Source organism: Gymnogyps californianus, chromosome 5 (assembly GCF_018139145.2).
Source record: "Gymnogyps californianus isolate 813 chromosome 5, ASM1813914v2, whole genome shotgun sequence".
NCBI lineage: Eukaryota > Metazoa > Chordata > Aves > Accipitriformes > Cathartidae > Gymnogyps > Gymnogyps californianus.
This window is the reverse complement of record NC_059475.1, coordinates 26,120,030-26,263,914: the sequence shown is the minus strand read 5'-3', so window position 1 is coordinate 26,263,914 and position 143,885 is coordinate 26,120,030. Positions and strand designations below refer to the sequence as shown.

General features: G+C 45.7%; 3 protein-coding genes across 4 annotated transcripts; 1 reads left to right on the top strand and 2 right to left on the bottom strand.

Moving 5' to 3' along the window:
- Positions 1-14,164: 14,164 nt before the first annotated feature.
- LOC127016999 (astacin-like metalloendopeptidase) lies at positions 14,165-25,038 on the bottom strand. The gene is made up of 13 exons (XM_050897873.1): positions 24,970-25,038; positions 24,713-24,737; positions 22,402-22,418; positions 21,652-21,676; positions 20,618-20,689; positions 19,474-19,608; positions 18,688-18,805; positions 17,730-17,908; positions 17,519-17,603; positions 17,003-17,130; positions 15,855-15,970; positions 15,192-15,417; positions 14,165-14,199 (listed from the first exon to the last, which is right to left on the bottom strand). Exons 1-13 carry the CDS (start codon positions 25,036-25,038, stop codon positions 14,165-14,167), a joined length of 1,230 nt encoding a protein of 409 aa, XP_050753830.1.
- A 19,540-nt stretch (positions 25,039-44,578) lies between these two features.
- SYT13 (synaptotagmin 13) lies at positions 44,579-58,964 on the top strand. Of its 2 annotated transcripts, none has more exons than XM_050898280.1 (6): positions 44,579-44,761; positions 49,893-50,115; positions 52,048-52,182; positions 53,816-54,129; positions 58,283-58,412; positions 58,660-58,964. In XM_050898280.1, exons 1-6 carry the CDS (start codon positions 44,579-44,581, stop codon positions 58,962-58,964), a joined length of 1,290 nt encoding a protein of 429 aa, XP_050754237.1. The 2 variants fall into 2 exon arrangements, with proteins under 2 accessions (XP_050754237.1, XP_050754236.1); XM_050898279.1 differs by having other exon boundaries at positions 52,042-52,182.
- Positions 58,965-76,051: 17,087 nt separating this feature from the next.
- Positions 76,052-119,736, bottom strand: PRDM11 (PR/SET domain 11). Its single transcript, XM_050897148.1, has 8 exons — positions 119,644-119,736; positions 101,955-102,073; positions 101,274-101,377; positions 100,075-100,337; positions 99,016-99,083; positions 82,865-83,052; positions 79,139-79,789; positions 76,052-78,301 (listed from the first exon to the last, which is right to left on the bottom strand). The coding sequence occupies exons 2-8, from the start codon at positions 102,068-102,070 to the stop codon at positions 76,137-76,139; spliced, it is 3,555 nt and encodes a 1,184-aa protein (XP_050753105.1). The 5' UTR covers positions 102,071-102,073; positions 119,644-119,736; the 3' UTR covers positions 76,052-76,136.
- Positions 119,737-143,885: the final 24,149 nt, after the last annotated feature.

The following is a 143,885-nucleotide window of genomic DNA, read 5'->3' as shown; positions in this document are numbered from 1 at the left end:
TTCACCAGATGGCATTTACCAATTCCAACAGTATAACCATTAATATGACACGCGCTAATACAGCTGCCAGCTTCTCTCTTTCTGACCTCGGTTTGTTTCTCATACAGAGGGTGATGGAAACGTCTGGAATATCTTCTCATCCCCTGAAGAAATGTAAGAACTGCTGTCCCAAACAGCAAACCCGAACTGCCCAGTGACTTCAATATTTGGATGAGATTACCTCACGACAAAATGACCTAGGAAACTGCTGGAGTTCTCATTTCTGTCTTCGTGGGTTTTGCACATAGAGAAACAAAAAGGCAGGAGAAGTCTGATATGCATAAAAATGAAATGAAATTACAAAAATGAAATCACAAGTGTGCAACACCCCCCCCCCCCCCCCCCCCCCCCCCCCCCCAAATACTGAAAGCTACTACATTGTGGAATTAATCCTTAAAAGTAGTGAAGTGTCTAGAACTGTGGAGTGCAAAACCAGATTTGAGCCAGTGCTGGAGAACGCTAACCCAGGACCAATGTTGCATAAACTATGGTAAAAAGAGGTATCCAGTGCTGAATAAATGAGTTACAGATGTAGTCAACATTATGGATTAATCTCTAGTATCAGGAGAATCAGTTCTTGGATGTCAGTTCTTCGATGTCAGTTCTTCATAGACTATTGCGTTAACTTCCTTATAATGCTCCTATAAAGAGCATGAGACTTAGGGATTTCGGCAAACATCTGAGGAGAAGCTGCATGTAAATGATTGTGAGGGTCACAGAATGACTCAGACTGAAAATCCTAACCCTGAAAAATGCCAGTAAGAAGTTCTGCCATATCATTCTGTATATACCAAATTAAAGTAGCCACCTAAATAACTTCTTAAAAGGGCTATGGATATCCTCATCAAAAAAACCTCTGTCTGTGAGAGCATAATTTGCCGTGGTGGCTTCCATAGTTCCTCTTCTGGATATAGATTGCAGGCTTACGATGAATTTTGTGATTCAGTCAATACGCTAATATTCTGCCCTTTAAAGTTGGCTGTTGTGTGAGAAAATTATCAGAGGCTAGGCTTTTGGACTAAAAGGGAAGGAAAATGTTTCCTAGAGAAAACGGATATGTTGGATAGTGCCACTTCAGTTTTGCCCAAGTTGAGCTTGAGATAGCTGCTCTTCCTCCCAGAATTGATCCTTTTCAGACATTGTAGAATCCTTGCAGTAAGACTGGTTCTGTCTCTGGAAAAAGAAGAAGTGGATCTTATTAGCAAAGAGCTGGCATATTCCTACATGTCCAGGAGAAGAATACACAACTTCTGTACTTACACAATACATTACAGAGAGCAATTGCTCCTGCAGTCATGGAATAAATACTAAGCCAATTGGAAGAAGTGAAATCATGCATTTGTGTGGAGAAAAAAAAGCTTGGCAACATGCCCTACTCTCCTGTAGGTATGTGAGATTCATAAACAGCTCTTTCATCAAAATGACATAATCCTCCAAAATGACAAGAAGAGACAGTTAATATGCCAATTAAGAATGTCAGAGGAAGAAGAGATTTTGATCAAGGATAAAAAAAACATTTAGCTACTCTACAACAGTGCTGATAATACTCTCTAATGCTTTTGCTGCCAAAATTTCCACTGTGAAGTAATCAATAACTCCAAATCATATCATACAGGAAGAAAAATCCTTTTCAGTTCCTGGACACTATTCTGTGTCCTGAGATACTTTAGGCCTTCCTCAGCTCCCCAACTCTTTCTCCCTCTCAATTGTGCTTTCACTACACCTTTCATTTGAAGTACAACCACCAGATTCTTTCCCTATTCCAGCATGCTGCTCCCTCCCCTACATCCACACAATCACAGAACGGTTGAGGTTGGAAGGGACCTCTGGGGATCATGTGGTCCAATCCCCCTGCTCAAGCAGGGTCACCTACAGCTGGTTGCCCAGGACTATGTCTAGACAGTTTTTTAATATCTCCAAGGATAGTGACTCCACAACCTATTTGGGCAACCTGTGCAAGTGTTCAGTCATCCTCACAGAAAATGAGTTACTGAGTAAGCCCTGAGTTACTGAGTAACTCCAAATTCTTTCTTCTGCCTTCCCTAATGGTTCTTTCACCACTGCCATGAGAACTTCAAGACATTGCTAATATTGGATTCCCACACTAAAGAGGTGGGTTTCTGAATTGCACAGAAACAGATTAAACTAGCAATGCCGGCCAGCAATGAGGAATTCGATCACCTAGGAAGCCACATCTTCAGTGGAAAACCTTCCCTGGTATTCTGTGTTTCCCACCTATAACCACCAAGAACAAACCTGTTTTCAGACACTAGCAATGTGTAGATTTAGCTGAAGTTTATTTAAAAACTGCAAAAATTTGTTATTGTAGATAGTACAGCTTCTGCCCATGGTCAATATTTACAGAATCTGTTTTGCACTCGTGTAGCTACCTTTGCCTTGATTATCTCAAAGCACTTTATGAACAACTACTTAAGCCTCACAGCACCTTGTAATGAAGGAAATGTAGAATTTATAGCTAGGGGAAAAAAGATACAGTCATGCTAGAGCTAAATGCCTAAATATCACAACTTGAATTTGCATTTGTTTTACTAAGTGTTAAGTATGTATGTAACTGTCACTGACTTTAAAGGAACCAGAAGACAATCTAGAGCTTTAAAAAAGTATTTCTATTCAACTGTATAAACACATATATAAATGCTTAATTTTAAGCAATACATTCCTAGGTTAAAAAGAGGTTGACTGTCATCTTTAGAAAGTATATGGAAAAAATCTTGCATCTTAGGGTACCTTTCACGAAAGTATCCCAAAGGTCTTCACTGGATAAACAGATTTCGCTGGAATGAAGATATCTGCAGTGTACTGTGACAAATCCTTCCCAGCCCATAGGAACTTTTCAAAATAGTCTAGAAGATGAAGTGAAGGGAGAAGGCTGTACTCAACTGAAACTACTGAAACTGCAGGGAAAATCTAGGTCAGCAAAATGCAATTACTAGAGCTGAGTAAGCAACGGAAAAAAATCCACTAATATTCATTAGAATTAAAAAAACAAGCCTTACTTTAACTTGCAAAAATAAATTTAAATGTGAAAGCTTAAATAGTCTCAAAATATATGTTTGAATGTGATTATTCACACTTTATATTCTAAATGGGAAATGTGTGGGTAAGCTGCACAAGTCATAATTACAATGCAGAAACAGTACTACTTAGGCACTGTACTACTTAGGCACTGAATTAATGCTATAATTGGAATCATGAATATCCACAACAAATTGTTCATAAAATATTCACACAGGGAAAACATTTTCCAAATAAATTTACAAACTCAGGCAATAAAGTTATGTGAGAATTTTCTGAGCATTTTGTTAACAGAAGAAAGAAAATAATGTACTGAATAAATTATCCATCAGAAATAGCCTCTTATTTTGTGATTACTGACTAGATTAGCAAGATTAACAAAAAGTTTCATGGAACTGAGTATCAACATTTCATTGTACAATTGATTTAAATGGAAACATATGGATTTTAAAATTGCTGTAACTTGTAAGTCTATCTCATTTTACACAGTTGACTATGACCCAGTACTACCACACTGGGATAGCCCTGTCCTAAGTACTATTCCAGGGAGAGTATATCCTGCAAGGAAGGGGCCGGTTTTTCTGTTTTGAAAGCCTCTTGAACACTATTATCACTATTGAAATAGATTTTCTCACGGGATAGTTGGGGTAAGATTCTTTATTGTGTGAAATCTAGGTGTAGACCACCCTAACAGAAACTAGTAGAAACAGAATCAGATGCAGACTTCAGACGTAAGCAAACGAAGAATACCTTTAGTTTTGCAAAGGTATTTATTGGTACTTATATTTTAATATGCGGTGTATAACATAAAAGATTTGGGGGTAATGCCGGTGAGTTTAAATAGACTGTTACTCCTCTTTCATTTACTTTATATTTTATAAACATTTCCCCTCAAATCAAACAATGTTATGTATCCATTTCCCAAGGATATCTAGTGTATCATGCACATATCCAACACACACAGATGCTAGAAAGAAACATTACTAGCAGTTACAGTCTCTGGAACACTTTGAACTGGAGTGTTGCCCATCAGCTGAGATGTGTATTGCTTAGGTACAAAAAATAATTCCAGATTTATGTTAAAAATTGCACATATTTTGGCTAAAAATAATAATAACATCATCTTCTGGAATTGAGTCAGAGGAGCCTGAATCTTATTGTATCAAACACGCTTAGTGTTACATCTGTCAAAATATCTTGCCAACTACTGTGAAAAGAGGCAGAATTAAAAACAGATCAAATTTAATGAGCTACTTACTTTGTTTTTAAAATATATCGATGATTTTACTGCAGGTGAAAACTAAAACTAGGTTTCATTCAGAAAGGAATATTTTAAGCTCTCTTGCACATCTGCATTCCTACCAACAGCTATTTTAGTTCCAAGAGCTTAAAAGGATTACATTTGGAAGTTTAAACGTAACCACAGCATCCATTCTTTCTCACTTTGGGACATTCTACATGGCACTTCCTGTGAATGAGTCATATTTCAGATTGTAATAATATATCTCAAGCCTAACCTGTAATACTTTACATGATTCAAGTCTTGGGGTCTCATACAGCTTTGTGTGTTCATGTAAACAGCTTCTCCTTTTATTCCTCTTACATAATATAATCCTAAATTCACAGTCAAAATGCAGTGTTGAATGTGGGTTTCCACAAGCCAAGTCCATCAGCTACCCCCAACTTAATACTTCTACTCCACAGGCCTACGTCCTCATCCCATTTTACTTTAAGTAGTAAATTACAAATGTGATAAATTACATCTAAATATGTTAGGAAATCTAATTAGCAACATGTATATGTACATTTGACAGGTGGATCTGTACAAGCTAGTGAAGGCAAAGTATACGACAATGAAGAACAATTGAGATTTAGAAGCTGAGGGCTTTGAACTGGTTTTGCACTGTTTTCTGCTAGAAAATTATTTCTGAATTTCCGTAATAAGATGATCATGCATCTTTCTAAAACGCATAAGATTCATAACTCCTTTTGGCTAAACTCAATAGAGAAGCTTCTCCAAGATTGCCATATACAAGAAGAACAATTAAGTATATTGCAAATGGAAGCTTAAAAGTCAACAGAAAGTAATTATAAACGTGAAACTCCCTGTGTGCATGTTCTCTCCACCTATATTTCTTTCAATTTAAATAATTATGCACAGACTAGTATGACTGGATTCAATCATTACAATCCCATAACACAATGATGTAAAAGGAAATAGCTGTAGATTAAAAACATCAGAAAAGATGCTCTAGAAGACAACTGTATAATGGAAGTAGGCATTGTGCAGATACATCAAGGCAAAGGACTGGAAAGAAAAGCAAAAGCTTCTTCCATCAAGTGGCTTGACATACAAGAGTCAAAACAAATAAGATATTGATAGGTACACAAAATGCCAGCAGGACAAGGCGACAGCAAAATCACGGAAGAAACAGGCATGGCCTGTTGATGTTCACATGTTAACTCTCAATACAGGTATAGCACGTGGCTGTCATAAAAAATAACTCCTATCATATAGTTACTGCCTAAAAACCTCACAGCTCTGGCCTGTAATTCAGACTGAGGTTTGAGAGAAATGGAAAGCATTATAATTAATCAAACAGCTACCTAAGCATTCTCCTAAGTTTTAAGAGCTTTTATTTTGCAGATAGTTTAGCAGTTCCATGTTCATGAATCTCTGTGGTACTTGCTGTCTGGTTACCTTGGGACCCAGCTGCAGAACCATCCTAAGCCTGTCCTAAACCACCTTGCTACCTAAAGAACAGCAACATCTCCAACACCATTTATTTCCTGCTCTCAGGTCCCTGAGTGCACTAATAGGCTTTAATTGCCTTGATCAGTCTGACCTGGGACCTCCCTCCAAACCTTCTGCTCATGGGCTCAGGAGTCTCATTTAAGCTCAGACCAACACCTTCAGTCTCTGGTTAAGCTACATGGTAGGTGTATCCATCTCCAGTGCTGTCACAATTGTGCTTCTACTTGGCCATGGACCCTATTTATCCTGACCTGTGGACTGACTCCCTGGCTTGACCTTGGACCTACCTTGTCACTATGAACTTGCCTGGTGATCACTGGGCTGTGTCTGACCCTGGTTATGGCTACCATACTCGATCCTGATTTGCTCACTTGCATTCCTGGCTTGATCATGGACCTGCCTCATCACCATGACCCTGCCTGATGCCATGGGCTCTTGGTTGAGCTTGGCCGTGATTTCTGGGTCTGTCCTGCTAGTCTCATCCAAGCACTGTGGGTCTGGGTCCTGTCAGGTGAGGCCCCTGTCCAACCAGTCTTCTTATCATTGCTGACTACCAGTCCCTTGCTGCTTCCTGACAGCCGTCCCTGCCTTTCAGCAGCACAAGGTTGTACTCTGCTGCCTTCACAACCAGCTCAGGGAGCCAATCCAGTGTAAAAGTTTCTATCTCTGTGTAGACACTGAATCAGAACCTTAAGGAATGCACAAGTTGCATTTAATAAAAAAAAACAGCTAAAGCAAAAAATGAGCCTTAAGCATCACCTCAGATACTCTAGCCTCAAGTAAACACATTTAGTAGTTAAATGTGAAAGACTGAAATTAAAACTTACTGGTATATGTACACTTGTTTGTATTATCTTCATAGTGTATAACCTTGGACAAGACAGTTGGAAAACTACAAGAGGATTTTCCAGTAGAGGAGTTGGACATTTCCTGCAAGACAGGAGGAGCCTTGTTTCTACGGCACTAACCAGGATAAACAATTTTCAGCTAGGATTTCCAAAATGGCTTTAAAAGTTCTCACTTGATACTGCTTTTTCTACCTCTTCGAATATGAAAACTCTGACCTGTGCATAACTGACATACTTGGAGAGAGGAAATGACCAAGGCTGCTGGCTCGCCTAACAACCATCAAAGTGATTCACATTTGTATTTCAAAGTCTGAATCCCATAAATGGAAATAAAGATTTGCTAAGAACTAGGAGTAGTAACTCAAGAAAGGGGTAGTGCTGTGAAATATGACCACCTCACTTGAAGACCTGCAGTACACATTAGTGGGTCGACCACAGGGGCAACCTGCGGTTGTCCCGGCTGCCTCCTCCCGTGGCTCGGCCCAGGGTTTGGGACTGCCTGAGGCAGGCAGCAGCCGGCAGCGCTACATGTGAAGGGATGGTCAGCGTGCAGCGTCCTGGTGTGTGAGGAAACGGCTGTGGGATGGCGGCACCTAAAATCCATCTGGTTTGTGTTGGTTGGGGGGCTTTTGGGGGGTTTTTTGCTCCTTTCAGTCTTGCTGGCAGACATCTGTGGGAAGGAGAGCTGATACGAAGTCTGGAGCGATGGGCGTGGGAGACGTGAAGAAAGAAGAAAAGGGAGGAGAGCATGAAACAGACTGCAAGATTTTGGCTTAGGATGGGAAGATTTTGGTTTAGGACTGATGGGGGAAGAGCAGTGTGAGGGCAGTGAGTGAAGGTAGGTTCAGTAACACGTGCAGCGCCCACAGTGTCAGGGCAGGAGCCATGAGAGACTGTCATGCAGCTGCTGTCGGGAGCCGTGAGAGACTGAGATATCCGTCTGGAAAAGGAAATCTGCCTAAAAAAACCATCAGTTAATGTTTTCATAAGGTTATGTAATTTTCAGTGTGATTTATTTAGATATTGGGTTAAAATTGAATACCATATGGTTAATCTTACAGCAATTATGAATCAGAAACTTGTGTCAGAAGTGGAATTATATTGATCTCGGGACAGGTTTTACCTTGCAACTGCAACATGCAGTTGGGGAAAGAGCATCTGTCAGCTGCTTAGGTGCAGGAAGGTCAGTTAGAAAAAGCAGACTGCTACAGAGGAAAGTATTCTTTGTAAAGAACAGAAACCTGTGGAGGGACAAGCGGCATCATCAGGCTGGTGTAAATGGAAAAAGGTGATGAAGATGATGACTGTTCTCAGATCTATCCTAAAACCCAGCTAAATGGGTTTTGGCTTTTTGCATAAGTGACCATCAGTGTGTAAGTCTTGTTTGCTTATTGGTTGGCATGCCTATACTTGGTTAATTTTTACTTCTATCTTTTTAGACAAATAGCTATCTATTTATATATAGTGTTACTCTCTCTATATAAGTGACACTTTATACAATTTTATTGTTTAAGGTGACATCTTGAATGTGTGCATTAGTCCGTATTCCTCCTATTATCATCTCCGCATACCCCCCTAAAAAGACAGAAAAAGGATTTTACGTTTTATCCACTGGTCTGCTAATATCCAAGAAGCCAAATTTTCAAGTTATGAAAAAAGAATAAACACTTCTCCAGAACAATCTTTTCTATGCAGAATGGATGTTTCATATTTACAGCTTTTTGAGAACCCATTTGAAGGAAAAGGATTCTTATTATTGTCATTGTTTGTTTCACTGGAATTGCCTTTTGAGTACTGGGCCACAATTTAGTCAAGATACTGTATAATTACAGTACCTTGACTAAATAGTAATTGTAATATATGATAAATATAATGGAATTAGGTCAGTAACTTTAAAATGTATAATTTTCCACATGCTTGCTCCAGGAGTTTACAAATAAATATGAAGTTTACCCTAATATAATACTTCTCAGCTGGAATTCATGGATTGCTTGTGGATTAGAGCACTTGCTGGTCACATAGTACTAGTTGTCAATGTTTCCAGGTGCTAAGCATGCAGGCAAAGCTTCCTTACTATATGAGAATTCAGGAACAATAGTCGCTCAAAAATTGTGACTAATATATAATCTGCAATATGTTATGCCACATTAAATGGTTCTGTCTCATATTATCAAAGCTGAAATGAATTAAGAATAAGAGGAATAAAATGTCTGGGATTTCTTTAAGTATAAGCAAAGAAAACATGATAATTAAAATGAAAAAAAAACCCAAACAAGAAAAGAGTATTCCTTCTGATACTGGCTTTACCATTTTCCTGAAAGAGATATAAAACAGGCAAATTCAGGCAACATCTATTTTGCCCCTTAAAGCCAAATAAAAATGCTTTATTTTCATTTCCATTGTCAGGTCTCTCAGTCTTATGTCCATCACTTCATTTAAAAGGACAGGTACTCATTAAAGAAATAGAGTGACATTATTGTTTAATGAACTTCTGAATGTGCTTTGAGCTGTAACTCTTCTCCTAGATTCTCCTGGCACAGGATGATACCAATTGCTTTGAAGCTAGAATGAGAAACAGAATAGTTGCTACCAATGACTGTATGCGCTAGAGCAGGAGGGGGAAGGGGAAGGTTGTGCTTGTTTGCACATTTTTTTTCTTTTGAGCATTCAAAGTAGTAGAAAAGGCAGACTAAAAGTTACCACCTTTCTATAAAGCAAAAAAAAAAAGTTATCCTTCATATAAAATAATAATGTGAAAGATATTTGTAAAGAAATTTTCCTTCTCAACACAGGAAGCCTGTGAGTCAATAGAAGAACTTCCTCTCAATGACCAAGCTAAAATTCTTTCAGATGTATCACCAGTGCATGCATCAGTATGTAACAACGAGAAAAACTCAAGGGGAAGATTACTGAGAAAATTGAGTATAACCTCAAATGAAAATATAATCTATATAAGTAGAACTGATTTTCATTTTTGCTGTGAAATCCAGATTGTTCCAATTTTCTTTTTATTTAGAGCTCCATACCAGAGCTGTTTACAGAACTTTTTTATCCCTTGGGCAGTTAGATAGATTTTGAATAGTGTTTGTTCTTTTCTAGTTCAGTTAGGTTTAAAAGGTTTATTGAAAGGTTAGCATTTGATCTACAATACAGAACTTCTTTTTTTTTTAAATAGAAATAGTCTGCATATTGATGCTAAGGTATAGAGCACTGCTTTACATTTCCACAAAGCAGTATTTCAATCTCCCCCTTCAAGCACGGTGTCTTAACCCCGGTGGCAGCTGGTTACCTTTCAATAAGGTAACACTTCCCACAGAAACTAGTTGCCTGAAAAAAAAAAAAGCTTAATCATTTAGTGAAGACATTAACTTGAACAACTGAATGGAAAGTAAAATTGCAAATAATGCTGCTGATGTTCCCCTGCTGCCGTTGCAGAGAGGGCTTGGCCCACCTGTTGCTGGGGAGAGAGCAGGGGGAGTCTGGTTCAGGCTGATGCCTCTGCTTTGGGGAGTCCTGCATGTGCTCAAGGCCTGATCTGAACACAGCTCTGTGTCCTGTGGCCAGCGCAGCTCAAGGGAACCTTTGCTGTTCCTGTCAGGCCTTGCACTCAGGCCAGCCTGCATCTCAGTCGGCCTCACCTGCGTCTGTGTGCTCCCCTGGGGCTTCAGCTCCCCTGCCTGAATGTGTGTAGGTGTCTGTGCTTCCTGCGTGTAGCACAGGGGAGCCAGAACCTCTCTGCATGCATCTCCCCACTCTATGGAGACCCTGTGGTGAGCTCAGTGGGGGGGAGGGTGGGGCGTGAACAAGGACAGGCAGTGGGGTGGGCAAAGAGCTCCAGGACAGGAAGGAGTAGAGGGTATAGGTAAGGGATCCCACACTCTCTGCATTGTCACTGCCAGCGTGGGCAGTGTGGCAGGATGGTGCACAGCCCAGGCAGTCTGCATATGCCTCAGGACTCTGAACACAAAGACCCCAATATGGGGCCTGGGGTTCAAGGTGACAACATAATTATCCCATGTCTGCATAGTGCCTCGGGAAGAAGAGTTCAGAATGTGAGGGGGAACCACCACTGAAACAAGCAAAGGAATTACAGCCTTGTGCCTCCCCATAGAAGAGCCTCTTGTGTTCAAACAACTTGTTTGTCATTTCTGGAAGGATATGTCTGTTTTCCTGCTGGGGTAACAGGAAAAAGGAATGGCACGTTTAGTAGGTGCAAACTTGCTGTCATGTGAGTGCAGGATCTTCCACTGACAAGTTGTCTGTGCTGTTGCCTGAATGGAGTATAGACCCTGTGGTCATGCCATAAACAATGCATTCCTCCATGATCCTCCTGGGTGCAGTGTCTTGCAAGCAGTGTCATGGGAATGATGTCCCTTGTTATCAATACAGGCTGTTCTTGTAACCCTTGTTCGGCTGCTTCTTCCAGTGCTTTCTCACACGTGCACATTTCCATCCCTACAGCATTCCTGCCCATCTTCGGATTTCTGTTAAGAATCTCTCCACAAGGACTGGCCTGGCTGGATTGCTATGGATGCAGTTTGGGGAAAGAGCTGGTGTCCTAAAAGAGATGTTCTGCCGCATCCCTGGGAGGCTTTGTATATGTGAAAGTTTCCATATGCCCAAAGTGGATTTGACCCAGCACCAGAAGCAGAAGTCCCAGCTTCACCCCTCTGGGGCAGCACCCCAGAAATAGAAAACTTCAGGGGAGCCTCACAATATGCCTGGTGCTCTGTCCTGCTGAAATAGCTTCCAGACTAGAACTGCTTGAAGGAAATGCCCACTACTGTCCCAGAGGAGACTGTGCGCACACCTGGATATGGGTCTGGGACAATTCCAGCCGTGATTTATGACGCTGCTCTCCCTGCTGAAGTACTTCCTTGCCCAACAGGCATTTTCTCTGGCAAGATGGTGTCTCTGAAGATGATGTTGCTGCATTATCTGATGTTTCTTCTGGAGATAATCAAGGATGAGGAAGAGGATGCAGACATGGCCCTGTGTGTGTGTGTGTGTGTCTGACAATGAGTGTTTGGAACCATAACTGGACCCATTCAGCAGGAGCCTCATAAAGCCATTCCTAGGCTGAGACACTCACCGGTAGTCCTGCTGCCGTGTCTGTAGCCTAGTGCATGTCCCTAGAGCTGGAGAGAAACCCCCACCTACATGAGAGAAAGGTTACACTTGTGCTATAGGGCAATAGGTGGAGATATGATCCCTCTGAACAGGGTGGCTTCTACCCTCAGGTTGAAATTGGGGTGGGGGACATTTATGGTCACAGCAAGGGGATGTGAAACTCCTTAGGCTAGAAAGGGTTTCCAGACAGAGACAGACAAGCTATCTAGTACTGCTGTCCCTGTACACTCCAGCTGATGGCTGGGAACCCAGGCTACGTGGAATCGGTGACTGTCCTGGGCTGCTCAAAACATCCTGAGCTGCTGTGGAGAGTTGCCCTGGGGCAAGTGAGTGGCCACATGCTCAGGTTGAACCTTGGCTCAGTCTTTGTGACCAGCTTTACCCCTGCCCTGGGCAACAGGGATCAGACCAAGCCCATGCTGGCCTAGACTCCGCTGGCTGCCTCTTGGCAGGCTCCTCTTCCAGTGGAATTAGAAGGGGAAACCACAAGGTCTTAAATTCCCTTAAAAAGAAAACCTCTTAATTATTTTAGCAATATACAGGTGATCACAGCCTTATTAAATTCTCAGTCATTGCCAACAGTATTTCAGAGCTCTTTTCCACAAAGCTCATCTACTGAAATCACTATCCCTCCTTCAAGTGTAAGAACCTAAATCACCTGAAACTGCCTTTTCATCACCCTGTGGAACACCTTAATCCCACACCTTAATCCCACTTGAAATTCCTCTCCAAAAAAATGGGGTAGGATGTTGGTCCTCACCGATCCACCAGTAGATTCTGGCTTTGCAGTATTATTTCCTCCATTTTGTTTTGTAGGGGCTCAGGAATCACAAGTGTCAAATATTTTTCTCTAGAACTGCATTTTAACAATATTTCAGAAGGACTACTCCTTTTATGATGTGTTGATAGCAACACTTGACTGCTGAGAGTGACTAGAACAATGTATTAGAAGTTGAATCCATCTTGCAGTATGTGAAGAACTGAAGAAATGTCTCTTCTAAAGCAGACTCAGAATTGCTGTGTTCAGAGGCGTTTGCACAGCCACTGTGGATAAAGAAGCAATCTTCAATGGAATTAAAGTTTCTCTACCATCAAGAAGTGACTGATTCTTCATCAAATAGTATATAGAGAGAGGGCTTTAAGCAAATTCTTGCAAATTAAGTCTTTTTGGTGCCTCCTTTAAGAAAAGAAAAGAAAATAATTTGTCATTTGCTGTATAGATTTTGCTCTGAGATTCAAATTCATTTCCCATTGTTCTTTTCTAGAAATGTATTTCTATGAGAAAAACTCCAAGGTTCCTAGTGTTACAGAGTAAGAACAGGAAAAGTATCTGCTTTTTTCAGACCTAAACATACAAGTATTAAATACCCAGGTTAGTCATATGTTTAACTGTCTGTCTATGCTGCAAGAGTAAAAAAGCAGCCTATTTTGTTCTCAGATCTGTTACAGGCTTGTCTTGGTCAAGAAGATGTCATTTTAAAAGTGTGATTGCAGGCAAAGGCTACGAAGTGAACTCTCCAGGAGCTCCGCCACTCTTACAGCTCTCTATCCTCCTTATGAGATAAGAAGAGGAGAGTTTAGCTTCTTGCCTGACAAAAAATTTCTTCCCTGAAGAACTGAAGATGTGCATGAACTCTGGCAGCATTACCTAGTCCACCTCCTGTCCTGTGATAAGCTTAACCGTATCTGTGGACTAAAAATGGCTTGTGGATAAACAAGCACCCTTAGCTGTCCCCTGCCTACCAGAACTGTACAAGCAAAACCGCAATAGGGAGTACCAGTCCTTTACTGGCAATGGTTTTGTCTTGTCCATCTTTCTTGCTATTTAAGGATATAACAGGATTGTTAAGGGAGAAGTCATTTTTGGAAGCTTGACTGTTAGGCTGGGAAAAGAGTCTGTATCTAAGACCTTTTCATGCTCAAGACTGTGAAGATCATAAAATGAATTTGTAACATTTGGAGCTGGTCTCTTCAGCCAACTAAACCTATGATGATGTTAGTGGTATACTTAAGACTATACCCTGTCACTGAATGAAGGGGGCTAAGACGTAAGATCACATTCATAGTGTGTATGGCTGGAAGGGACTACTGGAAAATAGAAATGGAAACTTTTTTTTTATGAAGCTTTTTATTAAATTGTTAAATAGAAAGAGGTAATAACTTAACTGTGCAGACAAAAGGAGGAGTACGCCGGATGTATAGGTCATACATTTATATGGCTTGGGGAATAAACTTTCTCAGGAAGATGAAAACTTTGATTCTTAATAGAATTAAATTTCATACTGATCCAAGCCGGGATAGGAGCAAAGTAGGAAACACATAATTTCAATATTCACAGAATACGTTCTTCATTAAGTCAGTTGTGGATGCTAGGTTTTCTTTGGGTCCTCACTGTAAGTGAAATGAGAATATTCAGCTTTCAGAGCTCTCTGAACAAACTGTAGTATCTCTAAAATATGTAAATGTTAAATCACATTTTATCTGACAACTAGGATTATTTTATAGCTGTTGACACATCTAAGTGGAATAGGGAGTTTTCTTATTCTTCTTTCCTTCCATAGCTACAATGGACAGAAACAGATACTACATAGAGACAATGCAAAATTGCTGTTTTGGTTTGGGTATAGTTAAGTTACTGCATTTCAGTGGATTTATGCAAACTCTGTGTGCTTGTTCTTATCCCACGGCAAACACAAGGTCATATGACATAGCTGAGCTTTCTTTCATACTAAGGCAAGCTGCGCTACTGTACAGTTGCTGTAGGCTACAGATATGCACACAGGCATTTCTTTATTCCAGCCGATAGACGCTAACTTAGAAGCCTGTGGTAACTTAATTGTATAGTTGTGGCCTTAGTTCTTAATTAAATGGGACTGAAGAAAATGTGTTTTAGGTGGATACATTCCAGGGATCCTGACCATGGAAATACTGCCTCTCTTCTTGCCATGGGGCTGGGTGACCTGGTTCACCATAGATCTGTCTCGCCCTCTGAACTGTGTGATTAAAAACTGCATCTTTTTCAGAGGAGCAATATACTTAAATACTGCATTATGATTTATTCTCTTTCTGCTGTGCTAGTAACACTAGCAGTAACATTAAATTGATGTTACCCTTAATGGCACATGCTTTGGAATGGCATATATCTGAGACGCAAGGCAAACAGTGAATCACCTGGCTAACACCACTTGTCCTGAGCGTGGCCCCATCTGCCTGAATGAATAAATGGTATCAGTGTAGGACTGATCCATTATATCAAAAGCAAGGTGGGAAGTGATGGCTCTTGTAGGGAGCAGTTCCTCAAACAATGTTTTTCCTCTGTGAAGAGGAAGGTTGATTTGACACAGATTGTTTTTCTTTGCCATTCTCCTTGTTCTCAGACCTACCAGAAGTAAAGGTGGCTTGGAAACCAGAAGCTGTATCAGCACCATCTGTGATGAACTCTACGAGCATAAGATTACTAGAAGCAACTACACCATTGGGTATCTTTGATCCACAGGTCTTGTCCATTAGAACTGCAGAAGACTTGCTGGATCCATCATAAACTTTAACATAATCACCCTGACAGCCTCTGGTTGTCTGCAGCTCAAAGGCTTGAAAGTGCAGGGAAATCTGGAAGGGAAGAAAAAAACAGCCTTTAATATACATGTATGTGACTTCTTTGATGGAGTGTCCTTTAAAACAGACAGAATCTAAGCTGTAGCCAAGCCTGAACTGGAACTGCTTACCCAGCCTTGCCTCTCATCCCCTGAAGTTACAAAGTTCAGATCTAATGGGCCTGTGACTGAATGCTCCCATACTCAGACTGCTTTGTCTTGATTTTGCAAACCCGAAGCCCAACATATGGAGGTTTTTCAAAATCGCAACTCTGCAGTTGTCTTTGCCCATACCTGGCTTAGGGACATGAAGAAGAAGTAGAGACTAGTCTGAAATCTCTCTCATGGAAAAGATCTTGTCTGGCAACTGGTATGCAGACAAAGCGCAAAATGCTTAACATAGAAAGAAGTAAGTTCAGCCATATTGCAAGATCACTATTAACCTGTGATTACCTTTCCGGATCGGGTTCGGATGAGCCAGACACAGTTGGTGTTATCTGAGTAATTTCTTGGGTGGTTGGCAGATCTCAGTGACCCAGATGCTGCATCGAGAATTGTGCTGCAGCGACCTGGGAAAGAAACAATGTTCGCTTCAGCACCAGGCTTGCAGAAGCTTCCACTCATTTACAATTACAATCTCTTCAGAATGGACTGGTCTCGATTTTCTGATCTGCCAGCGTTCGTTTCAGAGTACTGGTATGTCTTGATTAAAATGAAGAATCATGTTGTCCTAATTTTCACGTAATACATAAGTATCTGCATCAAACTGGAAAGTAAAGTAGTGCTTGGAAAAAGCATTAGATTTTATTGATCAGCCCCATAGTTTAGCAAGGGATCTCTTTCTGCACCTCTATAGAGTGTGAGAGGTTTCAATTCACTGCAATTGGTGACATTGTTTTCCGCTGAGATGGGGAAGTCAAGTGATGCTAGAAGAGTCAAGTGCAAATATGATGTCTCTGCAATGCTTAAATTCTAAGCTTAGGAGAAGGACTTGGGATTTCCTCTGTGCAAGGGGTAATACTTTATTCATCAAGTTTTTTCCCGTTGACTGAATAAATTTCTCTGATTGTATGGGAGAATTTCTTCTAGCAGAGGTTAAAATTAAAGAGTTAAAAATACACACAAATTTAGAATGACAGCTTAAACATTTGAAAACTGGACAAGGCATCATGAAACTGTTTCAGTTCAGAGGAGCCTACAACTGTTTTGGTTTTGCTCAGGTCTTAAATACAAACTGCAACGAGGAACAGAGACGTCTGGCTCTTTGTGGGGTTTATAGTTGTCTCCTGAGCTGTAAGAAACCACATTACTCCGGTGAAGCATACAAGGTGATATGCAGTTAGGCCAGTTGCACAGCAGCCACTTATGCCAACAGTGAATGTGTTTGATTTAATTTGGAAGCAGAAAGCATTTTCTCACTAATCACAACATGCCTCCAGCTTCATCTTTGCATTCTCTCCCAGAGTAACTCTAATGGGTACCATGAATTCAGGAGAATATTCTCACAGTCTTTGATGAGAAACTGCTGCCTCTGCAGTGTGCCCAAACATCTCTGTGAAGGATCTGAGTAGAAGACGAAAGGAAGGCTTTGAGATACTTACTGCAATTGTAAAGTTTGTTGATTTTGGCCACATCCAAGTTGCTCAGTCCCTGCCTCTGTCCAATATGTACTGATCCGTCAGGAATTGGTACAATAGTTGCTTTCCCAGTGGTATTAGTGAATGTGTATCTGCAAAAAAACATGAAAAATTACATTCTTTAAGTACAATTACTTCTTTCAGGATTTAATGGCATGCTTTGGAGGGAGAACAAGAATTGTACACAAGTTGTTGTGACTAACAATGCTGTTCAAATAGGTTTGATTAAGATGTCTAGCAGTAAGCAGAGTCAATCTCAAGATGCCCTCCTTTGCTCCCAAGCTCGGCTGTGAATGGCTTCTTAAGGGAAAGCTAAAGGATAATGAATTAATCTTAGGGAGTGGCTTGTCTGAACTGACTCACAGTGTTTTTCTCAGAAGGGGAAATGGGGAAACTGGTAGTTAGGAGAAAGTTATTATAGAAACTAATTCTAATGAAAGATTTGAGTTCCAACAAAAACAATGCCATGCTGCTACTTACGGGCCATAGTGCATTACTGAGGAATAGTCATATGGAAGACCCAGGTTATTGGAGTTTTCAAATTTCTTGAAGTCTGGTCTGTCAGCTGCAATATATGATATTGTACTTAGAGTATGCTTCCTCTCTACTCCCTTCAGGGAAGAAGGAAGAGCTGAGAACAGTAGGATGTATCTACACCACTTTCTACATTGAGGAGTTCAAAGGTACTTACCTGGACTGATGTACTCCCACATGATCTTTACATGTTTATCCCTGTCACTTCGAGAATGTTCATGCAAAAAGCCCAGAGCATGGTCCAGTTCATGTTGAATTATCCCTTTCCACATGCAGCCTCCTTTCATCACAGAGACAGTCTGTCCACCTCCTACTTTCCCATAGTTGGACCAGCAGCTGAGAGAAGCATTGAACACCAACATTTATTGTCAGGGATTTTTATTGTCAGGCAGGCAAAGGGACCATACAGAGAACCTTGCTTCACACGTCTTGTGGGAGTGGAAGGATTTCTTCCTGTCCACTGTGATAGTCAAGAGTCTACAGAAGGGCAAAACTGACCATGGCGTAGAAAACAACAAACAGTATGATCATCACTAAAGCTTCCTGGAAGACCTTCATTAGCATGGAGGCTCCTGCATTCTGACTTTCTGTACACAGTGACTTTAACTCCCTAGAAATAACAATTTTTCTTCCAAAATACTGAACACTGTATCAGAGCTGGAGCTAAGATGAATAGCACTTTCAAGCTAATGCGTGTTGAACAATTCTCTCATAGGCCTTAATTCTGACCTTGACAGCCAACTGTGTGATTCAGAGAACTGTTTATTTCATAAGTTGAAATTGGTTTTGCCTGTGCAAATAAGACCTACAGTAATCTGTTATATGTTGTGCTTAAGTGTGCATTATACCACACAGAAACATGAGCTTAGATATTCTTTCCACCTTAATGGTGCTTTCCCATGATCTGCATCACTTCAGTGTCTTTGGTGACTGATGTAACTGCTGAGTCCTCGCACTAGCAAGGTATCCAAAGAGGATACCTTGGCACTGTGATAAAACATAAAGTTTCTTCTCTGAATCCATTCCTCTTTTCTCTCTAAGGTCACACAGAGTAAGTGTAGTAAAGAATTGAAAAACAACGTAGAAATAACTTGTTAATTTATCATTCAACTCACCCATCGGCAGATTTAATGCTGAGGTAGTCACGTTCTGTCTTACGCTTCACAAAATTAATACAAGTCAGTGTTTCAAATTCTGCCATGGCATCATGAATCCCCTTTATGTCGCTCTCCTCTGGAGAAGAAAGGGTTAATTTGTGGGGGTCACACAAGCACAATGGAAGGTGCCATTAAAATCTCGCATGTGCTCAAAAACAGGGTAAATGAAGGACAGAAACATTAGCCTACGCTCTTTCTTGCTTTTTGCTCAGTAATGAATTTCATTTAACATATTAATGGCCTGGCACAAGATCCTCTTTATCCAGATATTTGTCCAAATGGATTCAGGTGGGAGCCTTTTTTTCTCAACTACTTGTTTTAAATTATAGTGGTGATTGTTGATGCATCTTCTGATTGATTGGACACTTGGAGACAGCTATGGGAAGCTATTTTGCTAATGAAAAGTAGGCCATTGAAACCACACTGCAATAGGCATGAACCTTATAAAGGCAGGTATTCTGGCAGGTACCATTAGAGAGAATAATCGTTCTTGTCTCCAAGAGACCAGACCCAAGACATTATGGATGCAAACTTCTCAAGAAAATTTGATCTCTTTTTTTTTTCCTGTTCAGGTCTTTGTAATTTACAATTCATCTGTGCTTGCATAGCACAAGTAAATCCTTAGAATTTATTTAATCAACTGTTTGTGTGGCCACTAGAAGTAGGTTTCTACCTGAAGCTTATTGGATAAAATCCATTTCAAAAAAAAAAAAAAAAAAAAGAATTATCAAAATTTACACCCACCATAAGTAGGATCCAAGACATATGGAATACGAACAATCCCATCGCCGGACTGGGGCCAATTGCAATGGCGACAGTTGATGGCACTGCGACTCCTTCGTGGAACTATGTCACCTTCTTGCAAGTACTGAGAGCTGTCTGGTGAGAGAGAAAGGGTGGAAAAATCTGAGCCATGGATTGCTGGATGCTTGCTAAGCACACTTGGAAAAGTGTCACTCTCTACTCATCCTCCTTTTCTATTTTTCCCTAAGCATCTGCTCCTGGCTAGCATGAGAAATGGACTATTGGGCTAGATGGACATTATCTGCTTCCCTACCTTTGCTGCTGTGTCCTTAGCTAAGAGGAGAGGTGGGAACCTCCAACTCTGTTGGATGGGGTTGTGGCAAGACAGGGAATGACTGAAAGCAGTTGCAATAGTGAGAGGGGTGCTGTACTTTGGTACTATTTTGTCATCCATCATGTGACACTGAATGAATGGCATCAAATATCTACCCAGGAAGGGTGCTGGGCAAAGACAGGAGGTGCCAATAAGGAAACCCAACAAGGCAAGAAAACCAAAAAGAGGAGTGTTGTCTAGAGAAAACTGTAGGAATGTTTGGTGTCCATTTCTACAGACAGTAGTAAAGCTTCTTGAATGACTGCTGAAGTGGAAAATGTGAGAAAGACAAGCTGATAGAATGGGGAATGTTTGGAAGCATCAAGGAGCAGGAAGTCTGGAGCAGGGAGCATGGAACTGACCATAGCTTATCTGGGAGTCTGTATTACAAAGCCATATGATGACTGAATGCAAGCGATGCTTGCATTCAAGAAAAAGGCAGCTAAATAATAAAGCACCCAAATATCCAAGTTCTCTTTTTATGTCCAAAGAATGACAAAGGTGTCGAGAGCTAAAGCTGAAGAAGCTGCATAGATAGTTCAGTTGCCTCCACACCCGGTATCATATTCAGCATTGACACTATAGGTTTGAGATGCCATGGGGCTTCAGCAGACCACACAGTAGTCCCAGTGGCCTGTCTCTGGGCATCTCTTACATGATGGTGTGTAAGATGGGAAAAATATTTGCACAGTTTGTGGTAAGACATTGTACCTCCCACATGACCCCCACAAAGCAAGAGACCCATTATAAGCAGGGCTTTGGTGGCATTACCTTTGTTAACTTTCAGAATTCTGTTAAAAATAACTTTGTCCTCAGAGTCAGTCTCTGTAGGCGATAGAGATTCTGCACAGAAATACAAGAGTATCACTTTCTCATTCCCAGGGAAAATATGAATCCTGATTTTTAACCTGATGAGTTTCCAGGAGCTCACTTAGATTGGGTCCTGATTACAGTGATGCATGTAAAACTTACAGAGCCTATTTAGGGACTGGCATGGTGTTCAGTCATGTAGATATTTGCTCAGTGACACAATCTTGTGAACCTCCCAGCTGTGGTTATTTTGGCATTAATCCAGTCCCAAAAGCCATTCTCTGACAATCTTTCCCTCTCTCCCCCCTTCCCCCCCCCCCCCTCCCCAGCCATCGCATTTTAAGGCCTGGACCTTTGGATCTTGTAAGTCTGTATTGTCCCGCTCAAGTGGCTAGCCTGCTGCATGGCTTCCTCTGTGCAGTCAGACAGCACAGTTTTCCTTCTGCATGCACAGTTCACACTCAAACCCCCAACATAAGACACCAGGAGCAAAAAAGGATGGAGAGCAGTCCTGCTGCTTGCTGCTGGACATGCTGACCTCTTGAAAAACCCTTAAAACCAGTGAAATCGGAACTGCATTCCTATTCCTTGGGTCGGACTGATGTCCTCAGCTAAGCCCAGCATCAGGGACTCCGAGGCCTTACAAGTAGAACCAGCCAACTCTGAGCATTATGCAGTAAGTCTTGACATCAATAAAAAGCACAAGCACATGGCCTCTGCGCTTTCTGTAACCTTTGGAAGTGACTTAAGTCAGGACATTATCTAAGCAGAGCTATTTTTAGCAAAAGTAACAGCTAAGGTTTTTAGAGAGGCCAAGCAATTGGCCAAAACCAAGAGACTCTGCTTTGCATTAAATATTATGGTGAGTGCATTCATTTAAAATTTCTTCCCTAAGATTAATTTGTGTTAAGCATGTGTTATTTTCTGGAGTAACTGGGTAGCTAACAATCAGTATATCCTATCAAATACTTACATTTAGATGGAATAATACATACCGTATATACCCTCTTGTGTAGTAACCTGGAAGAATCATGCATTAGTATTATCTCACAGTTTATATTATAACATAAATACTAAATAATATAACACGCAAAGGATCAAAAGTGTCCAGGCTACCATTGAAAATATCTTTCACCAAAGCAGTCTTGAGCTTTTGTATACTGTGCCATGTGTAAAGAAGTACCATGGTGTGGTAGATATTCTTCTTTGATATCTTGGCAAATATGGATATTATAAAGGGAATCGGCATAGGAGACTCGGGAAATGCAATCTGAAGTGTGGAGTAAGTTTCAGATCTTCCTATTTTATTTATATCCCTGCTAGCAGGAGTGCAAGGTTGATGAAATCATCAGTGAAGTCCTCCCAGTATCACCTCACAACACAGCGGTGAAAGGCCGTGGTACATACTGCTTCTAGGGAACTCTGGGGCTGGTACCCAGCTGTGGGGGTTATGTCTGTAGCAAAACAGGTTGCCATACTTCCCTTGCCTTGTATAAAGAAAAAGCAAGTTTGAGTTTTCTCTTTGACCCCAGAGAAGGCAAAAGCTTCCTGGGATGTGGGCTGTATCTGGGCATTGTGGAGCAATAAATGGAATAGGGATGGAAACTGCTCACTCTGTTACACTGCTGATCTGAGAATACTTTCCTCTACAGATGGACATACAGGTGGAGTACATGAGTCTTGACCTCACTTTTCACAATGCTGAACCCCAAAGTGATCAAAAGAGCTGATTTAGCTGTCCTTACCTCAGTAGGTTCTGTTGCTGCAAAAAGTAAGGAAGAAAAAGACAAGCAAAAGGGGAAAATTAGATTCTGAATGCAACTTCACAGTGTTCAATAGCACAGGCCTCCTCAGCCATGGGAATGCCTTTGGCAGGTCCCTTTGCTTGGAGGGAAACGGGGTGCACTAATTGATGCATAGGCACAGAAATTAAATTGATGATTAGACAAACAGCTATGAAAATTCCTAGTAGATCGTGCTGAGGGACAGAATCCTGGTCATTTACCATCTAAGAATCAGCATTTTATCAGCTTCAGTGTGGAAAATGACAAAGGAAACTAGGGACAAAAATATGCTTTGTCCCTAGATTTCACTGCAACAGGTGCAGGCTAACCAGCTCAACAATCCTCTCTGGTTTCACAGTGTCAAAGAGTAAAGTTATAAAATGGGATGAAGGCTATAATTTAGCATGGGGCAAATAATCACAGCTTCAGTATGCACCTGACAGCAGCTTGGAACCTTTCTGAGTCCTAAGGTGTCTTTCTAGTGTGATGTCTTTTGATTTCTACCAAATGTCAGTTTCTAGATACAAACATGGAAGTGAAAATCTGATCTGATATATAAATTTCTGAGCAGAAACTTCATTTTTCTAATATCATAAAAGGTTAGAAATTGCAAGGACCTCCAGAGGTCATCCAGTTGGTCTGCTTTCCCTAAGGCAGAAACAGTTTTATCTATGTTATTTCTGACCACAGTTTGTTTGACCTGTTCTTAAGTATGATGGATATGCCACAAGCCTTTCTGGCAATCTCTTCCAGTTTGCCAATAATTGCACTCTTCCTTGTCAAAATATAAAGCCATTGTTTTTTTTCCTGTCCAACACTGACACAGACAACACTTAAGCAAACAGTTCTTACTTCTAAGCTTATCCATGTTCTTTATCTGTTTGACCATGCTTTTTCAATAGAAGATGTGCGAAGCTCTGTCACAGCTTGCAGCACCTTTCCCTTTTCACAGTGGTTATTGCCCAAACATACTGAGGGGACTTCCTCCTATTCAGAATCTGTCAAGAACCTACAACAAAATTGCTTTTATTGAGCCAAAAAGGCTTCAGTCTGTCTTTCCAGACTGTTACTTTGGTTACATGGCAATGGAAGTCCATTGTAATGATGGTGGTTTATTATAGAAAAGTTCAGTCAGTTCACACCAGCTGTATCAGAGAGATCCATGGCATCTGAAAAAATTCTGTAGGGAAACACATTTTTGAGATGGGTTGACCAGATTCAGAATTCATGCACCCAAGAGGCACTAGATTAATTAACTAGTCAAAGTCAGTGGAAATTAGGCTCCAGATTCCTAGGCACATAAAGCCTGCAATCCCTGTTTAAAACCCAAATGAGACATCACAGAAGGCATCTGCCATGTCCTTGACCAAATGAACATCTGGTGTGATACAGCTTTCAAAATGATACAGTTCACATTTTCCCTGCACTGTAAATACTGAAAGATGTCTCAAAAGGCACAAAAAACAGTAACAATGGTAAATTAAAACTCATTGTATGCGTTTGTCCCAGTAATCCTGCAACTTTGAGTCCCAGCAACTGACTACTTTGAACTCGAGTAAGTGTGTCCCTCGGCCGGCTCCAAATACACTGAGCAGTAATTTTACAACATCCCTTTGCTTCCATGCCATAAATGACAGCTCAAAAGAAAAATTGGTCAGTTTTCATTAGCCACTTGCTCTGACTATGTCAAGCAAATTTTTCCAAGGCCTCTTCCTCTCACAACACATCACCCCCAACCTGGCAGTTTCTTGCTGTAGTTAAAGTCTACCTACAGATTTATTTCCATTGACCTTCTCTGGAGATCTGCAATTACCTCCTACTTTGTGAGTTGACAAAAGCTGTTCGGCTAAGCCTGTACTATTTGTTTTCTACCCCAGCACAAAGCAAAGCTTTCTGTGATGCCTGACACCCCTTTCTCTTACTGCTGCACCAAGGTAGGCAAAGAGGCAAATGAGTAGCAGTCTTTTTGTAACACTCAGCTGAATGGCAAGGTATCAAAATGTCTTATTAAAATTTTATTTTCAAGCCTGTGAAAGAACACCTAAATTAACCTAACAAACCATACCCCAAAAGTATGTGTAAAGCACATCTGTGTGAAAACACATCTGCACTCAGCCCAATAACAAATTAGGAAACACGGCCTTATTCAAAAAGCCTAAGAGTCAGTGCTTTCACATGCTCTAAAGCCAAGTCACTCACACACCAACAAAGTGTGTGATACACAGTCAAGAATTAACAGTTGTCTTTAAAATACAGTATAAATCCTACTTACTTGTTGTGCTGTTTCCACAGTTCTCCTGCAAAACCAATAGGTAAAAGGCATTATTCTTCCATGGCTCATAAATGCAGCAACAATAGCGTCAAAATCAGGCCAAAGGGAGGAACTAAATTATTAGATTGGCTTTATATATTATTATATTACTAATATTTTTCTTGCAGGAAATTTACCAAAATGGGTCTCCACAGCTTCACTCCAAGAACAGCAGGTCAATTAGAAGACAGAGCACGGTTGCATGGAACTGCTCTCACCTGAATAGGGAAGCCCAGGGTAGCGTGAAGCAGAAATGCAGTGAAGACTAGGAACATCTTCAGATCCATTCTCCAGCCCTGACAGACCACCAGTGCACGTCCTTATCTCTGCCTGTTCAGGAGCGCTGCCGCTAGATATACCAGCAGAGCCTGCTCTGCCAGGGCTGAAAAAAACTGCACCAGCCAATGGGGATCCTAGCAGGAAGCAAACTTCTTCTGCAGCCTCAACAGCCAGTTTAGCCTCTGGGCATCTCCCGGTGCTGTGCTATTGCTGTCACTGTGATCTATAGCATCCCTTGTCTTCATAATGTCATTCATGCCGCTCTCTAGAGCTGGATCAGCCTCATGCTTGTGCTGCCATGCACTTCCTCTGTTTCTTGGAGGATCTTTCCTTAAGTATTCAGTTTGACTGATACCACCTAGGAAGCGCTTGTTCCTGGATAACTTTCCAGAGTACTGCATTGTTGGGATTTCAGATGGTAGGTGACTTTTTTCTTTATGTCACAGAAAGCACAGAAGGCCATGACGGTATTGTGTTGCTTTGGAACATACAACACATCACTACTCAGTGAGGTCATGTCTGTGTCTTCTCTGAGAAGATATCCTTCATCTTCTCAGCTTATGGTTCTATAAGTAGAATTTTTGTTTCCTCCTCTGTGTTTCCTGATGTTTCATAACATCAGGAACATTTCCTGTGTTCCATAATTTCTGGCAGTCTGACAGTTGTAGGTGCCCTCGCAAGCTTTGTGACCAGCAGTCAGAGAAGGGAAAAAAGACAGCAGCAGCATAAGCAGCACTTACTCATTTTGAGAATGATTAACAGATCTGCTGCTTGCTGGAGTGCACTTGTCCAGAAGTGGACGTAGGAAGCAGTGAACAGACCTGGCAAGAAATGCTTGTAGGAGGTAAACCAGCAACCACTGAGCCTCTTGTCGCAACCTCTTCTTGCAGCAAAGCTCTGCTTGGTGAACCTTTTGCTGAAGGCGCTGTAGATGGGCAATTGTCTGGTTTCTGATACACACTTGTTTTGTGCCAGAGTACATTTTCCATGCATGGAGAAGGAAACTGAATTATAGAATGTACAGATTCTGTCTTTAGACAGTGTTCAGGTACCCTCAGCGTAAGTTTTAAACCCACTCATACTCTTATTCCCTCTTTCTGTATTGAATAAGATGGTCTAGAAGTTATCCATGTTCGTAAATGAATCAAGAAGCAGCAGAGGGCTTTCCACCTATTTGTCTCCAAATCATATCCAGTCAAGGCTAGGAGTTACATGGAAATGTAGTCTGAATTGCACTGGTGGGGATTACTCTTCATTTTAGTGGAGGAAAGTTCACAGTCACACACTGCTGACTATCTTAGGAAAGTCTGGACTGACAAAGTCCAGGAATAAACTTTCAGTACTGCCACAAGGAGGCTGCATAGGGGAATATCTCTTTCTGTCCCTGCCCTCTGGCTGAAGTAAGGTATGCCCTAGGCACCAGATAGTGAAAGGAGGGTAGCACATGGTCCTTGTGACCATGAAAGAACAAAGATCAAGCAGGCATTGTCAGCATGCTAATCCTGCTGACACAGGCAGTTTGTGTGTCCCCTGTGTGCATAAATGTTTGCACTAAGCAATGCTAAGTGCCTTTCTTCATATTTGTGTTTCATAGGGATGAAAATCTTCCTTGTGCTGAAGCAAAGTTGTGCAGCTCTGGTCTGCAGTCCTAGAATGGTTCTCCAGGTTTGTCACTCAATACAAGGGCAAAACAAATGTCTGTGATGCCAGATGCCTTGGTATCCCAAAACCATACCAAAAAGACACTGCAGAACGGGGCTTGCATATAATCTGCTTCCATTAGAGTTTACGGGAAAAAAGGAAAGGTCAGACTGCTCTCAGGGAAAACCAGTCAAGGAGCAAAAGGAGGGATCAGAGATAGTGAGGGAATAAAACAAAGTTTAAAAGCAAGTTAGGAAGGGTGGTAACTTACCATCTTTGTAGCATGTTATTGGGAAAATACTACAGCCTCCTGAGTGTCTGATTAACTGCTTGTGCTCAGGAAAGAGTGAGGGAACTGGGCTGGCAAAAAGGATGCTGCACATTTTATGCTGGACATGCTAATATGCTGACATATTAAGCAGTTCATCAGACAGATTGCTGCATGCCACCTTTTCCGTATGCTAACACTAGTGATGATGGGGGAGATTGATGTTACGATCAAGAATGTGGCTGTAAATGCTACAGCTGGCAAAGTATGCACAACAGAGCAAGGGGGAGTGCTGACACTCATGCCTGCTGCCCGTCCTGAAGATCCTATCAGTTTTGGTTTGTGCCTGATATTTAGATTCAATATTTGGTTGTTTTCCTAAGTGTGGTATTCATGGGGGAGGAGTTGTCAGCAGTCCTGTTTTCACTAATCAAAAAATTATCTAATTTTTTGAGATATTGCAAAAATAGGACACGGTTTTACCAGGTGCAGTAAAGCTGGCACCTCTAACAGAAAAAATGCCACAGAAATTGTCTTGAACCTTTAGGAACCAAACTAGGGCTTAGCAAAGAGAAGCTGTCTTTGCATGTATAGAAGAAAAGCATGTGGGAAATTTTGTCAGACTCGAGTTCTCCTGTCTGTATATCTCAGTTTCTGGTGGACAGTAGGGACCACACAGATTTTGCGGATGTGAACAATGATTGGCAGGTGCCCAAAACCAACAACAAAATGTCAAGAATTACTTGGACAGTGTCATAGTCTGCAAGAAGTCTGTCAGCAAAAAGAGTACTGCTCCTGAAAGACCACTACAAAACTTGGAGTTATGCCTGAGGACATACACTGAATTGCAGAGCCCTGTATGCATAACCAAGAAAAGACTTTACAGACATACCAATGAAAAAACATACTTTCTCTTCTGTTGCATATGGGAGTTCACTGTAAAGTATACATAGCCAAAATCAAAACAGCAGATGTATAAAAGTTACAACATTTCTGTAGATATCTTTCAGATTTTGCTCAGTCATGTGTCATTGAGTCACGTGTGTTATACAATTACTATTCTCTTTGGAGTGTTTCGTTGCAAGCAGCTCCCAAAACATAATGTAAACCATCAAGACCTAGTTACAAAAAAGAAATAAAGTGTCTATTACAGCTAACTACTAACCTTTATAACTACTAGCTACTAATTGCTGTATAGTAAAATGCAGGAAAAAATAACTCCCGGAAATAAGAAAATAGACACATCTATGCTGAACAGCTTATGGAAGTTATGTGGTAGCTACCATACCCAATGCATGGTAAGATATTAACAAATCTTAAAGGCTGGCTTTACCAAAACCAACCATTGAAGCAATGGTATGGTCCACAACACACAACTGAAATTGCTGTGGATTGGCATCACATAAATAAACACCACACAATTACATTTACAGTCTGTGGTTAATGACAAGTCTGAACCAGGAATATATTATTTTAGACAGAACTGCTCAATATCATTTCTCAGGAATGTCTGCTTTGTGGGGCATTTCGATATTTTGGGTCACATTTATTTGGAAGAGGAATTCTGGTTTCAGCTCAGTTCTAGGCTCATTCATTCTGAACCCCAGTCCTCTGGCCAGGAAGTCTGATCCCGTGCACTGCTTCCAGCCCAGTGCTTTTTAGTCTCCCTCTCACTAATTGCAAGTGTTGTAACACTCTTATCACACAGAGTTCGCTTCCTTTTCTGTGGTGTCTTTATTATCAGATACTTTTCAGATATAAATCAGTCCTCACACAAGCTTTTTCTATGCTGGCTTAAAGGACTTTCAGCCCTTTAGTCTTTCTTATAATTCAACTCTTCTTGGTTCCACATTCACATTCTAATTCCTTCCAAATTACCCATACTTTTTTGGTAATGCAGTGATTAGGAGTGGATAATTTCAGTTGAATTCATGTCAGCCAGTACTGCACTTTGCTGGTTGAGACTATTATTGAAGCGCTGGCAGCTTCTGAAGGTTTCACAGGTAACTAGCATAGACTTCAAGTCCCTGTATAGAAGAATGATATGTGTCATAAAAGACAACTCTAGATAAGGCAAAGTGCAGTTAGAAGCTGTTTTCCCACACCCGAGAGCACACTTGTTGAATCAATAGATTTACTTGTCCTTCATGTCCCTCTCCACACTTCTTTGGATCCTACCTCCCAGAGAAGACCTGGAGTTGCTCAACATGATTCCTATTCTGCTTTCTGTTGTGCTTCCAATTTCTGAGGGGCTCCTGAGGGATTCCCATGTCCTTGCTAACACCTTCTGTAGCAATGAATCTGCACGGTCTGCAGATTCCTTAGCAGAGCACTTACATGTCCTCCATGATATTAATGACTAACTCCAGCCATAGTCCTAGCCCTGGCAGTGTTTCTGTGACAGAACTCAAAACTAAATGATGAATATTGGCTTGCTATTGATTAGTCACTTTTCTATTCAAAGAGCCAAACCTAGAAACTTTGATCTTCAGTCTGTCATCAGAAGAAGAGGGGCAATGGAGAAAAAGATATTTTTGTGATGGATCGTTCTTTACAACAGAAAAATATGCAGTTAGCAAAAAAAACACCTAGTAAAGAAACAAACTGGAAAAGTCAAAACATTGTAACCTCTAAAATAAATGTTGAAACAAAACTGATTTTCATTTCAAAATCAGATTTCAAGGCCAAATTTAGCAAGACATAATTTAGCAATTAAACTAGCATTTGTAATGACATATGATCCAATGATTATTTGGGCTGAGGGAGGGGAATGGAGGTGATGGAACTGGAACTTTAATTTGGACAACTCTAGTAATGAACTTCTGATTGTCTTGAAAAAAACAACGAATTCCTTTCCTTTATCAGGAGAAGCCATCTGATTTGTCTGCTGCCCTTAGGTGAAGAATGGACGGATCAAAGGTTTTACATGATGTTTCCAGCCTGCAGAACAATGTTACGCTGATTGCAAAGGAATCCATGTGATGGGGTAAGGTGCGAGCTGTTGGAGCGGTGCCTGGGGTTATCTTTGGTCTCTCTGCCCTCTGAAGGGAGACATGCCATCACATGGTGCTGCCCCAGCTGCACACGTATAGCACTGGGGAGGTCTCCTGTCTGTGTCTCCTTGTGACAGATTGCGCAATGCCAGCCAGCTCCCCTGCTTGGTTTCATCTTCTGTGAGAACGGGTCTCCTCTTACCAACGGGTAGCTTTTGGTCACATTAACTGTGCCATAGAAGTTACCTTTGTGAACGCTTGTTTGGCAATTTAACTAAGGGAATCGAAACATCGTCTCATGTCTGCTTCTCAGATGAGTGCATGCGAGCTGACTGCGTGTGCTGTAAGTGAAAAGCACCACATCTCTGCCTTTACAGTACACAGATCTGCCTGATAAAGAGTCCATTGGTAATCCTAGTCATTGTCTCTCACCCTGGAACAAATATGCTCCCATACACTCTCATCACCATCAGCTAGCAGCACTTCACTGACGGGTTTTTTTTCCTTTGTACCTCATCGGAAAGGCTGTCTGTACTGCCTGTCTCAATACCTTTGTTTGTTATTCACTTACTGGCTTCCTAACTGTCCTCTCTGCAGGATTTTTTAATATTTCAATGGGAGTCTCGAGAAGACGGTTTCAGTCTTACTGTGTTTTTCTGAATGCCAATTCCCTGCGCAATGTGAGCCTCGCCGTGAATTACACCCATTTATCAGGTTAGTGTATGGCTTTGCTTCCTCTTCTGGGAGGATAATTTGTAGCTCCTTTCATGCCTCCTGGGCAGGTGAGTTTGGACACCTTCCCCTGCTACTTCTGGCTTTATCTGGATCCACAGAAAGGTACTTTAGCAAATGTTAAAGCATAGCCCTTGCAGCCCTTGTAGCCCCCGTCTTGTTTTAAGAGACCTGCTATCCGGGCAGACAGTAGTGACTAAATATTGACATTGGAAAGACTGCCTGATAATAAACTTTAAAATACTAAATAACAAAGAATCTGCTTGTTGCTTCCGGAGTCTTTTGCTGAAGAGAACATTTGCCTCCAAAGAAGAAACTGTTGATCTTTGACAGCTTTGACCACCCTAATCGATGCAGCGTGGGTTCTTGGATGTGGACAGCCAGCAAGTTTGTTTTGCTCCTTGTCTGTTGTGAGCATGTTAGCAAAACCCAGTGGGTCTCAGACAGCCAGACTGGGGGGCACGGTCTGGCCTGAGGGCCAGGAGGTCTGGACTGAACCAGCCACCCTGTCGGGTTGGACAGAGGTGCTGCAGCAGAGCTGGGGACAACAGGGCAAGTGACTGGACTAGCAGGTTTGCTGCAAGGGAGGCTGGAGGAGCGCTGGCAGAGCTGCAGTGGGTAGGGGAAGATGGCTGGGCGGCCGAAGGTTTCCCTGCCCCGTGCTGGCAGGGAGTTCCTGGGGTGGTTTGCGCAGCACAGCCTTGGCCCGGGCTAACCACACCTGTCGCCTCTCATTGCTGAGGTTTAGCTTTTACAAGGAAATAATTCACATTTTAAAATCTACATCTGCAACTCAAGATTTAACTGTGTCATCTGTCACAGGAAAATCCCCCTTCATTCTCTTTCAAGTTCTGATGGCTGCCTGTTCCTCAAGGAGCAGAAGATTGCCTCTTTCTTTGTGCCGTGCTAGGGCTCCAGCTATCAGCACGTACAAATGAGCCTTAAATCGTCATGGATTTACCCTTCCAGCACTCCCATCTGGAAAGGAAATAAGATTTTTTCCCCATTTCACAGCAGGAGGAGCTGAATGTGTACACACGCACGTGCACCCCTCTCCCCTCCCACTACGGATTTCCTCCAGATCACCCAGGAATTGCAGGATTTTCCACCACAGGGCCACCCAGAGGAGGTGGGTGCCAGTCCGGTGCCTTCACCATTCCCTTGGGGAAGAGGGGACCTAACAGGGAACAGAGGATGGCTGCTACCCGAACTGTGACTGATCTATCCACGATGCTTCCCAGGGGAGCTGTGGCTACATTAACCTTGGCTTACAGCTGTGATAACATTAAAGAAAAAGCTTCCAAGGGGGCCTCTCTTTTCCACTCATCTGCAGCAACTCTGCCATTAGTTACTGAACACATTAAAGGGACATTGCTGCATTACCAACGATTACCATTTTTCAAGCACTTACCAGTGTTCTCTCTGTTGCTCAATGAACACATCCCTCTCCTTAGAGAACTTGCAGTTGAAATAAATTAGAGAGATTGCCTTGAGATCTTTTGCTGGAGAGAAAAGCCTAGCTATGTTTTCATATTTCATTTATTTTAGATTTAAGTAATTAGCTGATAGAAACATGCATGGCTGAACTTTAATCTGAGGGCTTTCAAGCCTAGCCTTTTGGCTTCAGGTTCGTCTTTGCTGTAGTTTCAATTCTCCTCAGTGAACTCAGCTTTGGCTCTCAGTTCACAGGCTTGTATGCAGAAAAACCATTTATTTGTACTGGAAGATTTGAACTGCAGCTCTGGTTTCTTACAGGGATGGTTCTGTTGTGGATCTGCAAATGATACAGTGTGAGTTCCTCAACAAATCAAGGTCAAGGCACTCTGAGAAAGCTTCTACTTAGAGGTCTGCTCCCATCCTTTACATATGTATCTGCCTTCTATCTCTGATAAGGAATGTCATAAACAGGATCTGTGAGGATATTTGTATTCCTCCTTTAAATAAGTAAATTCTTTTTGTAGGAAATTGAAGAAGTGGGTGATGTGGAATATTCAAAGTGGTTGGTTTCTGCAAAGGAGAGAAGGGTGGAGTATTTATCACTTTCTTTATTCTGATAATCTTTTCTGATCTAGAAGAGAGAGAGGCCCATGTGTTACTCATTTTGGATCATCATAAAAAGGAGAAGAGAATGCACAGTTCGTCTCTCCAAGAATTTATGAGGGCCATAGAAGCAGTCCCTGTGGCCTGCCATTAGATTAATTATGGCTCTACCCTTGGACCATTGCAATTCTGGTATCTTGAGGTCTGACGAAGAAACAAGCACTAAGGTGCTGGTTTATGTGATGACATAACTAAAAAAAAAAGTGAAATGCAAATAGAAAAAAAATCATGTGTATCAAATGATCAAGTCAACCTTTTTACCCAGTTAACCAGGAAAACTGTCATTTTTTGCCTAATCATGAAACTAACTTTGCAGCAGTCTTGATGACCTACCGGTCCTCACAGGAGCAGGACCACATGCATCTCTCCTGATGGGTGTACTTGATTAAAGCACTCACAGACTGAAAATAATGGGGATGCTCTTTGCTGTCAGTGAAGGCAGTTGGCCCAAATTATGAGCTGTTATGAGACAATGATCTCTTTTCCACACTCCAGTGTATGGTTACTGTAGCAGATGGTTTGACCGCTATCCTAGGGTGATTTAGAGTAGCCTTTCATTAAGCAATATTTTCACTTAAATTCCTCACACTCTGCAGCTTACACATACATCTTTCCTATCAGCCACTTGCTAGGGGTAACAAACCAAGCCTGGGAAAAGGGAAGCAGTGGTGTTTCTCCAGACTGATAGACAGACACTGTCACACTTTGAGTGCATTTCCCCTCAAATCACATCAGAATGGGTCATTCCCCCAGGCAACTCTCCTGTCCCAGCCCAGATTCTTGCTGGTGGTCAAGGGGCTCCCTCACCTCTCTCCAGGGCTTCTCCTGCCCTATGCCATTGAAGCTGCCAAGGACTTGCAGCTCTTCTTCCTGGTGGCAGGAACCTCAGCTGGGAATGAAGGTCTGAGTACATTTGGGGCCCATATGTTAGTTGTGTGTCCCTCTGTTAAGTAAAACTGGGGAGGCAGGTGGAACACCAGGCTGATCCTTATACTGAATAACTCTCTGGGTTTGCAGCCCTCCACTCATGTCTAAATGTGCTCACCCGGCCAGGTCTGGAGGGGAGTGACAGAAAAGCTGGGGAGAAAATGGGACACTGCCATCTCTTTACCTTCAGCTTGGGAGGAGCTTCTTCTGGTCTGTCTTCCTTGCCTCTCACCTTTCCTTATGTTGCAGGGCATGGGGAAGGAGGCCTACTCCTAACTGAGGTCTGGGCTCTGCACCCTGTCCTACCCATCAACAATGCCACTGGACAGAGGCAGTGGTGACAGGCTGTCATGTGCTGGTAATGCAGAGAAAGGGCTGGCAATATTTGCCGCCTGGTAGCTGTAGCCTCATTTAGCCTTATGATCACTCTAGTAGCTGAACTTCTGATTGTGCCAGAGACAAAGATCATTGCCGTGTTTGGAAGTGATCCTGTTCTGTGGCAACAGAGGCAAAAGGTTTTTCTCCTTTCTCATGACATGCCAGAGATCTGGTTTAGAAGATCAAGCTACAAATTTTGCAGCTTTGGGTGAAGAGAGTCCATGTGAGCTCCTTCTCACCTAGTAGGCTACCTAGGCATTGCTGCAGAGTACAACATTATAAGGTGCATGTATGGCACCACACTTTGCAGAGACTGATGTCTTTTTGCCTTGTCTTTTCTCTGCCTGTGACATGAGAAGAAGGAGGTTTGGGAGCTTCCTCCCATGGTCCATTAGTATGATCCAGAAGGCACTGTGTATTCCACTGTGGCTGGAACAACCCTACCAAGATTTTCAGGATGTTTAGACCATCTACATTGTTGTTTTAAATAAAGAAGTAGCCTCTGAATCTAATAGTGTGGTTTCTGTGCCCCATCATTTCTGGGTCCTGGTCTGTGCAGAGCTAGCAAAACTGGGAAAAGAAGTTGTAGGCAGCCGTCTCTCCTACACACCTTGCCATGCAACTGTTGAAGATTACACAACTGTTCCTGTTCTAGAGACAGGAGCCGACCTTTCCCTCTTGCTGTCTGGTACCAAGTGTGTCTCAACTTTGAACAGAAGTTTTGACAGAAGATTCATGTATTTTGCCACAATTTAGGTGAAATGCAAAATTTAAACTTTGTTGGAACAAAAAGTCTTTCTCTTCTAAATCATAGCTTTGGGGTGATTTAATCTTAATCACATATTTTTGTCTGATAATGCCACGAAACATCTTCAGTGGAATTGGTACTTCAGAGGAGTTAAGCTGTACGGACAACAAGAAGAGCCTGGGACTGACCAAGAAGATGCAAACTGCTGCTGATATGATACGTATATGTCATGCTGGGGACATCCAAGATGTACAGGCTTGAGTGATGAGGGCTTTTGATATGTAACTAGTGGTGTGACAGAAGATGTTAGATGGTGAAAGCAACTTGGATGGGAAAATCATGAGTTTTAATATGACTATGTTAGACTTAAGCTCATATGAAGTCTCTTGGGAGAAGACATCAGTGTCAACCTGAGATTTCACATTGTAAGAAGACAGATCAATCAGATGTTGGTGTGGGCTCTGTAAACTATTTATCAAATATAATAGTGCAAATGGATCAGGAAAAGATCAGGTGAGATAAGGTAGAGAGGAAGAAGAATTATCTATTCTCTCGATAGATAATGGATTCTCATATGGCTAGGGCAAGATAAGACAACCTACAAAATGGATAGAAGAAGTAAGAGGAGAAAGAGGAGGGAAAGGTTTATGAAAGTAGAGGGAGGATATAACTGAGTTTCAAAAGTCATGAACGCGTCCAGGAAAAAAGGAGAGAGTGAGCTGGCCAGTGTAAGCACAGCAGTGGAATAGAGACTGTGGAAACCAGCATGGAAACAACTGAGTCAAGTAAGGGAATTTGCAATAAGGGTTTTACTCTTCACCATAACTGTGTCAGGTTTGCTCCTACTTTACCCAGGGAAGAGCCTCTGACCCACTTTGCAGTTTTGCAGCTGGAAGACAATTTACTCAGGAGTTTTGAGAGGGGCTAGGGAACAGCTGAGGACACAGGGCTTCAAGTCAGGGAGCCCACTGCGGAGAGGATAGTCATCTCTGAAGTATAATTTGGGCAATTGTGAAAATGAAGGAAACAATTCCCTAGAGCTACTGAAAGGAGCACACATGGGAGGCCTCCTTTCAAATTTGGATGTAACTTTTTCAGTCTCATGTTAGAGGAAGGTTCTGCCACGACTACTTTGGAGATTGAAAGTTGTGTACAAAGCAAGTACAGCCCTCTGGGACAATCACAGGCAATGTCCCTGTGCTTTCCACCACAGAAGTGCCTAAATCCTGAAGGTGGTGGCTATCTCAAGATCATTTAGCTTAGGCCTGACTGCAAAGCTGTTAATAACAGTGCTGGCTGGAGCGTGAAGTGTGAAAGACCTATTGCTCTATTTCACGCTGGACAACATTGATTCTGAGTAGCAATTACCTGTCAAACTTGACCAGGATGAGGTCAGATCTCCCTATGATCTCAATCTGGAAAGCTAAAAATAGCATAAATTTCTGCAGACAGCAAAACCAATTCCCAGTCTCAACTATTTCAAAGGAAGGCATGGAGGTCAGGTGGGTCACAGCAGTGGAGCAGTAAGGACATCATAAGCATAGACCCATGCCACTCTTTGCACTTAACTCGTTGTCAATAAATTTGATGGAAGGCATCTATCCTGATAGCTGGAGGCTGTTTTCTGAAAAGGCTGTTTTTGTAGAGGGTGTTTGTAAGGTCTCTTTGTCTCTTGACTGGAATGTCTGGGTACATGATCGTATGGACCAATTCTTTTTCTTGGAGTGCTGGCTGAAATTTGTATATCAGCGTTATAGAAAATGTTCCAAAACCAGATGCAATTTTGTGGGTCACAAGCAATCACTAGGGGTGAACATGAACAGAAACATAATTTCTCAACTCCAGAACTAGAAACTGTGAGTCTCTCTTATCTGTAATGATTTCTCCTGCTCTTTTCTCTATGTCAAGGAACAGGATCAAGCAATGTTGTCTTAGGGAAAACTGTTCCTGTGGTGTTCTTGATATTAATAACAATATAAAAATCACTGCAAAAAGTGATTCACCATTTGGCACTAAGAGTTACCACTGCTGAGGTACTTGCAGCTTCTGCTGATGGCGGTACATAGCAAAAGACCCCAGTGAACACAGTGAGCGACTAGATGGAGCAGATCGGCTCGCAGTCTGTTCACTGTGATTTCCTAGGGAAGGGAATACATGAAAACTCTCACCGAGACTCAAAGGAAACACGGAAAGAAAGAATAAGAGGCCAACAGCTGCTGCCAAACTGCTACTTTACATGAGTCAGTGACTCAAAATAACATTTCCAAAAAAGAAGCTGATTCTCAGGGTTTTACCTAAAAGATGTAGGAAACAAAATTTGTACAGCATGTGATGTCTGCTAGTGTAGCCACCCAAGATTAGACCACAGGCCCCTCTGACCCTGTGTCCTCTCTCTGACAGGGGCCAAAAGTGGCTGCCTAGAAAAGCACATAAGAACAGGGCAAACATACACGATACTTCCCCTTTGTTTGTTTTGAACTTGGTTCCTGCTTGAATCTTCCCTGTCGTTCTTATACTGGAATTGCGAAGTTGATCCCTAGCCAGTTTCCCCAGTACACTCAGGATTTCAGAGACCTCTTTCTTCTCCCCTTGCAGTATCTCTTTTCCAGGCTGAGGAGTTGTAGCTTGTTAATTCATTCCTTACGCAGAAGCTGTTCCACACCTTCGATCATCCTTTCTGATCCACCTATGAACTTTTTTTTAGTTTGGTGACATCCTTTTTTAGACTGGAGAGGCAAGAACTGCACCTAACATTTAAGGGAAAGGCAATCTGTTCCCAAAACAGAATTAACTCACACAAAAGCAGATGCTGCTTTGGCCATTATGTTGCTAGTTTGCTTCTTGCACTGCAGTGAAAAACACGGCACTCTTTTTTCTGAGTCTTCCCTTTCTTTCTCTGAAAGTTTCTTCTGCAGTGACAGTGGTATCTGTGGTCTGAAAGGCAGTGGGATAAGGAACGCAGCAAGGTGGAAGACACAGCTTCCAAGCCCTGTTGCAAATCCAGAAGGACTGCTTGCCTCCTTGGGCTTTCTCCCACAATGCTATCTCCTAAAGACCTGTTGGAGGTTATTTTTTTCAGAATGCTTAATACCACACAGTGCTGTACATGCTCCAGCACGGCTCCCATGGAATTTTGCTGCAGATGCAAGCACTCAGCTCTTGTGTAAATCACACCAAACGGCACCAGGTTAGATGTACAGAAAATGAGAAAGAAACATGTAATTATTGTGTATATTTCCAGCTGCTTAAACTGTAAGATCAGCCAGCAATCTGGAAACTTATTTTTCTTTATTGGGGAGGGGACACACATAAAAAGCAGCTGCTTTCAGTATATAACCCTGATTCACTCCCAAAAAGAGTGCATCTTATCAGCAAACTATTCAGAGTTCATTTGGAAATAAAATGGTATGTCCTCCTGTACCTAAAGATTTAAAGACAAGGCTGACATAGAAGTGGATAGAACTAAGGTTTTATAGGCAAGCATAATTCTTGAATTTCCTAACTTTGCAGCCTTAACATAGCTAGAGATATAATTTTAGCTAAAAGTATGAGATCCCAATGCTTTTATCTGCAAAATATCCTTTACAGCATTGGCGTTGTAAAAAATTGAAACTCTAGCGTGTTAACCAACTCTTAAAGAAACTGTAAGAAAACCATTGTCACCTCTAGGAGGCAGCATTTTATTGCAAATACACAATGTATAATTTGGTGTCAGACACTTCAGAAGGTTTTGAGGCTTCTCAAATCTCCTGTGATTATTAAAAAAATTATAGTAGAAAAGAAATAAAGATACACTTGCAGTGGAACTACCTGTGCAAAAATAAGCTTTGCTTCTCCAGCCAGCAAGAGCCAATTCTCAGATGAAATGGCGATAGTCAGGCACAAAACCCGCCCTGTTTTCCTGGGTTTTCAATAGCAAGTTAGCAGAGTTCAATGGAAAAGCAGAATATCTGGATTGTTCATCTGCTCTCAGCAAGATACTCTCCCCCATTTAGGAAAATGTGCTCATTTGCTTAACTTCACCTGCTAATTGGGAACGTACGTAACCTTGTGCTTGACACTTTACTGAAAAACACTTTCCTTCCAGTTGCATTTGCAGTGATTTATTTTTCTTTCTTTCACCCAGGTCTGTCCTGAGCTGGAGCTGACATTTTCTTTCTGAATCTCTGTTACTGCGGTGCTAAAACCTTACACTAAAGCAGTTCACCTGGTGAAGCACGGACATTGTTTTTCTGCTGGGCTTTGTGGTCTGATGTGACTTTCTAAACCACAGCTGCCTTTCTCTTTGCAGATGGCCCTTTGGTGCTCTCAGAGGAACTGTGATTTTTTGAAAAACTGCCTCACACATTAATACTCTTTTAACATCCCAAGCAGGCCCTATGTAAACATGAAACGACAGAGGACACTACATTGGTGGTGTCATTGGTGGTTAAACATCAGTTTAACTGGTAACTGAATGAAAAAAGATCCCATAAAAACAAGTTGCACAACACTAGTCTTGATTTCAAAACTACCCATGATGGATAACCCTCCACAACCCCTCGGAAATTGCCCCTACTGAAATTATGCCCATTGTTGGAAATCTGCAACATGTTTCCACTCTGAGTTTGTCTGGCATCAACTTCTGGCCATTAGCTCCTGGTAACACGTTGTTTGCTCAACAGAAGAGGACCTCTATTATTAAAGATTTATTTCCCAGCTGGGTACTTAAGGATTTTGACCGAGTCACTCCTTAGCCTTTTCCTCAATAAATAGACTGACTTCCTTGAGTCACACTCCGATCCACTGCCTTCCAGCCCTTTATTCATTCATGTGGCTCTTTCCTGAACTCCCTCTAATTTGCCCAGCGAGTTGTTGCTCTGCTCAGCAGAGCGGGATGCAGCATTGTTCTACAGCAGTCACACCAATGCCCAATTCACATTACAGACCCTTCCTATTCCTGCCCAGTGTTTTTCCTCTTACCCTCCTGTGGATCATGCTACCCTTCCTGACCACTTTTGCTTTTTGGCTCCTTCTCCTTGCTTCCTAGTGTTGAGCCTCCCACCCTCTGGGAGTATTCATCCAGTGTTGCCGCAAGGGATGCAAGAGCTGTGCCACAGCCAGGTTTACAGTGGTTGCTGGTGATAGTGGGTACATGGCAGCCTCCTGAAATAGGTACACAGCCAGATTTTTTCCATAGATCTCCTGAATCCCACAGATCCTGGTCTCAGGACAGTGCAGTGTCCTACTACAGAATCAATTGCCATGAGCCCTACACTGAACACATGCAACTAGCTGTACCCTTTTGCGTGCTAAATCCTTATTATCATCCTGAGGGTAGCAGAGTGGCAAAAGGCTACGCAGCTGGCAGGTACTCCTGTAAGTCTGGAGGTTTCAGGAGCTCTATATCCATTAACACCAGCTGAAGCACCGCAGCTTGAAGCTCATTTTCTTGAGGTTGATCATTGTATATCTCCCTTTTAGAAAATGATTCTTTGTTCTTCTCTTAATTACTTCATTTACTTGATTTATATCTACAGGTCTGTTTCAGTGACAGTGATGGAGGGGCCAAGCCCACATTCCTCTCACAAATCTTCCTTCTTTTTTTTTTGCATATGACTATGTAGAGACAACTGCTTTGTCTTAATAGCACTGCAAAAGATTATTTCAGTGGTCTGTAATACTTCACCATGCAGTGGAGGAATACTTCACCACTTGGAGGAAGACAAAATCCCTTTCCTAAAGCATTTACAACTTGAGGCAACAGCATACAAAACCATAAGGAGGTAGATGTAGTCGTTGTAAGCACAAGCCTTTTACCTTCACTTTTGTTTTTGCCATGCTTCGTTTTCTTGTTAAAGAAATGCATGACAGCCATATGTGGTCTTCTGTCACTAACTGGCTATGTCAGTGCCCAAAGTTGGGTGGTGTAAACACCTTGCTATGATCTAGCAAGCTATTTTAGACCATCATTCTGTTCAAACTGTCCCATTTCTGTAGCACAGAATCTCAGAATCTCATAACAAGTCAATACAAGTGAAAACATGAGCTTACACCTTCAGGCTAAATCCTACTGTTACAAGGATTTCCCTGCAAAAAACCTCTCTTTCCCATTTCCATCCGTTAACTCACACTTCTGCCTGGTGAAACGCCTCAGTGAGAATCAGAGTATCTCTGACAAATACCAGCCCCTGATGGAGTGGGCTGAGTCAGGGAAAGCAGTCTGCAACCATCTTTCATTCAGATGTATGTCAGCTTTTCCTTGTTATAGTGAGGGATTCTGGAACTGTAATTTGTGTCTTCTAATGCCAGAATAAAAGTTGCAAATCCCTGACCTGCTTATTCAAGTGGTTGGCAATTGCATTAAAGGGCTTTTTTCTGGTAAGGCATGAACTACAGCCAGGCAATACAAAAGCTCTTGTAATTCTCCATGTGATCTGTACTACCAATTCTTCATTCAGAGAAAGCCTCTTTCATACAGCCAATAGACAGAAGGGCCCAAAATATCAGTGGAAAAGCTCACAGCATGAACAAAGAATCTATAAGCACTAAAGGTTGTCCAGTGCCTTATATTTTGTCATCACAGAATATTCATGTCTGAACTATCAGGAGCTGAAAACCATGTATATGCTTTTGTCATTCTCATACATGTCTTGTATCAGAATCTGGAGAAAATATATGGATAGAGTGACTGTAAAATATATTGTCAGGCCTGAACCTGCCCATAAAGTTTAGCATGCAAAAACAGGCTTTCATCTTTCTGCCTTGGCAAGTCTCCTTCCAATGGCAGATGTGACAGATAAAAAAGCTATGTGATTCTGGACAATATCAGTGTGAATGGCCAGTGAGAAAGGTCATTAGCCTGGCCCCATTTTAGCCTACTACTGCTTTAAACAAAAAGAAGCAATTTTATTATTGGGTCTTTAAACAAACAAGTGTACAGCTGACTTTGAAATACATTTATGGTCCAATTTTTTTTAGAACAGGATGTGTTAAAAATAAGCAACCATGATAGACAGATGCAGTGACGGTATGTGCCAAAGCTACAGTTAAATTATGTATCTGTACCAGTTACATGCATCAGTGCACACACAAAATTCCGCAATCTTTGGCCTGTCGCTTGTAGAAGCTCACATACTGCTAATATTCAATGTTTAGCAAGAGCTGTTTTGTTTTCCCAGCAATAGCAGCAAAAGGCTGCTGCCTGGCTATTATTATTAAAATACGATATCCGATGATGATTCTGTACATCTTTCTTACATTTCACAGCATATACAATTTCTGGCAAGGAAAACTTAATCTTCATATATGAGCAGCTAGAAAACATCTTGGAGAGGTATACTATTAAATTATTGTCTTGCAGAGACATTTTGATGTGGCCTTCCTTCCACAGCCTGTTGTAAGCAGTCTTTATGTAATTCTCAGAACAGCTTGTAGAAAACACATGAAGATTGCATCTCATGGATGGACTGAATGCCTTCTCCACTCCAAATCTCTGTCAATGTATTCTACACTTAACAGCACCTTCTTCCTTTTCATATGGTTTCCAAATCTCAGGGGCCTCTGATCTAGCTGTGTTAGATTTCATTAGCACCTTGAAGAAGAACCCATCCTGTGGAGGAAACCAAAGGCATCTAAACAGTGTGTTCATCCTTTTTGTCCTCTTTCAGATTCTCCTCTCTTCTACTTCTCGAGTGGTGGTGGAAGTCCGTAACAATATGGTACATTCTTCAATTCAGGATAAGACCTCGTGGCCCTATGATTACGATGCTACCTCTTCAACTATGGGCTGAATGAAGTAGTTGTTAGGTAAGTCAGCAAATGGTTGCAACAGTCTACCTGTGGCAGAGAAAGTTCAGATCAGCAGAGGTAAGCACAAGGATGCTGCTCAAGGGTTTGGAAGCTCCTGAGCCACGAAGAGCAAGAAGCAAAGGGAGCGTTTAGTCCGATTTCTCAATCCCCTCTATGTGATGTTCTTCCCACTACTGAGCAGAGCGAGAGACGTGCCAGTGGTCCAGCCTGGTGTGGCCACTTTTATTTTCTTGTGTAGACAGAAGACAAAGCTCGAGGTTTTCCTTCTGTGGGCTGAGCTGAAAGGCCAGTTTCCATGGGCTCAGCAGTGTATTGGGGGATTGTCTCTGCTTAAGGAGTCTATCATGATTCTCTTCTTGATGGGGGGTCAGGAGGGTTGGAAGTGGGGGGCGAGACAAGTGTCTGACAAGCCTGGTAGGGTGAGGAGAAGGCAAGATGACGGAATGTACACTACATCCATAAGGATGCTGCAGCGTTAAAGAGGAATCTTTAACAATTAAGCGAGAGTTGAATGTGTGAGAGAAACCTTGTGGCAGGGAGGTGAACATGTCATCTATAATGGAACAAAGGCCGAATGAGTCGTCATGAGTAAGATGTGAAACATCAAAAAAAAGTCAAGAAAAATCCATGGCAAAACCTGAGCTGCAGAAAGATAAAAAAAAATTATTTTCTAAACATTTCTGTGTACATAGTTCATTTTTTTCCTGATCCACAGGCATCAACTGTATTCCAAAATAGAAAGACAAAGAAACTCTCAGTAGAACTGGGTATTTTTTCCAGAGCCTTATAAGGAATATTTTGCTTCTTGCTTACTCGTTCCACTCTGGCCCAGATATATAGGGACCCAAAATTATAATCATCTTCTGGCCACTAGGTACTCCTTGTGCAGTACCCGGAAAATGGTTGTACGTGTCACAAGAAACATATGGAAAGATGGCATTTATTCTCCTCTTCCCCAGGTTGGGCAGTTTGAGAAATACGGCAAAAAATAAATGAGTCAGAGAAAGTTAATCACTCCATCACCTCAAGACAAAACTGAGATGGACATGTAGCCCTTCAGGTCTATTCATGTAGGTTCTTCTACTGTGCTCACCACCTGACACCGGTGTAGTAAGCAGTATGACTAATACCTAGCATATGTTGTTTGCTCTTTCATCCTCTCCAGAGGAAGAAGCATATGCACCAGTGTGTCTTGTGTGATATGATTTTCTGCCCTCTTTTTAAATAGAAGTGCTGCTCCGCATTGATGCTACAGAAAGCAGCTCCAAAAGGTTCAGACCCTGTGCTTTGAGGGGAAGCTGGTGAGGTGTGGGACAGTGCTTAATTCTTGCATGTGTTCGTTCCCCAGCCTCTGAAGAATGAGAAAGTTTTGCCTGACTTACACACAGGCTTTACTCTGACTATAGTGCTACCGTGCAATGCTGTCATAACAGGGTTTCTCAGGCCAGCACCTTTTAGCAATCACTATCTTTGCCTTACGACAGAAAAATTCAACCTCTTGAGCAAATTAGCAAGCTAGCTCTCAGAAATATTGCTAGAGAGCTGATCAAACATTTGGATGCACTTTCTGTGAGTTAGCTAGCAAGGCCCAGCCCCTTCTGCTGACGTCTTTCCTCTCTATCACACATCAGACTTTTCCCAGTGGAGCTGGAGAACAGGCTTCAATGAAAACTGCCTGTTTGCAGCTATACGGAGATTGCAGGCACCACAATCACTATTTCCTCTGCCTGACCTGGAGCAGAAACTCCATCATCAGGATAGAAAGGTAGCCTTGTTGCCTAGCAAAGGTGGGATGATTTATCTCTGTCTCTAGATTGGTCCCTTTTCTTTGCTGCACAAGAGAATTGTTTTCAGACTTCCAAGGAGAATGAAGCCAGGCTAGAAATCGGAGTGGATGTGCGAGAGCTGCTCTCCCAGGGAGAAGGTGTCACAGGGTTTCTGTGCTTTTTGTTCCTGTGCAGTGCAGGACAATGGTTTTATCTGCCCCAGTTATAGCCCTGGGGGCTACCTTAGGGACTGCAACTAGCATCCTTGCCCTCTGCGGTCTCACCTGCTTCTGCAAATGCAAGCAACCCAGGAAAGGACTCTCAGAAAAGGACCAAGAGGAGGACACGGAAAATACTAAGCCCAGTGTGCTTCAGCCAGTCCAGCAAGTAAGACACAGTCTCTCATTTACTCTGTGATTTTTCTTTAAATGCAGAGGGTGGGAATGCAACTTCTCTGTTAGGCTACTCAGCATGTGATTTATGCTGCCGATTTATCTGCTTACTGTGTTCAGGATGTAACAACATGTTAATGGGAGGAGGAGTGAGGGAAAAACAGAGATGGGCTGGGTGATCCACACAATTACCGGAGCAGGAGACAGCTGCCACATTGCCAAAGAGAAAGCTGCTAATGGCAAAAATAGGGGAGGATGACTGGAAATGCTGCTTAGCTGTCAAGCTAGATCACAAGGGAAATCATTTCCTGAGGAGAGAAGACTGGACTTTACCAGGTGGCATGCAGCATTGTAAAGAGGAGATGACTCCTGCTGGGATGTCCTATAGTAGCTATTTCTCTAGCTCTATTCATGATATCTTATGGTTCCTGCAGGATAGTTCCCTGTCAACAGCTGGTTTCTTGTGAAAACCATCCCTCCTCCTCTCTCTGCCCCTCTAACTGAAGGGATTAATTATGTGTGAAGTTAAAACAAGGCATTGAAATGATAATAAAATGCAAGTGAGAATCTAGTGTGTGATGACTGGACAATCTCATCACACTGTGAATTGCTTTTTCACTTACTGTAAGAGCAATGTGGAGTATGGATAATGTCAAGCATCCCCGTGTGGTCTTTCTTTCTTGTTAGAATCCAACCCCCCTGATTTACTCCTGAGCTCAGTGCAAGAGAGAGCAAGGGGAATTATAGGACCCTTCTAATATACTTATTAATGGGAAGCTCTCCTTCGAAGGGAAATGTTTGACTGATTTCCTTGGTTGACTATGGTCTTTAGCATGAGCTATAGCACTGGTCAGTCTCTGAAAGTATTACCTGTTGGCTCTTGCTCTTGATGTTTGTATGTGCCTATGTTCTTTTCACTTTCATCTAGCCATTCAACCAAATGTTATGCCATAGCAGCCAATTCCAAAGGCCGGTGATCCATTGTAAAACAGTCTTTGTTTTCCTTTTAATTATCTGAGCTGCCTGTTATTTTTGTATTCTTAAAGAGCATAGCAGGAGTCCTAATTGAACTTCTCTGTAATGTTTGTAATTATATATTCAGCCTCTCTCTGGTGACCACACTTAGGCTCTTAGTAGAAAAGAGCCCTGGCATCCTCATGCTCCTGTTGCAATTTGTTCTGAGGAAAGAGGACCAAATCTACTCATTGTATTCTAAGATCTAGTGCAGATACACAGAATTGCATTACCAGAGCTTCTGGTTGCTGGGGGGTGGGGGATGGCTCCACTGACCATGGATGAACATCTGCACTGAGCTTAGGACTTCTCAAGAGATTGCTCCTAATTCTGAGCGTTCATCCATGAGCACGGTGAATACCTCCTAGTACCTGCTTGCATTTTCCTAGGATGAATGTCACCTGCTATTCTGTTTGATAGTTTTGTCATGTCCTTTCCAGGCTCCTTTCTTGTCTTTTCTAACCCACACAGGGGATTTGCCAACTCCTGTATGTAAGGAAGCACAATAATGCTGAGATTTTCCAAGTTTACTGTTAAAATGAATGAGAAATATGTAACTTTGACAGTCATATCACTTTGCATAGCATTTTTTCTAGCTGTTGTCTGGAACAACACTACCCACAGATAACTTTACCATCAGTCTCTTTCTACAAGAGACTTTTTGTTGTTGTAATCTTCTAGCTCAGAAACCTCTCATATCTTTACTTTAACTCCATCCTTGGACTGGACATTTTTCTTTTATACAGCCTTTTGGGAAACATCTTGTGAAAGTGATAATTCATCCTGGAGCTTGTCCTCCAGGATGTCATCCTGCTTGCATGACTGAAATAAGCACTAAGTCACTGTAAAGTCCAATTAAGCCTCCAGTACCTAGCAGCTATTAGGTTATGGTCCTCACAATATTTCTACATTCATCAAGTTTGGCCATAACTTAATCCAGTATTTGACCAACAGGGGATCAAATTATTCAACCTGCCCTCAGTGTATCACTATTACCTGAGTGATTGTATTCTTTTAGCATTGTAGACTTTCTAATTAGAAGTATTATTTCTAATGTTACTGGTTTTGATTTTTTTTTTTTTAAATCTGGCCAAATTACAGCAGCCGAATGAACATTCTGTCACAGAAAACGCAAAATGTTCTTAGTTAGCATATTCCGTATGTTTAACAATTCTTTCCAATTAAAATAGTTTTCTTGCCAGGAACATGCATTCTCCTATGCTGTCACTGATTCAGAGTCAGTCTATATACCTTGAAGAAATGAATCTCAAATTGAGTTCTGAGCTCGTGAAGTTTTATCATCTGTGTCTATGTTTATAAATTGTCCTGTCGGGACTTTTTTCTGACTACATTAGTACACTGTATGTCCTAGTCAGTGCTTGACATACTTAATTATTGAAGCCTGTCAGGGCCACTGATTCTGATAAACAGAGATGACAAAAGAAAGATGAAGCAAGACTGCATTTTATTCACTTGGCATGTCTCCCATGACAGTGATGCTTGTATTTGCTATAGACATAGGCTCCCCATGGACATGCCCTGCATACATGAGGAGGAAGAGTTCGAACACAAAGATACATCTACAGAACAATTAAAAACTGCTGTAAATTTGCAAAGTCTCAGCAAAGCGCGCAGAATGAAGATTCCTAAACACATCCAGCAATGGCAACAATCTGGTGTATTGTTTGAGTGACACTGGGCAGGGACCCAGAAGGGTCAGTTGCAGCCTCCTTGCTCCTTTTGGTTTCTTTGCTTTCACACATTTTATGCAGAACTATATCTGAACTCTTCTGCTCATCTCTTTATTTAAGATACTGCTGCTGATTTGCAAAGGGAACTTCCATAGGGCAGTGCTATGTAACTAGGTATTAGCAGACAGCACTTGGGAACAAAGCTGGCAGCAAAAATAATAAACAGAGGCAGATGCAGTTGGAAGAGGGGGTGGGCTAGTCCCACTGCGCTTGCATATGTCTCTCATCTCTAATTCTGCAGAGCAGACAGACAAGAGGAATATTTAGACCCAGCGGAGCTCTTTGTTGCTGTGTGCTGATGGATTTCCTGACTAAATGTCTGGCTTTTAGCAAGTGGAAGAAAAGATTGTACTAACAATACCTCACATTTGTATGGTGTTTTTCATCCCAAACGATCCCAAAGTGCTTCATGTGCTAGCACCACACAGCAATGCAGGCATATTGCTCTGGTGTGATGGTCAGTGACTGGTAGGACAGCAGCCTTATACAGCGGCTTCAGGAGAGAAAGAACAGCAGAGACTGACCACCATGGCAGGCAGTGTATGCGTGTTAGAAGTAATGCCTTTGCAGAACAAAAACGACCGGGTTTTTCAAGCTGTTGTCTAGTGATTCCTAGCATATTTTGCTTGGTTGGTCTGCTATAATTTTAGAAGAATAGAAAATTGCGTTTAAGGTTTGGATGAGTAACTTAGAATTTCCTATGTATTTTAGGACCGATGAGGCTCACAGCTCTAAAAGAGGGATATCACTCACAGACCCACACCGTATGACTTACATAATATCTAAACTCAGCTGAATGCTAGGTGGGGACTGCACACAGTGACGTCTTTCTTTCTCAACCCACTTCTCTTTCACAGCCCTTAAAATTAGACAAGACAAAATGCTATGTTACATAGTGGACTTCCTAAACACTGATGCACTGGGTGCCTTGAGAAGATGGAGTCGCTGACCTAATTAGTTCTTTACCACTGCCAAGTGCCTGTAACCATAGTGCTATGATCTCCATAAGCAGAGTATGACTAAAGAGCTAAAGTCCAAGACTGCTCTCTTTCTTCAGCTCTGTTTCTTGAGGAATAGGTATGCTCCCTCAGGACATGTGAACTGGGACCACAAAGTCCCAACACAGACAAGTGCTTCAGGGCATCATCTACATTCATTATTAATAGGAAACAATGAGACTAATGAAAAACTTTAATTACAATTACGAACGTTTTCTGGCTCACCCTCAATCTAAACTTAACACAGAATAGGTTGGCAGGCAGCGGGGTTGGAGAGAATCCCACTGCACAATAATCAACCAAAATGGTAGTTTTACTTCTGCTTTTTGTCTTTTGTGTTTTGGAAACATTAATAAAATCTGTTGCAAGGGTCAGGGTCATTTGCTAGTCAGCTTTTGTTCTTTGCAGTTGATGAATCCAAATATAAATGAATCAGGAATGATTTCAGTTGTGAGCAGACAGGATTCTTTCTTGGGACATAAGGAAAAGAGGACTGTTATATTCCACTAAAATATTTTTCATTGTTTTGGGAGAACAGTAATGCCTTTGTGACAACCTTTGCTTGGGCTGCCCGAGCATTACACCATCTTTCAGGTTCTTCTGCTCATTCCATGTTCACGATTCAGCAGGGAATTGAAATGTTAAGAACAAACTCGGACATAATTCCGAATTTCAATCCTGGTATAATAAAGGGGAAATGTGGGTCTAAGGGTCAGGTGGAGCTCTGGTCCACAGAGCCAAGAGATAGTCCAAGAGGCTGAGATGACCACTGAATCAACTACTCTTGGTATGCCATTGCAGGGCTCATTTGTTCAACCAGTTCTCCTTTGTCTTATTACACCATGGTCATACTTGCTCCAAGTGACTGTATGATCCATGCCTTTGCCTTTCTAATGCTTACTACATACTCACGTAAAATGTTCTGAAATCTGTGGGTGCCTATAGCCTCTTGATCTTGGATTTGACTTCAAACATCAGGGTAAAAAATACCATACCTCAATCATAGCAAAATGAACTTCATGGTTGATTTCTGTGCTAAGAGAAAATGGACTTACGAAAGAAGGATTAACTGGTACAGAAACAGAGGAATAATCAAACAATAAGAACATATCTTTTTCTTGTTGCAACCAAACATTGTAGAGGAGTAAATCTGAAAAGACATACACTAAGTAGAAGGGTATCAGCTTTGGCAAGAAAATCTCTGAACATATAGGCAGTGGTTTCTACAACCCAGGAAACAATGACAGTAAGAATGACCAGAGGCACCATCTTTTCTCCCTTTGTCTCAGCTCATTTAACATGGAGAGATTCAGAAGAATTAGTCTAATTAGTGCAAAGTAATAAACAAGGTTTTAATTTTCAGTTCAACGTTAAGAAAACTGCAGAGCCAGTCCAGCCTCGAGCACTCCTGAAGTTTCCCAACATTTATGGCCCCAAACCAGTAGTAACTTCACCTGAAATTGTTAACTACACGCAGTACTCTCTGAAGACAACGGAAGAACCAGCTAGTGGAAAACATACTGCTTTGGATGAGAACAGGATGAAGATACAAGTCAATGAAGAGCTGTTTGTTCTCCCTCAAAACGGTAGGAGCATTTGGTCTTCAGACTAACAGTTGCTTTTCTGGGTGCAGATCTGTAATACTTCTGAGCATAATGTGATTGCAGTCAGAGAAATAAATGTGAAAATGAAGACATGGGGCGCTTTTCGCTCTCTTATCATGAGCATTGTAAGTGAGTTCTGTCTTCAACACGTGTTTAATAGAGAGTAGTCACGGAGCTCATCAGGACATTCAGATAACAAAGCTGTAGTTGTGTCTGCTTGTAAATTTTTTTACCTACACATCTTTTGTGTTGAAGAATCTGGCTCACTGGAAGCAGACACTTTGTAGAAAAGCATGTATTTAGTGTAGTTTTAGTGAGAGCAGTTGCCAGAGTATAGGTGAAATATCTGGTCAAAACTAGGCAGAGTATCTCCTCCAGGACAAATGCTAGCTGTCCAGCAACTGTCCTTGTCAGGGACATAGGCAGCAGGTGTTCAAGCTTCTACTTTATTTTCTCCGCTGCTTTTTTTCCACCGGTTTGGTGAGATGGTCTTGGGTTGCTGTAATGTGCAGTGAAATCAAAGGCTGACACCTCGGACATTTTTGCCAAACAGAATTCTTGTTTTCCAGCCAGCACAAAGGGTAACATGCCAAAGCCTGGAACATAACATTCCTGGAGCCTGAGAGAAAATGCAATGTTCATTATATTAACATTATATTAACATTATATCTGGCAGCATGTCTGGGTTGCTTCCATACTGATTTTTACCTTCACAGCTGTCTTTTAACAGGATAATTGACTCTTATGGTTACCACATTAATAAAACCTTCCTGAAGATTTGCCAGAGACACAATGCCATCTGTCATGATTTTTTTTAAGAAAACTCTTTTTAGTTTTTTAAAACTGCTTGAGATCATATTTTTGTCCTTCTAGGAGGACAATTGCTACATTCACCCCTCCACCCTGAGACTTGTGAGTATGGAAAAGAAAGTACCATGGGAAGCAGCTGCATTGGAGGAAGAGACTGTCTGAGCCACATCCTTAGGTGTCAGGGAGAAGATTATAGGGTGGAGAGGCGGAAGGATGATGGCTGCATGTAGGCTAAAGCTTTATATAAGTGTGTTGGTGTAAAAGCCTCTCTGCACTGCTAATGGCACAAGCAAGTTTGCTTCCTGCTGTGCCTGATCTCATAGCTCAAGTGTTGCTGAAATAAAGCAAGAATTGTTGCGTTCTCCTTTCGGTGCCACATTGAACTGGTCCGGACTGTGGCTGAGATTTTTAGGAGAACTGGTCCCACTGTTGTTTTCTGTGTGAATCAGAACTGACCTTGCAGATAACAGCTTTTGATGACAAAAAGCTGTGGTTTCCCTTTCAGTCTTGCAACTTGCTTTATTTCAGTATGAAATATGTACTCAACTTCAAAATCACACATGGAGAAACTGCCTTACAGCTTCCCAAGCTCATTGTCTTCAACCTGGTCAAGTGCTATGGAAATAGATGTCTTCTGCATGACAAAGACTGTATTGGTAAAATTAAAAAACATTTAGAGAGGTCTGAACTAAGGCAGAGTTGCATGGCAGCTCAAAAGCAGACTCAAGTTCTTATTCCAAAGAACACAAGATTTAATTCACCAATGCAAGTTAAAAACAATTTAAAACAATATAACAAGTAATGAGTGTAGTTTAGGCACCTTGGCCTAGGCACGAGGCAAAAGAGCAAGTGTGTGAACCATCTTAGAGCACAAGGTGGTAGAGAGCAGAAGGCTTGTCCAAGTGCTGTAGAAAGAGCTGAAAGTGTGAGAAAACAGAGCAAAAAAGGAGGTATGGTGATGGAGGAAGAAGGAACAGAAATGATATTCCTGCATACAAGGTGCAGGAATAGTAAGACATTTAGAAAAGTTGAGTCACGACAGGGTGGATTTGTTCTCCTTGGAAAGTGAAGACCTGCTTGCTAAAGGGGTTATTTCAGTTTCAGGTGTAGTAAAGGACGTGTGTGTAACAGAGCACTTGAACCCTGAGAGGGCAGCCAGCTGTAACCAGGCCCCTGAGCTGCGCTATTCCATTGCATATGATCAACAAAAGGCCGAGCTGCGTGTGGCCCTTCTGGAAGGTAAGGGACAGAGATCTTCCACTGGTAGTTCTCCATCTGGAGGGTACAAGACACCTGTTGCTTTTCTAGAGAGTTCCCCTCCTACCTTAAAATCAACATGTGTCCCCAGGACCACTGGATGTTTCACTGGTTCTGGGTTTGCAGAATAGAAATACCTGGCAATATGTCACTGCTTGAAGTGAGCGTGCAGAGCACGGCTGGGGAACAATTGTTTGCACAGCTCAAAAGCAGAAGTCAGGAACCAGGATGGGCTCCTCCAGTCCCAGACGTGGTACAAAGCAACGTCTTCTTTTTATTTTTTCCTTTGGGGGCAGGGGGAAGGGGGTTGCTATCTGCTTCCTCTCTATAACTTTCATTCTTCAACTTGACCCACTCCCTACTGCCTCTTCCTCAAGTCAAGTCAAAGGCTGAGCTGGAGGTACCAGACTTATCTTGTAGGCCACTGAGGAAGGTCCCTCTGGCTGCGCCTGGCCAGGCGACCAGGCTCTGTGTCACTCTCTGAAGTGGGAACTGACAACTGTAACAGCTTCTCTGCTCAGGGCTGGAGCATCAGCAGTTCCTCTGGGAAAGTAAAATAAGCTGACTGAATAATTCATGCACAGTGCAGATCTCTGTGGAAACCTAATCAAATCACACTCTCTGAAGCGAGAATTGAAAGGGTGCTAAACAGCAGCCGCTGCTGTGGGTCACCTGCCAGCAGCAAGCCCACAGCTTCCCTCCAGGGTGGACACCCGTGCCTGAGGGCTGCCACCCTGGCTCTCCTGCACGTGTGCTGCTCTCTGGGTGCCCCACTGCCACCCAGACAGGTTCCGGCTCTGCTCCCCAGCTCCGCTCCCCCAAGAAACCAGGAGACCCCTGTGATCGATGGGACCTGGACACTCAGGAGCAGCTGTCCTTGGACTGGCTGCAGCAAGGACTTCAGTTTTGCCCACAAAGCTATACTGTTTCATGATCCCTCAGAGGAAGGTGTGCTCCTCTTGCTGCAGAGAAGGCAGCGCAATTCTGTTGATGCAACTGAAGAGGAGTGTGAAATGCCATTCTCACTCTAGGCTTTTCAACATAAAAGGGATATAAAATTAGGGATGAGTGTCTCTTGACACAGATCTTTTGGGCTGTGGGATGGCTTCTGAAGGAGTCATTTACCAGAGGTTGGACAAGCAAAATGAGACATATCCCACACTGGCCTGCAGGGGTGGATGTGTGCCAAGAGGGAGGTCTCTCCCATCCCTGATGTCTGTGACTGACCATCCTGCTTTTAAAGCCTTTGTAAGAAGCTTTCTTTGTGTGCCAAGGTAAAAGTAAATGATAGGTGCCCATCCCTGTCCCATGCTGTGTCTCATCTCATTGCTGTTCTGCATCTTTCAACAGAGCATGTTTCCTTGAACTCAGCTGTTGCTCTCCCAAACACTAACAGAATCCTTCTGCAGTGGCAGAAGGACAAGGACATTGTGCAGCATGAGGAAGACACCACAGCATGGGCTCACGGCTTAGCCTGCCCCATGCAAGCAGGACCAGGGGTCAATGTCTATGCAGATGTTTTATTTTACGGCTCTCATGAAATAAGCAATTTTGCCACAGATATTTCAGGGCTATCTTTTGTGAGAGGTCCTTACAATCAATCTTTCTTTTCCAGCTATGCATGGCAGAATGAGCGGGGACCAAGATGCTGGCTGCCATTGCTACATACTGGGCACACTGGTGAGCAAATCCGGTATTGCTGAGGCCCAGACAGAGCTGAAGAAGAAGGTGCTTCACACCCTCTGGGAGGAGGTCCTGCGATTCCCATTAACGGAGGAGGAGATGCCAGAGGGGACACTGACTCTCACCCTGAGAAACTGCGACAAGTTCTCCAGACACAGCATTGTGGGGGAACTCAAACTGAGCCTTGCTAACATGGAGGAGTCCTTTGGGATGGCCCAGTGGGAAAGGCTAAAGATGCCAGAGAAGGTATGGACTCAGTCTGTGTCAGTAGTCCAGAAATGCTAATGATTAATTTTTCAGACAAGAGAAGCCCTCTTCCAAGACAGCTGCATGTCAGTGGGTGGCTTTATTTGTTTGGAGCCAGGTTTAGAGGGGTGATGTGTGACTGCAGAGGTCACTCAGCACTGCTCTGTGTTGGTCTGTAGCTAACCATTTCAGAAAGCAATCAAAGGCCTATCAACCCAGCCCTTCCATCTACAGCTCCCAGCAGTTAAGATGTGTCAAAACTCCCTCTCCTCCTCCCTCAATTACATGACAATCTGACACTCATATCTGTAATTCAAAGCCTATGTCTAGAAAAAGTTACGTGAGTTTCTGTGAATTAGCAATGCGGGACTGTGGTGGCAAGAGCTGAAATACCAGAGAGTGCCTACAGAGCAGGACGGAGAGACTCTGCAGAGCTGGGTGCGGGTATGGCATACAGTGGCATCCCAGGGAGCCTTAAGCTAGGAGTGAAATACATTGTTGGCAATGAAATATTTGACTGAAGACCACTTATCCTTACTGGGATCAATCCAGCAGTGCTATTCATTCTGGGAGATGTCAAAATACCACTCATTGCATTGCGTTGGTTTTCTTAAACGTCAAAACCTCCCTTTCCTTCCTTATCCATACCTTCCCAGCTGCACAGACAAGGAAAATGGAGGGAAGGATTCCAACAGTACTTGAAGTAGGTGCAGGGGATGCTTCATGTGCACTAACTTCTTGCACATTTCCTCAGGAGCCTTTTCACTGCCATGAGCTAGATTATTCTTCTAGCAGCAGCAATACACTTAACAACATGGCAGCAGGGTGCTGCTATTGTTGCTACTAGTACATTGCTACAAACAGGTACCTATTGTACTCTGGTATGGTACGGAGTGAGCAATGCAAAACAACACCAGCATTGTCACTAAGCATGCTGAAATAAATTATTGCCTGTCACCATCAGGGGTGAGGGCTCTCGATTGAGTTGGCCACAGACACAGAGTACAGAGTTAGCATTTCTGATTTCCAATAACGTTAATTTATCTGATCGCCACTTGAAGGCTAATAGGGCTGGCCACTCTAAAAAAACTCTAGGAGAGAGAGAGGCAGCAGAAACAAATGAGTGGTCTAAATCAGTTTAATAAATTTCAAGCACAAGGCTAAATATTTGCCTAATAGCCGTAAACTGAAATGAGTTCCCAGTCTGCTGCTGTAAAAAGACATGTCCAAAAGAAATTATTCCAATATAATGATTTAAATTCCTAAACTGAGATAGATGGAGCCCCCCCACTCCCCTAATCTACTGTAGTATCTGCTTTGTAAGCAATACCCAAGGAACAGCCTGTTCACAGCAATGGTCAGTTGTCACTCAAGTACAGCGCATGGAGCCCTGACATACTGGGTACTCTGCCTTGGTCCCGCTTCACAACTATGCATAGAAACAGGGCAGCATTCATTTCTTCTCCAGGCTGACAGCACAAGGTTAACACTAACAGTACTGCTGAACAGTGCCCCAGTTTGAGCTGAGGATGTGCAGTGAAAGCTGAATTTGCGTCATCCGGGACCTGAGAGAGCCAACCATTGCACAGATAGCTTATATAGAGATCCTGAATCATTCATCGAGAACCAGAGCGGGAGGGAGTGAGGAAGAGCTGATCAAAAAAGAGGTGCTATTTTTGACAGCATCCATCCAGGAACAAAGTTACTGGGCTTTGTTTAAAGTCTGACATTGCCTTGAAGAGCCACGAGCTGCAGAAATTTCATTCCTACCTTCCCAGTAATTCTCCCACACACAAGGGAAGGAGCTCAGAGGGGAGGTTACAGCTAACCAGGTAATGTAATTAATATTCAGGAATTCATGGACTGCTGTGAGCAATGCAAATTGTAGATATTGCAGACTGATATCCTTATCTTGTCTTCCTTCCCTCCCAGTGCTTTGCTAATGACAGTGATGATAGTGGCTCCTTGCATAGCACCTTCCCTTTTGTGATTTCACAGTGCCCTGCACACACAATTCATTGATGACCCCCTGATGCTTTTTATCCTTATTGCACAGAAAGGAAGCTGAAGCTCTGGTGGTTGTGTGAATTTGCAAGGTTGCAGCACAAAGTGCAGGTTACTGATTTAATAGGAAAACAAAAAAACCCCAAAACCCAGAAGGAGGGGGAAGGAAAAGTACCTCTGGCTTGGTCTCTTCATGCAAAACTCCAGCAGAGAATAATCATTGTAGCTTTTGTTTTCATGTGGATACAGGCTGGTCAAAAACTTGATCAGAATATTAGGAGCTAGAAAGCCAAAAGCACAAGATGTGACGTGTGTACAATGTGTGTGTTTGTGTGTGCGTGCATGCGTGCATGTGTGCACGTTTACAGAGCCCTGCCACCCCCTACCCTCCCAATCTCCACTGTATCTATCTGTGCCTGGAGCTACAGGAACCAAATTCTAGCCAAGAGCTATGGAGTGGGACCTGGTGAGATGTAGAGGGGATAAATAAACAAAAGCAGCTTATGACTTGCCTAAACATTGTATTTGCCCCTCTATGTACAAACACTTATTCTTTTGTAGTGGACATACAGCCATTTGAATCTGCCTCTGCTTGTTTTTATGTGTGGGTTTTTTTAAGATCCACTTAGATTTAGGACAGGATTTATGTAAGTGAAATGCATATGAGCCCTTTGTTGCTACCTGAGTGCATGAAAAAAAGATTTACTTGGGCTGATTTGGGATTGAATTTCAGGCTTCCTTGGTAATGGCCTCCCACCTGATTTGTGCACAACAAATAAGTCATTCAAACCAGACAGTGATGACAGCCATGTTTTCTGGAGAGTCAATCAGCTCATGCGGAGCATACAGGGGCCTGTCCTTGCCTGTTGCAAGTAACCGGGTGAAAACTTAATTTGAAATATTTATGGCTCACTTAGAAGCGAGAGCGCAGAGCACAGAAATGGCCTGGAGAAGGGCTGTCTGTCCTAAAGCATGTAGATCATGCTAAGGAGTCCAAAGGGAGTCTATTGAATTGACATTGGCTTTCTGGGACTCTTCCGGGTCATTAACCTCACACTAAACCAGATTTCTGTCACAAGCTCCTACTCACTGAGAGAATAACTGCTCCCCTTTTGCCCCTTGCCACAGGCTGGCAGCTCTGCACACACCGGCATGGGCTTTCTCTCCTTGCCCGCCGGCTCCAGCTCCCGAGGAGGAAACGGCACTGCTCTCCCAGGGGAGAGCCATGGGTGGCCTGGTTACCTCCCTCTGCTTCCCCCTCTGGGGGTGCTTGTCCAGGGCAAGCGGGAAGGAAGGGAAGAAAGGTCAGGAGGCTAAGAGGCCAATCACTAACGGGAAGAAAGGAATAAAAGAAAAGAAAAAAAAAAGTGTGGCCCCCTGAAGTGAGCGCCTCACGGTTCAGGGTGTTTGCCCTGGAGGAAATCCTGCAGGGGCAGCAAGGAGAGCTGCTCACAGGCCTGAGGGAAGACAGGCCGGGAAGGAAGAGTAAAGTACTGTGCCGACCTCATGGAGGATTTCAGGTTGGCTGGGTTTTTTGCCATACCAAGTAAGGGTGTCAGAGAAGGTTCAACTCCAGCTCCAGGGTCTGGCTGTGTGGCACAGACCCAGGTATTGCCTACTTTTTCCCAGGGAGCCCTGCCTACTTTTTCCCAGGGAGCCCTACACTCCTGCTAGGCAGCGTGGACCAGGGTCCACGTCTGGTCAGAGCCCCCTGACAAAAAGAGCAGCTGAAATGAAGAGTGAATTATGAAAAGCAGTAATGGAAGTAGGGGACATAAATAAAAGGCAGCTAGATAATCTCTCTAAAAAGAAGTATCTGCCTACTTGCATGTATTTCAGCCCCAAATCCTCTTCTTTTGACTAAATATTCCACTAAAAGTAGATGTTAGGAAGCAGTTACTCCCTAACAAAGCGACAAAAGAAAGCAGTAGCTCACATGATCGAGGCCTTATGAGTGGAGGAGCCCTCTCAGACATCTTTGCCAGGTTTATTCTAATCCAGTGTAACTGGAAAGATCTCCTGTACAAAGACAAGGAGACAACTTGGTCAGTCCACGACCTTCCAGCCATCACCTTGTATTACTTAGTTTTCCTAATGTTATGGCCAAGATTGTATAAAAAATTAACCCTTCCTGTGTCTCCATTTCCAGGAGCCATCTACAGGCCATGGGGAGGTTCTGCTCTCTATCAGCTACCTGCCAGCAGCTAACCGCCTGCTGGTGGTGATTATTAAGGCTAAAAATCTCCATTCCAAGCAGCTGAAAGATCTACTTGGCAACGGTGAGTAGAATAGCAAGCAAACAGAGACTGTTGTTTCTGCTGTAAATCTAGAAAGTGGGAAGGGTGGTGTTTGGCAGAAAAAAATAGATGTTTGGCTTAGAAAGCCAAAGAAATTTGAATAAAAAGTGCAAACCAAACCCCCTAAGATCAATGTTTCTTATGTTCTCTCTCTCAGTCTGTTAAATTTTTCTTGCATTCACTTTTTGCATGCTCGTTAATATGGTGTCTCTCTCCACTTCCTATACAGATGTTTCTGTCAAGGTGACACTGAGACATCAGTCCTTGAAGCTGAAGAAGAAGCAGACCAAACGTGCAAAACACAAGATCAACCCTGTGTGGAACGAGATGATCATGTTTGAGGTGCCTCATGAGCTCCTGCGTGCCTCCAGCGTGGAGCTGGAAATGCTGAGCCAGGATGGAGCTGGGCAGAGCCACGTGCTCGGCAAGTGCAGCCTGGGCTTACATGCCACGGGCACAGAGAGGAACCACTGGGAAGAAATGCTTAGAAACCCCAGGAGACAGATAGCCATGTGGCACCAGCTGCACATGTAGGCTCATCATGATTACTGCCAACCAGATTTCCACCAGGCCTCTGAGCCTGGGGGAATAAGCTGCATTTCACCTTCCGCTTTCCCCTCCACAAAGTTGCTTGGCATAGCATTCTTCTTACACCACCTTCTCTGATCTTCCTGCCTCATCCTAGCCCAGGAAACTGTCTGGAAAATGTATTGAAAGGACAATCTCTCACCTAATCAAGTGGTTTTCTTAAACAAGGGGTTTGGCTGCCTGGACGATTTGAATTAATTCTATTAGCCTGCCAACTGTCATTTCTGCAAGGTCCCTGTTTCTGTAGAGGAGCAGAGGGGAGCAAAGGTATCATGGAAATGTAAGCCACTCCATGGCATCTGGCACTATCACCCAAGTCCCTTGATGAGTGCTGGCTCCATAATCACAAACACGCGGCAGATGTTTTACCAGTCACCATTTTTCATAATACTTTACAAGACTGTGAGAAATGAAGATCAGAAAACTAACTTTCACTGCAGACCCAAGCATCGGTACGAAAGAGGGAGTGAAGCCAACACGCAGTAGATGGATACCTAGAAAAAGATACAGAACTAAGGGAGAGAACAGAGGAAGAAGAGAGAGTGAGACAGTCAACACTATCATCCTGTGTAGCCTTTGAAGCAAACACTGCCAAACAAGAAGTCAAATACCTTCCTTTACTTTTGTTTCCTGGAGTGTTTGATACCTTGTATTTAGGATTCATGAAATCTGTTGAAAATATGAATGTTTCAGGATCCTTTAGCAGAATACCCGTATCTTCTATCTTTCTACAGTGTCACCCAGGAAGACCCTAAACATGGACAAAAAGTTGATGTTACCTCCAAAAACTTGGACCAAATCTTTCTGCTTTCTGCCATCTTTTCTGTTTGGGTTTTTCTGAGCTAGAAAGTTTCAAATACTCTAATTATATTCCAGGCAACATCTAAGACTAGGCAAAAGAAGCGGGATCATTTCATACCTTAGCAGTTGATTGATGGTTTTGGTTTGACAGTTAACTATTGCACTCAAATCCTCATACCAGCATTACTCGAAGACAACCCTTAAGAACTGCCATGTATTTCATCACTTCCAGACAGAAGGAATTCACTGACCAGACACACTCTCCAGGGCTTGTTTTTTTGTGCACTTTCAAGATTTGACATGGCTTACATGTTACTATTTACTGTCCTTTTTTTGTGTCTAGATGGACTGAAAGTTTGGCATTGGCAGGGATGATGTTATGACCCCATAAGCACACGGCTTGTCCTACCACTTCATTTCAAGTAGTAGACACAGCTTTAAGGGACTTCCATGGGGGCAAGGCATCCAAAAATCTGAAAACAGAACCATATAGTTCGTAGCACTGAAAAACTCAGAGAACTTCATATTTGCAGGGTCAGCTTGATCCTCTGTTGAATTCAAAATATTAAGCTAGGCTTTATCTAGTATCCATCCCATTTTGATGGCTTAGTCAAGCAAGTCTAGCAGATTGTCAAGTGAAGGCTGCCATCCTGTTCGCAAAGGGAAACCACCAGAACCAGTGTCTGAAAACCGGCTGAAGTGCCAGGCACAGAGGGTTATGAATGGGGGAATGAAGTTCAGCTGGAAGCCACTCACTAGTGGTGACTGGGGCTGGTAGTAGGACTGACACGGTTTAGCATCTTCATAAATGACCTGGACAATGGGGCAGAGTGTGCCCTCAGCAAGTCTGCAGATGATACAAAACTGTGAGTAGTGGTTGATACAGCAGGCAGTTGTGCTGCCATTCAGAGGGATGTGGAGAGGCGGGAGAAATAGGCTGACAGGAACCTCCTGAAGTTCAACAAGGGGAAATGCCAAGTCCTGCACCTGGGGAAGAACAACCCCATGCACCAGTGCAGGGCTGGGGGCTGACCATCTGGAAAGCAGCTTTCCAGAAAAGGACCTGTGTGTCCTGGTGCACACCAAAAGTTGAACATGAGCCGGCAATGTGCTCTTGCAGCAAAGAAGGCCAACAGTGTCTTGGGCTGCATTAGGAAAAGCATTGCCAGCAGGTCAAGGGGCATGATCCTTCCTCTCTACTCAGCACTGGTGAGGGCACATCTGGAGTGCCGTGTCTAGTTCTGGGCTCCCCAGTGCAAGAAAGATATGGACTTACTGGAGAGAGTGCAGCAAATGGCCATGAAGATGATTAAGGGACTGGAGCATCTTCTGTAGGAGGAGAGGCTGAGAGAGCTGGGACTGTTCAGCCTGGTCAAGAGAAGGGTCAGGGGGGAACTTATCAATATGTATAAATGCCTGATCTGGGAGAGGAGAAAAGAAAATGGAGCCAGACTCTTTTCAGTGGTGTCCAGTGACAGGACAAGAGGCAAGGGCACAAATCACGATACAGGAAATTCCATTTGAACACATGAAAAAAACAAAGAAAAAAAAAAATTTTTACTGTGAGGATGGTCAAACACTGGAACAAGTTGCCAGGAGAGGTTGTTGGGAGTCCCCATCCTTGGAAACACCCAAAATCTGATGGGATACAGCACTGAACAACATGCTCAAGTTTACTCCGCTTTGACCAGGGGTGGATTTGGACAAGATGATCTCCAGAGGTCCTTTCCATCCTCAGCAATGCTGTGATTCTGTGAAGAGACCGACAAGGTTGATGCACACTGAAAACTCTGTTGTCTTTACACTGCTATTCCCTTTATAGGTTGTGTAGCCAGGAATTACAGGATAATTTTGAAGAAAGTGATAAAAAAGCTTTGACCAAACAAACAAACAGAAAAGCTAAGTATACCAATGAATCTTATATCCAGCGTTTTAATCTCTGATATTGCTCCACTAGCTAGAGGGGATTTAAACAAAAAGAAAATTGACTTCTTGTTTTGCTCTATGGGTTTTTGTTTATTAACAAAAAGCTGTAGGATACTGTGAATAAACTAGACACAGGGTTTTAGTTGATAGTGAATTCTTAATAGTTGCTGTGTTCATGATTTGCCTGTAGATATACCTATAGATTTGGAATCATTATTTCCATTTAAGTGCAAAATTCATTGTAATGTTGGCCTACTCTACATATAGGTTCCTGGCAGCACTGTGATTCTTCCTTCTTTTTAGGATAATGATAAGAAGGATAACTTCATGGTATGATGCTATTTGGCTGGCACCAGAAAGCCTGAAGGGCCAAATATTTGCCTGGCTGCCAAGAGACTTCTCTAGTTCTGCCTCCTGCAGATGAGCCTTTTATAACATCTTGGTGACTGATTGTAAACAGCATTATCTGCCTCTGCCCCTGGTGATTTTGGCACACCCTGTAATTAGATAGCAATCCTATAGCATCTAAAGGAATAGCCCCTCACAATCTGATTTTGCTGTGACAAAATAATGTCCTCTTTTACAGCAGAAAAATATGTCTATACACACTACTTAACCACAAATCCGTCTTACGAGCAAAGTGGTGCCATCAGTGTTAACAAACGGTGTTGTTCCCTCCTTTGCTGTAATGGGATTTAAATGGGGAAGAGAGGAAGAGTGAAAATGCGTGCATCTTTCCCGGCTGGATCATTTTTGTCGTCTGGCATTTTAGTCTGGAAAGAATGTTTCTTGCATTCAGTGCAGCCTGAACAAAGACTGCCAGGTGTTTATTTAACAAGGCAGCCATTTGCTGCACCGGGGCCGAAAGCAAGCGCAGTTAAGGGTGCTGGCTGTCCTGAACAGGAGGAATGCTGCGTACGTGTGGTACCGGAGGGGCAGGGACGCTCAGCCCGGGCCCTTTTGAACTCTGTTAATAGGAGCTGTTTGTCATCGCATTCCAGCGTCTGCCCAGGGCCCTGCTCTTATCCCTCTGAACCTCCAGTATCGCCTGTTTAGCAATGCTTGTATGCCCCTGAGCCCCAGCACCCCAAGGGCCGGAGGTGCATCATAAGAGAAGAAGCAAAAAACCAATTATGGCAATCAATGTTCTTAAGCTACATGTGTGATCAAAAATAGCCATTAGATTCCCCAATGGCTATTCAGTGGTTGCACTGATTATTTTTCCTACTATAACCCATCACCATGAAGAAACTGGAAGCAAAGAGATTGTAGGGAGGAAGGACAAAAAAAACGGGGTGGGGGGGACGGACGGACGACAGTCTACCTGGTCAGAATGAACAATCCTTTTCACAAAGGGCCAGAGAGTTGCGAGTTTAAGGACAGGGATTCACAATCCCTCGTCCAGTGATGGAAACCAAACAACATGACTACTGTGAAACAGAATGAGAAATGCAGCTCTCATATCACATCCAGCATCACCTGGGAGAGGTGGTCTCCTGCTGTGGCCTCTGTTCAGAGGGGCCTGAGAGGCCAGAGGAAATAACTTGTGACTACATTAAGGAGTTACCTGGTTAAAGTATAGATTGTAGCCATATGTTGCTTTGCCTCAACCTGCCCTCAGAGCTAGATCTTCCCAGAGAAATGATCTAGTTTGATTTTAGGCAATTTGAGCTCCAGTAGAAGAGATTAAAAAGCACAGATCATCGATACTCACTGAAACATCTCTGAGATGTTTTAGACTTCTTACTGCCCTCAGCCCCTTTCCACAGTTGGAAGGGGGAGTGGTTGCAGCTGGTCTCCTGTAAGGGTAACACTTTTTCAATGCAGTTTTCCCCTCACTTCTTGTCCCAAATATCCTCGCATGGTGATAGGAACAATGTTTGCTTTGCAAAGAGGTAATACATCAGAAATTAATGGAAAATTCCCTTCAACACTTCTGGGAAAATTTTCAGGCTCAACTATTCTCCCAGGTACTACTGTGCTTTCAACAAAAGTACTTTGCATTTTGCTAGCATCTGTCATCAGTATTATCTGGCAGTAGTGTCCAAATACACCTATTTTTTTTCCAGAATGGAGGAGGCTGTAATTTGGGCTCTAGAAATACAGCCCAAGGTTTGCCCAGATTTTTCTGATGTCTGAGATGAGTTGAGCACAATGATGTTTAGTAAGAGCCGGGAGCTATGGTGGCTTGGACCACACTTCTTGCACTCTTTTGAAGGTCAGTTTGAAGTTTGATTGAATTAAAGAGCAGAGCTTTGGCAGCATTTTTTATGTGTTTCAGAGTTTAACTAAGTCTCAAAATGTATTTGGTTCATTTGCTGAAAGATAAGCATGATGAGTAAATACTAATACTTGACACTTTATATTGTTCATTCTGTTGGTAATAATCAAATTGCGCAAGAATAGTAGCAAAGTGAAATAGTGCTTCATGGCCTTCCAGCATGAGAAGGCTTTTCTGATTACTTGGTCCTTTAGTGTCCCAGTGTGTTTATTGTGCAGAGCCGGATATTGTCAAGACTCTATATTGTTCGCACAGTCCAAAGCACAAAAACAGAGCATGAGGCTCGGCCATTGTGTCTAATGTTACAGCACAACATGTAAATCACCACAAGTAAATAATTCCAAACTGTATCAACAGTGTTTCTGCATTGTTTACTCTAGGATAAGTCCCCTCGGCTTGCAGCTCATGTCAGGGGTACAAAGTACTGGGGTGAGTCAACAGAAGGTCCTCTGAAGGGTGTCATCAAGGGATGGGTATACGATGAGAAGGGGAGCAGTCAGCAATGGAGTCCTATCCTGGCCAAGCATAGGAAATCTATTGGCTTTTTCAGCAAGGTGGCAGCTAAACAAAGCTGTAAAGGCTCTCCTGTAGCTGCAAGGAGGTTAGGGAATACAATCTGGGAATCAGGTTCCTCCCAGATACTGGCTCCATCTCCGAAACAAAACTAAGAAGTGAATTTGGATTCAGTCTTTTTGCCGATCTCAGTACTTTCAAGGTGGTGCTGATGATACTCTGTAAACCGTGCATCTATAAGGAGGAATACCTACTTAGCTGACCTAATACCATCACTGGAATCAGCTGGTTCCTAACAAGACATAGAGATGAAAAGCTGCACATAAAAGTAAGAGAAAACAGATTTTTGGAGCAGGAGTGGGAAGTATTTACCTCATTGACAGTTCGGGGGCACTCTCTCACCCATCACAGTCAGTGTTAAAGCACAAGGAGAAACAACAAAGCGAGTCTGCCGGGGCCCCAGGTTGCTGCTCGCTTTGCAAAGAGGGTTGCCACCAGCGTGTCAGCTGCACAGTGAGGCTGATGCTACTGCAGCATTTGCCGTAGAGGTGGAGGGAAAGGAGCCGTATTTTTGCCGCATAGGGAGTTGAACATGGGTGGTGCATTTGCCAGGGACAATCCTTCCTGCCTAGAGACAATCCTTCCTGCCTAGGGGATTAGCGCGGGGTTACTCAGTAATTCCCAGCCCAGTGTATTGAAAAGCAGCAATAGCCGCCACAGAACCATTCTTCTCTTAACCCTGCTGTTCATTGTCACTTTGGATTTATTAGAAGCTTTTTTCCCCCCACAGTATTTAAAAATTAAAATGGGACTGGCCTGTAACCCTCTGTCTGCCAGCAGAGAGTGGCACCTCATCCAGCAGCTGTGTCGCAGCCATTACCAGTGCTAACCCTGGAGGTTTGCAGCCAGTTCCTCCGCTTCCCTGAACACTTAGTGACTGCTGAACGTGGAATAAACCCAGCAAGGAAGGGGCTCCAAGATGCCCCTGAGAAGACAGCTCAGACCTGAAACCTACCCGCTACCCAGTTTTCCAGAACAGCTCTCCTGAGCATCATGAGGCGCGGCAGTGGCCCGGAGCGCAGCTCTGCAAATCCTGTCCCTGCGCCGCACACAGCTCCCTGTCCCAGCCCCAGCCCCAGCCCCAGCCCCAGCCCCTCTGTGCTGCTCTCCCACCCCTGCGTGCCTCTGGAGGGATCACCAGTCTTGCCAGAAACAGGGCGGCTGACAGCAGTGCAGACAGCACACTTGGTTTTCCCCTTGGATCAAAACAACTTCAAACGCGGGACTTCAGAGAGCCGAAAAGTCTAGTTAGCACATATGCTGTGCTGTAGGAGCCTTTGATTATCCTTCAGATATTTTTAGAGCCCCTTGTAAATGAGCTGTGGCTCCATTCGTGTGGCAACAGCTTTGCAAGAAGCAGCCTTTGGTCCCCTGTGCCCACTGCTCTGTGCCACCGTGGAGCTGGACATGGCACCGCCCCAACGCCTGCCCTGGCCCTCCGATTTAAACACCTCGGGGGGCAGCTGCTTAAACCCACTGATATGCTCAGCTGCCCACGTTTTCCCTCCCGCCTCAGGAGAGGCTGATAGGGAAGACAGCCCCCAGGAAGCACTGCAAACCGCTTCTGGTTATGCCTGCAAGCCCTCAGCATTGCAGGCACCACAGTCCTCCTGTTTCCAGGAAGAAACACATTGGGTTTTTTTGCTAAATCAAGTTTTAAGTGCCAGCTGCTAACAACAGCCATCTCCGTGGAGCATGTCCAGGACACCAGCAGAGCTGGGGAAGAACACGCCAGGCTTTAATGCTATGACAACCATCACAGAGGAATTTTTCAATTTCCTTTTCACTCATATTGACATGAGAATCAGTGGTCCTAAAAATGAAGGGCACATTTGGCCCTAGATCAGATAAATTTGTGCAAGCTTCCCTTCCTGACACCGGCTCAGATCGTGCACTTTGCTTGAAGGGATCTTGCTTTTAAGTCCTCGGTTTGAAGTTATCAGCAAGGAGGCTGATCACTGCCAACGGCAGCGGTCAAGTGTCCACAGCACAAAACCAATTCTAGGAAATTAATTACAAATCAGCAATGCATTTCACATGCCACTCTTACTCTTTACACATGCTTGAGCTGCTGAAAGTGAAGCATTGTCCTGCTTTGTGTGCTGCTAATTGACTAGCAAAGGCAAAACCCCAGAGATGAGATTTCCACCGCTGGCTGCCGGATGCCCAGCAAACTCAGAGCCCGCTAAGTTGGAGCCAAGCCCTGACAACCACCAGGATTTTGCTGGGCTTGCTTACTGCTCAAAAATAAGCGATTTTAAATCACTACAGTGAAAGCTGCCAGAAAATGGCAGATTGTTTGTAATACTTGGACTGCTCAATGACTTCGAGGAAGTCACTAAAAGCAACCTTTTCTACTGGATCACTAATTTTCGGCTATTTTCACTTCTGAGTCTGGAAATTGCCTCTCACTTCCAGCCCCTGTGGCTACTGTCCCTAGTTAAAATTGTGGGGCATTCACTCTGAAATCAAAGCTTCTGCATAGCCTATCACCCACGGGGACTGACGTGTCCACACGCATGCTTCCCCCGCGCCCAGAGTCCTGTAAGCCCAAATCTCCCTCAAGACCAGAATTTCCACTCAAATTTCCTTTCCTTCAGGACGACCAGCAAGCTGTGTAGCACTGGCACCTTGCAACCAGAACAGCCACCAGTGGGACACAGCTGGGCATCAGGTTAAAGTCCAAGACTATGAGCATCCATATGACAGTGGAGCCTCAAAAGGGAGAGCAAAAACCTTTTTATACCATATGCATCCATGGCATTAAACGTTTGCTAGAGGGCTAAATTGCTTGCCCACTTCATGTAACACTGGCTTATCTACTATGGATTCCCAGGTATCCATACCCAGGATCAGCTGGAAAACTAAGATCCCTCCAGACCCAGTTAAATTAAAGAGCCAGTCCTGTTTATGAGAGCTTTCACCTCTACGTACTGAAGCTCAGCAATACTATCCATATCAACACTCGCAGTACGCAGTGCCACATACAGGATCCATACAGTCGGCTGCACAGCTTCCTCCTGTGTTTTCTGGTTCCCCCCACTGACACACAGACATATTTACAGCTGAGCGAGCAACTGTTTGAGCTGGAAATTTTTTTTTTCTGCCTATGTTTCTCTCTAGCTGCGGTTGGCACCCTGTAGCAGGGTTGGCCTAAACCTTTGCAACATCCTTCCTGCTTGCACTGCCGTGCAAACCTGAACTGCAGCAAAGGAAGGACGGCCCATAGTCCCTGCTGTGCCTTCGCTGTGGGGCATATCTCCAGCAGCAGCCAGGCTGAGCCCAAGGAGGCAATGTTTTCAGCTTTGACAGCTGTTTGGTCAGAAAACACAACTCACAGCCCAGTGCTAATCCATGGACACTTGTACTTGTTTCAGAAGTTGGCTCGCTCGCCCACGCTGATTTAGCAGATGTAAGAACCTCCACATAAAAAATGAATCTTATTTCATTGAACTGTTTTAAAAGTTGCACCTTCAGTTAATCCACCATGGACCCAGCCTCAAAAACTTTCATGTCAAAGAAGAATCCAAAGTTAAACCAGCCCTTTCTTTTAAGGGCAGCTTCCTCTGGCTTTGGAGCACGTAGAGCTCAGGAAAAGACTCCATCCTTCAAACCAAACCAGGCGCACACGCAAGGTTTTGTCAATGTACGTTAAAAGCACAGCCCACCGCAGCGAAGCCAACGCTACCACCACTGTACCCAACTAGAGAGGGAGCGCAGAGGCTCCAAGGGCACCCACTCCGCACCCCTACCCGACCGCGGCACGTGCTGACGCACCCACGCTGGTGCTGACCCAGGGCAGCTGCAGGCTGCTGGGAGGCAGCAGCTCCTGCTCTGCGCCACTGCAGCCTCGGCACAGCACCAGTATAACCCAGCCCATGGTGACATGATGCAGCTCCATCACAGGACATGCTGGACCTGCTCACAGAGGTGAGGGTGTTGAGGGGCTGCAGTTACACCCAGCACATGAGGGAGTGAGTCACCCAGGAGGGAGAGCTACCAGCACCTCGGGGGCTCCAACTGACCCTTCTGGATAAATTAGCACTGGACTCGCTCCTTACAGTAGTGGGCTGGGGAAGAGGGAGTGCATCAGCTTAGATGTCCTTGCTCTGGGAAAATGACATTAACCTCCAAGAACAGTGTAAAGAATTAGCAACCCAACTTGATAAATTTAAATGTTTTTTTATTACCAATCATTTTACATTACAAGGATAATATGACAAAAGGAAGGTTCTCGTGTACATACTATGATATATCAACATAGCTCTATTCGTATCCAGTGTCCTAGGTCCTTTCACACAGGTACTATAAAGCATAGTCTGTAAAGTAATAACATTTTAATGTTCTCCAAAAGAGTGATATTAACATATTAATACATATGTAGTAATAGACGCCTAGATATTTTTCTCTCATTTTGTGTGGGTGTGTGTGTGGTGGGTGGGTGGGTGAGAGATTGCTTGAAACAGTTCAGCAGGGCTGTGCTTGGATGTGGATATGGAGAGGTTTGAGACAAAACCTCTTGTTTTCTGGAAGTAGAAATGCATTTTTGCCAACAGTCGGGTGAGTCTATGAGGATGCCATGACTGGCAGAAAACTCTGTAGCCCTCCTATAGCATTCGGGACATTACAGCATATGAGACATGGTTCCCCCACATAGCCCAGTGAGCTTATTTGACATGAGGTGCAGTGCATGGGAGCCCCTCGCCGGGCGGCACCACCGCCAGCACGGGCGGGTGGGCGGCAGGGCCGTGGGCTGAGCCTACGCGAGTGTCAGTGGCATCCGAAGGAGGGGGCTGGGAGTGAGGAAACCGTCTCTGAGGTTCATGAGGAACACATGTTGGGGAGCTCCCCGCGGCTGCGGCGGAGCGGGGAGCCACCAGCGGGTGGGTTGCGGCTGAGGTGGATTACCAGTTGTGTGGAGGAGAGAGGCCTGGGAGAGGGCGCTGAGGTGTGTGACAGTGCCTGGGGGGAGCTTGCACAGCATCTGCTCATGCAATACCAGTGTAATTCGACCAGAGTCATTCGGCTGTCGGAATTACAACTCACCTTCCTCCCAACCAAAGCCAACAATTAAAACAAACGGCGAGGAGTGCAGTGGTTGCCAGGCCCAGCGTGGAGCTGCAAAGCCAAACCTCCATGCCTCCCCTTCAACCTTCATGGGGAAGCAGCACGGTGACCCACCACCTGCTGCCAGCCCGGCCAGAGGCAGCTCTCGGGTCCCCCCAGGTGCCAGGCAAGGGCTTCACCCTGCAGTGGGGTCAGTGTCCTACGAGCGGCTGTTTGAAGGGAGGGATGGAGGGATGAGGCGGCTGTCCATCCTGCAGGCATCAGCAGACACTTGGAAGGCTGATCCATTGCCTGGATCCACCCCCAGTCCTGGCACAGAAATGCCTGTCATGCGAAAACAGGTGTCTCTCTGCACGGGCAGGGCAAGAGGGTTGCACCCTTTGGTGCTTCAGTCTGGCAAGGTCAGCACCGTGGGGTGCACCATGTGTCTTTGGGCCGTGTGTTGGGGCCCAAAGGCACACATGTGCCACTGACCACGTCTTCCATGCAATCACATTGTTCCCTTTCCTCCAGAAAAACCACCCGGGCCCCCGGCCAGGCAGGCTGCTCACCGGCCGAGGAGCAGCTGTGAGATCTGAGGGAGCGGAGCAGCTCCTGCAGCACAGCAGCGGCCAGCCGGACCCGACAGAGCTGCACGTGCCTCCCCAATGGGGCTAGCACGCTCCCATTCTTACTGCTCCGAATTCGCGGTCCCTTCTCATTCATGCTGCTACAGCTCAGTACACCATCCCTGCCACCTCTGACTGCACGGCAGCGACCCTCCCTCCACTCAGTAACACCTTAGCTCTCCTGCTGCCTTTATCCCAGCACCACGGCTGTGTTGCTGACCGATGCCTGTGAGCGGACCCACGCTCTCGCTGGGTGCTGCGCGAGCGCCTGCTGGCGCAGGGTCTGCCTGGCAGCATGCCAGTGACTGCCAAGGAATGCCGGGTGGAACAGGAGAGAGCCACGTTTTCACGGCACCAGTACCCACAGTTGCCAACCGCATCCGTGCAGAGAGAGAAAAGTGCATATGAGGGTGGGATATGTATCTGTCCAAGTGTGAACACACAGGACCTCAGCCAGAGGCTTACTCGGGAGAAGACAAGGACACTCGAGCATTTTCCCCCACCAAGACATTCCCCTATTACACAAACCTTATTTAGCACTTGGTTAACATGCCAGCAAGGAAATCCCTTGCCCTAACCACAGCAAAGCCCCTCTCCGTAGAGTGCTATAGATGTAAATGTAGGCCTCAGTGTATGGCTAAAACTATCCCAAAGTCCTAAGTCTTCAGTGTTACGTGCCTTGTGCCAGAACACAGGGCCAGCCTTACACAAGGGTGGTTGAGTCTATCTCTATATTATATCTTTATATCTATCGAAAACATAGAAATATATAAATATATAGGATTTTATTTATAGATATATAAGCATGTGATTTTAATCTTTTGTACTGTGTGTATATGTACTGGGATGTGCGTATATACAATATATAGACCATATGCATATGTACTGTATACATACACTAGCTTACATGCACACACATCATACGTGTCTCCAAGGGAGACAGGAATTGCATAGGCATTACTGCATTGAATACAATGGCTGGGGGAGCAACGTACCATTTCTCTGCTTTTAAGACCTCTTTTGACAGGGCTGAGAGGGGAATCTGCAAAAGCAGAGGCTGTTGCTGCTTATTTGCAAGCTGGCTGTCTAGGTTGTCTTACCCACTGGTCAAACAGCAATCCTCACAAGATAAGAAAGAAAGGGGACCCTGAAGACCCCGCGGGCCACCTGGTTGAGTTTGTGCTGTGAGAAAGAGATGGACTGAGCCTGAATCACATCTGAGGAGTTGTATCAGCAAAAGTGCAACCAGCATGGGGGATATCGCCGTGGTCAGCTCGAGACCCAAGGCAGACGACACACCGAGACCCTGCCCACCTCGTCCCCTTGCAACCCCCCGTGGCTCCCGCGTGCTTTTGCTGGTATGGGAAGAGCTTTGGTCTCTTGCGAGAATTATCCCTGCTCAGTTTGCTCCTGTGGCTGGAGGGCCTGGACCCCTGCGGCCACTGGTGAGCCCTGCAGAAGGACATGTCTGTATGTGCTTCACGGATTTCTGCTTTGCAGCAGGGTAAAAGAGGCAAGGAGCCTGAGCAAACAGTGGGGAGGGGAAACTGGCAACCAAAAAGCCCACGGGGTAGAAATACAAACCCAAGGGTCTGGAGAAGTGTGCATTATTCACAGTCAGATGCCATAGCTAAGACACAGGGGGAAGGAGAGAATAAAGAGCTCATTTGAGAAAAACTAAATCATTCTCTCTTTGCAGCTGAAGCAGTTCAAGATGCTGTGAGCAACACATTCAAAACAACCTCCTCTCGCTCGCTCAGCGCAGCAGGAAACACATCAATTAAACCAGACGTATGATGATCTCTGAGCCAAGGAGGCCTCCCTCTGCACCACGCCGAGCCCTCCCCATGCCTGCCACTGCCCCCCGGCCTCGCTGCTGCCCGGCTGGGCCCTGGGATTTGCAAACAGGGCACAGAAACACATGTGCTCCAGGGAAAGGCTGGGCAGGCGGGGCACTGGGAAGCCAGGGGCACTTTGCATTGGTATTCCTCCCTCCTCCCTATCTTGCTCATGCTGGCAGTCACGTTTCCATCCACAGACTATCCATGGGAGTAACAGCTACAGATCTGAGATAGGTGGGTAAACCTAGAGGGAAAGCTTGCAAAGCACCTGCGTTTGTCTAGGACAAAGGCCAAGTTTATTTTCTGACATGGGAGTGATGGGGAATTGTTTGTGTTGGGGGAGCTGGGTTGGGCCAGGCTGGCTGCTCCACCAAGCGCTCGTTTCCCCCCATCACCAATACAAGGGGTCTCTGACCTTTCCCATCACGGCTATCTGCAACATCCCATGGCAGGGAATCATGCTTCCTACCAACACCGCTCACAGGTGCACGCAAAGTTATTTGCAAAAGAAACAAGTGCTTTCCCTTTGCCAGCTGACTGCCTGGAGAAAAAACACCACTCGCTGCACGTTTCGCTCTGCCATCAGGAATAAGAGCAGCCGGTGAAAGATGTCACTGATGAGAGCGGGATTTGCAAACAAACCAAAGGAAAAGAGGGACAAATTAGAGGAATCATTTCTGAACAAGCCTCTGGCAGCTCTTACCTCGCCAACAAGGCAAGGCACCATTTTCTCCCCAGTGGCAAAAGTAAAGAGGCTCAGAGCAGGAGTTGTAAACAGGCCTCTCAGGCGGCTCAGCACAAGCCCTGGAGGAGCGCTCCTGTCTGCAAAGGTGTCTGGAGACTGTCCGCAAGTGTCCCTTCCCTCCACATAGGCCAGGCACTTTGACGGGCCTCTGTGACAGAGCCACGTGCCGAGGAGCTTTCACTGCTGCAAACAGAGAGGCAGGTGATTGGTTTTGCCCCCACAAACAGCTATGGAGTTGAGCAAAGGAAAGAGAAAACAAAAAAAAAGGGGAGGAGGGAAACTGTCTTTACAGCCTCTCCAACAGCTACAGCAGCTTGCATCAAATATCTTTGTTACTTTTGCTTCTGCGGCCGTGTGCACTCTCAACAAGGAAGACTCTCTTCCACCTGCCCATTCCCCTCTGGTGCGTCAATTCACTTCTTGTCTCCAACATCTATGTTCACCTTGCCCATCTCCAGGTCAGAGACTAACGGAGCAGCAATTCTTCTATCTTTTTTATCTTTTTACATCTCTTCAAATTTTAACTAAGGAGGGAGCCTGCCACCTCCCCGGCAGGGAGCAGCTCTGTGGGCTTTGTGGCAGCACCCTGAGCAGAGCTGCTTCGCCAGGCCTGGAGGGCTACAAGCACCTCGTGTGGAGAGATCCCTATTTTACAGTCAGGCAAACAACCACCCGAGTCTGCACAGCTGGCGGAGGGTTTCCAGTTTAATTTTTACTCCTCTAGATGAATAGGACAATTCGATCACATCATTTATTGGGAAAGAGAGGAAAAAATGCGAAGCAAGCCATTTTTTTGCTTGCTAGGTGTTGCATATCGATGCCCCTGCACTGCGGCGGCGCGATGCCCTGACCTAGCTCGCGACGTTTCCGTGGCACCTGCACCCCCGCCAGCGGCTCGGCGGCAGGCGGGTGGCCCCGGCGCAGGTGCCCCCTCCTGCCCGAGCCAGCCTGCAGGCTGCACACGCCATCTGAGGTAAGGCAGAGGGGACAGGGAGTAAGTGCTACGGAGGGTACGCCACCTGCCCAGCCCTCGCCGCTACATTCGCGGGGTCCACTCTACTCCCCTCGGACCATCTGGCCGAAGAGCCCCATTGTACAGCAACGGGGGCAGAGTCAGGACGCAAGGACTGGCCACTGCTCGTGCTTCGGGTGGGCTCAGTCCCTCCTCAGTCCCATAGGGACAGAGGGGAAACACTTCCAAAACTCTGACCAACACCGGTCTAGCTGGAACTGTGGGGTCTGGAAGCTGAGCCAGTACGTAGCGGCTTGGCTGCATGCCTCTGCCTGGTGCTGGCTGTGTAGTTCTGCTGAGGGCAAAGGGGTTAGCAGGAGGTGAGTGAGACCTAGGTAGAAGTGCGTGTTTTCCCGGGGAAGACAGTGCGTGAACCCTGGCAGTGAAAGTGACTCCGAGAGAGATCAGTTCCAAACATGCTACATCTCCATTGAAAACAAACAAAAAAGTTTAAAAAATAAAATAATATTATATATATATATATTTATATAAATGAAAAGCTATCAACTAGCAGCAACGGTTCTAGAGATATCTTAGCACCAAGACCAAGGGCAGGGGGGTAACAGGAGAAAGGAAAGGTTCAGTGTTGCTGATACCACCATCATGTTTCCAAACAACACAGCTTGGCACAAAGCTCGTCCCTCTGGGAAGTGAGAACATGTCGACTCGGACGCCTTCTGGACAACAGGTTCTCACTCCCATGATGGTCTGGTCAGGTTGGTGCTGTCCATGCCACATCAGCGGGGCAAGGCACTAGCATCTGTGGAGTTTTTGCACCTTTTTTATTTGTGGGGTTTTTTTTTTTTTGGTTTTTTTTTTTTTTTTGCTTTTCTAACCTGAAGTGATATTGTGTGAATGCCTGGAGCTTGTTTACTTTAAAAGAATAAAACAAAGAAGAACCCCAAGCCCACAGAACATCCTCTTTGTGATGGAAGGTGCAAGTCCCCCATTTGCATTTCAGCTGGACTCCGCATCCCTTCAAGAAAGGAAGAAATATTTTGCAGGAAGAAGCAGAGCATCCCTTCTTCCTGCTGTCACCAGTCTGCTGTGCTGTGGAACATGTTACCTTGGTCACAAGAGAATACGTGAACCTTTGTACGACATCATCACATGAATATAATCCAAGATAATCTTGCATTGATAGCTCCTGCCACCAAACTGCAGCAGGTTTTTCTTTCAGTCATCCCAAACAAAACAAAACAAAACAAAACAAAAAACCCACAACAATCTAGGATTATAAAGACATAGTATAAATAATGTAAATTAGAATATAATTTTTTAAGCCTTTGAATCTCCACCCAGAGATGGCTCTTGACTCATTGGCTGTCTAGCTTCCACAGCAGCCCTGGTTTTGAATGAATAGTTGTATATATATATATTTTTATCTCCTACAATATAAAAATATAAATGCAAAAATTTCCCCCTGCCTTCTCTATTTTGCTATTTTATAGTCTGCACATGACATCATGTTATAATATATGTATGATAGACTGGTACTACGGTTATCGTAAAAGGAGCTGAAAGCCAAGTATTACTCTACAGCCCAAAAGTAGGGAGAACTGAGAAAGGGGCATCACAGTTTAGTGGAGGCATTTGTTTCTAAATCAGAAGAAAAACCCAAAATCACTCCCCCAGCCTTTCCCTCCTGCCAGTAATCTCTGTGAGTGAAGAAAGCTCCCACTTGAGCGAAGAGAACTGGGTGGAGCTGGAGAGCCGGGGGCAACATAAACGCACGGGATGCTCTGTCGGAAATCAGAAATCTGACGGTTGTCAACAAAAGGCTCAAATGGCTCAATAACTGGACTGAACAACGGAAAGAGAGGCAGAGATTAAAACCAAGGGGAAAAAAAACAACCAACCAACCCCAAAACAAAACAACACAAAAAACAACCCAACAAACCGCCAACACACATACAAAGGAAACCGTCGGGAGGATGAGGCTGACAAAGACCCGTCGTCTAGCTTATAGAACATTAGGTTTGAACATGTAGAGTATGGCCCCAGCACATGCTTCTAAAGAATGAAATGTTGCCACCTACACTGCAGCTGCCATGGTTGGAGACACCAGTAAATGTCTAAACATTGTCTCAATCTTTAAAATTCTGCTTAGCTTCTATCAGACGCACATCGTCTTAACTTTTAAATTTTCAGTGTGGGTTTTTCCTTAATATATATAATATATATATATTTTATATAATATATCAAAGTTTAGAGTATAGATTAAAAAAATTATTCAACAGCTTTCTGATCTGAGGCATTCCTTCCTAAATATCGGGATAAAACTCAGAGCCATGGTCCATACTCTGCAACATCGGCTTCTGATCAAGAGACGACATCCTGCTCAGCATTTCAGCTGACAGCGCGTAACTATTGCCCGACTTCTCCTCGAACCAACTATCTAGCGCCCTTTTGCAATCGAAGTTGGCAATGGGCGGCCCGTTAACAGCAATCGTCAAAAGATCACTGAGCTGCTCCAGCGTGAGCCGAGAGCGGTTGTTTTTGCGCACTCTCTGCAGGGCGTTGCGCCCCTTCTCGCAGCAGGCCGATGAGGTGGGAAGGACTTTGAGGATCTGAACTATTTTATTTAAGAGGGGGAATCTCTGTTTGTATTTACAAATGTGACTGAGCAAGTCTTTAAAACCGTTTTTGGTATAATAATCCACCTTGAGTTCTCGCCACTCCATCAGCAGACTCCCTCGGGTGTCCATCCCCTCTCTGCAAACCTCTCTAGAAAATGATGGGACCGTCTCCAGGTGTTCAAATATTTGTACCATATCCTCCTTCCCATAGCTCATGAGCTCATCAGTGCTTCTGGGCCAAGCTGCAAGGTCAAATACCTGACAGGCCTTCACAAATGTCCGGCTACGGGAATCGAACCTTTGGGCTAGGATCACCTGGGTCTTCTGGCAGATCTTTTCTCTGATCGACTGGAATTTGGCTTCAGCCACCCGTAGGTTTTTCACAGCAATGCCATTAAAGCTTTCACGGAAGTTTTCCTCAAACTCCTGCAAGTACTCCCCGGGCGAGTCTGCTAGCCGGCTGATCTCCTGGATGGCCTCCTCTATTTTATCGTCCACCTGCGACACAAGAAGGTACTCCCCCTGGAAGATGTAGGCGAGGCGTGAAAGCACAGCAATCACATCCAGCAGGAAGTAGATGAGTTTAATTGACTGGTAGTCCATCAGGAACTGCAGGAGGGCCAAGGCAATGGCAGAAGCGTCCGCCCTTTGGGTCTGGCCACTGACGTCTTTGAGATGGGCCACAACCTCAAGGTAATCCTTGATTAGAGCGTTGAGCACATTCTGCTCCCCAATGATCCACTTCACTGCTCGAATGTCCCCCAAGAATTCGGTCTCCTCGCACAGAGTGGCAGCAGTGACCCTCAACTCGCACATGAGTCGGGGAGAGTAACGATAGAAACTGAGGAGTTGCTTCAAATTGTTTTCTAGCTCCTCCAGGCACGGTAGTTCCTTCCCACTGATTGCATCCAAAATTTCCAAGTGGGGCCTGTGCACCATAAAGGGCAGGCAGAGAAGCCAGGGCAAGGTCTTTCTGATTGTCATGAACAAGTTGGCTCTCAGGCTGGCAGTAATGTTAGCACCATCGACTCCCAAGCCAATAGTTGGTTTCTCATCCTGCAATCGTATTCCCAGGCTGGAAAAAGCCCTGTCTAATGCTTGGAGATAACTGTCAGTTGTAGAAAAGCCGAGTTCCTGAAGAGACAGGAATTCGGTTGCCGGAGGCCCATCACTGCTCGTGTACTGCACATAAACTGCAACCGTGTCTGCAAGCAAGTCGTCGCTCTGCCCGTCCAGAATGATGCTGAGGAAGGGAGACTGTCGGATGCGTTCAACCAGGTCCTCCCGAAGAGCCCGGGCGATATGGTGGATTAAGATTTGGCAGTCTCCCTCATTCATGTATTGATCCACCACCTTGAGTTCACACTTTCTCAGTAGTTCTGCCAGAGGCCGAAAGTCGTAGTAGGGCCTGCCCTCCAGGGCCAAGTGGTAGGCTGTATTGAAGAGCAGGGTCATATTTCGGCACATCTCTTCTGTCTTCTCTGGGTGCATCCTGAGCTTATAAAGCTGCAGGCACTTCTTGTGGAGGTTGCTCTGGCTGTGAAGCTTTATCGTGTGTATCTTGAACTGCTTTGAGCCAATGATAAAGGCTGAAGTCCGAGAGGATTGCACTGTGTACTGCCTACAGACGTGGCACCACATTTCATTCAATGTCGGGGAGTACCGCAGAAACCAAAACTTTTTAAGCCACTCTTGCTTGAACCGCCGTATCCTCCGGCCCGTCGCAGAAGACATTTTGGAAGGCTCATCTGTAGCAGCAATCATGTCATTGGAAACTGATTCATCAGCAGAATCCACCTCTTGGTCATCGTCCTCCATGATGGTGGGAACAGAGATGATGCTTTCTGAAGCTGTAAGAAAAAAATAAAAAAAAAAGGAAAAAAATATGGTATTTGCAAAGTTGCTTAGCTAGAGAAGCATCCTACTGGTGACAGCAGAGCATTGCCTGACGAGCTGGCCACAACCTGCCCTCTCCTGCCCACAATGCACTATGGGTAGAATTTGAATCATGGCTTTGAAGGGCAAATAAATCAATGTTTCTGCATATGAACTTTGTCTCCAACATGCCACAATGGACAGCAAGAAAGGACACTACACCCTGACCACTTGCACAATACATGGTGTGACCCAAATATTCCCTTTGGTGAAGGCTCCTGGCTACCTGACAGCACGCTCCTGGAGGAAATGAAACGTATCTTCAGAAAGGGACACATGGTTGTGTTAAGGCAGTGGAGGAAACAGAGAGGGCTTTCCAACAAGGGACACAGCGGGACATCATTCCATACACAAAGAGCGCACATTTCAGTGTTACCAGAGTCATTCAGACTTTCTTGGTAGCATGTGAGGCACTGTGGAGGGGCTTCCGCTGAAAGAGAATGCATCAAAAATACAGCAAACAAACTGTCTGCAATGGAATGTCTTTTTTATTGGCAGTGCATTATTGATTACAATGGCAACAGAGCAAGTTGTCATACAGAGTCTTTCCCAGACAGTGTTTTCCTCTGTGCTCACAGTTGTGTCAGCTCCTGGCCCACCCGGTCACAAAACCTGACAACGAACCTTCCATGGAACCACGTGTTCACCTGAATACTCAGAGCAAAATGCTTTAGATGGGTACACAGCACACAGGCATCTCACTACTCTCCTTAGGCAGGGTTTGGAGAACGCTGTTACTTGGCAAGGCTTACCTGTGGGGTCTGAGAACTCTTGGAGCTCGGGTACCTGGGGCGGTAGCACGGGTGGCTCGGGTAACTTCCCAGATCTCAGCATGTCTAACTCAGCCTGCAGCTCCCGGATCTTCTTCTTCAGCCGGATGCAGTTGGGGCAGAAGGAGGTGGTGGGGATTTCATGGGAGTTGCCTTGTGCAGAGGCCAGTGACAGCTCGGTCGGGCTGTCTGCTGTGAGTGACAGGGGCTCTTCTTCCTCATCTTCAAGGATGCCCACCTCTTTGGCTGAACTGAAAGAGGAACCATGGGGGACCTTCCATTCTCCCTCACTCCGGTTTCTGCTGAGGTTCAGGGAGCCGTGCTGCATGGCACTGCCACACCTCTCAAAGATGTCTTCAGCCTGGTATTTAGATGCTTTTCTGATGGAAAGCGGCGTACTTGTTGCTAACTGGTTCTCTTCAAATTTGGCGGACTCCAAGGAAGCCTCCAGGACGTCTTTGAAGATGAGGTCAATCTTTTTTTTCTTTGTTTGGGGGTGGGATTCCCCCTCGTCACAACTGCGCTTGTAGGGGCTCTTTCCTTGCTTTAAGGTGGCGAGTTGGATCAGTCCCCTCACGTCCTCCTGATTTTCCACATTCTTTTCTGACTTCTCCCTCTGCAACTTTTTGTCTCCTGGAAAGGAAAATGAGGGGTGGGGATTATCACCGGGAACCGAGCAACATCCCTCAATCTAAAACTCAAATGAAAAAAGAACAAAAAGGCAGGCTGAATCCCTGCAGGTCTGTACATTGCATTACAAACCAGGGAACTGACACAACTCAGTGGAAACCGAGGCTCGCGAGAGGAGGAGCCCTGCTAATGGGCACGTCTGCAAAAACAGAGACAGTCCTGGGTAGCCACAGCGGAGTAGGACCCACACACTTTAAAGAGAAGAGAAACTACAGGCAGCTTGTTTAACCTAAAGGTATAACCAACCTGCGCTAGAAGGAGACTATGAGGTGAATGACTGATCACGGTGGAACCTAACACCCAGAGCCCAAGCGCTGTTTCGGCTGGCTGGAAGACCTGTGCCTGTTTTGACTTGGTAAAAGGTATCAAGTGTAGAGCAGTGCAGCGAGAGATTCGGACCGTTTCATGACAACCCCAGCATCTGTGCACACCACCGCACAGTTTGCAAGCCCCTTTACTCTCATTCAGTTTGGAGGCTGCTCCAGAAACACAAAGGTAAAGGAGTAAAAATAACTTGCACTCTTAAACCCCAAGGTACTCATTGTGAACTGAGCTGCAACAGGTGAATGCCCTCCAAGGATGGGACTTCTAGCTTGTCCTGGTGCAGTCTAAGAGCATGGCCGTTCAGTGATTAAAAAAAAATAATAATAAAAGCAACCTCATACAAATTCTTAATTGCTTAAAATAAAGGGAATAGCCAGATTTCCTTACCTGGAAATTCAAAAGACGATAGGTTTGGCTCAATTTCCATCATTCTTCTATCTTGTAAATAACTTCAAGCATTGATGGCTTCCCAAACAAGACGCTGCTTTATGCTGATTTTTGGTTTTGTTTGCTTTTAAAGTGTATTCATGCTTTCATAAGAGTTACAGAGCAAAAGCTACCATTCCCTCTCTAAGGAGAGCAATGTTAAGAATGCAGAAAAGATGCAAGACTCACAACAGTTAGAGTAAGGCACCGTAAAAAGGGCTAGCCTGAATGGTAGGGATTTTGCACTGGGTTTGGATGCTGGCTGGCAAACCCAGCCACTTCTTGAGTGAATCCTTAACAACAGATCTCATTTTCAACACACTGACGAGAATTTCTACAGGCAAAGCTTTGAGTCTCTGCCCTAGTATTTCCCCTGTTATGGACTATAATGACTACTGGCAGAGGTAGGGATTTAGAGAATGGATTCTTTTTCTTTCTCGGTGATTTTGTCCCCCAGCCAACTGAGTGGTTCAGCCCTATGGAAAAGCTAGAAATCACAAGACAATTCCTCATATTATTGGTCTCAACTCCATTGCTGAGGCAGGTCAGAAACTACCAATAGAAACAAAACCCGGGAACGATGTTATTTTTCTGTGAGTTAATAAAGCGTGCCACTTCACTCGACAGGCTCATCTGCAGGGGATTTGAAATCTTTTAAATAGAAAGTGACTCAACAGATTTTGGTGCCGCTCCCTGACTACCTCCCAGTGCCCTCCCAGCTGAGGCTGCGTTGTCTCTCGCAAGTCTAGCAATGGCCCAAGTGATGCTCCGTTTTAACAATGTCTCTGCACTTCTTTTGCGAACGCAGGCTGACCCCAGCTTGCTGCAGGATGAGCTCACCGAGACATCAGGAGGTTTCTACCTGAGTGTGTGGTAGGCTATGGCGGGTGCTGAGGAGCCCAGAGGCAGATCTTCACCACACTCGCAGCACAGAGCAGGCTGTGAGTTATCATTTCAGCTCACACAAACCGTGACACCATGACAAACCATGACGAAAGGCATGTCTGTATGGCAGGGCAATCGCTTGTAGCCTTGGTGCCCCTCCAGAGCAGCTGCTCCAAAGGTACAGTCTTTCTCTTGCCGTACTTTCAGAAACTACTAAGCCATCTGGACAAGTAACGTGCGCATGGGATGCAGCAAAATCACTGCAGCCTGTACCTAATCACTCAGTGATGTTCATTAACATAAAAAAGCACATTCATACCGATGTTAATTCAGAAGTGGGAATTGCCCAAGTACAGCCATCAAGATGTAACACTGCAAGTGCGTAATAACTCCAAGGTGACGGAGGATAACCAGCTTTTTCAGGACATCTTGACCACCCCATGATTAAAGAGGAGACACCTTTTACCAAGTCAAGGCAGCAACAGCAGCTGTGTAATAATATACACGGGAACCTTAATTAGAAAGTTATATTTAGTGTGGCTGCCCCTCTGAGGCCCTGCCATTCTGTGGCTAGGCCTGGAAAGAAATGCCCTTAATTAACTTCAGGTCTCAGCATTGTATAGATGAACAGATGCATTAGGAACTTTTGCCTTCCTCTAAAGCTTCCTGTATTGCTGACATTACACTGACCTACAGGAAAGCTGCGTTTCTTCCAGCATGGCTACTCTTAAGATAAGATAATTTTTATCCAGGGAAGAATCAGTCTGACAAGTACACAGCCTCCTGTATGTTGTACACGCACGCTAAGGTTGTGAGACTAAGGAGTCTCTAGCTGATGTCGCGCTGATCCCAAATTATCTTTCTGAAGAAAGAGGAGATAAATTAAGCGAGGAAAATGTTCATACAAACACACCAAGGAAATCTCTCTTTCATATGCACACAAAACCAGCCAGAGCTCCCTCAAACAGGCTGCTCACAGGAGCCAGAGAAAGCAGCATATTCAGAAGAAAAACCTAATGGCTGGCTACGGGACCACCAGCTTGGCAATCTTCATGCCAGAAAGTCTTATGACAGAGGAGCTCTGTGATCCCTGGGCTTTGCATCAGGCCCTTGCAACACACACACGACACGACACAACACGACACATGACATGACACAGCACAAATCTTTATATCATGATCTCCATGACAGTGGTTATATTATTCTTCTTGTACACCCATCCATCCATGCCATGCAGAGCTCTCACTCAGAGGTGCTCTGCTTCTAGAAATGCAGCTCTCCTCACACAGCCTGTTCATCACCTGCTTCACCCACTGCACTCGGTCCAACAAGTGTGGCAGCCCAAGGGGATGGGGGAAGAGGATGGAAAGGGAGGGGACTCACCGCTTGTGAGATTTCTGTTGATGGTCTCCTGGGACATACTATGCAACCGCTTCATGTAATCCTCACTGTACCAGACCCGCAGCTTCTCCCCAGGACGGATGTCACGGCAGGCACGGAAGTAAATCCTCTCGCTGTGCTGGAAGGCCATCAGATTCTGCTCCCTCTCCTCCCGGGAGATGATCACGTACCTGAGGGCAAGGTGACAAGGCAGGCGTGAAGCACAAACTTCTCTCCTGTGCCCCCCCTTGCACCAGAATGACAACCACAATGAAGCCAGAATGACCTTCAGAGAGAGCCATCAACACAGCCAGACTGGAAAGCATGGAGTTATAAGTAATGGTGTGCAAATTGCCAGAGATACAGGACAACAAGCATGGACACCCAGGGAACACTAAGCCAGTGGGTCCATTTCTGCTGGGGAAGGGATGACAACAATGTACATCCAACCTGAACGAGTATCCCTGCCAGTAAGGATGACACAGATTCTCACGGGCAGAAATATCTTTGCCTAGTGATGGAAACAAGGACTTCCGGATTCCCCACCATCACTTTACATCCCAGGGCCTCCTCACTTGTTCTCAGGAACATCTGGAATACGGCAGGGTCCCTCTGCCTGTCTCTTTCCCCAAAACATCGTCTTCCTTTTTAGTAGATACCAGATTTCCTTGCTTCTTTCCTTTCAAACAAGGAGAATTGAGATACTCAGGACAGAAATGTGCACGGGGTTATTCGCTGGTTGTCCAAAGGTAAACCAAGGACATGCCAGTACTGGAAGGTTTTGCACTTGGGCATTCAGCAGGGTGTGACATAAAAATACAAACAGCCCTGCAAGTCTCAGGAAAGCCCAGCACCACGTTGTGGGGATCTCCTGGCAGTGCTGACAGAAAAATTGCTTTCTGGGCATGGGATTTATTTTCTTGATTTAAAACAGCTAAATTTCAGCTCAGCAGAAATGTATTAATTCCCACTCCAAGCAACTGGCCCTCTGTGCAACTTGGTAAGACAGAGATCTACAGCTAGGATCATATTATTTGCTCTCACACTCCTTGTGTTCTTGCTAGAGGACATGAAAAAGGCTTGGTAATACCAGTTCCAGCTGCTGCCAACACGAGCTCATAACACCCACCCAGGACCAGGAGGGGGCCCTGTCACGGTACATACAGACCCAAAAGCAGATCTCAATGGTTCACAGCTAAAAGCTTTTTCTTCTCTTATGCCATTTGCCTCTATTATTCAGCATTCCCTGCTGCAGTAAGATTAATGAAGGCGAGCAGCAAATGGCTCCTCTGACATCTGCTGCTACTAGTCCTTGGCCAAACATTCCCTTATAGCTCACAAGTATTTCTTTGGCTTAAGAAATCTGTCAATTTTTACTTGAATGCTCTCCCCTTCTCCTGCCATGCGCATGCACAGATAAAGACACAAGCCCACCTGCACATGATCACACCAACCCACATACATAAGGTCACAAACTTGGTGAAACTTCCCGCAAGTCTGCAGTGTCTCAGACTGCCTGAGGCTCCAGCAATTCTGGTTTTAATGTTAAGCAACTGTGCATGTGCCTGCAATCAGCTGTATTTTTCCTAATGTGTGCTACCCAGGATGCTCCGCAATCTTCAGTAATTAAACAGCAGGCTCTGGCACTGCCAAAATTAGCCGAACATTGGCTTTTGTTAACCCTTATTTTACTTTTGATCACAAAACAAAGGAACTTTTAAACCACTAGTTTGCGTATTTGAGAAGGAATGGACACCTGGACCAGTGCGGTTCCCACCGCAGGAGGTCCTGCAGCGGCACACAGCTAGCACTGCCAGGCTGTCACTTCTGGGTGTTAGCAATCACTCCACAAAAGGTGTATCAGGCATTCAGACAGCCATGAGATACACAACCCTTGAGATACAGCAATGTGCTGCGGTCAGTCTGATGCCCCGCAGCACAGGAGATGTTCTCCCCAGTCTAAGCAAAATGCCAGGATGCTTCCTAGTGCCAGCTAAGGAGAGACGCTGCAGCTGCTCTGCATCCCACTGCCCAAACATCAGCCAGAGCAATGACAAGATCAGGCTGCCCGTGCGAAGGATCCTGGTTACCTGCAAAGATTTATCACCCTGAAGTCGCTCACAGCTCCTTAATACAACATAGAGGACCCACATCCCACAGCCAGTGGCACTGAAGAATTCATGGAGCAGTGGCAGGACTGTCCGGTGCATTCCCAGCAAACTGCATTTGACAGCGAGATTTAGAAAACTCTCTAAAACACAACAACTTTGCGTGGGAAGGGGAGAGCCTGGTTAACTATTCCCACCAGGGCTCACTTTTATTATGAAGTATTTTATTAAGCATGAGCATGCTTTTCCTGTTTGCTCTCCTCCTGCCTCTAAATCCCTCCAAGTTGCTGCCCAAGAGTGTCCTTCAGCTCTGCTGTCTGCGTCCTGCGGCTCCAGCTGCTCCCGGTGCGGCAGGGAGCTGAGAGGAGAGCGCAGGCTGGAGGGCGCAAGCTGCAGTACTGCTGCAGCCCTGCAGCACGCTGCCCAGCCACCCGCTCCCATCCAGCGTCCTGCAGCAACCAGCACTGCCGATTTCACCAGGAGGTATGAAGAAAGCCCTTAACAGACAGTTGTGGAATAATCCAGTCACAAACACGTTTCTTCACAGCTCCTGGCAGTTAGTAACTGGTTTATGCTCCAAGAGGAAGCTTTACATCTGTGATACTTCCCTGAGGTAATGTAAATGGGGATGAGATCATCCACATATATGAACTGCTTTCGAACCAGTGCTGCCCAGCCCCGGCTCCAGCGAAAGCGACCTCAGGGGCACAAATGACACAGGTTATGAAGGATTGCATAAAACCCAAATTCCACCTGTCGGTCTAAGACACCTCACGCTGCTGCACACCACGGGTTAGAGGCAGGCAATTTTCCGAGGACAGAGGAATTCACTCCATACAACGGCAGCTTGCTTGGCGAGGCATGGGCACAAACTGCCTGCTGAGGAGAGGAGACACTGTACCAGTCTGCCTTCACTGACATATCTTCCCGAGGCTGAAGCACTCACGTCCTGAGCAACCCTTCCTGCAAAGGCTGGAAAGCTGCCAGTCCCCCTCCTGATGCCAAACACTCAAGCTGAATTGAGGCAAGGCGGCTACCTCGGTTTAGATGCCCAGGGCTGACACAAGTACTGCACGCAGACGGGCATGGCCCTGCTTGAATAGCAGGTTTCCCAAGGGATTGCGATCCCCAGATGAAGAGCAGGGTTGGGACCACCATTGGGGCAGACCCAGCCACCCAGAGCGGCTCCTGTTCCTGCAAACAGGCACTGCCACCAGCTGCAAATACGTCATTTCATGTCCTGCTCAGTCCCTGGGACGAGTCAGGCTCAAGAACCACCACAGATTCTGCCCAGCCTATTCAGGACCAGCCATTGCACCAATGGAGACCATTTATAACCCATTTGCAGCTATTGGGGCTTGGATCAACCCCATGGCTGTTGGAGGCACAGCTCCTTGCTCCACAGGGTCACCTTTCCCATAGTCTTTCTAGCTAGCAGGAAAAACTATCCTCGTCTCCCTTTTTTTTAAGCCACAGCCCACTCAGGACACCAAATTGCCAAGTTTTGGGATGGCCCAGGGAGCATGCCCAGAAAAACGTCAAGGTATTTTTTGGCAGCTGGGACCATTCCTCCCCCAGGAGGGGAACGGAGCAGCCAGGAGAGATAGCAAGGAGGAAGGAGAGCCCTGCAGCTGGAGGGAGGCTTAGGCTTCTGCCCCCCCTCCCCAGGATTTGCCCCATGCCTCCCCCCGTGCCCGCTGGCCCCTCTGCTGCTCACCCTCTGGCTGGCCCCAGGGGTGCTCTGCTGATGGCCTGCCAGGGCAGAGCACCACAGGGAAAAGACCACTGGCCTTTCCCAAATGAACGCTGGGCACAGAGCCAGGGCAGGAGATCCTGCGCAAGAGAGCTGCCACCAGCCCAGGCAGACGCCACGGGGTGCCATACCCACAAACCCTGCCTCAGCTCTCCAACACTGAGTGCCTCCAGGAGACCCAGCATCTGTGACATGCTTGTTACCAGTTCAGGCAAAAATTATATGAGAAACAAATGACTCAACAGCAGCTGTGTTAAAAGTGTTATACATTTATTGCATTCTTAACAAAAATACTTTTAAAGAGAGAATTTTTTCAGCATGTACAAGACATGGAGATACTGGGATTGAGCACAGTAGTTTGCTTTGACACAGGCACTTACTTCAACAGCCAGTTAACATGATGGGTGCAGGAGGAAGTATCCTTTGCGAGCCAGTACAGAAAAGCCACTCCACCAAGGGGTCTACACAGGGCAGGAGATACGTCCCCAGATCTGGGCCAATCTGTAATAGTCCACAGAGGAAACTGGGGGAGACATCAGGCAGTTTATAGTACAAGGTCCTTTCTCCTGACCAGAGCCCAGCCTTTGGGGGTTTGTATTGAAGGCTGCACATCCTGCACCAGGATTCTCTCTCTAAACACATCTGTGTGGGCAAACTGATGGCAGCGATGATGCCAACTCCCTCCAGTGCCCAGCACCTGCGGGAGTCTCCTCCTCTGCAGACCGGAGGGTTCCTGGAAGGGATCCCCCTGGACAACATCAGATGAGCTAATCCTACCAGTATATTCATAGGAGAACATCAGCAGGGACCAAATATTATAAAAATATAAAATACTACTTCTTATATATAGCAGCAGCACTATATTGACTCAGAAAGCCTTTAAAACATATCACCATTTTTTCAGTTCTCTGTGATTCATAAATTAGATCCACTTCTACTAGATTTCCCAATCTTCCCTTCAAGTGAAGAGAGACTGACTTTTGCAGAATACAAATGTTACAACAGAAGTAAAACGGCATCCTCAGAGGAAGCTGAGCAAGTACTGCTCTGGTCTGGCACCAGCACTATGAGGAATGTCCTCTGCATGAAACCAGTGTGGGTCATTCCTCAGAACGGAGGTTTTTCACCTTGCCAGACCTCTACTTCCTTGAGCAAGGGCCTTTTACCACACCACTAAAAATAAATTACTCGAATTAGAATTACAGAACAATTAAAAAGAAAAAAGGAAAAGCACATCAGGAATGCCTGACACAGCAGACATATAGTGAACTTTCCAGAAGAGAAGCTAGTGCACTATACTTTCAAAGGACAGGCCAGACAGATTAAAGAAGATCCTTCAAGATGACATAAAACAAGACAACCTTCTGCTATACTGCGCTGCCTATGTTCAATTCCCCCTGAAGTTTATACAACTTTTTGGCCAAGTCTGTAGCCCAGACATGGCATGATGATGCGCATTCACATTAACTTGAATAGTTTCCTGCAACCCACCTGCACATACAATAGGACAGCCTGGAGAGCAGCGGTGCACTGACTGTGTGTGGGTAACACCTTGGCCCTTTTCCCTGCTGAAGCATATCATGATAATGGTCCAGATTTTTCCAGAGATGGGGGCAGCATGCTAGGTGCAGATGTGCAAATCAAGGAGAAGACAGACATGTTGTAAAAAAGCTGCCACATATGTTATCACCACCTGAGGTGACATTATTAAAGCCTAGTTTCAGAATCGGGGTTGTACACGGGAACCTCATGCAGCACTAAAGCAATTCAAATGTTGTAACACAGTTCCTTCTTGCATCTGTATTGGGAAAGAAAGCAGTACAAAACCAACATGTCTAAGATTTTAACCTATATAGCTGTGAATTTAGATTGTAAACTCTTCACAATAGGAGAACACAGTACAGATCCCACCCTAAATAACACTGAGTAAGTGCAAAGTAACTGTACTGAAGTTGACAGAATTACAGTGATACAAAACCAAACTGTTCCTGAGGTCAGAAGCAGGCCCTACCTCTTTCCTTGTTTCTGTGCAGTCTCTCACATTTTGAAGAGGGTGAGGTGGTTCAAAACTGAAGATTATAACATGCAAGAAAATAATGATACAATTCTCTTTAAATTTTGTCATACTATGGAATAATTGTATTTTAACTGCAATTGTGAAGGGTAGGTAGGAGTTTCAGACTGGAGCAGACAAAGATTAAACTCTTTGATAGAAGCGCATGTGGTACTGCAGGATCCAGGCACATGCCATAGCAGCCCTTCTCAGCAATCTAAAACCACACAGTGCTCAGACTTGTCCTCCTGTCCTCAGCATCGTGCCTTCTTCCTTTCCCTGCACAAGTTCTGCTTTTACACCCCTCTCCCCAAACCTGTGTGTAAGTCACAGTAAGCCCTGGTTTGCCCACTATTGCTGAATGCAAGATAAAAACAATGAGCAATAAGAGTCTTTAGAGCTGTAAGGATGTATCTCTGCACAGTGCATATACTAATTTGCAGGAAGATGATGGGAAGGTAGTAGTAGGGTAAATTTGTGGGTTGATTGCAAAGGGAGCTCTGTAGTATGCTGTCTCAGTAAATAAGGTTTCAGAGGCACGAGAAGAGATCAAGATAATGATTCCTATTGCATCTCTTAGCTTATAGAGCGTTCAAAGCATGGGGAAGCCAGTGAAAACTCCTAATCTCTATGAACAGAAAGATGTCCTACATCCCAAGCTCTGTAAGATTTGAGATTCCTCTTTGCCATTGCAGAGGGCCAGCCCTACTATTCAGCTGCCATAATTCATACTGCTGTGTTAGCTAGCAGGGGGATGGATGGGTTGGGGTGGCTGTTGACCTTCCCCACAGAGTATCGATACACATGGAGAGGCCATGTGAGCATGCAGCAGCTCAGGAAGGAGCACCCTTCCTTACTTTATATGAAGCAGACTAAAAATGGTGTTTTCTCTTTCGTGACCTGGTAGTCCGTGCAGGAGGAGTCTGTTTTGGGGGGTTTTGGTTAGACTCTGCACTGGGCTCAGGGAGCTGTTTTGAGCAAGCCGCTTGCAGAAGAGACCCCTGCACGACACTAGGATCCTGTATCCTATGGAAAGCCTGGACCCCATCACGGATTTCCGATAGGGTCTGGCACATCTGGCCAACCTGGCTGGTGAGGTCAGCCATCCTCTGACCGATGACATGCATGCTGTCTGCCATGTCTCTGTGAATAGCCACCAGCTCCTGGCAGAACTGCCTGAATAGGTCTGTTTGCTGCGTGTGGGAATGGAGAAGCTGGCGATCAAAGCTGGAGAGGGGTGGGCTCCTTGTGCGGGGGTGCGGGGGTCTGCAGGACGAGGTGGTGCACGGGGATGGACGGTGCAGTTCCTGCCTTTGGCTGGTAGCTTCCGAGTGCTCTGATGAGGAAGAAGTGCGGAGGAAGGAGGGCCCGGAGAGCTGGTTGACTCCTGCACTGGCCCTCTGCAGCAATGAGAAGCGGTGTTCCCGAGAAGTGCCTGGCATCTCTTCGTCTTCGTCAGCTTAAACAGAAGAGGAAGCATGAATTATTACCATGAAATCCCTCACAACTCTGACTTCTGTTTCAAGGTATCTCAAAGCACATGGAAAAAGGGTTTTCCCCTCCCGCCAGTCTGCCAGTTGAGACAAGCCTGTAGCTCCTGATGCGTAACTCAACATGCACATGCTGCAACGTTAGCATCTGGGTGACAAGCTTAGCCATAAGAGGCCTGAAGAGCGGGCGAACCCAGTCAACCGAGGAAGAATCCAAGCTGCCATGGTATCCTGTACACAGCATTGTTCATTACTAGAATATAAATCCATTTCAGACAGTAGCAATGACTCCCCTTCCCCAAAACCATAAGTAGCTAGAACGCTCCGACATTTTGGAGGGACAAAGGTTCCTGGCCTTTGGTCCAGTCTCAGAACACCCTGACACATTCGGTTCCTCATGCCAAAACCCTGCTCCCATGTCATTTCTTACATCCTCCGCATTGAGAAAAGCATAGACGTAGTATTTGCTGCTCACAAAGTCTATACTGCAAAGCCACTATGTGGCTTGGCATCACTAAGATAACCAGGCAGTCAGGCGTAGCAGCAACAGGACCCTATATTAATCGGGCAAGTATACTTTGATGCAAAACCAAAACCAAAGCAAAACGCCATGGGAAAGTTCTCATTAGTCTGATAAATATCTAGTGATGTGCCAGTTCACAGGTACAGGTATATCAAGATGAAGAGACGATACTTCATTTGTTGCAACTGCCCACTACATCCTTGCATAAGCTGTATTCATTTTACCTCTGAAATAGTGCAACTGGCTTCCAAGATAGATGCAAAGAATGACCAAGTCCCATTTTGTCAGTTCTTGAAGATTTTTGTCCTCGCTTTCCAACTAACAACATTACTTCAGGTATGAGACAAGACTTAATGCGGTAGGACCACCCATAAAGTGTTAGTTGGCTCACTTCCCAAGAAGTTATTCCCTCTTTCTCTCCTTTGTATCCCTAAAAGCTCACAGACCAAGAAGCTGCACCTCCACACAAGAAAACCATATGTACGCAACTGGGGAAAGAACCTGCAAAAAGCAGCCTGTGGTGCAGCAATGGAAGGTGTCTGAGAATTGTGGTGTAAGAATATTACCTTAGAAAGCAGGGCCAATAGTTTCTTAAAAAACAGTGAAAAAGGGAGTCATTATCATCTACCTTTTTCACAGCACTTGTACTGAGCCTTCAGACCACTAGTGAGAACTCATTAGTGGCCTGACCTCAGAGCATAAACACCAGTGATCACCGAGCCCCGCCGCAACAGCCCTCTTGGAAGATGGTTACCATGCAGTGATCCATTAGTGACTGGCACATGATTCTCAGCTTGACAGCATTGCTGTTTTATTGGGGTGCATGCAAGATGAAGAACTCCTCATCCTTTACAAACATTTTTTCACAGATTGGAGGTAGTTGCACTTCAACTACAGATGTTCCCTCACTTGTAGGATTAGTTCAGACTTATGACCCATTAAGAAAGTGGAACCTGAACAATGTCTACCCTTAGAAGACAGTATGGAAAAGGACTAGATAAACAGATAAAGATGATGATCTTAACTTGGAAACAGCTTTCCCTCAATCCATCTCAACACCCTATGATCACCAGAGCAGGCTGTCTTGAAACCAAACACGGCAGTAGGACCTGGCTTGACAGGCAACCCAGCATCTCACAAAACACACAACGCTCTTCTGGTGTCAAACTGAGAAATGCAAGCATAAGACAAAGAGGTGTTAAGGCAATGATACTTACAGCTTGTTGACGGGCTGTCAACCACGTCCAGATCCGCTCTCCGGAAGCCGTGCATCTGGCGTGACGAGTGCAGCGTCGACTCGATGGCTCTCTCGTGGGCGGTCAGGACGATGGCCGAGGGCCGCCCCGTGCTGCCGGGGCTGGAGAGGGACCTCTGCATGAATGCCAGTTTGTCCTTGGTCCTTCTCTTCATGTCGTCCCATCTGTGTTTAATGTCTTTTACAGACCTGGGGACCTGGCTGACTGATGTGATCTGCCTGGCTATGCCTTCCCAGATCTTGTCCCTGTCAGCATGGGATAGACGCATTGTCTCCCTCCCAAACAGCATGGCTTCATTTCGGGTCACCTCAGTGACCAGAATGTCCAGTTCTTCCTTGGAAAACTTGGGCTTCCTCTTTCGTTCAGCCATGTTCCTTGGGTTGAACATCCCACAAAGCACAATTGGGTAAAAGGAAATCAGCGCAAAGCATCCCCCTGCATCCAACCACTTGGCCAGTGCAGCACTGGGGCAGAGGAGTTCGGTGGGATCCAGCTCCCCCCACCCGCAACAACCTCTCAGTTTTCCTCAATCGCACCAGGAAAAGGCAGCCGTTTTGTTTTTAAGAGGCAATTTTCAAGCTTAAGAAAAAAAACACCAAGCAACACTAGTGTGAAGGAGCCTTCTCAGCTTCACAGTTAAAAAGAAATTTTACACTTCGTCTGATGCCCTGACTTACATATTAGAATTTCAGTACAGCCTCACATCACTTGCCGCAGTTTGTGCACAGAAAAAAGTGTGAGAACTCACAATCACGTTGATGAATTAGCTTCTAAGGTGACATTGCTCGAAAATGGGTTCTTGAGGAAATTTAGAGGCCTGAAACATATCTTATTGTTCTGCCTGGCACAACATGCAACGGAAACTTTTACACCACCCTTTCTGTTAAAGCTTGCAGGATGTCATGCAGAGGCTACATCAAATTGGATTTTTTTCAGGGGAGGGACATTTTGACTAGACTCACAGGCAATTTCTGCAACTCGCTTTTCCTAAGCAAAAGTCTTTTCTTCAGCACCAGGGGTACTGCACATCCAGCATTTGTCTGCTTCACAGCAAGCTCTTGTTTCACCCAGAAATGGTTGCCGTTTCCCATTGTTCTCAAAAGGAACGAGGCCACCCACTTGTTTTTCCTGGCTAGGCTTTGCTGTCACTGCCACTGACAGGAGCCTGCACCAGTTTCTGGTGCTTCAAACGAACAACTCGTAGCCTCAGCCCATTGAGAAGAGGCAGCCATCCTGAGAACAAGCAGTTTTGTCCAAAGGGGGTGTGTGTTAATATTTCCAGCCACAGTCAAAGGAAACTTTAAATATAAACAAAACTATGGCTTTTTATTGGGGGGAAAAAAAAGAAGGCAGCAGATCTATTCAATAGGAAAGAAGAAAACAGACTGCGTGAACATGCAGTTTTGCACATAAACAAGGTGGAATTGTGGACAGGGGAATAATCCGCAGCCTGGGCAATGGGCACCTGTGTATAAACATGCAGAACAGCACGGAAGAGATCAGAGGCCATGGAAGAGCAGAACTGCTGGGAAAATTTAGTGTATGCCTTGATTTGAATTATAGCAGAGTGAAGTAAAATGCCAAAATGGTTATTCTAGTGCTACACATTACAAAAGGCTGCTTTTATACATCTTCAAGCAATTAAAAGCAGGGATGTCGGGAACTTTTTTGAAAGAGGTCACCTTTTTGGTGCTCATGTCACATAGTTCTTAATGTTTTAAAAGGAAGTTCTCAGATAGAAAACTAGCATGGAGTGGTGGAGAACACAACACTCATCCGAGGTAGAAGACTTCAGTGTTAATATAAATTGCCCCAAAAAGCTATCACTACAAGCCTAGAAAATTGATGTTTAAAAAGGATACTAAGATGTAACATACAAGAAATAAGACATCTTAATGGTTAGGACACCTAACAACTGTAACTCTGAAGTGACACCATGGGAGGGAAAACCTATTGGCTTCCCTATATGTTAGCTTTCTTTCTGCTTATGGTCCCAAATTAAATGAAACCAAAGATGCTATTACTAGTAGGTAGCATCTTGGGTTTCATTTAATTTGGGACCCATTGTTAGTATCTTTGCAGTGTTACAGGAATAAACTCTAGCTGGGATAGCTCAGACCCCCCTCTTTCAAAAAAGTACATTTAAACCTAAAATCTTGGCTGAATGCCCTATCTCTTGCAGGCAGACTTTAGCCACCCCATAATACTTTCTGAAAAGATGGTATAAGCAAAGGCCTCAGCATTTTTCCCACTTGCCCCATGTTTGTGATGGCCCTCCAGAGGACACGTGGTTTAGGATGCACTCGTGTGAAAGGTACTTGTGGGTTGCAGACTAAGAAAAACCTACAGAAAGGCAGAGTGACCCTTGTCAGATGTCGTTCTAGTTTCTCCTTTGTGCTGTTACACTGCTGTTTAATGAACCTCACTGACACAGCTGCCCTCCTTTGGGGTAAGTGTCAGAAGCTGTTAGCCTTGGTTAAAGCTGGAAAACCAGTAGGAAACGCCGCTCAAATCCAGGCCACATACAGGGAGAGCTGGGAGCTAAGTGCACAGATGCATTTCACTGGGACAAACGTTAATGCATCCTTGAGATACTGTGTTGGAGGACCTTCATTTATGGAGGAATAGAAGGAGTGTTTAGGGAAGATGGTAATGAAATGATGGAGAGCCAGCAAAGCACTTGCTACGCTGACCTCAAGGAAAAAAACAAACAACCAAACTTAAAAGGAAAAAGGAGTTCTCCCAGCTGAACACTGGAAGGAGGGAAAAGGCTACGTGGAACGTTGAGCAGGGGAACATTTACGGTCTGACTTTTACCACATGCAGCAAAACTAGGCTTCGTGTATATTCTCTGCAGGTACCCACGACTGCACAGTATCATCAGTGCCTCCATGTGGTGGAAACAAACCTCCACTGACAAGCTGCTCTGGTGAAAAGGAGTAACAGTGTTTTGCAAAGTGCCCCTGCGTAGGGGTGAGCTTGCAGAACAGAAGTCTCTCCGGAGCTGCTCAGAGCTGCTGGCGGGGTTGGGAAACCTGTGCCCCCTCTTCTCTGCTGAACCCATGGCTGCTGCCACTAGCAAAGCTGCACCGATGGGGAATTAGAACCCTTTTTGCTCTTCCTAGACAGGGTATCCCATCAAGTGCACTTAGGACAATGTGTGGTAGACTGGGATATTCAGATTTCAGGGTTTCCACTCATTTGCTCCAGCATGACTTGGGTCAAAACTATTTAAGATAACTTAAGTATTGCAATAGCAACCTCACCACGCAAAGAGTAATGAGTTCTGGCCAGTTTTAATCATGAATTCAATTAATGTTAAGTTCCCAGCAGGCACATTAACCTCCTCCTTATAAAAATGCAGACAGTATTACTGTCAGAGAGATCTTTTTCCCCTCATGCATTTCCTCTAGCATGCAGGATGTCCCTAGGAGCAGTCACTAATATTTGGAAGTACCTCTCTGGGGATGCTGTGTGGGTTTTATCAAGCTCCAGAGGAGCCCCAGCTGTGAGGCTGGGAATTCACACCTCAGCCCAGGTCAATCTGAAAGTGCAAGACAGTACAGCTATTTCTTTAAAAACACATGTGATGTCGTAAACTACGCGAACAGTAGGCACTTAATGATCACCCACAAAGATATCAACCAACTCTACTTTTCTTGGCCTCTAAGAAACAAGCATATAACTTTTCCCAGGGCTCTGATGTAATTTTTTTTACAGGGATCACAGTCTTGCAGTACTTTAGGGTCCCTTTGCTCTGCATAAATTTCAGTCTGTAACGGATAAGAACATTTGCTCCACTTGCTGCAAGGTAACAGAGACCACCTTATGAAGTTCAACAAAATCACTTGGGCATAGGCTGGTGGCTTTTACTCCCCCTGAACACATGGGCAAACACAGTAACCCTGGCTTTTTTAAAATTTTTGTTTTTAAAAGGACCTGTAAAGTTGAAACAACAGCTCAGTACTTAAAAGATGTACTGATCTAAGTTGGTCCTGCTTTGAGCAGGCCGTTGGAGCACCTGACCAGAGCTCCCTTCCAAGCTCTATTATTGTATGAAGATCAAATCGCAGACATCTCCATTATTAGGAGATATAGGAAGACTTAAAGAACAATCTTGCTCCCCATGACCTCTTTGTTACCATGTTTGGAGGGGAAAGGGGGCAGAGAGGAAGGCAAAGGAGAAAGAATTGAAGAAGTCTTGCACCAGCCTTTTCACTGGGCTGACGGAAAGGATGAATTTGAACTGTGCCAAAAGCCTGAGAGCTCAGGTACTCCCATGTAAGAAGGGACACAGACTATAAATGCCCAAACTAGCCTGGAAACCCCACACATGAGGCACTTCACTCCAACAATTCGGTTGGAGTGGAACTGAAATACCAGTTTGCTGGTACTTCCTATCCTGCATCTCAGTCTGGGCCAAGTGATACACACACAGAGGGATGTTTCCTGGGCTTTCTGAATTACCTTCATTTTTTGGTGAGATCCTTTTTTTTTTTTTTTTTTTTTTTTTTGAGGTCCTCAACAACTGAATAACAGAATTTCCTCAGAAGTAACCAGGAACAATGGCTGGCTCTGTGCAATCCTTCAGAAGCCCCAAGAACTCCCATCAGCAGCAGTTTACAGTTTGTGTCTGAGAAAGCACCAGTTTCGCTTGAGGTTTGCTGCAATCCATGGTAATCGGTCACCCTGAGCCCCCAGAAAAATAAAAACAGAGGAAGAGGTTTGCACACATCCCTGCAGGTCAAAGCCATGGAGTTTCATAAAGTATTAGAAAAAACAGCGCTTTACTCTGGACAGAGATGAAGGGTGCATTATTCTTGCACCAGCAGCCAGCTTAAGAGAACACACTCCCAGCATCAGGAGTTTGTCTCGACTGACTGAAGAAAGAAAGGGCAAGAGGATGTTACCATTGCCATGCCATCTGCTACGCTTCATACTCTTTCCTCCCTGTCGTCCACTGCCCTGGGTAAACAGTCACTTGAAATCAAACCAGCAAATGCTGCAGTGTACACGTTGTCCTCAGCGGGAACATGAAAATGGACTCAGATGTGGTAGTCAAACAACAAAAACAATAGTCAGATCTACAAGAAGAGAGAGGAGTCAGCCCAAGCTGCCCTCCCCATGCCATACCCACCTACCCAGAGGGTGAGTAGATCTGCTTTGCAAAGCACTCCATCTGTGAGTGATGGCAAAGAGCACCATCTGAAAAACAAAAAGAGCGCTGTCTACAGCGTCCTGGAAGTACGGTCTCTGTGGGTAATCTCCGTGACAGGTAATGTCCTAGCACAGGATATTGAGTGCACCTCTGTTTGAAAGCTGCTAACAAACAAAACCAAGACTTTTTGAGGACCACTATCTCCACTTGAACTGTCAGTCAGACTCTACCTAATACTGCTATTACAAGCAATTTTCAAGAGTAAAACCAGAAAGATCAGTAAGACTGGTACAGCCTGCACACGTCCTTTCATACACCCCCAGAAGAGTTGCAGACATCCCCTTTCCGCAAAACCGTATCCTCCTTGCCTTTCAAGGCTATACAGAATGGCCCAGACCACACTCATCTTGAGACTTAACCATGGCAAATACAAGTTTAGACAAAGAACCTGTTCTTTGGTGCTGGGACCATGAGTAGAGCCCATTTAAATCCAGACATCAAGCTTATGTTCATGGCAGTAGGAAGAAGAGTTCATCACAGGATTTTTGCTTTCCAAGACTGTGTTTTCCTCCAATTTCACTGTCATCCAGATCACATAAAGATCCAGATCTAAGCAGAAAAATCTCACTCTGATTTTTGAACTTTGCATTCTTTACTTCAAGATATATGTCCCCCTACTTATCTGTCCACTGCACCACTGCTTCTTTTTGGAGCGACAACTCCAGTCTCAGCCCAGGTCTAGCGTTTTCTCTCATCCAGTAGTGAACAACTGTAACGGCTGGCATTCTTAGAGAAATGAGATCCTTTGCTGAACTTTATGAAAGTAAGTGTCAGAACAGCTGCTATCCATGTGAAGACTCAAATGGAGCAAAAGTGCTGCAACCAGATTTGACCAGCTAGGTCAGTCTTGCATCTACCTGTACTTCATGCTCTCTCTTCCCTTAGTGAGCGACAACTGAAAATCCTAGACATCCAGGCCAACAAACCAGTTAATTCCCATGCTGCTTTACTCTTGTATGAAATACCTTCTTGACAACAACCGCTTCCAAAATTCACCCTTGAAAGCAGGATTGGTCCAAATGTGGGACAGGCCTCAGTATGCAGCAATGCCCCACTCTGGTGACTCACCATACGCACGAGGCACTTCAGTGCTTTGCCTCCACCTCAGGAGGCTGCAAGAGTGACCTACATTTTGCAGATATATGCCAATCCTTGAAGCACTGCATCATGGTTAAATATGTTCCCCTACTGCTGCAGTTAACAAACCAGAGCCAGCCCCACTCCTGGTTCAGTACTGACCGGTATTTGGGTTCTGCTCTGTTGAGTCCTGGGGCCGGCAGAGGGAGTGCAAGCACACGCATCATTTCTGCATTCAGGGCTGCAGCAACTCACTCCATGTTTCTCCTAACATAGTCAAGCTGACACTACCAATGACAGCCACCACAGACAATCGTTTCAAGTGAAGCCCAGAAAGAAAACAAAAAAAGCACCTCTTTCAATGTCTGTCAAATGGGACAGGACAAAAAAACTCCAAACAGATTCAAATGTTACCTTGGGGATAACGCAAACCATTTTGCAAATATTTGAACGTAAAGTTAAACAAAACAAAACAAACTTGTTTTAGTCCCTTTCACTGAATCTGACTCCAAAGGATTCTGATCACAATAAATACTGAAAAAGCACAAGCACACCCTTTACAGAAGGGGTTGTGGCATTTTGGTTTGTTTTTCTGTCACACAAAACAACAAGGAGCATTGGCCTCTCTCTGGAAGACAGAGCCCCAAAAGGGAAGGCAGAAGAGAACTGGACTCACCTCATCCAGTTTGCTTTGGTTTCATCCGTCCCATCAATGGATTTGTAGCGGTTGTTCTTATCAACGATCTGTGGAACAAGAGAACAGATGCAGCATGTCAGCTAGCTGGTCCAGACAGGAGAAGGTCTACGACTCTCAAATCACTGCTTCAGTTCCAGCCTTAAGACAGGACATGAAACTACACCATGAATCTCAGCTCTCCTAGTACTACAAGCTGCTGCCCTGGATATGTGTGTGGAGGCTACTCTGAACTGGCTAAGAGGCATTTTCTTACGTACAAATATCCATAACACAGACCTATGGATGCAGCTGACAAAACTGTTAACAGTCCTGAGTTATAAAAGATGAACGTCCTTTTCAGGACAGGGCTGAGACACACATTTATTTTACAGACAGAAAAGCGTGAGCAGCATTTCATATCAGCAGCTCTCAACTTTTTTCCCACCTATAAGTCAAGTCCCACATGTCATTTCTCGTAATAACTAGTATCTGTTGATCTAGTGACATCTCTTATCTCATAGGCTAACCAAGGCCTGTAGTACTAGGGGAAAAAAATATGGGTTTTGGTGTTGGAGTCTGCATGTAGATCAGTTCCGATGGACTGGATCTCCTCTTTCCTTGCCTCTTGGGCCACCTGCTCTGCTCAAGCAGGCGGGGAAGGAGTGCTGCAGACCCATGAGAGAGCTCTGCAATCTCTAGATACGATCCTTCCCTCTATCCTCAAGATGATGACCAGAGCAAGGAAAGGTACTGGAGGAGCCCTAGAGGTTGAGTGGGGATGCAAGAACATGGCAAGGGGAAGAAGAGAAGCAAGCTCTGCTTCCTACAGCTGTGAACGGAACTCAGGTGCCATGGCACCTGGTCTGCTTTCATGTAGCTATACCCTTAAGCTGCTAATAATTATGGCAGGTCGATGTTTGCCTGCTGCCCATGTGGGTCAGTGGAAGATCTTCAGAGAAGGGGGAAGATGGTTAAGTTCTGGCTCCACAGGCCTGCGAGTCCCCCAGCTCCGAGCTGCATGGCCAGGGCATCACTTCGTTGGGGAGACACATCACTCACCAGCCACGAGAAGAATCCTGCGGACTTGTCCTGGCTAGAGATCTGCCCCTCGTACGGCCCGAAGATGTGACCTTTGGGGATCACCTCGTTCATACAGCGCACGTCGTTCTCCCCGTTGGGCTCTTTCACCACCTCCATTCCAGGCGGGATGGTCAGCGCTGCCCGGTCAGGGATGCCAACGGGCACTGGGGTGTCAGACACAAACACCGGGGGGCCGTGGTTCGGGCACTCATCCACGAAGTACTCCTGGCAGGACTCGCAGACTGCGGGTGTGAGGGGAGCAGGGGTTAAGTTGGGCAGATGTGATGCCTGTACGGGCTCACACAGCTCATAGGACGCACAGCATTCAGGACAGCACACCCCAGCTCTCCATCCTCCCTCCAGCCAGGCTGAGCCCCTTCCCAAAAGCCCGGCCTCCACGCATGCAGACGCTTCACCGGCTGCTCACTTGTTTCGCCACACATCTCTCAACAAGGGCTCTGCCCCAACCCACGCTCGCCCAACCAACGCCTGCGCTTGCATGAGCCCTGGCACCCTACACAGATTTGCCACCGATGGCTACACGCACAGGGAAAGGCCCCATCACTGTCTGCAGAGACAGAGGGTGGGGGCTCCTTGCACGTTCCTGGTTAGCAGCAATGTCCTCAAGCGGAAAGGTTTGATTCCCCACACACCAGAGTGGAACTAAAACAAACATCCCTGAAAACAAATACCGTCATCATAGAGACTTCATTCTGTGCTTGGGAGAGAGACAGCATCCCCAGGCACTTGCACTGTGGCCAGACAGGGACTCAGGCCTACAATTTGATACTTTGTAGGTATGCCAACATAACTGGGACCAGTTTTCTTTCCCAGAACACGGGGGGAAAAGAGTTGTCATTCGTGCAATGCTCCCTTTGCAGTTTCTGAATTCAAGCCTTTGGGTTTTCCAGACTCTTGGGATTTTCCCATTCGCATTTTCATGTTTCCAGCACACTTTCCACCTACCTCCCTACCGCTGCATAGCCCCATGATGGACAAGCTGCTTTTGTGCAACAGCTTTCCTATCAAATGTGCCAGTCTTTTCAGGAGAGCGCACAAATTTGTCCCCAGCTTTTTTTTGCCTTGCTTCCACCCCAAACCAGCAGGGCGCCGACTAGGAAAGACTGAAGTCTATACAAGCGGCAGCGTTGCTTTTCCCTCACTCACAAGACACTTACACCAGAAATCCACTTGCTGAAAGCTCTTGGTCATGATCAAATCCCGTTTCCCTTTCAGTTTCTTGGGCTCCACCTCCATGGACTGTGGGTCAGGCCTTCCAGAGCTGGGGAAGGAACGTCAGAAAAATGTGTTAACCTACCAAGACGTTGAGACTGCACACAGAGAGAAGCAGAGGCAATAGGGCCTGACCAACTCTCCTACTCCCCACACCTGCAGCAGAGAAGTGATTCAACCTGCCATCCAACCTGCCAAAAGCTGGTACCTGACATGGCTTAAGGCTAAAGCCTACAGCAGGCAGTGGCTTCAGCTAGAGCACCTCGATGCATGGCACACACCTGGCACATCCCACACTGGACAGGACAGTGGCAGAGGGGACTCCCACCAGCAGAGAGGCAGCACTGCTCTGCTACAGCCCAGGAAATGTGCTGCTCAAAGGCAAGGCATCACCCTCAATGCATGCCAGAACCACAAGGCCTGATGCGAACTAGCATACATAGCAGACGTGTGCCTAGCACACGAGTAGGTGACCACCCCTGTCATACACCTCAAGGCAGACCTCACAAGACAGGGTTTTAATAACTTTGAGAAGTTCAAGTATATCCCTCAAAACCAACTTTAAGCTGAAGGGGAGGTGGAGAGAAGGAGGTTAGAGTACATCAGACCGAAGCTTAGCTGCGTACCAAGGCTGTCCATACTCCTGGTCCTGGCGTGGAGAGCAGGCCTCTGTTTTTATCGTCACCATCTCTCCTAAGGAAGCCTGGGTCTGGATCAAACAGTCCTTCAAGTTTTCACTCATGTTCTGAAAAAGAATGAAGGAAGGGAGGAGAAAAATGAGCAGCCAGGAAACCACAGCCTTCCTCCCCCCGCCAGGACGCAGCCAGCAGAGCAGGCTCCCTCCTGGCACGAAGAGCCGCCATCACGCGCTGGGGCACCTACATGCGCATGTAGGTGGAAACCCCTTCCCGCACTGAGGAGGAAAGAGCAGTTCAGTCCCAGGTCAGCTAAAGAGCATGAGACACATGGAGCACCCTGAGGCACGGGGAATCTGAAGTATGTGCCACAGCGCCCATTAAAAATGTTGCGCATGGAATTTAAGACTGATGGGTGGGATGTGTTCTGGAAACATGGAGCACCACTACCTCAAGAGCAGGTCTTTGGGGACAGAATGACAAGAAAGAGGAATGCAGGTTGTGGCATGAACCAGGATCCGTCTACGAATATAACATATGCCAGTCTCCATCTGGGAACAGAACACGGTGTACTACACCCCTGCAGATGGAGCTTTCTGTGTGCTCCAGACACCTCTGACAAACAGGTAAGTGCCTACAGCACTCTGCAGGACTCCACCAAAATTGCACAAGACATGCTCTCAATCTTCCTGTCCCTTGTGATGACCGGAGCTGAGCTACCACCACCCTTCTGGCACGCAAGCCGCTGTAGTGAAAATGCTTCTCCCTCAGCTCAACACAAGGGCCAGGAACCTCTTAATGATGTCTAAGGACAGCAAGCTCCAGAACAGTAACACTTCCCTCCTCCCTCCATCATGGGATGGTAATGAACAGAAAATATTGATAAGGCAAGTGATGATAATTTGGAATCGGTTTAATTAATATTAAGATTTTTGGAAGGGCCACTAAGCTTCAGAGCATCCCAGCTTGAGACAAGGAATAAAGCAGAGCGCCATTCGTCTCTTCATTGCATTCATCTTAAGACTTCCTCCAAGGCACACAAACTGGCTGCTCTCAGGCACCATACCAGATTGGACAGACTTCACAGCTCCCCTCAAAGTCTCCTGTGATCCCCCTTTCCATGTTCGCTGCCTGATGGCACGTTCTGTTATGCTGCATACTCGCAGCACCTGACAGAGGGGCCTCAGTAGCTGATCAGACCCCTTCTGTCAGGGGAGCTGGTGGAAAAGCCCGTCCCTATCATGACTCGGCTCTGGGCATCCCGAAATTCATGTTCTCAGGTCACAAACCCCTGACGACAGGAATTTTCTTATTCCACATGTGCTTGTATGGGACTGAGCACCATGGAAGTCTAGTCTGCATTTGTGCCCTGTTTACAGCAAGAAGGAATGCTATTCCCAGCCTCTGTGGCTCCTCTTTGTGCCAGGGGACAAATGATTAATTTTTCCAGCCGAACTTCTCACATGCCAATGTGCAGCCTGAAACACCTTCATGGAGCCTGTATCAAGGAAGCACTAGTTAATATTCATATAGTGCTCTGAAAGGAAAACCTCAGCGTAAGTACAACCAGATACATGCAAACACATGCACTTTTAAGCCTTTACAAGATGCCCAAAACAAGACACTTTTTCTTTCAGAATTACCACAGCCAGTCAGAAGGAAAGCGATACTAAGGGCAAGGAGGGGCTCATTATTTTGGCAGGCTGAGCCCCTGGTCTGCGCTCTCCGGAGCGAGAGGGAAGCTCTCCAGTCCTGTCCCCGTGCACCAGCTGGTGCTGCAGGCAGGGGCTACCCGCCCCTCCTAGACGAGAAGGAAAAGTCTTTCCTGAAAAGTCTGCAGTAAAGCAGCTCAGGAGGGAAAAAGCAGCAGCTGGGGGAGGGGGAAAATGTTAAAAAGCAAGAATAGATGGGTGCTGCACCAGAGCTGGTTAGCTGTGGGGCCTCCGCTGGTGCAGGAGAGGTGGATGCTGGCTGTGGGGTAGACGCTCTTGGTCAGAAAACCCACCAGTTTTGGAAGCCTGGCGGACAGGGCACCTGGAGTTAAAACACCCACAACCCCCAAGGCTTCAGTAGGAAGAGATGCAGACATCTGTCTCTGAACAGACAATGGCTTTTCCTTTCCCACTGTTCCCTTGCGGAGACTCCTCCGTTATGGAGCGAGAGAGACCCTGTGACAGCGCAGTCTGACCTCCTGTGCAAGGCAGGACACCGCACTTCCTTCAGTGAACTCCTGGTTAAATCACAGCATACCTCCAACAAGAAAAAAAAAAAGAAATCCAGTGTTTATTTTACACACAGAGCTCCTCATTTTACTGTACAGCACATTTTGCAGCCCTCCCCTCTCATGGTCCTCTCTGAACTCCCTCCAACTTATCAGCAACATTCCTGCACAGCACCGGTCGCATCACTCCTGTGCTGACGGGAGCAGCACCTTGCACCAAGATAACACCCTCCCTGCCCCTCCTCAGCATTTTCACGTTTGCGTCCAAGTACCGCATTTACTTTCTGGCCACCATGCCCAGCTGGGGTTTTGTGTTTGAACACGGTGCTGTAAGAGCCCTAGCTCCTGCAACAGCTCCCAGGCCACCGCACAGCCCCGCCAGCCCTCCTGCCTGCTCTGCGACTAGGTGCCCGCTTTTAAGACAATCACGCAACTCCCTGTTGTCTCGCCCGGCATACATGCGATCGCAACTCCACCAATAACTTGCCTCTTTTCATTACTTGCAATTTGCACAGACTTTGTGTTGCCCACAAATATAATCCAAATTAACTTCTTGTTTTCTTCCAGGACACCAACAAACTTAGAATCATAGAATCATTTAGGCTGGAAAAGACCTTTAAGATCATCGAGTCCAACTGTAAACCTAACACTGCCAAGTCCACCACTAAACCATGTCCCTAAGTGCCACATCTACACATCTTTTAAATACCTCCAGGGATGGTGACTCAACCACTTCCCTGGGCAGCCTGTTCCAATGCTTGATAACCTTTTCAGTGAAGAAATTTTTCCTAATATCCAATCTAACCCTCCCCTGGCACAACTTGAGGCCATTTCCTCTCATCCTATCGTTTGTTACTTGGGAGAAGAGACCGACACCCACCTCTTGATTAGCATTACGCCAAACAAACAATTCCCAGCTGACCCTACTAGAAATATGCTATCAGCAATAGCTCTCCTTTTCTTGTCACACTGTGAGCTTTCATTTAGTCAGGTTTTCATTTATTCATAGAATCACAGAACAGTTTGGGTTGGAAGGGACCTTTAAAGGTCATCTAGTCCAACACCCCCTGCAATGAGCAGGGACATCTTCAACTAGATCAGGTTGCTCAGAGCCCCGTCCAACCTGACCTTGAATGTTTCCAGGGATGGGGCATCTACCCCCTCTCTGGGCAACCTGTTCCAGTGTTTCACCACCCTCATCGTAAAAAAATTTCTTCCTCATATCTAGTCTAAATCTACCCTCTTTTAGTTTAAAACCATTATGCCTCACCCTATCGCTACAGGCCCTGCTAAAAAGTCTGTCCCCATCTTTCTTAAAAGCCCCCTTTAAGTACTGAAAGGCTGCAATAAGGGCTCCCCAGAGCCTTCTCTTCTCCACGCTGAACAACCTCAACTCTCTCAGCCTTTGCTCATAGGAGAGGTGTTCCATCCCTCTGATCATTTTTGTGGCCCTCCTCTGGACCCACTCCAACAGTGTGAGACACATTGAATCATTCTAGCCGCTGATTACGATGACCTGTGGCACAACTTCAGTGTATTAAACATACAAGACATACCAACGCTTTTACCTTTATCAAGCAAAATTACAGCAACATCAGAAAATCATACCATGTTAGAAAAGACCTGTTTTTAAAAAATCTGCACAGACTGATTATTACAATTAACACCCCCTTAAATCATGACCAATCCAATCCCTATCAGCTATTACATTATTTTACTGGAAGCAAACATCAGACTGCAGGTAGCCTAGTATTCTAGTTTGCCCAGATTAGACCTGATATTAGCTTACTTGTTTATGACTAACACACAACATTTTTTTCAGTCTAACTCACTGCGTATACTTTTTTTTTTTTTTTAAGTTAGCATTTATGGCCCAGAGAGCGCTGCTCAGTCAGTCCTTTTAAAATCCCTGGATGCAAGTTAGCCAGAACAGCAAACTTAAAAATGTACTGCTGTAGTTGCTGCTGTTTGGTAATTTCCCAAGCTACTGCTACAACAGAGAGCATTACGCTGCTGCTGTAACTGGTACTATCATCTAGCTTTTCCGCCAGCTACAGGAAACAAACATTCAACATTTCTCCAGTTCCAGGCAGCAGTAGATGACTGTGCTTCTAGGACTCCTTTAGCTTCTGATGTATTTAAAGCTGCTTTTAATTTTTCCTAATTTCACTGCCCATTAGTTTCTCTTTCTTGCCCTTTCTCCTCCCCCTTTAGTTTTCCACAACCACAAGAGTCTAGTTCCCATTCTACACTTTTCACTCCCTCCACTTCATTGTTTTGTGGGTTTTTTGGCAATTTTTATAGTTGTGTTTGTTCTAACACTTAAATATGAAGATCCTCTGAAGATTTCAGATGATGTGGAGAAGCACCATGCAAGCATAAGCAGAGCAGGCTCCTTGGTTACTGCTGAAGGTATTCCCGGGGGCTACTTGGCCTCCCATGTGGTCATCAGGACAGTCAGTCCTCCCAATGTCAGTGTGCACACAGCGTACTGCAAAGTCCTAGCAGCATGTCAGAGAGGACTAACCCTAGGTGAGAGGGATGCTGTGAAGATCCAGGTGCTGTTCGCACACAACATCAAGTCCTTTGGCCAGCAAAGGCAGTTGTGGTATGAGGCACAATGCCCCTCAGCAGGCCCAGGACACCAGTGTGACTGCTACAAATCCCAAGAGGCACCCCCAGGTCCACAGGTAGTGCCACAAAACCTCTCCCGTTTTCTTTACAGAGTAGGCAAGGACCTGTCATGTTTCTGCATGATACATGTTAACATCTCCAGTCGCTTCACCATGTTGCTCACAATCAGGGAAGTAGAAAACACATGAACATCTGAGCTGTTAATCTCCAATGCAGGAAAAAATGTCCAAATGGGGTTAAGCATGAACGAACCTGTGAATTCCTGTCCTCAAGTATGCCGCCTTTATCACTGCCCCTCTTTTAGTTACTAGTTAACAGCCACAGACTTTTATCTGTGTGAATCAGCTTCCAAAACAGAGCTTTAATTTTACGTTTTACTGGCACGTTTCCCAGATTGGGACATTCTTGCATGTGAAACAGCCGTATAGGAATCCATCCCCTCCTCAGCACACAGCTCCTTCACTCAGTTTCTCACTGCTGGCCTTCTGGAGGTCATCCCCTCTTCTTTTAAGAAAGATCTTGCATAGCTTGTACCATGTTTTAAAGTGCAGGCCCATGGTGAAAGATGGACTTGAATTCATACGCTTTTTCTACAGTTGCATATTATTACCAGAAATAGTAATCCAGAACACTCAGCTACTGACGAGTCGAGAAGGGGGAATAAAGCACAGCATTCAAGGCTCCGAGCTCCCCCCCAAACAGCCATGAAAGACCCAGGCTGACTGTTTTCCCCGAGGTGAATTCACTTACCAAGGTCCTCGGCCATGCCAACCATTTCAGGTCACTTTATGAAGTACCAGCTGGCTACGCAGCCAATGCAAACACCGAGAGATACCACAAAATAAGAGGCAGAACTAGTTTGCTCAGAAGAGGACCACTGTCCACAGACAGACACTAACCCCATGCTCCACTGGGAAAATTGCTTTTGCCTTGACAGTTGCCACAGTGCTGGCTTAACTTTTCCCCCTGAAGTACAACGTTCCTGTGGGTGAAGCTGTCCTCCACCCAGCGGTGCAGCAGAGCAGCGTTCCGGCACAGTGAGCGCTGGCGGCAGGGCAAGACCCGATGACCTGCCTCCCAGCTTGATGCGAGGCCAGGGCTCTTCCCCGACAGCCACAGAGCAGGACTGAATGCAGCCTGCACAGCTGCACACAAGCTGGGTCAGTCACAAATTCACACTTAATTAGTGAAAATTACAGGGCATGGATGATGTAGGATTTGAGCAGCATGGGCTGCGACCAGGACTTGTTTCAATCATTGCCAATTACTCCACTACAGTCGGCAGCCATAAATTCACCAGAAGAGAAATATGAAACATTTTCTTTGCGTTTCGAATTCCAAAAACAATGAAGGTCAAGCCTACAAGAAAGATACCTGGAAGCACCACCAGTTTTGCTGCAGCTTTCTGAAGAAGCCTGGAGAGCAAGCTTCAAAACCACAAGACTTAAACCCGTTTTACAGCAGGGAGGGCTGAGAGTTCCCAGTGGTTTCAATGACTTGCTCAAGACAGCAACTGACATGACAAACAGCATTGGGGTGCCACAACACCAAGCTCCTGGTGTCATCCCGATTGCAGACAGGCTGAGGACAGGGAAATTCCCGTTTGCCAACCTGGAACTCCTCCTATCATTTCAAGGGGATGCGAGATGCATTCACACTGTCACTCTTACATGGTTCACTGGCAAAACACGTCATCAAAATCTGCCATGATCTACTTCATGACAGATGCGTTTCAGAGGGGGAAGAAGGAAAAGAACCTCTGAAATAATCCCTGAACTAGTCTAAAGTTTGTCTTACGGTGGCTTCTAGTGAAGGTGGAAAGTGCTGCTGACTTTACAGGCTTTGACACAAAATTCTGTATTATGGTCAGTTGGGAGCATTTGCCCTTTGTTGATCTCAGAGTAGGAAGCTAGTGTCACGGATCAGCACAAGCTTCTGCAAACCAGGTATTATTTGGTGCAACTTCTCTACGTTAAGTGTTGAGTAAGGACTCAACACAGTGGGATGCTGACAATGTAAAGCTCCTATGCAGCCTAAAAGCCTCTGAAGCAGTGCGGCATGCCACGGAGCCGAGGCAGCTACTTACTGCAGCTGAAAGAATACATGACTTGCCTTTTTAAAATATATTAAAAATAATTCCCTTAAACTGGAAACTTCTAATTTTTGCTGTATTTGGCTCCCTGCATTGATCTCACAGATTTACAGTTTAAGGGTAGAAAGGAGAATTAGGTCAACCTGACTGATCCCCTGTACATCACGTGCCCTTACCTTTAGCCTACAAACAGGACAAAATCTCCATCTGAGTCTAGCAAGGGGAAGAGAAGCCAACACTTCATCAGAAGTTCGCTTCAACTGTTAATTCCCACCACGGACAAGCTATATGTGAATCTCTCTAGTTCTGGCCACCAGTCAGCAGTTCTTTCAGAGCCCTGCAACCCAGCGGGAAAGGCTGAAGTACCTGGCATGTTGGGACGCCGCTTTGAGCAAATGGAAAGAATTGCTTCCCAGCTTAATGGCTGTAACAAACCTCACCATCTTTGGTCAGGACTGCCAGTTGCACTTCTTTGCATTTGGCTTCTTCAACATAAATATATACCTACATTTATAAAGTTAAAACAGACAGACACAAAACCGCAGTACTAAAACAAGATGCTATTCCACCAACATTTTTCTCCCCAAGGACAGAATAAGAGTACAACCAAGTGGCAGATGTAAGCCTTATTCCTTAAGGCACTACTGAAAGGTGTTTGGATAGCAATAGTGATAAGCACTGAATAAAAACACATACATAGCAGAGCCCGGGATATGTATGCATGCAGTATCTTCTCAGCTTTCCAACAATTTTCGTCATTCTTCTGTGTAACTCTTCCAATTTTCTCTACATTACTTCAAGATGCTGGCACCAGAAAGCCACGCTGATGTAAGACTGAATCTGAAGCAAATACAAGGGTTACAGACATAAAACTACCTCCTCACCCTGATTCATTACCTCCCCATTTGTGTGTCCAAAATCATGGTTGTCTTTTCCAGCTACGACCTGGCACAGAAAGCTCCCCAGAGCTGCCTGCCCATTCCGACCCCCACGTTCTCACACGGGACTGCTCGAGACGCAGCCTCCATTCGCAGATCATGTTCGGGACATGCCTTTCCAGGTATATAACTCTCCACTTGTCTGCATAAAAATTATTTTGTTTCAGTGGCTCCATTTACCAAACAAACTGCATTACTCCATCCTGCCCCCATCAATAGCTACAATTCACCAAACTTGTTTCATCTAGACATTTTGCCAGTAGTGAGTCATGCTTTCTTCTGCATCATTAAGTGTCAGGCAGAATTGGCTTCTCCCTTCCCCTCATTTGAAGGGAAGGGTCATCGAGTCTACTTCTTTGAAAACGCAGTCTCCACATATCATGTTGCAGAGACTCTTCTGTAAAATGATCAAGCTCTAGCTTAAAATAGCTGGATTATTTGCTCCCCTCGCCTAAGGCGGCGATGCCAGAGCCTTGATCTTTTGACGCTGAAAATCCATTTTCTACGTTCACCTTAAAGTTAATCCACAAACAGTTAATTTATTAGTGTGCTAATACTGTCCTTTAGCTTAGAGTATCCTTCATCCTCCTTACTGTTTATACTGCCGCTTCAGTTTATTTATTGGATGCCCACTCTCTATATCAATCACTACCTTCACTTCCTAAGCCACTTGTATTTTATTGATATTCTTTGGCATTAGATATTAATTGGGTTCTCATGCACTGAGTTAACTGCCTTATATACCTAAGTATATCACATCTACAGATCTTACTTTAAACTAACGGTAAGCTTCTCAAAGAACAAAATCAGACCTGTTTGAGAAGTACAAGACACTTTCCATAACGTCAAGTTTCAAGCATGAATATTCACCCAGGATTGGTGCCACGCTACCAAACCTATCATTTCCTGGGCCATCCACTTAGCGATTTTCAGAACCGTCCCAACATGATCACTGTTGCAGTCTCCTGGATTTGCTGTGATCCACCAAGACTGATTAAAAATGAACATCAGCAAGCTAGAGACCTCCTCTCGTTTATCTAGCGCTCACTTTGTTTCAAGGGAATGTGCTTTTTCCTAAGCGCAGCTGCCAGCAAAACTTTGCTTACCCACAGGACCCATGCTATGCAACTCCTACACAGGTCCCTGGATCCCTGCTTATAGGGCTCAAATTTTGGATAATCAACTTATCCTTTCCTTGCTGCTGGCCCAGATTCAGCCTTAATGGCAATCAAGCGCACACAGCTCAACAAAGGGAAGTTAAGTTTTTCATCACGCAGATGCTTTTACAGAAAGCAGAGATGTGAATTTACTGCCCAAATGACCTTCTACTCTCATCCGTGGACAGACAAAAAGGCTGGAGTGAGGAAGCGCCTGGTAGGCATGCAACAGGCTGGGCCACCGCAGCACTCCTGCTCTTCTGCTGTGCTGGGAGAAAGAAAAGACACTGGAGTGCCTTTAATGTTTTATAAGGCACGCGCAGGAAATTCAAGACGCCCTGGTCAGGTCCTGCCAGCCTCGCTGCGCGCCTGGGACCCTGCCACATAGCACTCAGCACCCGCCTGCCGCCCGCCACCAGCGTTGCCCGGCTGCCCACCACGAGCTCATGTGCATCCAGAGGACCCCTGCACTTGTGCAGGCTGGCCAGCCTAAAAATTTCCGTGGGTGAGCGACACCAGTGATTCACGTATTTGAACACCGATGGAGGTAAAAAGGGAAAGGGAAGGGAAGGCGTGGGGGTGGGCAGGAAGCAAACCCCAGACACTACTTTCTAAATAGCAGATGTGGCTATTCTGGCTAGCAAACTTCCACTTTAATTTCTAACCCACAGAGATGGGAAATGATTCATGAAAAATCAACAGGATAAAATTAGCTGGAAGGCAGAGAGATAATTCATGCAACCCAACCGTCATGGGCTGAAGTGCCAGCACTACCAGCGCTGCCTGGCATTTCAGCCTCCGGTGCCCTTCAGTGACTGGCACCCGGCCAGCAATCAGCTCCACGTATATTTCCTTAGCGTCTAAATTAGCCCCTCTGGAGAGCACATCCATCTTTCAACAACACGGCGTTTCACTCAACACTTTTCTAGATGTTCCAGCTTTTTTGTTTGTTTGTTTTTTTAAAAAAGATTACCTGCAGTACTCTGTCTTTTTCTTCCACTGGTGAATGCTTAGTGGTGTTAGAGGACAGGACAGGACAGACTGACGGGACGGACAGGCTTGCACACACATCTGTAAGCCATGGCCAAGCTATGCACGAAATTCAAACTGCCCCACCAAGTCAGAAAGCTTAGTGCATTTCACCAGAGCACCCTTTTCCTGCACAAAGCCAACAATGCACTCAACAGTGATGACCAAGTGCTGGTCTGCTTTTATACACACTGGTGGTTTTTTGTAAGACTGTCCTTAAATTCTGTCACATAAAAAGCACAAACCACAAAACACAATTTCACCCTTGATACAGCCACATGACAGAAAGTTTCTTGAGCAGATGGTACTACTTACAAATCACAACCCAACGCTCTTTATCCCAAAGGCAGATGAGAAACCCCCACCCCTCCAAGAGACCTCTGGACTTCTAGCAGGCACCTGGTTATTCGGCAATGACCCTTCCCACCACTCAACTCAAAACCTTCAGGAATCAAACGTCAAATTGTAAAGCCTCTGCAGCACCAACACCTCTAGGCAGGCAGTCTCAGCTGCAGGGGGATCCCCATTCAATTGGGACCTGTGGGTACAGATGCAAAATACAGATAAAATCCTGCTTTGGTACCATTTGTCCAGTTGGCGCCTGTTATTTCTGTTGAAGGATGTTACATGACGGTTCCTCTATGTTTGTTACAGTGGTTTCACTCTACTTGGGCTTCAGGACACAGCAAGCGGCTCCTTTCTTTTTACTTGCTCAGCAAAAAGGGAAAGAAAATTTGGGGGTAAAGGAGAAGGTAGGAGCAAATCATATTTTCATTTGTTCCTAAAATTCTAACAAACTGGCTCAGTCCTTTAAAAGCTCTAACGAACACACCAGGCAGAACGAGAACACATCAACTGTTCCACAAAATGCAGAGGAAGCAAAAGCAAGAGCCATATTTATTTCTCCTCATTTGTACCCTCTTGCAGGCCATTAGGGAGATAAGATCTCACAGTACAACAGACATTATTCAGGGCTGGTAAATCTGTCTACAGGTTAGGGGCTCACGTTACACCGCTTGGATGAGTACTGGCTGAGCATGGGTCACATCGACCCCCTTTTCCTTGGGGCAGGCAGCAGTCCAGATACTCCCAGTGTCAGACCTGCCAAGAGATCAGATATCCGTGTGCTGAATTCACCACCACCATCATTTGATCTGCACATTCCCTTCCACACAGGGAGAGGGGTGTTCAGACCCTGTATATCCTAACGCAGCTAAGTACAAAAAAATTTCCAGCAGGGGCCAAGCACTTCTGGTCCATTCCTTCAATCCCTGCTCCTCAAGTGCGTGTTCTACGTAGAGGTATTGGGTTGCACAGAAATACCTGGTCCTCTACACTACGGACATTTTTAAAACACTGATCAGCAGAAGCATGGAAAGAGCCCAAGAATTCATTCAATTCCGGTCCAAACAGAAGAGGGAGCACGTCACAGTGACTTCACATATGCAAGTCACTGAGGGACTACAAAAGTTCACAGACTACCCCAAGAGAATTCAAAAGCAACATTTCAACACCTGACTACAGAATGAGACCTAGTTAAAAAAAAAACCAACCAACCACCAGTTAAGTCCATCAGACCTAAAGAGGATACGTTAGCATCTGATTTAGTTGGTGCTAGCTCTCAACACGTCCAGGAGACGCAGTAAGTGGATCCACCTTTCTGGAAGTACTGCCTTTGCAACAGCAATGCAGCATTAGCTGGTGGGATTCTGCACCGAGCGTCAGGTACTGCTGCACTCATCCAGCAGTTCCTCGCTGCACAATTTAGGAAAAATTTCTCAAGGAAAAAAGCAACTTACACACATACCACACATAAGAAAGTTCTCTTCCCAATCACGAAGGGAAGAGAAATTCAGTAATCAAAAAGCTTCTATTCTTCAAAAGCTGACTGATCTCATTTGAGCTCAAAAAAGATAATCTGCACGTCTAGGTGTGTACACGACAACTCCAGAACGTATTTTATTGTTCACAAAAGTATGTCCATGTGTCATCAGTATTGATTTTTCCTTCAGTCAGTTTCCAAGTGTTTTCATTAATTTCCTCGGAAGGGATGAAAGGACTGGACTCTGCAAACTGTGGCGTATTTAACATTCACATTAGCCTTTCCAAGCAAAAGGTCTCCAATTGAAAGAAAGCAGCAGACCACAGGAAGTACTCCAGCAGCCTGAGAACAAAAGAAGTTTAAAAAAAAAAAAAACAAGCCCAACAGCAAAACCCCCTGATACACACAGACATGAGGAAGTCAAGGTTTATCTAAATGAAAGGTGTAAAGAGGAACGTGCTAGGAGTGGAAAGGTAATCCCAACCAAACTTATGACATCTTTCAAGGAAGATGCTATGTACACTTAGTCTGCTCAGCTGTTTGAGTCTGCAGTTGAAGGACCACATTTAACCTCACTCGGCATATTATGATACAGTTTATATGATACATTTTCAAAATAAAGCTTCATTGTACTGAAAAGGAATGTACTGGACAATATTTCATGTCGGTTATCAGCCTGGAAACAGCTGACGTCCCTGACCAACATCAGCTCCAATTACCAGCCTTCAACACTCTGAAACACTCTGAAAGGGTGTTCGCGGGGGGCCACGGGAGCTGCATGCCCACGGCGCCCTGATCCGCACTCAGGAGCCTGGAGCCAGCGCTCCCCAGTGCGCAGGGATGACCTGACTCAGGGAAGAGCAAAGGATGCTCAGTGCATCAGCTCCCCGCTGCGCAAGGCAGGAGCACCGCTGGCTCTCAGGAGTAGCTAATTAAAGCAATGCTAGAGCTGCTGCATGAGATAATCCCCCACGTCACCTCCCATGCACTTTCACCACTCTGTCCTCATACATCATCCCCAGTACCCACGGTCAAGCTTCCACCGGCAAAAGCCAGCCCCCAGCTGACAGCAGCACAGGCAGCCCAGTTGAGCCGCCAGGACTGGCGGCCCCGGCAGGGCTCGACGCTGACACTGACTTCAGAACGGCAGTCCCTCCTCCAGGACAAGTCACTACAGTCCAAGTAAAACTAGCCTTGCTGAAAAGCCAAAGCCTAAGGAGGAGAGAAGAAAGGGGGCAGAGAAACGAAGCCATTTATCAGAGCGTGTTCAAATTGGACGACTTTGCTTACGATACCCTTCTGATGGGCCCCTTATTGATGGCTGTCCGTGACCAAGGGACTGCACTGAAACGGTCTTCTGCAGTACGCATTACTGATCTCTCTCTGAAGGCTGCCAGTTTCTGCAACTTAAACCTTAAATTATATGTATAATGTTTTTACCTTCTGACTGCAGAGAAGCTATTCCGAGTCTGAAACACCAGAGTGCTGCCTCCCTGCCTCGCAGAGAGACGAGGCCTTTGAACAACAGCTCTCAAGGATACGAGCTATCCTGCTCGCACAAACGGACCAATGACCAGGAAGCACAATAGCAAAGCTTTAAGTGCCAATATTTTTAATTGCTTGACTGTCTCTCAGCAGAAACTTAGGTTCTTGCAATTATGTGCAGAGTCTGCGATGGAAGGAGGAAAAATGCCAATGCTAGTACCACCTTCACTGGCTCTAGCCGAAGTCTGAAGCCTACATGGTGAGGACAGTGACTAGACCTCTAAAAACCCACATCGTAAACGTGATTCTAGATGCCAAGTCAAAATTTACCGCCTTCACCTCTGCTTTTTTCCCTCTTTGCTCTCAATCCTCCCGGTCTTTTCTATTAGTAATGTAGAGCCTATCACATGGTGGGCATTTTAAAGAAAAACTTCTCTAACACGGGATGCTTGTGTTGCCCTCCACACCAGGTTTCTTCTCCATTCACCTTGGCTGCTCCCACCTTCCAAATAAGCCATGGGACTGCTCTGTGTTTTCCATTGTTCTTTGTTTGGCCTCTTTTACCTGCAAACTTCCTCCCTTTCCAAAGCACTTTTCCCTCACCTTCTTTCTGAAGATGCCATGCAGGGTGACACTGTCTCTCACCTTATCCTCTCTGCTTTTTCTTTGGGAGGCTGGACTTGCTACTGGAATCCACTTGCATGGGCAAGTTTAACTAGCAGGGATTCCTGAAAAGCAACATTTCACTATGCAGCTTTAGAAGGACCGTCGCTCTAGAGGCTTTATTTAAAAACACCTTCAGTAGCAGAGAAGAGGTCACAGGGAGAATTAAAGCCTTCTTTACTCCACTACTGCAGAGAGGTCAGTGCAAGAGGAGGCACTAAAACCATCTGCAGCTGCACAGGAGCTCCAGTCCAAGAAACTTCACCCTCTATGACAGAGCTTCAGGCAGGAGCGCTGTACAGAAGCACTTGCGATGAAATACACCACAAGCATGACAACAAGGGGTGAGACACAGAGCAGCAAAGCTAGCATCCCGCGGCAGGGCTGCCAGGCGGCAGGCCAGGAGGAATTCTGCCACTTGCTCAATGCCAGCGGATGTTGCACGTGCCGACCCCCCTTCACTGGCTATGCCTGTGCCTCAAGCAGCTCTCAGCCCTGGGGTCCAAAGGACCTGTGCTCAGGTGAGAGCCCAGATCAGAGAGCTCAACACTGATGCAAGAAGACATGTCAAGCATACCCAGATGCGTGTCCAACTGACTCCAGATTTCTTACAATGCCAGAAAGCTGCAATCCAAACTAAGGAATAAAAGTGATGTTTGCTTGTTTTGGCTTTCTTAGGAAAACCAGTTGTTCATAGGTCTTGGATACACATGTTCCCAACGCAAAGTAGGCATCAAAAGTTCCCACCTGCAGTCCAAGCACTGGGAACAAGAGTCATTACTTCTTACAGCTACCCAGCCCTGTATCTTCAGGTCAAGTTTTAGCAGCTTATTTCTTCCTTCTGGAGGTCCTCCAGTTAATCTACAGTATTACTATTTGATTGTCAAACAAAAAAACCCAAAAACATTTTGTCTTTGGGTCTACATTTAGTTTCTCCATGCAAATTTTCACACACATGCCAGCAACACCGGATTGGCAATAACAATTTTAAATATACTACTCCAAAACGTCATTAATATTAGGCAGTATTTTAAGAGCTCTGGAAATGGTTAGTAGCACTTATAGCCAAACCAGCAAGAGAGAGGCCCTGCTAACAGCAACTTTAAGAATAAAGAGATAGGTAAAAGCACGTACTTCTCTTGCATAAATGGACACGGGGGCAAAAAAAATCAAACACAGCTTTGCTTGGGAATTAACAAGCACGAGACAGAAGTTACAAAAGGAAAAAAGAATATTAAAAAAAACCCAGACAGATAAAGTGTACATGGTACTCTCTATAAAAAGACCAAAGACCTCTCTTGCCTGGGCTTGTTTTTTTTTTTTTTCTCAATATACATACTTTACTCTGATTCCTGACTCAGGGCGGCAACTTCAACTCACCACAATGCTCGTGGCCCCCCGACTGCAAAGCCAGCCTGCTGCAGCGGAGGAGCCCTCCCGCTTCAGGCTCCTCTTGCACTGTTCATGGACACAACTTTGCCCCCCTCCTACCCATTTTGGGCAGGTCTGTTGCTTTCTAGTAAGGAATATGAGCAAACAACCTGCCCCCACCCCATCCCAGTAAGACCGACCTTGCCTCAGTACATCAAAAATAAGGCTTCAGACAAGTCCTTGCTTTTGTCCTTACTATCTAAAATCAGGTATTGCCCTCACAATAATCCTCCCCCTTAAATTGTCAAAAAAGCGCAAGTAATTGCTATCAGCAACCAGTAAGGCTCACAATGAGGGAGTCCCCCATAAACTGGCCCAGAAAGCACTGTGCTTCATGCATGGTCCACAAAGATGCTAGGGGAGCAACAGACTGCTCTCCCGAAACCAGCAAGCTCCACACCAAAGCCAGCACTGTGCTGGGAGCCGCAGGACCTCCCTCACACCCCACAGCCAGCCAGAAGGAGCAGCAGCTTTTGAGATGACTCCCAGGCAGGAGGGAACAGTGGCTTCCTTTGGTCCTGCTACTCCACACCACAATGGGATCGGTCAACTCAGCATCTAGCCAAGAGCCAGGGCAACCTTCAGCATCTCCCGCGGCTACCTCAAATCCTCCCTGGTGAGCGGTTCCAGCTAACCAGCCTTTCCTTCACTAACACAGTCCTTCCACCAGCCACACCAACAGACCCGACACTTGAACTCTTTGCAGACTGCATGCAATTCAAGAGCCCTACGTCACTCAGCCCCGTGTTAAACTATTATTTTTAGAGCAGGAGCACCTTTGGCCGAAGCACCCCTTGCAAGAAGCAAACATGCATCATCCGAATACTTTCATTTCCGATTGAAGCTTGCACTTGAAAACAAAAAACGCGCCGTCCTCATCAGGGATGCGCGTCTGTCACGGGGTTTATATACAATACATTAGAAAGCTGAAAGAGTCATTTCCCTTTCCACTTTTATTGCTTATAATCTTGGTGATTGCACAAATGGAAATGTAAGGGACACGAAGCCCAACCCAGGCAGCGTGCTCATGCTCTGCTGGTCTCACGGGGAGTCAAACCTCGCCGGCAGGACCGGATCCAGGGGCTGATGGATATTTGGGGCTGGGGCTCCTTCGCTGCTCAACAAAACACTGTGCACACCTGCAGTGCTGGAAAACAACCCCTTCTTACGGTCAGGTTGGTACTTTTTTTAAGCTGGTTCTGCCAGTTCTCCTCCCATTAATGAGAAACATTAATCACTGGAAAAAGAGGAAGCAACACCGAGCCAACAGTTTTGCCCACGGGCCAGATTTCTTTTTTCTTCTTCAGGGATCTGAAATGGGACGCTGGAGGCATCTTCCTTTTCCCTTTGGACTACACCAAGGGATACAGAAATTGGGTTTAAAAATATATAATAAATATATAAAAATCATGCTCTTCCAGAGCATTTGCAAAGAAGCCAGAAAGATTCAATAACTTAAAAAAAAATAATAGAGGGAAAAAGGCCAAAAAATACGCATTTGGTGAATTTTTTCCACGCGAGTCAACAAAGTATCCTGGCTAAGCGGTGCAAGGGCAACTCCTCCGTTGCACTCTGCAACGGACCCGGGAGATGTTGCAGGCATGATGCCTGCAAGCACGGTGCAGCTACCGCGAAGCCCCGAGGCGGCGGGAACCCCGCGGCGAGGTCGCCCGGCCCCGCCGAACAAGCGCCCGGTTGCAGCGTCGCGACCCGCCGCTGCCGCGTCTCGCGGGCTCCCCCCGCCGCCGCCGCCCCCGGGGAGCGCCCCGCGCCGCCCCGCCCCCGCGTTCCAATGTGGCGCGCGCCCGCCCGCCCCCGCCGCCGATTGGCCGCCGGCCGCGTCAGTCGCCGGCCCCGCTAACGGCCGCGGAGAAGGAGGGGGGACGACGAGGAGGGGAAGGGCGGGCGCAGCCGCGGCGCGGGCGGGAGCGGCGCGGCGGGGAGCGGCGGGGACGGGCCGGGCCCAGCGCCGCCCGCCCCGTAGGGGAAAGCGGGGGGGGGGGCTACCTGTGCCCGCGGGTCGTGGTCGTCGTCACCGCCGCCCCGCCCGCTGCGGGCACCCCTCAGCCGGGCACCCCTCAGCCGGACCTCCCCCCTCCCCCCGCCCCAGGCTGGGCTGGGCCGGGTTTCCCACCACCCCCACCACCGCCCCCCCGCGCTCCGCAGCCATTTTCGTGGCCACCTTGGCTACCAGCGGGGCTGACTCACCTCGGCGCTGCGGGCGCGGGGGGCCCGCCTCGGCGTCGGGGGGCCCACTCCGCCCGGGGAGGGGGGGAGAGCCCGGCTGGCTGCGCCCTCCCTCCCCGCCGGCCCCGCTGGCTAGTCCCAGGCGAGGACGGGTCCCGGGGCCGGGCCGGGCTCGGCGGAGGCGGCGGCGGCGGCTCCCTCCCTCCCGGCCGTGACCACCATCTTATTAGCACAGGAAATGACATGGAGAACGGAAGAGAGGGGCGTTCGGGGGCCGAGCCCGGGGACCCCCCGAACCGGGGGGAGGCGCCGCCGGCCCGCCCGGCCCGGCCCGGCCCGGCTCGTCAGGGCTCTCCCGGGGCCGCGGCGCTCCCGCCTTCCCTTTAAATAGCCGAGGTGGAAAGAGAGGAGGGGAAAAAAAATAATAAAAAACAAACCCAAAAAGCCGCATAAAGCAGGGGAAAAAACCAGAAAAAGCCGAGCAAACCCAAACCGCCCCCGGTTCCCACCTCCTGCTCCGGAGCCTGCGAGTTCCGCGCGGAGCCGGCGGCGATCTGCGCCCGCGGCCGGCCAGGGGCCCGGGGGGGCTCTTAAGGACAAAAAGCACCCGGGCGGCCCTCGGACAGAGCGCGGGGGGAGTCGCCGGCCGAGCCGCTGGGCTTCCCCCCCCCCCCCCCCGGGCGCTGCCACGGCCACCACCTGCCGCCGCCCGGCAGCCGCCGCGGCGCCCCGCGGAGCGGGACCGAGCCGCCCGCCCGCGCCGTCGGGGCCGCCCGCCTCTGGGGGACGGCGGTGAGACGTGCCCCCGCCCGGGGACGTGCCCCGGGGCTCCTCCACCGGCCAGGGGAAGAGTCGGAGTGGCCCCGGGGCGGGCGCATCTCGCACCGGCAGGACCCCGCTGGTGCGCGCCTCTTATCGCCCGTGTGGAGCCTCATGCCCTTCTGCGAGCAGAAAGTGAGTGTGAGGACGCGGTGTTTCCCTGGCGCTCAGAGCTCGATCGTATTTCAAATTACCCCCCAAAAAAGCAACCCACCCAACAGCAACGGCAACAACAACAAACCCTACCCTCGAGCTCTGTGCAGGAATTACGGGCAACATGACGGATGACAAAAAGTAGGCATAATTTAATAAACAGAGGAAGCATGTCTCACCAATAAAACAAATTCTAAATAAAACCATCTGCAAGCATTAAGTTTGAAACAATGCAAACTGTTTAGCTGCTTTGCCAAAAGAGGCACAGCAGGGGCTAAAGAGAGGGATGGATAAATAGCCATAATTTTCCAGTTCCTTTGGTTGACAATGGGCTTGTATGCGAACAGGGCTGTGGTGACAATGTGCATGCTTGGATACTTGGAACTACTTCCCTTTTTCTGCAGCCCTGAGAAATACCCTTTTCTGCAGTCCCAAGAAATAAAATTCTTTCCTAATATCCTCCACCCCGAGGTGCCTACTCTAAAAGGATGGTGTGGAGCAGAGAAAAGTCAGTGAGGGCACAAAGTAAAAAAGGACATAGCCCAAGCAGAACAGAGCCCCACTTCTGCCATTGTTGAGCTGCTTCCACTGCCGTCATTGAGAGTTTGGGGGGTGGCAGGACTTCAGGATCAGGTCTTCATGTATCACTTAAGTCGGCAAAAGATAATTTGTCTGGCAAAACAACAAGGAAGGTAATCAACTCGGGTTCAAAACAAGCTCGCTTTGCAAAGGCAGCCAGTGTGGCACAGATGATTATTCGGAAGTTCAAATGAGTATCATTCGTCAGATCTCCAGCTGTGGCATGCTTTTTGTTCCCCATTTCTAACCTCTGGTGAGAGGATTCCTACTCGGAGGGTAAGTGCGCTGTGTAATTTTACCCCTTCCAGTAATTGCAGATAGATGGACTTTGAGGCACTTGCACTTGCCTGGGAAAGACATACCATAAGCTGTCAGCACCTTCAGACTCCTCAGAAATATTAGAGATCCTAATAGAGCTGCCCTAGTTTTCAGTTTCTGTCTGTGTGCTGAAATGTGTGAGAACACTAAACTGGCAGCAAGTATGACAATGGGCTTGTAAATATGATTGATGAATGAACTGAAAGAAAAAATAATAATTAAAGAAACAATAAAAATCATGGAAGTAATACAAATGCACGCTGAATGCCATGCTAATTTGGAGTAATAGCTTTGTTGTAGCTGTTGTAGTCTAAGGCTGTAAGAGCAGGCTCAAAGGGAGGCATAAAGCTTTTATTTATAAAGAAAATTAAATATGTAAGTACAATATAAATAACAGCTATTACATCTCCTTGCAAACACGGGCATGCTAATTTATTGGGAAGGAGTTGCCTTGTCTTAATGCGTGCCTGTTGTCTTTATATGTTTAATAGTCAGGTGTATTGGGTTTGCGTGGCAACGTTTTGGTCATGGGGGGGCTACACGGGTGGCTTCTGTGAGAACCTGCTAGAAGCTTCCCCTGTGTCCGATAGAGCCAATGCCAGCTGGCTCCAAGATGGACCCGCTGCTGGCCAAGGCTGAGCCCATCAGCAGCGGTGGTAGCGCCTCTGTGACAGCATATTTAAGAAGGGGAAAAAAAACAGCACAACAGAAACTGCAGCCGGAGAAAGGAGTGAGAATATGTGAGAGGAACAACTCTGCAGACACCAAGGTCAGTGAAGAAGGAGGGGCAGGAGCTGCTCCAGGCACCGGAGCAGAGATTCCCCTGCAGCCCATGGTGAAGACCATGGTGAGGCAGGCTGTCCCCCTGCAGCCTATGGAGGTCCATGGTGGAGCAGATATCCACCTGCAGCCCGTGGAGGACCCCACGCCGGAGCAGGTGGATGCCCAAAGGAGGCTGTGACCCCATGGGAAGCCTGCGACTCCTGGCAGGACCTGTGAACCCATGGAGAGAAAGGAGCCCAGGCTGGAGCAGGTTTGCTGGCAGGACTTGTGACCCCATGGGGGACCCACACTGGAGCAGTCTGTTCCTGAAGGACTGCACCCTGTGGAAGGGACCCACACTGGAGCAGTTCGTGAAGAACTGCAGCCCATGAGAGGGACCCCACGGTGGAGCAGGGGAAGAGTGTGAGGAGTCCTCCCCCTGAGGAGGAAGGAGCGGCAGAAACAATGTGTGATGAACTGACTGCAACCCCCATTCCTGGTCCCCCTGTGCTGCTTGGGGGGAGGAGGTAGAGAACTCAGGAGTAAAGTTAAGCCTGGGAAGAAGGGAGGGATGGGGGGAAGGTATTTTAAGATTTAGGTTTTATTTCTCATTATCTTACTCTGATTTGATTGGTAATAAATTAAACTAATTTCCCCAAGTCGAGTCTGGTTTGCCCATGACGGTAATTGCCACGTGATGTCCCTGTACTTATCTCAACCCATGAGCCTTTTGTTACGTTTTCTCTCCCCTGTCCAGCTGAGGAGGGGGAGTGATAGAGCAGCTTTGGTGGGCGCTTGGCATCCAGCCAGGGTCAACCCACCACATCAGGCGATAAGATCCCCATGAAGAAGATTTTGTGTCTTTTCTGTCTAGAAACTAATTACAGAAGGAAGACAGTGCAAACTTGTACTCTCTCTGCAAAAATCTTACCTTTGGGCTTGGAAAGGCTCCCCCTTCCTCAGCAAACCACCCCCTCACTTATTAAGAAGACAAAGGATTAATTTTTTTTTAATGAGTACTTCAGCACTTTTTCCTTGTGTTCAGCCCCCAATCCATCACCCACAGCAATTCCCCTGTGTCTGCCGGGCTCTCAGAAAAAAATTTACAAACGGCAACATCAGTTAGGAATGAGGTAATTAGGTGTCAACTTTCCAGTATTAGACTGTCAAATCTGTTCCTCCATGAAATGCTGGATAGTCTCCCGGAGAGGCAAAACGCTGCTTCTACTGACGCTGAACTTTTAGCCAACGGTATAAAAAATAATGCGTGCAAAAGTGGGTAAAACAGAATCCAGCTTGTCAACAACTACGCTTAAACGGTCTTCAGAGCTCAAGATGCTGGGAGTCGGCAGGTACCTCTGTCAGCTGCAAAGTCCGACCCCTGCAGCAGAAGCGACTGGATGTATTTTGCGCAATGAGCATATCGTTCCCTAAAAACGCCCGGTGGCTCAGGCGCAACACTGCAAAGAGCGGGGAAGTCAGGACCCACACTGGAGGTGGGGTGGTGGGGGGCTGCCTCCCCTGGGGATGCCTGGCTGTCTTCAACAGGGTGCCCAAGGAAAGGTAGAAAAGCGTTCGGGTTCTTCTGCAAGCTGACGTGCACAGCAGCCGTCACATTACTGAATATTCTCTCGTTTAAGATTGTCAACATCCTACATAACCACATCAATACCAAGAGGCTGGCATCTGCTTCCCAGGCTTCGAGGAACGAGTTGCTTGGGGCCGGACTGCCTCTTCCTCCAGGAAAGGTCGCTCAGTTGCAAGCAGAAAGGAAAATCCTACTGCCATTACCCAGACAACACCTTTCCTGCACACGGAAAAGATTCAAATCTGCAGGACCATCGCGCTGATGCTCTCAATCAGTGTGAAGTTAGCTGGCTGTTGAGTCTGTTAACCGCCTTTTAGCGTTAAAAACAGTGGTAAGAAGCCACGCCAAAATTAGGGACGTTTCTCTTCCTCACTGATGGGTTGTTGGAGGGTGAATTGGAATACAGATTTTTCCCTTTGAAAATCTGAAAATGTCCCACAAAAGGAAAGAAAAAGGAAGTTACATGACTGAGAAGGAAACTTGGCCAGAAACCCATAGTTACAAATGACTGTAGCAGGGTGGGACAGGCCCCGAAAGAGGCGTGGGGGAAGAGCTCTTTGAGGAGTGTGTAACTGTGCAGAGCTGCGGCTTGTGTTTTTTTCTGCTCTACAATAGAAGTGGCAATGACCTTTACCCAGCAGTGCTGTGTCTTTTTCCTCATCATGCTATATGGGTCTTTCACCGTTATCAGTGGAAGAATATGAATGCTTTAGCAATGCAGTGTTCTCCATTAATTTTATGGAAGTCACTGGATTAAGCCTGATGAACTGTCCCCCAAGGAGGCAGATAAACATTGCCGAGTTCAACTGGAGAGCAAGACACTTCTGGGTGCAAGGTTCTCCCCTTTTCTCTCTTCTCCGGGCCCTGGCAGTTGTGCCACTGTCTGCTGAGCCTGTCTCGAGAGCTAACCTGAGCCCACTTGCCCCCTGGCCACAGCAGCTCTGGTGCTAACAAGAGAGGAGGAAAAGGCACCATTAGGGACAGTGGGGAGGGTGGGATGATCCTGCCTAGGGTTTAGATCAGTGTACGGAGCCAGGGAGCCCTCCCTGGGAATGCTGTAGAGCTATATGGGAATTTGAGGGTATGGTTTGATGATAAAAATGCTGTGATGCAGCAGGTAGGTAGAGCCACTCCAGCAGGCACGGTCCCTTAGGCTGGTACTGCTGCCCTCTCTGAGCTGGCTGGCTAACCCAGCAGAGAATTAGCCAGGCAATTGCCAACACCAGCAAAAGGAGGTGGTGGGTCCGTGCTGTCAGGGGAGAGGAGAAAAGCCAGACCTCTCCCGTGGCAACAACGAGCCACTGGATCAGCCTCGGCATCCGTGCCTCCGAGCAGTGCTGGCTTTAGGATTTCCTGCTCTGTGGTGGGTGGGTGCTGCCATGGCTGCCCAGCCCCGGCCGTGCTGACAAGGCTGTTTGCAGGCCATGAACTGGAGCAGAGAGCTGACGTGGGTTAAAAATAATCCACCAAAAAAAGAAGCAAGCTGCTTAGTTATTGTAGTATTGGTGCGTGCATGTGGATTGCCTTTTACCCAGATCGGCGCCCGTGTCTCGGGCTGCGGGGATGGCAGTGGGAATGAGCACTCAAACTGTAGCCAGAAACCCAGAGATTAGATCACCTACCCAAGACCAGTCCTGAAATCTTTTGGACTAGATGAGGCACATACAAATAGTACCTTTTTCAAACACTGGGGTTTGAGAATTTGCACTGGTGTGTTTTTAATGAATAATCAGAACTGCTTTTCCATATGAAATGGTCTCTCTGTAGCTTGGCCCAAAGACTGGAAAGCAAGGAATGTCTCTGCTCACAAGCACTTCAAAACTCGGTGGTTTGTTTCTAGGCATCCGTCACATGTTTTGGCAGTCCATAGGAATGCGCACTTCTGTATATCACAAGCAGCTATCCTGTCTTGAGCCAAATAACTTGTGTTTAACTGTAAAGCTGTCTTTAAGAAAGACACTGAATTCTGATCTGAAGAAATCAAGAGATAACGAATTTATCTTTCCCTTTGTCCTCACCCTCCTCATTATGAACGTGGGCTTGGATTCTCTGTATGAATTTGGCTGCATCCACCTTCCAGCCACTGGTTCTTTTTATGCTTTTCTTTGTACTTCCATACATTCTTGATATTTTCTTCTTGGGAAGATATTATTTACGCTGTAGTCTAGTCAACTCAAAATATTTCTTTCTGGATAAGTTAACAAATTGATCTCTTTAAACCTCTCAACAAAAGACATTTTTGCCAGTTCTTATATTGTTTTCCTGGTTTTCCTGTGAACCCTACTCAGTTTTTCAACATCCCTTTTAAAATACGGTTGCCTGAACTGCCCCTGGCAATCTAGGGTCCACCTAACCAAAAATACACACATATATACAAATTTCTTATTTACAGCTGTGCTTTCAGGATCATCCTAGTATTTTGTCATGTCATGACACTGCGAGTTCCCCATGAACTGTTTGTCATTTTACCCTTTCCAGAGCTGCTGTTACCCAGGGGATGTTCCATCACTCTGTGGGAATGGCCTGTGCCTGCACCGCTGTGCATGACGCTGCTGGCAAAACCCCTTTCTGGGAATGGGCCCATGCTTCTGACATCAAGCACTCTCAGATCAGATAGCGTAACACCTCCTCTTCCCTAGTCTGCTAATCTTGATGTCACCTGTGAATTTTATCAGCATTAATTTTATATTTAACTTTCTGGTCACTGATTAAAATACTGAATAGGTTAGATGTAAATACTCCTACTTAGAAAGTCCTGCCACATCACCATCTTTGTTTGCTGGGGATTCTCCACTGACTATTTAGATTTGAGATCTGAAAGGAACTAGTTCTTAATCTAGTTAATGGGTGCGTTATTAAAATAAACCATGCTATTCTGGGTTGATTAAAATGTCATCAGTACTAAGTTACCAGGTTTCTGTAATGCTGATAATACGCAGTTTATTCCTAACCCAGGGGTACAAAATGCATGCATTGGCTTCTAAGCTGGAGAGAAAATAATTCTTCTCTTATACACAGTTACATGGGTTTTGTCTGTTCAGGATATGCCAAATGTGAGTGCATATCCCAGCTGCTCCGAAGGCAGCTCCTTCCATGCTGCTGGCGTAGCAGCGCCCTGCCTGACCCACTCGGCCACCGACTACCCGGGCTCAGCCCCCGTGCGTGACTGCGGGTCCAGCTCGATGCTGGGTGCCGTTCAACAGCTCACTGAGCCGACGTTTTCTTCCCTCCAACTGCACGCCAAGTGGTAGGACCCCAGTACCCTCTGCTCCTCTGTCCCATGGGACCAGCACATCGCTGAAAAGAGAGCTGGGAACGCTTTCATCTCCCTCCAGAGTTCCACAGCGTCGTCTGTGACATGTGGGGAGCTCCAGATGCTGCTGCCTCGGCTGCATATGCTCTCCCGGGGATACTTATCAGTTCGTTACTAGTTGTTTATCTATTGCAGTACCTTTGAGGCTGAGCTCCTGAGCAGGAGGCACAATTTGAGAGAGGTTGTTATCGCTTCAGCCCAAGTCTTGCAGTACATGTTGTAGTTTTGTTCCGCATCGACCTTTGCTGAACCCTCTACCCACTCTTCTTACCAGGGAGTCACAGCTACTCTCTGCTGCTTTTGGGAAGGCTGGGGGACCCCTTTTGCCGCTTGCTTCATTGTGAGAGGATGGCCCTTGTCAGGCAGCTCTTACAGTTTGACTTTAAGACAGCCAGACGGAATGCCTCCTGCACACATCATTTATTAATATTTCATTTTATTGCAGGGGCAGGAGTGTTGCACTTCCAGAAATGCTAACACGGTATGTTACAGGCAATCTGTGCTACAGTTATCTACTAGCTGATGTTATCCTTAACAGGCTATTTTATTAAAATAAGTTAATTCAAATGCATGACCAGAGCAGAGAGCTCCAAAGCAAATAGTTCCAGCAGATTTTTGCAGGCGGAGCCTCTGCCATTCACTGCTGCACCGGCGTATTATGTTACGGGCACTACATCATGAGAACATGATCTATAAATCTCAGGATTCTCTCTTCCAAATTAGAGACGTGTAGATCAAATTTAGCTCTGAATTAAAGTTTTATTTAAAGTAACCAAATTCATCTGTATCAAATAAATACTTCCGCATGGTTGTGAAGTCCTGGAGAAAAAAAAGATTTTTGTAGCAAGTAATTTGTCGCCTGTTTTTTTGCAGTCCAAACCATTTCATATTGTTCTAATGCATCAGAGTCTGAAAATGATTGTGACTGGAAGCTAGTAATGAACAAAAAGCAAAATGACTGTCCAGTCCTTATTGTCTGTAATGAGAAGAATATTGGATATAATTATAAACCTTTGATTTTTTTACTAATCTCAGCTGTTGGTAATAGCATAATTGAAGATAATCAAATTGCTTTGTAAAAAGAGCATTCACTTAAAGGGCAACACATTGCACTTAACTGTAGTATTGAAGAATGTAAGGGGAAAACAGCCTTTAATTTTGCATTAAAAACAGGATCTGAAGAAAAACAGTGGTAAGGAACTACAGTGTTGCCAACTCTCATGACACTTGGTATTTTCCTTAAAGCTTCTGATTACATGGGTTTCTCAGCTTTCATTTTAAAAATAGTGCTTTCTTGTCCTCTAGCTAAAAGGTTGCAGAAAGCCTGAGCTTATGTACAAAATATTTAAAGATTCCTAAGCTAGAAGTAAATAAAAGGCAGCCACCTTTTTATTATTACTCTAAATGTCATGATTTTAAAGCTAATTCTGGCTACTCAGTGGCTGGCTTTTTTTTCCTGAACTCTGCAGGCTGCCACTGCTCCTGCCTAATGACAGTGTATTTAAGTCAAGAACCACCTTTTTGTGTTCTGCGTTTGAGTAGCACCTGGGTCATCTTACAGTCTCTATATCTTCTATTAATACAAGTAATAATAACGACTAATACAAGTAATAACAATGACTATGATGCAGGGTATTTTTAAAGCAAAACAAACTACTTTATCAAAACCACGAACAGTGAAAGTGTTCAAGGTGAAGAACTCCATCAAAAAAAGTCCCACTGAGCTGAAAATAGTGTTTCCATGGGTAAGACTTGCATGGATAAGATATTTTTAAAAATACCTTTTTTTGAAAAATGAGAAAAGATTATTTTCTCATTTTCTTTACCTTTTCTTTTTTAGCACATGAGCTTCACTTTTAGGTGGGGCTAAAATATCATGGTTTTGCCCAGTGAAAGCTTTAGTTTCCCCCGAAGGCTGAATGCTGTTTTCCTTTAGCTAGTAACATTGTTAATGACTTGCTTATCAAAGAAAAGGCTGTTTGGCTAATAGAAAGTGTCAAAAGTGTTTTTAATAACTATTTCAATAAAAATAGATACAAACTGAAGAGGAAATCAGTAAAAGCTTTGGATTTTTTTTTTTTACTGTGTCGAAATTCAAACAGCTTCAACACTTTAAAGTCACCTAAATGGATTTTCATGTTTTGATCAGTTGTAAGAACATGTGGGCAAAGAAATGCCTTGAAAGTATGGGATAGATTCAGTCGATTTTCCTACTAAGAATGTTTCTATTTTATTTTAAATTTCCACTATCAGTTTCATCCAGACTTGTCTGAAAATCGTTTGTCTCATGTTTTTATAACTAACCCTTCCAGTAGGAGGAAAAAATAAGTTGGAGGGTTTTTTTTTTTCCCAATTTACTTTGTGACTATGATAGTACATTGTGTATATTCCCTTTCATTGTTTCTCCAGTATGGGCATTTAGGCAACTTCCCCTGTTTGTGTGGGTCTTTCATACTTTAAAGAAGAATTGAGAAAATGCCCAAGCTGACCCACAAACCCTTGCAGGCATAAGCCTCTGTTGGCTTCATTTTTTCAAACTGGCTGGTGCCACAGGTTTTGAACACCCTTCTCGTGGACCTGCGTTGCTTGCCATGTTGGCTCGCCAGTGTTGCCAAACTGAAGACTGCCCATCTGGGCCAGAAATCCAACTCCATCCCCGCTGCGGAGCCAGGGCCCACAGAAAGATCCTGATATACCTGTTGGTTTAATTAACCATGACTTTTTCACGTGGAGGCATTGCCAGTGGGCCGCCTGTGAGGATGCTCCATCCCAGCCTCTTGCTCTTTCCCGCTCTGCCGGCTGGGGATGTGGGCTGGCTCCTTCCTAGCAAAACCCACGCTGTCGCCGGGGCCGGACCGCGAGTGTCCGTTGCTCGCCCTCTCTCCGGACAGGGCGGACGCCTCTCCCGTCCCAGGCACTCGCAGGGCTCCGGGGTCCACCTTTGCCGCAGCCAGCCCCGACTCTTTCAAGTCCTTACCCCCAGGACTATGTTGCTTATTTTCCATATTTTCCTAACTTTCCTTACCGGCGGGATTTTCCTGTCGCATATTCAGCTGCTGCGCCGTCGCCTCCGGGTGGCTGCTGCGCTCCCCCCTGCCCTCCAGCCGCGGCGGCCGCGGGCGAGGCTCGGGCTGCGCCCCCGCGCGTTCGCGGAGCCGGGCCCTGCCACGGGCGGCGAGACTCCTCCCTCTGCTGGGCGTCCCTGGGCTTGCAGCCTGCGCCGCCGGCAGCGGGACCCGGGGTGCAGGCTGTGAGGGGGGACATGTTCCTGTTGGCGTGCAGGGGAGGCGAAGCATTGACCTTGCAGGCACCCGGTGCCCAAAAACCACCAGCGCCCGGAGGTGCCCCCGGAGCCACGCACAGTCGGGCACCCTCAGCACGCTGCGTTGTGCCAGGGAAGGACAGTGTCGGGAGGCTCAGCTGGCTCAGCAGTGCCAAAATGTGAGCAACAAAAACCGGCCTGGTTTTGGGTTTATTTTACAAAAAGCAGGTGTAATCGTCTTGTACCTTCCATTGCTCCATGCCCGTTGATCCAGAGACCTTATTGTGGCCCTTCGATACTTAAAGGGGGCTTGGAAATATGGAGAGAGACTTTTTACCAGGGCCTGTAGTGATAGGGCAATGGTGTCCTGGTTTCGGCGGGGACAGAGTTAATTCTCTTATTAGTAGCTGGTACAGTGCTGGGTTTTGGATTTAGTGTGAGAATAATGTTGATAACACACTGATGTTTTAGTTGTTGCTAAGTAGTGCTTATCCTAAGGATTGTTCAGTTTCCCGTGCTCTGCCAGCAAGTAGGTGTGCAAGAAGCTGGGAGGGAGCAGAGCCGGGGCAGCTGACCCGAACTAGCCAAAGGGATATTCCATACCATAGAACTCATGCTCAGTATATACATGGGGGGGAGTTGGCCAGGAGGGGCTGATCGCTGCTCAGGCATTGGTCAGCAGGTGGTGAGCAATTGCATTGTGCATCACTGGTTTTTTTTTTCTTTTTTTCCCTCTTTTTTTTGTTATATTCCTTTTCATCATTATTATTATTATTATTATATTTCATTATTATTATTGTTAGTATTATATTTTACTTTAGCTATTAAACCGTTCTTATCTCAACCTGCCATCCCACTGGGAGCAGGGGCGGGGAGTGAGGGAGCGGCTGTGTGGTGCTTAGCTGCTGGCTGGGGTTAAACCACGACAAAGGGGTAACTGTTTTAAACTAAAAGAGGGTAGATTTAGATTACATATAGGGAAAAAATTCTTTACTATGAGGGTGTGCTGGTTTTGGCTGGGATAGAGTTAATCTTCTTCATAGTAGCTAGTATGGGGCTATGTTTTGGATTTGTGCTGAAAACAGTGTTGATAATACAGAGATGTTTTCATTATTGCTGGGCAGTGCTTACACAGAGACAAGGCCTTCTCTGCTCCTCACCCCACCCCACCAGTGAGTAGGCTGGGGGTGCACAAGAAGTTGAGAGGGGACACAGCCGGGACAGCTGACCCCAACTGACCAAAGGGATATTCCATACCATATGATGTCATGCTCAGCGTATAAAGATGGGGGGAGAAGAAGGAAGTGGGGGGACGTTCGGAGTGATGGCGTTTGTCTTCCCAACTAACTGTTATGTGTGATGGAGCCCTGCTTTCCTGGAGATGGCTGAACACCTGCCTGCCTATGGGAAGAAGTGGTGTATGAATTCCTTATTTTGCTTTGCTTGCATGCACGGCTTTTGCATTACCAAACTGCCTTTATCTCAATCCACGAGTTTTCTCACTTTTACCCTTCTGACTCTCTGCCCCATCCCACCGCGGGGGGAGTGAGCAAGCGGCTGTGTGGTGCTTAGTTGCCAGCTGGGGTTAAACCACGACAGAGGGTGATGAGACATTGGAACAGGTTGCCCGAAGAAGTTGTGGATGCCCCATCCCTGGAAGTGTCCCTCTCTCATGATCGACACATACTGATTTAAAACAATTTATGCAGGAGACATGTTTGGCAGTTTCTAAGCATTTCCTTTTTGGTTATTTATATCCTTTGTATCTAGCTGGTTTTCAGTGCCATTTTAAAATGTTTTCTCCTTTCCAATTTCTTACTTGACATACTTATTCCAGAGACAAGTTTTTATTATTTATTTCGTTATTTAAATTTTTTATTATTTGATAAAACTAGAAAATTTGTAATTTCTTATAGAATGCAGAAATTTCTTTTGAGAGTAAAAATCTTTTTTTTTGCCCTTGCAGTTGTCAGAAACGTGTGGCTGCTGCTGCTTTTAACTTTGGAAAATCAAGAATTAAAAAAAGGATGTCAGAAAATTAGCCATTCGTTTATGCAGGACCTAGATTAAAAACAATTTTGTTTTGGTCTGCTACAGAAATTTCATTACCAATTCCCTCTGGGCCACTCAGTTGCCATCACGACCAATAGAAAAAGCATAAAGGAGGAAATGAAATGTTAAAAGATGAGTCCACTCACTTTATGCCCCATTAGGAACACACTAAATGACAAACAGCACATTAAATGACAAACAGCACATTAAATGACAAACAGCAACCATCATGTTTGCCAAATAATTTAAAAAAAAAAGATATTTTAAACAAAACTGGGCTTTCTTCAGGCTTCCTGAAGACTATGCAGGCAGAACAGCAGCTTTAGCATGGGACCTTGCAAGGCTTTCTCTGGAGCTGCTCCTTCATCTGAAGCACAGCAAGTAAAGCGTAATATTCCTCCCGCAAAGGATGGCATTGTTTCTCCTACCTTTGGCGAATCAGCAGGTGCAAATTGATTTGTGAACGAAGTTGTGTCTCTAAATATGGGGTTTTCCCTGTTTTTCCTACTTAAGCTCATTTCCAGGGAAGATATCTCCCTGAGGATGGAAACCAAGCCAGAGCAAGAGGGAATTGTCAGGAAGGTATTTTGGCACTGGGACAGCCTGTACTAGAGAGAGAACAATGTGGAGCAGAGGAGAGGGGAAAAGAACCACTGACAGGAGAGGGTGGGGTGTGGAAATACAAGTATCACATCGCATGGTAATGCTGAACCCTGCGAAGCTGCTTTCCACCCAGCAGCGCTGATCCCTCAACCAATGTCAAGCTGCAGCCACCTTCCAGCTGGCAGTCACAGAGCTGCAGCTGCCCACGTGCGAAAGTGGCTCATGTTAATATAGCATTAACTTTTTCCTCGTAACGGCAGCAAATCAAAATCACTTCTCTTTTTAAGTTCTTTACCCTTCTTCTGCCATTAGTCGGCTCTGTGCAAGAACTGCTCAGAAGGTTTGGACATGTCCATGCTGCAGTCACAGCACTACACACAGTGGCAGGTGGAGACTCCTGACCTGGCCTGGAGCTTGCTAACTTGAGCAATGGAAACAGCGTGTGGCAATGCAGAGTCCAACATGGGCTAATAAGATACCTGACAGCTAAATGGCTATCAGGACACCAGCTAGTTATTTTGAAGCTAATTTCAGTACCTTTATACTACAACATAGTCATTTCTATGCCATCTTCCTTATGAGCATCTAATATGATTTCCTGTGTACCACAGGCTCTGAAGTGCTCCTTCTGGTTTTAAAAACAGGAGAATATGCACTGTATTTCAGCAGACATATAGTGCCAAAATATGGTAGGCCTGTCCTATTTTACATTTTAAGTTGTATGGTTTTCTTTGTTAGTTTTTGCTGCTGGAAATTAATTTCCAGCAACCCCTTTATCCATGGGGATATAGAGCCATGATGTACTTGGCTTTTCTTTACCATCTGTGTTTCTCCGCTTTAGTTTTCACAGTTTGTGTTGTCCAGAGCTCTGTTATTGCACCGTTTCTCCAGCAAGGGGCATGGGAGATCTTCAGCTGAAGCCTGAAGCCACTTCACCGTGGCTTGCTGTGTTCTTGGCAAAGCTATTTGTTGAAGTCCAGAGAGTGCATGTTTCTGTGCGTCTCTGAGCCACCTAGAAGGACTGAATCAAATGAATGATCAAGCTACGTTGGCAAGCTGCTCTCTGACGCTACCCCCATGCTATCGTTTACACCCGTTTGTGTCAAAGACTGGTGGATTTGGAGTACATGTGAAAATAAAGTATTCCTCTTTCATTACTGTTTATACATTTACAGGCTTCCTGGGTACCTGCGGTGTCATAACACATCCCATTGTGTTAACATATAACACATAACACATAATAACACATACATAACACATTGTAAGTGTGTATCTTAAAGCACAATTTCATAGACACTGGTACTGAAGGATGATATCTTTCCTTTCACCTTCTGAGCAACAAGCTGACCTCTGTAGCCTCAAAGCAGCCACGATCCCTCTCAAAGCAGTGTCAGTGAATACTGTGAAAGCCCTGGACTTTCCCGCTCTGAGCAACACTTCATGGGAGATTTGTTTCAGTTTTTCCTTTCTTCGTGTCCTTCCAGCTCCCCAGTGATGCACTTGTGCTGGAAAACATCATCACCGAATCCAAGGACACAAGCGTGTGTTACGTGCTTGCTGGTTGCCTTCACGTGCACCGTCAACAGAGTATAGTGTGTATAGCTCAAGCCTGGATGATGTTGCAGGGGTGATGGGTGATGGGGGAAATGCAAAAGGGCCAAGCATCTCTCCACCGTGCAGTTAGAAGCACTGGGCTGGGTGGCAGAGGAAGGTACAGCCTCAGCCACTGTAATGAGTTTGTTGGTGTGGGATAGGCGTTGCTGAGTGAGGGTTCACCCAGGACCTGCAGAGTAAACCCGAGCCAGACTGCTAAACTTCTGCGTTTCTCTGCCAGCTGTGGTATCCAAGACATGGTGTAATCACCCAAATTCTGATCCACAGTACTGTGTAAGAGTCTGTGCAGTGGAAAGCAGAAGGATTCGGCCAACAGCAGAGCTGGCAGGTCTGTAGTTGTGACTGGTGCTATCACTTCACAGTTCCCAGGGTAAATCTCACCAGCCCTTTTCCAGGATGGAGGGAGATTTCCTGTTATGATGCTTTTTCATTTATCCTATTCGAGCTTGGTTTCACCTGTCACTGGATGGAGAAGCTGAACCTGCTCTTTGCAATGCCTTGATTCTCTCTGGCTTTATACTACTCTTCTGTCTCCCATTGCAGCCACACGGTAAGATAGCTGGGACCAACTGGCTGCTCCTCTGTAGCCCCAGAAAGGGCAACTTTCTGAGCAACTGCTGAGAGAGGAGAGACCAAGCAAACAATGCTTACGGCAAGAGAATGAGGAGCATTGTGGCTGACTAAGCTTTGGCTCCCCGGGGGTCAGACCGATTGCCACAGTTAAGTGGGACACATTTCTCACTCTATTGGAGCCTCTGAAATGGAGGGATTTGTATTGTTTACTGAGATTCACATGTTGGGCACCGGTGCTGCCTTAGGTTCAGTAACTGCTTGCATTTAATCTTTCTGTCAAAAGCTGAGAAAGCTTTTTCCCTAGGCCTGTGTTTATCTCTCCGCCTGGAGAAGCTGATGTAACGGGTAGATAAGTCAGCCCTCATACCCAGGAGGGAGCAGGGAAACTGCATTCAAAGGGAAAAAACTATATTTGGAGCTTGACAAGAGCAAGTATCAAAAGAAATAGGAAGTGTTCACATACACGAAAGAGAGCAATGCGTCTTCTCCAGCAGTGCTGCGTGCACGCGCGCGCGCACACACACACACACACAGATGATTTCCTTGCACCCTTCCCAGTGCTTAGGAAACTCAAGGTTTTCTTTTTTCTGTGCAAGTGCATTAGCATACCTCTACATGCAGCCTTTTCAAGTGTCCAGGTCTTCCTCTGTTAGCAAAAGCTGCTCCCGGCATCATGGAAAAATGAGGAGAGGACCATATTCTTTCTCAGGTCTGAGTGCACAACCTCTGCCTCTTCTGTGGCAGAATCTGTAGTAGCCATATGCTACCTAAGAAACTTTGAGCGAGGAGAGGGGATGGTCACTATGGATTCAACACAAACAATGGAGCAGGCAAGGGTTAATCTCACCTGTTTGGAGTTTCAGGCTAGGCAGTGAAACCAAGGTAATCTATTTACCTGTATTTATCTTTGGTTTAACCAGTGGGCCCAGGTCCAGATATTACAGTTTATGAGGGAACGTGCAAGGTCAGATACCTGTGAGAAGGGTGGCTGGGAGAAGAAAAGAGTCAAGTGGAAGGGTAAAGATCCCTGAGTGGCTTGAGAAGCAGACAGTCACAAAAACCAGAGGGAGTCTTAATACTGAAAGAAGATGTGACACCAAATTTCTGGCAGTCCCCAGAGGTGCTTGTGCATGGGCTGCTCTCCAGCCAGCAGAGACTGTGCACATTGACGAGGGCTGCTTGGGCTTTGCTTGGTAACAGAGAACCAAAATCCCAACTTGTCCCCGTGTCCATGTCCTTCCTAGGACACAGACTGCTTCTCCTGCTGGCTCAGATCATGCAATGCTTAAAAAGATCTGCCTTCTTCAAATTCACTTCAGGAACATCTTGAAACAAGGAGAGCTTTTTTGAAGAGCTGCTCTGGCAGAAAAATTGGCGGCTTTTCAGCTGCCTGCCTTTCCCAGTAATTGTGGGTCTGGCCAGTATCTTGCACATGCAGGATTACCCAGTGAGGGCACTGGCTCAGCAGGATCACACCTGTGTATCAAAGACTGCACTTTCCTTCTGGTCATAGCAGTGCTCTAGCAGCTCATTGTTGTTGCACTGTGTGTGTTTGCTCCCACTGTGCTGATCAAAAGTATTGTTTTCCAGAGCGCATTCTTTTTTCTGTCAGTGTAACCAAAATTTACCTATGTAAATACGCAGACTTCATTATTTACCAAATTCCAGGCAGTGGGAGCTAAGAAGTTTGCAGGCACCGAATTTAGGTTCCCTTCTGGATTGCTGCTGGAGTATGGGAGAGCAGCGGGTCAGGAATGAACCTCTACCAAACCTCTTGAGATAGTGGGCATCATGTTGACCATTCCTGATGGGTGAAAATGCTTTGAGGTCTATCGGTTAGTCAGTTTGCAATGCAAGAAATATCAGCCCCAGTGATCGGGTATAATTCAGCCAGTTTAGTGATGGGCACTGTGATGCACAAAAGCACATTTGCGATTCTCCCTCCTCCAAATGGCTTCATGCACAAAGACAACATCATGGTATCTGTAATCTCTCTTCTGTACCCTGCTCTGTGCAATAATAACCCAGCCCCATGGGCCTCTGCCTCCTCCTCGCATCCCTCTCCCCAGCGCTCGGCTAGTGGCCTAGGGGATGGGGTTGGGGACAGCCTCCCTCTCCCTCTCCCTCTCCCTCTCCCTCTGCCTCTGCCTTTCCCTCTCCCTCTCCCTCTCCGTCTCCCTCTCTTTCTCCCCTCGCTGTCCCATTTATACTTTAAAAGTGCTAATGGAACGACACCTCCCTTACAGTTTGCAGGCAATTCTCAGTTTTCCCAAATTTTATTAAAAATTGACATTAACTATCCAGAGAGGTCTTCAGAGAGCTTTTAGAAACCTTTTGAGCATTATCTAGATGTCCTGATTTAGAAATATTTCTCTCTAGAAAAGGATATTCAACAACTTTTGTTGTTAATGTAGAATAGAGTAGAATAATGCGTTAATCTCATGCGATACTAATATGCCACCTAGTTTCTTTCAGAATACAGAAGATAAATATTTGTTGGATACTGCTGGGTTTTTTTCTGCAGGAATATTAGATATATCATTATCTTTATCTGATAAAAGGTCTATAACAATTTTAGGATTTCTTTTGTTCTCAGAACATTTTTATCCACATTATCCGTCTCGATAGTGTTGAGTCATAGATTTTGCACTGCCTCTTCCAGCTCCCTTTAGAGCCTCGTCAACCCTTTTTTATGCATTTGCACAGGTACTCACAGACTCCCTATATACGTATTACTGAAATTGTCTGTCTGTAGAGCTCCCCTCAGTCAGGATTTTTTTAAAGGAACAAATATTGTTTAGTTACTGTAAAGCTATGGTAACTTTTGTAATATCTAGGGAAGGTGTGCTCTTTTCTTAAACTGCCACTTTTCCCTTGTTCATCATTTGTTCCTCATAATTACTTTATCTTGGAGGCATCACCTGTTTTTAAATTATCGGATAAGGACTGTAGTCTGTACGCCCATTACAAATTTAACCTGTCTCTGATCACATGCAATTTGACGACCCCTAAACTTTCGTTTCCTCAGCTAAATTAACCCGTGCTTCTCAGAACAAGGCTTCCCATTTCAGGGATATAGAGAGCACAGGGTGCCGGGCTGGAGCCTGCCACGTTCACCTCCGGCCGTGCGGGTTTAAAGCCTGATGCAGGAGCAAGGGCAGCCGCGGCAGAGCCTGCCCAGCCCAATCCACGCCGTGCGGGCTGCAGGCAGGGCTCAGCAAGGTCCTCAGCACAGCTGGCGCATCCCGGAGGAGGGCAGCGATGCTGCTTGGAGGTTTGGGGACAAGTTATGCAGGGTGAGGAATAACTCTAACACTCGCCGTCACCACGGTGGTTGAGTCCTTGACACTCATTGCATATGCTGCTTCTTGTAGCTGCCAGCTGCAGGCAGGCAGTGCTTTTGCTGCTCTCTTTGCAGGTGGGGGAATGAGTCACAGACAAAGTGTTGTGGCCAAAATCACAGAGGAAATCTGCAGCAAGATTTTTTCCCATTTCAGCTGAGTCCCCAGTCTTGGGCTGCATAAACATCCTCCCTAATGTGGCACATGTGAGCACATATCCGTACATGTGGGTACCCACCACTGCCCATCCTCCAAGGGAGCCAGAAACACACAAGTACATCGCAAGCCTCATGTTCCAGCAATTAAATAAAATTCTCTTTTCACTCCAAAGGCAAGAGGATCTGTGCTTTCTCCTCCTGTCAGTACAAAGCCTAGTGAATACGATGAAGTCCTGGGTGGCTGGTTTTGTTGCAGCACTAAAATGTGGGATGATTATTATCTTGGGAAGAGAGGAGGAGGCCTAAAGAAGGTGTCTGAATTATTCAGCTTTCTATAATGGAAAGGGAGCCATTCTTTTCTGCTTCACAGTCACCTACTAGAATTCTGATGGTATTAAAATGGAAATAAATTTTGGCCTTTACAGTTCCCTGTTCTTTGAGAAACAGAGGCTTGGATATGCTGTGTGAAGGAGCTTGCTAATATATGACCCAAACTAGCATTTGTTGTGCTCAAGGACAGTTTAGGTTTCTGCCTGTGGTCTGCAGGCACATGGAAGTCCATGGTCTGCTCCTGTGGGACCCCTGAAAGGAAGCAAAGGAAAACTAAGCCAAGGCAGTGCCTAAATTCTCTGTGCAACTCTCTGCCCTGGCAACTGAAGATATTTAGGGTCCACAGATCAGGACTGGTGGATAAGTGCGAAACACTGTGTGGAAAGCACTGAAAAATGGTCCTTTCTTTGAGGATTTAAAGAACTGTAAGGAGGAGCCAGTCTGCAGGGTGATACCATTTCCTTCTCAGGAATAGAGGGGAAGGTTGTCTTTGATGTGATCCACTTTCATGAACAGTAAAGGGATTTAGAAGCAGTTTCTCCCTGTTCCTACTGGGGGAAACTCTTGCAGAAGGTGGAAGAAAGGGGAGGCATTTATTGCTGCCGGTGGCCTGGAGACTAATAGAAGGGGATGAGGCTCTAGCAGGAAGCAACTCATAAAAACACCTGCAGCAGTAACAGCAATGCACTTTACCCCCTCCTGAGCCGTTTTCAGCCTGAAGAAGCTCAGTCATTTGCTGAGCTGGGCTGAGCTGCGAGAGCTGGGCTGCCACGGTCGGGCGGTCGGACTGACTTCAGCGGGACTGCTCACCAACGGGGGGAAGGCTGCCAGAACAAAGCCTCAGCATCCTGAAAGGAAAGTAAGAGATACACCGGCACTATTTCATCCTCTGCAGCTGGAGCACATCACAGAGGCTGGCTAACAATACCCAACAGAGGTTCAGAGCAGAGCATGAGTTAGATCTCTCATGCTGCTGACATGAGAAGTGGAAGCAAAATGTGGTTTCCTGATCTGGAATTCTCGGCGGACAATTAATTCTTGTGGGAAATATAACGAGCCTTTTGATGACTCACTATTCCAGATCTTTCTTGTGATATTCAAAGCAGTCCAAAGGATTTATCTGCACAGCTACCATTAAAACTGCTGCATGAAACACGACCGCATTCCCAGGTTGCTTTGAAACTTTCAGGCCTTGATTCATCCAAAAAATGAAACTCCCTGGTTTGGCAGCCCACAGTGAGGGGGTGCTGCAGAAGGAGCGCTGCCAGTAGTGGTCCTCGCCCCCGCCCCGCCTCGCTGCGCTTGGGGGCAACTCATCGAAGTGCCAATTCCGCCTCCCTCCCCTGCGCCGGTGAGACATGACCGGCTCTGCGCCCAGCAGCATCTGACAGCGAAGTGCGGTGTCAGTGCCAGCAGAGGAGAGGTGTGACTGGCTGTCAGCACCTCCCGCCTTGTTCCTGCAGGGTTAGCAGGAGGGAAGATGCTGTGCCCTCGGATGGGCAACGCACACTGTCTGCAGGGGTGCATGTGTGTGTGCCCACAGCCGGTGGCCTCTCCTCTGCATCTCAGCTGCCTCCAGGAGCTCCATTTCTTTGTTTTCTTCTCTCCCTTCCAGTCAGGAACATGCCATCTCTCCTTGCTGCTATCTTAATATTTCGCTGACCATGTCTGCATCACAGCATCCTTAGGAGCCTCTTGACTCTACAAGCTGCAGGGTTCATTCAAGTAATTTTAACCGAGGTAATTAAGAGGCAGTGCCCCATGGGGATCAACACACACCTTGTTCAAGCTGCAGGGAGGCTCTGGGCTCCTGCTCAAAGCAGCAACGGCCTGTGTGTGTTATGAGTGTTAGATGGTGGCATAGGAGTTATATATCTACAGGATCTCATGGTATTGAACAGATCACACACAGGCAAACAAAGCAGCCTCTGGTCCACAAAGGATTTCTTTCCCAGCTAACCCCCTTTGCTCATAATCTCTTCAATCACTGGGTTTATCGGTTATGTGTCATATCAATCCGGCAGCCAACAGCAGTCCTGTTGCCTCGCTCCAGCATGGGAAGGGCTGACAGGCGTCTGTTCAGAGCCTCCTGCTCGAGCTTGCCCAGATTAAACCCTCTGGGCAGAGGCCACACTGATGTGAGCGAAGGGAGAACAAGGGCTGTTGCCTCAATACCAAGACACGTGGCACCAGAAGAACGCTGGCAACCTGGACTGAGCCTAGAGAGCAGCTGCAAAAGCATTTCAGGGATGGATATATAAGGTGAGATGAAGAGAGGCCAAGTTACAACACTTGTGTAAGCTATGGCTGAGCACCAGTACAGCATCCGTCAGCCTACGGGACAGCAGAGGAGGAGGGAGAGCATCTAGCTGAATTGAAGGGGAACCTCCGTCTGGAAATTACAGCACTAAAGCAGGGAAGTACAGGGAAGATTTAGGAAGGAACATATGGAAGCTGGATGTGTGGTTGTAAGACAGTATCACAGGGACAAGGTGGGAAGCCAAATTTCAAGTAAGACTGAAAAAGCATCAGAAAAAATGAGCTGGAAGAGATAATCTCCGCCCTGGCTTTTCTCAGGGAAATGGGCCAGAAGGGACCTCCTAGGGCTGTTTCATTTTCACTCCCTGATGAAGGGAGATTGTATGCTGATGCAGTAGGTTTCCTCTGGGGAAGCTAGATGGAGGTTTTTCCATTCCCAGCCAACACATAATATATAATGGATGTTAGTCCTCTAAACCTCAGGGGTCCCAGGCAGCCCCTGACTGCCCAGCCATCAGGACCTGAATGCAGAGGGAGCCCGCGGACAGGCTAGGACTTTGGAAAGAGCATATCCTCCAACCCACACTCACAATCTCATCGGCCTTGGGTACACTTAGGGACTGCTTGCCAGTGCCCTTGCACCGCTTGCCTCCCGCTGCAGCTCAGAGAGAAGGGAGGTTGTGAGACAGCCTCTGCCCTGCCTTGAGTTTCTTTTTTGAAGTCAATCAGTTTTCCCGTAAGATCAGGGATGAGGGCAGTGGCATTTTACCACGTGGTGATTTCAGGAACAGATGTATACGTTTTTAGCATCAGGCAGATAACCAAAATAAATCAAGCCCTGACAAGCTTGTGATTATATATTCATCTAGCAGCACTTAATAGCCACTGCAAGATGCTTCTTTGTATCTTAACAACTCTCTGCTTGAGGCTCCCTCTCCTCTGTGTGCTCTTGCATCCACTCCAGCACCTTCAGTGTCTGCACAATGTGTCCCTGGCGAAAAGGAAGAGGGCACATGTATGTGGGTGACAGACAGGGGTTGCGGCAAGCATCCTTCTTCAGGGATGCCAGTTGTCCTCACTCTGCAAGTGCCAGTACCTCTGGGCAGACACACAATAAAGCTTGCCTTCATAACTGCTGGGCAAGGTAACAGCTTCTTCAGGGCCAGCACTGTTCTAAAGCAACACCTCAGCAAAGGGTGGTGGGGCTGTAAATACAGCCGGCAGCACTTGGTAGTCTTGTCTGGATGACACATTTTTTTTCTGTAGAGTTTTAGGCTCAGTAAACAAATAGAAGACAATTAAAAAATAAGTCGATCTTTATTAAAAATGCAAAGTACATATGTGAGGAGAAGGGAAGAACAAAAAGGTTTATATTTTGCTCTGTTTCACCCCAAGCAGTTACAATTACTCTGCTAATTTTCTCCATAGTACCATCCAGATCTAACACGCTATTCTGGCCCTTAACCCCGCAGCTTGCCTCTATTGCCTGCAGGAACAGCTGTAGGGAATAGGCTAGGGGGAACAGGGCCTTTTCCCCATGGGCATCAGTAGCCTAGTATCTTCTTTCCTGGTCCCTGAGAGCCACCCAGCAGTAACTCAGCAAAGCCAGCCAGTGGTGGCATCCCCAAAAAGAGGGTGAGCAAACCCCTGAATGCAAGCACTTGGCTGGAAGGGTAGTGCTGGACATCTCAGCATTGAGCTCGGCCCTTGTTTCCCTTTGAAAGAAGAGTGAGCATCTGCAGTGGAAGAAATGGGGGATGTCCAAGAGGTGTAGGGCATGGAGGAGGTGTGAAGGGAGGTGTCACACCATTCAGTGCTTTGAGGCTTGCACCCTACCCTGGGGGAAGGTGCACAGTTTCTCCACATCCTCCTCAGGCACCCATCACTAGAGGAGATGTGTGCAGCAATGCTCGTGCTGCAAGACTGCCCCTCCTCGCCTGCTGGGGCTGCAGAAGAGTGCTGCAAGAGGCTCTCCTCCCTCAGGGGAGCCAGGCTTGCTCCCCTCCACAGTGGCACTGACAGATTGCGGTGTAAGGGGATGAGATGGGAACCGGGACAAGAGACAGAGCTGGGCCACGGGTTGTTGTGAGAGCAGAAGTAAGTTACAGGCGAGGTGGGTGAAGCGTGAAGACTCTTCCTGCAGCTTAACCTTCTTTTGGTGTCTTCAGGGGCAGCTGATGCTCTTTCTGCCTGGTATTAAAAAATGTTGCTATGGGAAACTCTGTGGCCTCTCATTAGAGGCAAAGCTGCTGAAGCAGAGCTGGGAGCTAATGCCATATGGGAGGAAACCCCATTCTGCTCCAGGGGCTTCCTCCCCCCTGCCCCTCAGCAGGGCGCAGCTCCCCACAGGCCGCTGATGTTCCCCAGAGGCAGACCGCCCCTCTCCCTGGCTCCCCCCTCCCTGTAGCCTACACTAAGTCCTGAAAACCCGTCTGCTGAAAAATGACATTTGAGGCGTAACAAACTCAGCTCCCCTGCCCCCATCACATCTGCTTTCCTACACAGTTATACTCCACCTGGACTACTGCATGTATACATG

Excerpts from the sequence above, each read along its gene's own strand:
- LOC127016999 (XM_050897873.1), bottom strand. The coding sequence starts at position 25,038 with ATGGATCTGAAGATGTTCCTAGTCTTCACTGCATTTCTGCTTCACGCT. Across the intron at positions 19,609-20,617 it reads AATTCTGAAAGTTAACAAAG|ACAGCTCTCAGTACTTGCAA; the intron begins GTAATGCCACCA and ends CTCTCTCACCAG. Across the intron at positions 17,604-17,729 it reads GTGGGAGTACATCAGTCCAG|CTGACAGACCAGACTTCAAG; the intron begins GTAAGTACCTTT and ends CATATATTGCAG.
- SYT13 (XM_050898279.1), top strand. The coding sequence starts at position 44,579 with ATGGTTTTATCTGCCCCAGTTATAGCCCTGGGGGCTACCTTAGGGACT. Across the intron at positions 50,116-52,041 it reads GTTTGTTCTCCCTCAAAACG|TTTCAGGTGTAGTAAAGGAC; the intron begins GTAGGAGCATTT and ends GGGTTATTTCAG. Across the intron at positions 54,130-58,282 it reads GGCTAAAGATGCCAGAGAAG|GAGCCATCTACAGGCCATGG; the intron begins GTATGGACTCAG and ends CTCCATTTCCAG.
- PRDM11 (XM_050897148.1), bottom strand. The coding sequence starts at position 102,070 with ATGAGTGAAAACTTGAAGGACTGTTTGATCCAGACCCAGGCTTCCTTA. Across the intron at positions 100,338-101,273 it reads TCAGCAAGTGGATTTCTGGT|TCTGCGAGTCCTGCCAGGAG; the intron begins GTAAGTGTCTTG and ends TCACACCCGCAG. Across the intron at positions 79,790-82,864 it reads CAACAGAAATCTCACAAGCG|GAGACAAAAAGTTGCAGAGG; the intron begins GTGAGTCCCCTC and ends TTTCCTTTCCAG.